The following is a 144,179-nucleotide window of genomic DNA, read 5'->3' as shown; positions in this document are numbered from 1 at the left end:
ACCTCATCGTGACCGGAGGCCTCACATCCTTTTAAAACTCCAGAGGTACGCGGAGATCAGTGCCTCCAAAGGAGACGATGCCTGACTCCTCGTGAAACTTGATAGGAGACCCAGGATTCTTGTGGCACGTGGATAGGGACAATTGGTCTCCCGCCTCAGCTGGAGAGGCGTTCCAATTACCCTGCCAAGCCTCGAGGAGAATCCCGAGTTGTCCCTCGCAACTAGGCAGGAGTCCTGACGTGGCTGAACAAACACGTGGGTGGAAGGGCCATCCCCGTCGTAACTCGAGAATATACCCCAGGTTCCCGCCGCAACTCGAGAAAAACCATGAGACTTCCCCCTCGCCGCGAGATGAGGCCCGATTCCCCTGTACTGCGTGCAGAGCAATTCCGTCTTGCACATCACACATGAAAGGAGCCTTGATATCCTTGATGGCACTCCAGAGAAACCCCAAGAACACTGTTTCAAGGATAGAGGGATCCTGAGGTCACTGTAGCAACACGAAAGAACTCTGTGGACCAAAAATCAACTCGAAAAGAGAGGTTAGTCCCTGGATTCGTCTCCAGAGGAATACCACCTTACCACAAGCACCTCAAGAGGAGGCTTCTCTCAGCTCTAGGTATGTGAGAGGGACCCTGAGTTTGCGGCCTCAAGTGGAATGGACACTGTGATGCCCTGACTCGAAATAAGGCCGGATATCCTTGCAGTGACTTCAATGCAGGCTCGTCTTGCATCTCCCAGGACGAAAGGGTGTCTGAATCCCCTGTGGAGAAAACAAAGAAAGACCTAGTTCCCCACCTCATCGCGACAGGAGGCCTCAAATCCTTTGAAAACTCCAGAGGTATGCGGAGATCAGTGCCTCCAAAGGAGACGATGCCTGACTCCTCGTGAAACTTGATAGGAGACCCAGGATTCCTGTGGCACGTGGAAAGGGACCCTTGGTCTCCCGTCTCAGCTGGAGAGGCGTCCCAATTGCCCTGCAAAGCCTCGAGGAGAATCCCGAGTTGTCCCTCGCAACTAGGCAGGAGTCCTGACGTCGCTGAAGAAACACGTGTGTGGAAGGGCCATCCCCGTCGTAACTCGAGAATATACCCCAGGTTCCTGCCGCAACTCGAGAAAAACCATGAGACTTCCCCCTCGCCGCGAGATGAGGCCCGATTCCCCTGCACTGCGAGCAGAGCAATTCTGTGTTGCACATCACACATGAAAGGAGCCTTGATTTCCTTCATGGCACTCCAGAGAAACCCCAAGAACACTGTTTCAAGGCTAGAGGGATCCTGAGGTCACTGTAGCAACACGAAAGAGCTCCGTGGACCAAAAATCAACTCGAGATGAGAGGTTAGTCCCTGGCTTCGACTCCTGAGGAATACCACCTTACCACAAGCACCTCAAGAGGAGGCTTCTCTCAGCTCTAGGTATGTGAGAGGGATCCTGAGTTTGAGGCCTCAAGTGGAATGGACACCGCGATTCCCTGACTCGAAATAAGGCCGGATATCCCTGCAGTGACTTGAATGCAGGCTCGTCTTGCATCTCCCTAGAAGAAAGGATGTCTGAATCCCCTGTGGAGACCACAGAGAAAGACCTAGTTCCCCACCTCATCGTGACCGGAGGCCTCACATCCTTTTAAAACTCCAGAGGTACGCGGAGATCAGTGCCTCCAAAGGAGACGATGCCTGACTCCTCGTGAAACTTGATAGCAGTCCCAGGATTCTTGTGGCACGTGGAAAGGGACAATTGGTCTCCCGCCTCAGCTGGAGAGGCGTCCCAATTGCCCTGCCAAGCCTCGAGGAGAATCCCGAGTTGTCCCTCGCAACTAGGCAGGAGTCCTGACGTGGCTGAACAAACACGTGGGTGGAAGGGCCATCCCCGTCGTAACTCGAGAATATACCCCAGGTTCCCGCCGCAACTCGACAAAAACCATGAGACTTCCCCCTCGATGCGAGATGAGGCCCGATTCCCCTGTACTGCGTGCAGAGCAATTCCGTCTTGCACATCACACATGAAAGGAGCCTTGATTTCCTTGATGGCACTCCAGAGAAACCCCAAGAACACTGTTTCAAGGATAGAGGGATCCTGAGGTCACTGTAGCAACACGAAAGAACTCTGTGGACCAAAAATCAACTCGAAAAGAGAGGTTAGTCCCTGGATTCGTCTCCAGAGGAATACCACCTTACCACAAGCACCTCAAGAGGAGGCTTCTCTCAGCTCTAGGTATGTGAGAGGGACCCTGAGTTTGCGGCCTCAAGTGGAATGGACACCGCGATGCCCTGACTCGAAATAAGGCCGGATATCCCTGCAGTGACTTCAATGCAGGCTCGTCTTGCATCTCCCAGGACGAAAGGATGTCTGAATCCCCTGTGGAAAGCACAGAGAAAGACTTAGTTCCCCAGCTCATCGCGACCGATAGCCTCACATCCTTTGAAAACTCCAGAGGTACGCGGAGATCAGTGCCTCCAAAGGAGACGATGCCTGACTCCTCGTGAAACTTGATAGGAGTCCCAGGATTCCTGTGGCACTTGGAAAGGGACACTTGGTCTCCCGCCTCAGCTGGAGAGGCATCCCAATTGCCCTGCCAAGCCTCGAGGAGAATCCAGAGTTGTCCCTCGCAACTAGGCAGGAGTCCTGACGTCGCTGAAGAAACACGTGGGTGGAAGGGCCATCCCCGTCATAACTCGAGAATATACCCCAGGTTCCCGCCGCAACTCGAGAAAAATCATGAGACTTCCCCTCGCCGCGAGATGAGGCCCGATTCCCCTGCACTGCGTGCAGAGAAATTCCGTGTTGCACATCACACATGAAAGGAGCCTTGATTTCCTTGATGGCACTCCAGAGAAACCCCAAGAACACTGTTTCAAGGCTAGAGGGATCCTGAGGTCACTGTAGCAACATGAAAGAGCTCCGTGGACCAAGAATCAACACGAGATGAGAGGTTATTCCCTGGCTTCGACTCCTGAGGAATACCACCTTACCACAAGCACCTCAAGAGGAGGCTCTCTCAGCTCTAGGTGTGTGAGAGGAACCCTGAGCTTGCGGCCTCAAGTGGAATGGACGCCGCGATGCCCTGACTCGAAATAAGGCCGGATATCCCTGCAGTGACTTGAATGCAGGCTCGTCTTGCATCTCCCTAGAAGAAAGGATGTCTGAATCCCCTGTGGAGACCACAGAGAAAGACCTAGTTCCCCACCTCATCGTGACCGGAGGCCTCACATCCTTTTAAAACTCCAGAGGTACGCGGAGATCAGTGCCTCCAAAGGAGACGATGCCTGACTCCTCGTGAAACTTGATAGCAGTCCCAGGATTCTTGTGGCACGTGGAAAGGGACAATTGGTCTCCCGCCTCAGCTGGAGAGGCGTTCCAATTACCCTGCCAAGCCTCGAGGAGAATCCCGAGTTGTCCCTCGCAACTAGGCAGGAGTCCTGACGTGGCTGAACAAACACGTGGGTGGAAGGGCCATCCCCGTCGTAACTCGAGAATATACCCCAGGTTCCCGCCGCAACTCGAGAAAAACCATGAGACTTCCCCCTCGCCGCGAGATGAGGCCCGATTCCCCTGTACTGCGTGCAGAGCAATTCCGTCTTGCACATCACACATGAAAGGAGCCTTGATTTCCTTGATGGCACTCCAGAGAAACCCCAAGAACACTGTTTCAAGGATAGAGGGATCCTGAGGTCACTGTAGCAACACGAAAGAACTCTGTGGACCAAAAATCAACTCGAAAAGAGAGGTTAGTCCCTGGATTCGTCTCCAGAGGAATACCACCTTACCACAAGCACCTCAAGAGGAGGCTTCTCTCAGCTCTAGGTATGTGAGAGGGACCCTGAGTTTGCGGCCTCAAGTGGAATGGACACTGTGATGCCCTGACTCGAAATAAGGCCGGATATCCTTGCAGTGACTTCAATGCAGGCTCGTCTTGCATCTCCCAGGACGAAAGGGTGTCTGAATCCCCTGTGGAGAAAACAAAGAAAGACCTAGTTCCCCACCTCATCGCGACAGGAGGCCTCAAATCCTTTGAAAACTCCAGAGGTACGCGGAGATCAGTGCCTCCAAAGGAGACGATGCCTGACTCCTCGTGAAACTTGATAGGAGACCCAGGATTCCTGTGGCACGTGGAAAGGGACCCTTGGTCTCCCGCCTCAGCTGGAGAGGCGTCCCAATTGCCTTGCAAAGCCTCGAGGAGAATCCCGAGTTGTCCCTCGCAACTAGGCAGGAGTCCTGACGTCGCTGAACACACACGTGTGTGGAAGTGCCATCCCCGTCGTAACTCGAGAATATACCCCAGGTTCCCGCCGCAACTCGAGAAAAACCATGAGACTTCCCCCTCGCCGCAAAATGAGGCCCGATTCCCCTGAACTGCATGCAGAGCAATTCCGTGTTGCACATCACACATGAAAGGAGCCTTGATTTCCTTGATGGCACTCCAGAGAAACCCCAAGAACACTGTTTCAAGGATAGAGGGATCCTGAGGTCACTGTAGCAACACGAAAGAGCTCCGTGGACCAAGAATCAACACGAGATGAGAGGTTAGTCCCTGGCTTCGACTCCAGAGGAATACCACCTTACCACACGCACCTCAAGAGGAGGCTTCTCTCAGCTCTAGGTATGTGAGAGGGACCCTGAGTTTGCGGCCTCAAGTGGAATGGACACCGCGATGCCCTGACGCGAAATAAGGCTGGATATCCCTGCAGTGACTTGAATGCAGGCTCGTCTTGCATCTCCCAAGATGAAAGGATGTCTGAATCCCCTGTCGTGACCACAGAGAAAGACCTAGTTACCCACCTCATCGCGACCGGAGGCCTCACATCCTTTGAAAACTCCAGAGGTACGCGGAGATCAGTGCCTCCAAAGGAGACGATGCCTGACTCCTCGTGAAACTTGATAGGAGTCCCAGGATTCCTGTGGCACGTGGAAAGGGACCCTTAGTCTCCCGCCTCAGCGGGAGAGGCGTCCCAATTGCCTTGCCAAGCCTCGAGGAGAATCCCGAGTTGTGTCTCGCAACTAGGCAAGAGTCCTGACGTGGCTGAACAAACACGTGTGTGGAAGGGCCATCCCCTTCGTAACTCGAGAATATACCCCAGGTTCCCGCCGCAACTCGAGAAAAACCATGAGACTTCCCCCTCGCCGCAAAATGAGGCCCGATTCCCCTGCACTGCGTGCAGAGCAATTCCGTGTTGCACATCACACATGAAAGGAGCCTTGATTTCCTTCATGGCACTCCAGAGAAACCCCAAGAACACTGTTTCAAGGCTAGAGGGATCCTGAGGTCACTGTAGCATCACAAAAGAGCTCCGTGGACCAAAAATCAACTCGAGATGAGAGGTTAGTCCCTGGCTTCGACTCCAGAGGAATACCACCTTACCACAAGCACCTCAAGAGGAGGCTTCTCTCAGCTCTAGGTGTGTGAGAGGGACCCTGAGTTTGCGGCCTCAAGTGGAATGGACGCCGCGATGCCCTGACTCGAAATAAGGCCGGATATCCCTGCAGTGACTTGAATGCAGGCTCGTCTTGCATCTCCCAAGAAGAAAGGATGTCTGAATCCCCTGTGGAGACCACAGAGAAAGACCTAGTTCCCCACCTCATCGCGACCGGAGGCCTCACATCCTTTGAAAAGTCGAGAGGTACGCGGAGATCAGTGCCTCCAAAGGAGACGATGCCTGACTCCTCGTGAAACTTGATAGGAGTCCCAGGATTCTTGTGGCACGTGGAAAGGGACCCTTGGTCTCCCGCCTCAGCTGGAGAGGCGTTCCAATTGCCCTGCCAAGCCTCGAGGAGAATCCCGAGTTGTCCCTCGCAACTAGGCAGGAGTCCTGACGTGGCTGAACAAACACGTGGGTGGAAGGGCCATCCCCGTCGTAACTCGAGAATATACCCCAGGTTCCCGCCGCAACTCGAGAAAAACCATGAGACTTCCCCCTCGCCGCGAGATGAGGCCCGATTCCCCTGTACTGCGTGCAGAGCAATTCCGTCTTGCACATCACACATGAAAGGAGCCTTGATATCCTTGATGGCACTCCAGAGAAACCCCAAGAACACTGTTTCAAGGATAGAGGGATCCTGAGGTCACTGTAGCAACACGAAAGAACTCTGTGGACCAAAAATCAACTCGAAAAGAGAGGTTAGTCCCTGGATTCGTCTCCAGAGGAATACCACCTTACCACAAGCACCTCAAGAGGAGGCTTCTCTCAGCTCTAGGTATGTGAGAGGGACCCTGAGTTTGCGGCCTCAAGTGGAATGGACACTGTGATGCCCTGACTCGAAATAAGGCCGGATATCCTTGCAGTGACTTCAATGCAGGCTCGTCTTGCATCTCCCAGGACGAAAGGGTGTCTGAATCCCCTGTGGAGAAAACAAAGAAAGACCTAGTTCCCCACCTCATCGCGACAGGAGGCCTCAAATCCTTTGAAAACTCCAGAGGTATGCGGAGATCAGTGCCTCCAAAGGAGACGATGCCTGACTCCTCGTGAAACTTGATAGGAGACCCAGGATTCCTGTGGCACGTGGAAAGGGACCCTTGGTCTCCCGTCTCAGCTGGAGAGGCGTCCCAATTGCCCTGCAAAGCCTCGAGGAGAATCCCGAGTTGTCCCTCGCAACTAGGCAGGAGTCCTGACGTCGCTGAAGAAACACGTGTGTGGAAGGGCCATCCCCGTCGTAACTCGAGAATATACCCCAGGTTCCTGCCGCAACTCGAGAAAAACCATGAGACTTCCCCCTCGCCGCGAGATGAGGCCCGATTCCCCTGCACTGCGAGCAGAGCAATTCTGTGTTGCACATCACACATGAAAGGAGCCTTGATTTCCTTCATGGCACTCCAGAGAAACCCCAAGAACACTGTTTCAAGGCTAGAGGGATCCTGAGGTCACTGTAGCAACACGAAAGAGCTCCGTGGACCAAAAATCAACTCGAGATGAGAGGTTAGTCCCTGGCTTCGACTCCTGAGGAATACCACCTTACCACAAGCACCTCAAGAGGAGGCTTCTCTCAGCTCTAGGTATGTGAGAGGGATCCTGAGTTTGAGGCCTCAAGTGGAATGGACACCGCGATTCCCTGACTCGAAATAAGGCCGGATATCCCTGCAGTGACTTGAATGCAGGCTCGTCTTGCATCTCCCTAGAAGAAAGGATGTCTGAATCCCCTGTGGAGACCACAGAGAAAGACCTAGTTCCCCACCTCATCGTGACCGGAGGCCTCACATCCTTTTAAAACTCCAGAGGTACGCGGAGATCAGTGCCTCCAAAGGAGACGATGCCTGACTCCTCGTGAAACTTGATAGCAGTCCCAGGATTCTTGTGGCACGTGGAAAGGGACAATTGGTCTCCCGCCTCAGCTGGAGAGGCGTCCCAATTGCCCTGCCAAGCCTCGAGGAGAATCCCGAGTTGTCCCTCGCAACTAGGCAGGAGTCCTGACGTGGCTGAACAAACACGTGGGTGGAAGGGCCATCCCCGTCGTAACTCGAGAATATACCCCAGGTTCCCGCCGCAACTCGACAAAAACCATGAGACTTCCCCCTCGATGCGAGATGAGGCCCGATTCCCCTGTACTGCGTGCAGAGCAATTCCGTCTTGCACATCACACATGAAAGGAGCCTTGATTTCCTTGATGGCACTCCAGAGAAACCCCAAGAACACTGTTTCAAGGATAGAGGGATCCTGAGGTCACTGTAGCAACACGAAAGAACTCTGTGGACCAAAAATCAACTCGAAAAGAGAGGTTAGTCCCTGGATTCGTCTCCAGAGGAATACCACCTTACCACAAGCACCTCAAGAGGAGGCTTCTCTCAGCTCTAGGTATGTGAGAGGGACCCTGAGTTTGCGGCCTCAAGTGGAATGGACACCGCGATGCCCTGACTCGAAATAAGGCCGGATATCCCTGCAGTGACTTCAATGCAGGCTCGTCTTGCATCTCCCAGGACGAAAGGATGTCTGAATCCCCTGTGGAAAGCACAGAGAAAGACTTAGTTCCCCAGCTCATCGCGACCGATAGCCTCACATCCTTTGAAAACTCCAGAGGTACGCGGAGATCAGTGCCTCCAAAGGAGACGATGCCTGACTCCTCGTGAAACTTGATAGGAGTCCCAGGATTCCTGTGGCACTTGGAAAGGGACACTTGGTCTCCCGCCTCAGCTGGAGAGGCATCCCAATTGCCCTGCCAAGCCTCGAGGAGAATCCAGAGTTGTCCCTCGCAACTAGGCAGGAGTCCTGACGTCGCTGAAGAAACACGTGGGTGGAAGGGCCATCCCCGTCATAACTCGAGAATATACCCCAGGTTCCCGCCGCAACTCGAGAAAAATCATGAGACTTCCCCTCGCCGCGAGATGAGGCCCGATTCCCCTGCACTGCGTGCAGAGAAATTCCGTGTTGCACATCACACATGAAAGGAGCCTTGATTTCCTTGATGGCACTCCAGAGAAACCCCAAGAACACTGTTTCAAGGCTAGAGGGATCCTGAGGTCACTGTAGCAACATGAAAGAGCTCCGTGGACCAAGAATCAACACGAGATGAGAGGTTATTCCCTGGCTTCGACTCCTGAGGAATACCACCTTACCACAAGCACCTCAAGAGGAGGCTCTCTCAGCTCTAGGTGTGTGAGAGGAACCCTGAGCTTGCGGCCTCAAGTGGAATGGACGCCGCGATGCCCTGACTCGAAATAAGGCCGGATATCCCTGCAGTGACTTGAATGCAGGCTCGTCTTGCATCTCCCTAGAAGAAAGGATGTCTGAATCCCCTGTGGAGACCACAGAGAAAGACCTAGTTCCCCACCTCATCGTGACCGGAGGCCTCACATCCTTTTAAAACTCCAGAGGTACGCGGAGATCAGTGCCTCCAAAGGAGACGATGCCTGACTCCTCGTGAAACTTGATAGCAGTCCCAGGATTCTTGTGGCACGTGGAAAGGGACAATTGGTCTCCCGCCTCAGCTGGAGAGGCGTTCCAATTACCCTGCCAAGCCTCGAGGAGAATCCCGAGTTGTCCCTCGCAACTAGGCAGGAGTCCTGACGTGGCTGAACAAACACGTGGGTGGAAGGGCCATCCCCGTCGTAACTCGAGAATATACCCCAGGTTCCCGCCGCAACTCGAGAAAAACCATGAGACTTCCCCCTCGCCGCGAGATGAGGCCCGATTCCCCTGTACTGCGTGCAGAGCAATTCCGTCTTGCACATCACACATGAAAGGAGCCTTGATTTCCTTGATGGCACTCCAGAGAAACCCCAAGAACACTGTTTCAAGGATAGAGGGATCCTGAGGTCACTGTAGCAACACGAAAGAACTCTGTGGACCAAAAATCAACTCGAAAAGAGAGGTTAGTCCCTGGATTCGTCTCCAGAGGAATACCACCTTACCACAAGCACCTCAAGAGGAGGCTTCTCTCAGCTCTAGGTATGTGAGAGGGACCCTGAGTTTGCGGCCTCAAGTGGAATGGACACTGTGATGCCCTGACTCGAAATAAGGCCGGATATCCTTGCAGTGACTTCAATGCAGGCTCGTCTTGCATCTCCCAGGACGAAAGGGTGTCTGAATCCCCTGTGGAGAAAACAAAGAAAGACCTAGTTCCCCACCTCATCGCGACAGGAGGCCTCAAATCCTTTGAAAACTCCAGAGGTACGCGGAGATCAGTGCCTCCAAAGGAGACGATGCCTGACTCCTCGTGAAACTTGATAGGAGACCCAGGATTCCTGTGGCACGTGGAAAGGGACCCTTGGTCTCCCGCCTCAGCTGGAGAGGCGTCCCAATTGCCTTGCAAAGCCTCGAGGAGAATCCCGAGTTGTCCCTCGCAACTAGGCAGGAGTCCTGACGTCGCTGAACACACACGTGTGTGGAAGTGCCATCCCCGTCGTAACTCGAGAATATACCCCAGGTTCCCGCCGCAACTCGAGAAAAACCATGAGACTTCCCCCTCGCCGCAAAATGAGGCCCGATTCCCCTGAACTGCATGCAGAGCAATTCCGTGTTGCACATCACACATGAAAGGAGCCTTGATTTCCTTGATGGCACTCCAGAGAAACCCCAAGAACACTGTTTCAAGGATAGAGGGATCCTGAGGTCACTGTAGCAACACGAAAGAGCTCCGTGGACCAAGAATCAACACGAGATGAGAGGTTAGTCCCTGGCTTCGACTCCAGAGGAATACCACCTTACCACACGCACCTCAAGAGGAGGCTTCTCTCAGCTCTAGGTATGTGAGAGGGACCCTGAGTTTGCGGCCTCAAGTGGAATGGACACCGCGATGCCCTGACGCGAAATAAGGCTGGATATCCCTGCAGTGACTTGAATGCAGGCTCGTCTTGCATCTCCCAAGATGAAAGGATGTCTGAATCCCCTGTCGTGACCACAGAGAAAGACCTAGTTACCCACCTCATCGCGACCGGAGGCCTCACATCCTTTGAAAACTCCAGAGGTACGCGGAGATCAGTGCCTCCAAAGGAGACGATGCCTGACTCCTCGTGAAACTTGATAGGAGTCCCAGGATTCCTGTGGCACGTGGAAAGGGACCCTTAGTCTCCCGCCTCAGCGGGAGAGGCGTCCCAATTGCCTTGCCAAGCCTCGAGGAGAATCCCGAGTTGTGTCTCGCAACTAGGCAAGAGTCCTGACGTGGCTGAACAAACACGTGTGTGGAAGGGCCATCCCCTTCGTAACTCGAGAATATACCCCAGGTTCCCGCCGCAACTCGAGAAAAACCATGAGACTTCCCCCTCGCCGCAAAATGAGGCCCGATTCCCCTGCACTGCGTGCAGAGCAATTCCGTGTTGCACATCACACATGAAAGGAGCCTTGATTTCCTTCATGGCACTCCAGAGAAACCCCAAGAACACTGTTTCAAGGCTAGAGGGATCCTGAGGTCACTGTAGCATCACAAAAGAGCTCCGTGGACCAAAAATCAACTCGAGATGAGAGGTTAGTCCCTGGCTTCGACTCCAGAGGAATACCACCTTACCACAAGCACCTCAAGAGGAGGCTTCTCTCAGCTCTAGGTGTGTGAGAGGGACCCTGAGTTTGCGGCCTCAAGTGGAATGGACGCCGCGATGCCCTGACTCGAAATAAGGCCGGATATCCCTGCAGTGACTTGAATGCAGGCTCGTCTTGCATCTCCCAAGAAGAAAGGATGTCTGAATCCCCTGTGGAGACCACAGAGAAAGACCTAGTTCCCCACCTCATCGCGACCGGAGGCCTCACATCCTTTGAAAAGTCGAGAGGTACGCGGAGATCAGTGCCTCCAAAGGAGACGATGCCTGACTCCTCGTGAAACTTGATAGGAGTCCCAGGATTCTTGTGGCACGTGGAAAGGGACCCTTGGTCTCCCGCCTCAGCTGGAGAGGCGTTCCAATTGCCCTGCCAAGCCTCGAGGAGAATCCCGAGTTGTCCCTCGCAACTAGGCAGGAGTCCTGACGTGGCTGAACAAACACGTGGGTGGAAGGGCCATCCCCGTCGTAACTCGAGAATATACCCCAGGTTCCCGCCGCAACTCGAGAAAAACCATGAGACTTCCCCCTCGATGCGAGATGAGGCCCGATTCCCCTGTACTGCGTGCAGAGCAATTCCGTCTTGCACATCACACATGAAAGGAGCCTTGATTTCCTTGATGGCACTCCAGAGAAACCCCAAGAACACTGTTTCAAGGATAGAGGGATCCTGAGGTCACTGTAGCAACACGAAAGAACTCTGTGGACCAAAAATCAACTCGAAAAGAGAGGTTAGTCCCTGGATTCGTCTCCAGAGGAATACCACCTTACCACAAGCACCTCAAGAGGAGGCTTCTCTCAGCTCTAGGTATGTGAGAGGGACCCTGAGTTTGCGGCCTCAAGTGGAATGGACACCGCGATGCCCTGACTCGATATAAGGCCGGATATCCCTGCAGTGACTTCAATGCAGGCTCGTCTTGCATCTCCCAGGACGAAAGGATGTCTGAATCCCCTGTGGAAAGCACAGATTAAGACTTAGTTCCCCAGCTCATCGCGACCGATAGCCTCACATCCTTTGAAAACTCCAGAGGTACGCGGAGATCAGTGCCTCCAAAGGAGACGATGCCTGACTCCTCGTGAAACTTGATAGGAGTCCCAGGATTCCTGTGGCACTTGGAAAGGGACACTTGGTCTCCCGCCTCAGCTGGAGAGGCATCCCAATTGCCCTGCCAAGCCTCGAGGAGAATCCAGAGTTGTCCCTCGCAACTAGGCAGGAGTCCTGACGTCGCTGAAGAAACACGTGGGTGGAAGGGCCATCCCCGTCGTAACTCGAGAATATACCCCAGGTTCCCGCCGCAACTCGAGAAAAATCATGAGACTTCCCCTCGCCGCGAGATGAGGCCCGATTCCCCTGCACTGCGTGCAGAGAAATTCCGTGTTGCACATCACACATGAAAGGAGCCTTGATTTCCTTGATGGCACTCCAGAGAAACCCCAAGAACACTGTTTCAAGGCTAGAGGGATCCTGAGGTCACTGTAGCAACATGAAAGAGCTCCGTGGACCAAGAATCAACACGAGATGAGAGGTTAGTCCCTGGCTTCGACTCCTGAGGAATACCACCTTACCACAAGCACCTCAAGAGGAGGCTCTCTCAGCTCTAGGTGTGTGAGAGGAACCCTGAGTTTGCGGCCTCAAGTGGAATGGACGCCGCGATGCCCTGACTCGAAATAAGGCCGGATATCCCTGCAGTGACTTGAATGCAGGCTCGTCTTGCATCTCCCAAGAAGAAAGGATGTCTGAATCCCCTGTGGAGACCACAGAGAAAGACCTAGTTCCCCACCTCATCGTGACCGGAGGCCTCACATCCTTTTAAAACTCCAGAGGTACGCGGAGATCAGTGCCTCCAAAGGAGACGATGCCTGACTCCTCATGAAACTTGATAGCAGTACCAGGATTCTTGTGGCACGTGGAAAGGGACACTTGGTCTGCCGCCTCAGCTGGAGAGGCGTTCCAATTACCCTGTCAAGCCTCGAGGAGAATCCCGAGTTGTCCCTCGCAACTAGGCAGGAGTCCTGACGTGGCTGAACAAACACGTGGGTGGAAGGGCCATCCCCGTCGTAACTCGAGAATATACCCCAGGTTCCCGCCGCAACTCGAGAAAAACCATGAGACTTCCCCCTCGCCGCGAGATGAGGCCCGATTCCCCTGTACTGCGTGCAGAGCAATTCCGTCTTGCACATCACACATGAAAGGAGCCTTGATTTCCTTGATGGCACTCCAGAGAAACCCCAAGAACACTGTTTCAAGGATAGAGGGATCCTGAGGTCACTGTAGCAACACGAAAGAACTCTGTGGACCAAAAATCAACTCGAAAAGAGAGGTTAGTCCCTGGATTCGTCTCCAGAGGAATACCACCTTACCACAAGCACCTCAAGAGGAGGCTTCTCTCAGCTCTAGGTATGTGAGAGGGACCCTGAGTTTGCAGCCTCAAGTGGAATGGACACTGCGATGCCCTGACTCGAAATAAGGCCGGATATCCCTGCAGTGACTTCAATGCAGGCTCGTCTTGCATCTCCCAGGACGAAAGGATGTCTGAATCCCCTGTGGAAAGCACAGAGAAAGACTTAGTTCCCCACCTCATCGCGACCGATAGCCTCACATCCTTTGAAAACTCCAGAGGTACGCGGAGATCAGTGCCTCCAAAGGAGACGATGCCTGACTCCTCGTGAAACTTGATAGGAGTCCCAGGATTCCTGTGGCACTTGGAAAGGGACACTTGGTCTCGCGCCTCAGCTGGAGAGGCGTCCCAATTGCCCTGCCAAGCCTCGAGGAGAATCCAGAGTTGTCCCTCGCAACTAGGCAGGAGTCCTGACGTCGCTGAAGAAACACGTGGGTGGAAGGGCCATCCCCGTCGTAACTCGAGAATATACCCCAGGTTCCCGCCGCAACTCGAGAAAAACCATGAGACTTCCCCCTCGCCGCGAGATGAGGCCCGATTCCCCTGCACTGCGTGCAGAGCAATTCAGTGTTGCACATCGCACATGAAAGGAGCCTTGATTTCCTTGATGGCACTCCAGAGAAACCCCAAGAACACTGTTTCAAGGCTAGAGGGATCCTGAGGTCACTGTAGCAACACGAAAGAACTCTGTGGACCAAAAATCAACTCGAAAAGAGAGGTTAGTCCCTGGATTCGTCTCCAGAGGAATACCACCTTACCACAAGCACCTCAAGAGGAGGCTTCTCTCAGCTCTAGGTATGTGAGAGGGACCCTGAGTTTGCGGCCTCAAGTGGAATGGACACTGTGATGCCCTGACTCGAAATAAGGCCGGATATCCTTGCAGTGACTTCAATGCAGGCTCGTCTTGCATCTCCCAGGACGAAAGGGTGTCTGAATCCCCTGTGGAGAAAACAAAGAAAGACCTAGTTCCCCACCTCATCGCGACAGGAGGCCTCAAATCCTTTGAAAACTCCAGAGGTATGCGGAGATCAGTGCCTCCAAAGGAGACGATGCCTGACTCCTCGTGAAACTTGATAGGAGACCCAGGATTCCTGTGGCACGTGGAAAGGGACCCTTGGTCTCCCGTCTCAGCTGGAGAGGCGTCCCAATTGCCCTGCAAAGCCTCGAGGAGAATCCCGAGTTGTCCCTCGCAACTAGGCAGGAGTCCTGACGTCGCTGAAGAAACACGTGGGTGGAAGGGCCATCCCCGTCGTAACTCGAGAATATACCCCAGGTTCCCGCCGCAACTCGAGAAAAACCATGAGACTTCCCCCTCGCCGCGAGATGAGGCCCGATTCCCCTGCACTGCGAGCAGAGCAATTCTGTGTTGCACATCACACATGAAAGGAGCCTTGATTTCCTTCATGGCACTCCAGAGAAACCCCAAGAACACTGTTTCAAGGCTAGAGGGATCCTGAGGTCACTGTAGCAACACGAAAGAGCTCCGTGGACCAAAAATCAACTCGAGATGAGAGGTTAGTCCCTGGCTTCGACTCCAGAGGAATACCACCTTACCACAAGCACCTCAAGAGGAGGCTTCTCTCAGCTCTAGGTATGTGAGAGGGACCCTGAGTTTGCGGCCTCAAATGGAAAGGACACCGCGATGCCCTGACTCGAAATAAGGCCGGATATCCCTGCAGTGACTGGAATGCAGCCTCGTCTTGCATCTCCCAAGACGAAAGGGTGTCTGAATCTCCAGTGGAGACCACAGAGAAAGACCTAGTTCCCCACCTCATCGCGACAGGAGGCCTCAAATCCTTTGAAAACTCCAGAGGTATGCGGAGATCAGTGCCTCCAAAGGAGACGATGCCTGACTCCTCGTGAAACTTGATAGGAGACCCAGGATTCCTGTGGCACGTGGAAAGGGACCCTTGGTCTCCCGCCTCAGCTGGAGAGGCGTCCCAATTGCCTTGCAAAGCCTCGAGGAGAATCCCGAGTTGTCCCTCGCAACTAGGCAGGAGTCCTGACCTCGCTGAACACACACGTGTGTGGAAGTGCCATCCCCGTCGTAACTCGAGAATACACCCCAGGTTCCCGCCGCAACTCGAGAAAAACCATGAGACTTCCCCCTCGCTGCAAAATGAGGCCCGATTCCCCTGAACTGCATGCAGAGCAATTCCGTGTTGCACATCACACATGAAAGGAGCCTTGATTTCCTTGATGGCACTCCAGAGAAACCCCAAGAACACTGTTTCAAGGATAGAGGGATCCTGAGGTGACTGTAGCAACACGAAAGAGCTCCGTGGACCAAGAATCAACACGAGATGAGAGGTTAGTCCCTGGCTTCGACTCCAGAGGAATACCACCTTACCGCACGCACCTCAAGAGGAGGCTTCTCTCAGCTCTAGGTATGTGAGAGGGACCCTGAGTTTGCGGCCTCAAGTGGAATGGACACCGCGATGCCCTGACGCGAAATAAGGCTGGATATCCCTGCAGTGACTTGAATGCAGGCTCGTCTTGCATCTCCCAAGATGAAAGGATGTCTGAATCCCCTGTCGTGACCACAGAGAAAGACCTAGTTACCCACCTCATCGCGACCGGAGGCCTCACATCCTTTGAAAACTCCAGAGGTACGCGGAGATCAGTGCCTCCAAAGGAGACGATGCCTGACTCCTCGTGAAACTTGATAGGAGTCCCAGGATTCCTGTGGCACGTGGAAAGGGACCCTTAGTCTCCCGCCTCAGCGGGAGAGGCGTCCCAATTGCCTTGCCAAGCCTCGAGGAGAATCCCGAGTTGTGTCTCGCAACTAGGCAAGAGTCCTGACGTGGCTGAACAAACACGTGTGTGGAAGGGCCATCCCCTTCGTAACTCGAGAATATACCCCAGGTTCCCGCCGCAACTCGAGAAAAACCATGAGACTTCCCCCTCGCCGCGAGATGAGGCCCGATTCCCCTGCACTGCGTGCAGAGCAATTCCGTGTTGCACATCACACATGAAAGGAGCCTTGATTTCCTTCATGGCACTCCAGAGAAACCCCAAGAACACTGTTTCAAGGCTAGAGGGATCCTGAGGTCACTGTAGCATCACAAAAGAGCTCCGTGGACCAAAAATCAACTCGAGATGAGAGGTTAGTCCCTGGCTTCGACTCCAGAGGAATACCACCTTACCACAAGCACCTCAAGAGGAGGCTTCTCTCAGCTCTAGGTGTGTGAGAGGGACCCTGAGTTTGCGGCCTCAAGTGGAATGGACGCCGCGATGCCCTGACTCGAAATAAGGCCGGATATCCCTGCAGTGACTTGAATGCAGGCTCGTCTTGCATCTCCCAAGAAGAAAGGATGTCTGAATCCCCTGTGGAGACCACAGAGAAAGACCTAGTTCCCCACCTCATCGCGACCGGAGGCCTCACATCCTTTGAAAAGTCGAGAGGTACGCGGAGATCAGTGCCTCCAAAGGAGACGATGCCTGACTCCTCGTGAAACTTGATAGGAGTCCCAGGATTCTTGTGGCACGTGGAAAGGGACCCTTGGTCTCCCGCCTCAGCTGGAGAGGCGTTCCAATTGCCCTGCCAAGCCTCGAGGAGAATCCCGAGTTGTCCCTCGCAACTAGGCAGGAGACCTGACGTGGCTGAACAAACACGTGGGTGGAAGGGCCATCCCCGTCGTAACTCGAGAATATACCCCAGGTTCCCGCCGCAACTCGAGAAAAACCATGAGACTTCCCCCTCGATGCGAGATGAGGCCCGATTCCCCTGTACTGCGTGCAGAGCAATTCTGTCTTGCACATCACACATGAAAGGAGCCTTGATTTCCTTGATGGCACTCCAGAGAAACCCCAAGAACACTGTTTCAAGGATAGAGGGATCCTGAGGTCACTGTAGCAACACGAAAGAACTCTGTGGACCAAAAATCAACTCGAAAAGAGAGGTTAGTCCCTGGATTCGTCTCCAGAGGAATACCACCTTACCACAAGCACCTCAAGAGGAGGCTTCTCTCAGCTCTAGGTATGTGAGAGGGACCCTGAGTTTGCGGCCTCAAGTGGAATGGACACCGCGATGCCCTGACTCGATATAAGGCCGGATATCCCTGCAGTGACTTCAATGCAGGCTCGTCTTGCATCTCCCAGGACGAAAGGATGTCTGAATCCCCTGTGGAAAGCACAGAGAAAGACTTAGTTCCCCAGCTCATCGCGACCGATAGCCTCACATCCTTTGAAAACTCCAGAGGTACGCAGAGATCAGTGCCTCCAAAGGAGACGATGCCTGACTCCTCGTGAAACTTGATAGGAGTCCCAGGATTCCTGTGGCACTTGGAAAGGGACACTTGGTCTCCCGCCTCAGCTGGAGAGGCATCCCAATTGCCCTGCCAAGCCTCGAGGAGAATCCAGAGTTGTCCCTCGCAACTAGGCAGGAGTCCTGACGTCGCTGAAGAAACACGTGGGTGGAAGGGCCATCCCCGTCGTAACTCGAGAATATACCCCAGGTTCCCGCCGCAACTCGAGAAAAATCATGAGACTTCCCCTCGCCGCGAGATGAGGCCCGATTCCCCTGCACTGCGTGCAGAGCAATTCCGTGTTGCACATCACACATGAAAGGAGCCTTGATTTCCTTGATGGCACTCCAGAGAAACCCCAAGAACACTGTTTCAAGGCTAGAGGGATCCTGAGGTCACTGTAGCAACATGAAAGAGCTCCGTGGACCAAGAATCAACACGAGATGAGAGGTTAGTCCCTGGCTTCGACTCCTGAGGAATACCACCTTACCACAAGCACCTCAAGAGGAGGCTCTCTCAGCTCTAGGTGTGTGAGAGGAACCCTGAGTTTGCGGCCTCAAGTGGAATGGACGCCGCGATGCCCTGACTCGAAATAAGGCCGGATATCCCTGCAGTGACTTGAATGCAGGCTCGTCTTGCATCTCCCAAGAAGAAAGGATGTCTGAATCCCCTGTGGAGACCACAGAGAAAGACCTAGTTCCCCACCTCATCGTGACCGGAGGCCTCACATCCTTTTAAAACTCCAGAGGTACGCGGAGATCAGTGCCTCCAAAGGAGACGATGCCTGACTCCTCATGAAACTTGATAGCAGTACCAGGATTCTTGTGGCACGTGGAAAGGGACACTTGGTCTGCCGCCTCAGCTGGAGAGGCGTTCCAATTACCCTGCCAAGCCTCGAGGAGAATCCCGAGTTGTCCCTCGCAACTAGGCAGGAGTCCTGACGTGGCTGAACAAACACGTGGGTAGAAGGGCCATCCCCGTCGTAACTCGAGAATATACCCCAGGTTCCCGCCGCAACTCGAGAAAAACCATGAGACTTCCCCCTCGCCGCGAGATGAGGCCCGATTCCCCTGTACTGCGTGCAGAGCAATTCCGTCTTGCACATCACACATGAAAGGAGCCTTGATTTCCTTGATGGCACTCCAGAGAAACCCCAAGAACACTGTTTCAAGGATAGAGGGATCCTGAGGTCACTGTAGCAACACGAAAGAACTCTGTGGACCAAAAATCAACTCGAAAAGAGAGGTTAGTCCCTGGATTCGTCTCCAGAGGAATACCACCTTACCACAAGCACCTCAAGAGGAGGCTTCTCTCAGCTCTAGGTATGTGAGAGGGACCCTGAGTTTGCAGCCTCAAGTGGAATGGACACTGCGATGCCCTGACTCGAAATAAGGCCGGATATCCCTGCAGTGACTTCAATGCAGGCTCGTCTTGCATCTCCCAGGACGAAAGGATGTCTGAATCCCCTGTGGAAAGCACAGAGAAAGACTTAGTTCCCCACCTCATCGCGACCGATAGCCTCACATCCTTTGAAAACTCCAGAGGTACTCGGAGATCAGTGCCTCCAAAGGAGACGATGCCTGACTCCTCGTGAAACTTGATAGGAGTCCCAGGATTCCTGTGGCACTTGGAAAGGGACACTTGGTCTCGCGCCTCAGCTGGAGAGGCGTCCCAATTGCCCTGCCAAGCCTCGAGGAGAATCCAGAGTTGTCCCTCGCAACTAGGCAGGAGTCCTGACGTCGCTGAAGAAACACGTGGGTGGAAGGGCCATCCCCGTCGTAACTCGAGAATATACCCCAGGTTCCCGCCGCAACTCGAGAAAAACCATGAGACTTCCCCCTCGCCGCGAGATGAGGCCCGATTCCCCTGCACTGCGTGCAGAGCAATTCAGTGTTGCACATCGCACATGAAAGGAGCCTTGATTTCCTTGATGGCACTCCAGAGAAACCCCAAGAACACTGTTTCAAGGCTAGAGGGATCCTGAGGTCACTGTAGCAACACGAAAGAGCTCCGTGGGCCAAAAATCAACTCGAGATGAGAGGTTAGTCCCTGGCTTCGACTCCAGAGGAATACCACCTTACCACAAGCACCTCAAGAGGAGGCTTCTCTCAGCTCTAGGTATGTGAGAGGGACCATGAGTTTGCGGCCTCAAGTGTAATGCACACCGCGATGCCCTGACTCGAAATAAGGCCGGATATCCCTGCAGTGACTGGAATGCAGGCTCGTCTTGCATCTCCCAAGACGAAAGGGTGTCTGAATCCCCTGTGGAGACCACAGAGAAAGACCTAGTTCCCCACCTCATCGCGACAGGAGGCCTCAAATCCTTTGAAAACTCCACAGGTATGCGGAGATCAGTGCCTCCAAAGGAGACGATGCCTGACTCCTCGTGAAACTTGATAGGAGACCCAGGATTCCTGTGTCACGTGGAAAGGGACCCTTGGTCTCCCGTCTCAGCTGGAGAGGCGTCCCAATTGCCCTGCAAAGCCTCGAGGAGATTCCCGAGTTGTCCCTCGCAACTAGGCAAGAGTCCTGACATGGCTGAACACACACGTGGGTGGAAGGGCCATCCCCGTCGTAACTCGAGAATATACCCCAGGTTCCCGCCGCAACTCGAGAAAAACCATGAGACTTCCCCCTCGACGCGAGATGAGGCCCGATTCCCCTGCACTGCGTGCAGAGCAATTCCGTCTTGCACATCACACATGAAAGGAGCCTTGATTTCCTTGATGACACTCCAGAGAATCCCCAAGAACACTGTTTCAAGGCTAGAGGGATCCTGCGGTCACTGTAGCAACACGAAAGAGCTCCGTGGACCAAGAATCAACACGAGATGAGAGGTTAGTCCCTGGCTTCGACTCCTGAGGAATACCACCTTACCACAAGCACCTCAAGAGGAGGCTTCTCTTAGCTCTAGGTATGTGAGAGGGATCCTGACTTTGCGGCCTCGAGTGGAATGGACACCGCGATGCCCTGACGCGAAATAAGGCCGGATATCCCTGCAGTGACGTCAATGCAGGCTCGTCTTGCATCTCCCAAGAAGAAAGGATGTCTGAATCCCCTGTGGAGACCACAGAGAAACACCTAGTTCCCCACCTCATCGCGACCGGAGGCCTCACATCCTTTGAAAACTCCAGAGGTACGCGGAGATCAGTGCCTCCAAAGGAGACGATGCCTGACTCCTCGTGAAATTTGATAGGAGTCCCAGGATTCTTGTGGCACGTGGAAAGGGACCCTTTGTCTCCCGCCTCAGCTGGAGAGGCGTCCCAATTGCCCTGCCAAGCCTCGAGGAGAATCCTGAGTTGTCCCTCGCAACTAGGCAGGAGTCCTGACGTGGCTGAACAAACACGTGGGTGGAAGGGCCATCTCCGTCGTAACTCGAGAATATACCCCAGGTTCCCGCCGCAACTCGACAAAAACCATGAGACTACCCCCTCGATGCGAGATGAGGCCCGATTCCCCTGTACTGCGTGCAGAGCAATTCCGTCTTGCACATCACACATGAAAGGAGCCTTGATTTCCTTGATGGCACTCCAGAGAAACCCCAAGAACACTGTTTCAAGGCTAGAGGGATCCTGAGGTCACTGTAGCAACACGAAAGAACTCTGTGGACCAAAAATCAACTCGAAAAGAGAGGTTAGTCCCTGGATTCGTCTCCAGAGGAATACCACCTTACCACAAGCACCTCAAGAGGAGGCTTCTCTCAGCTCTAGGTATGTGAGAGGGACCCTGAGTTTGCGGCCTCAAGTGGAATGGACACCGCGATGCCCTGACTCGAAATAAGGCCGGATATCCCTGCAGTGACTTCAATGCAGGCTCGTCTTGCATCTCCCAGGACGAAAGGATGTCTGAATCCCCTGTGGAAAGCACAGAGAAAGACTTAGTTCCCCACCTCATCGCGACCGATAGCCTCACATCCTTTGAAAACTCCAGAGGTACGCGGAGATCAGTGCCTCCAAAGGAGACGATGCCTGACTCCTCGTGAAACTTGATAGGAGTCCCAGGATTCCTGTGGCACTTGGAAAGGGACACTTGGTCTCCCGCCTCAGCTGGAGAGGTATCCCAATTGCCCTGCCAAGCCTCGAGGAGAATCCAGAGTTGTCCCTCGCAACTAGGCAGGAGTCCTGACGTGGCTGAACAAACACGTGGGTGGAAGGGCCATCCCCGTCGTAACTCGAGAATATACCCCAGGTTCCCGCCGCAACTCGAGAAAAACCATGAGACTTCCCCCTCGCCGCGAGATGAGGCCCGATTCCCCTGTACTGCGTGCAGAGCAATTCCGTCTTGCACATCACACATGAAAGGAGCCTTGATTTCCTTGATGGCACTCCAGAGAAACCCCAAGAACACTGTTTCAAAGATAGAGGGATCCTGAGGTCACTGTAGCAACACGAAAGAACTCTGTGGACCAAAAATCAACTCGAAAAGAGAGGTTAGTCCCTGGATTCGTCTCCAGAGGAATACCACCTTACCACAAGCACCTCAAGAGGAGGCTTCTCTCAGCTCTAGGTATGTGAGAGGGACCCTGAGTTTGCGGCCTCAAGTGGAATGGACACTGTGATGCCCTGACTCGAAATAAGGCCGGATATCCCTGCAGTGACTTCAATGCAGGCTCGTCTTGCATCTCCCAGGACGAAAGGATGTCTGAATCCCCTGTGGAATGCACAGAGAAAGACTTAGTTCCCCACCTCATCGCGACCGATAGCCTCACATCCTTTGAAAACTCCAGAGGTACGCGGAGATCAGTGCCTCCAAAGGAGACGATGCCTGACTCCTCGTGAAACTTGATAGGAGTCCCAGGATTCCTGTGGCACTTGGAAAGGGACACTTGGTCTCCCGCCTCAGCTGAAGAGGCGTCCCAATTGCCCTGCCAAGCCTCGAGGAGAATCCAGAGTTGTCCCTCGCAACTAGGCAGGAGTCCTGACGTCGCTGAAGAAACACGTGGGTGGAAGGGCCATCCCCGTCGTAACTCGAGAATATACCCCAGGTTCCCGCCGCAACTCGAGAAAAACCATGAGACTCCCCCTCGCCGCGAGATGAGGCCCGATTCCCCTGCACTGCGTGCAGAGCAATTCCGTGTTGCACATCACACATGAAAGGAGCCTTGATTTCCTTGATGGCACTCCAGAGAAACCCCAAGAACACTGTTTCAAGGCTAGAGGGATCCTGAGGTCACTGTAGCAACACGAAAGAGCTCCGTGGGCCAAAAATCAACTCGAGATGAGAGGTTAGTCCCTGGCTTCGACTCCAGAGGAATACCACCTTACCACAAGCACCTCAAGAGGAGGCTTCTCTCAGCTCTAGGTATGTGAGAGGGACCCTGAGTTTGCGGCCTTAAGTGGAATGGACACCGCGATGCCCTGACGCGAAATAAGGCTGGATATCCCTGCAGTGACTTCAATGCAGGCTCGTCTTGCATCTCCCAAGATGAAAGGATGTCTGAATCTCCTGTGGAGACCACAGAGAAAGACCTAGTTCCCCACCTCATCGCGACCGGAGGCCTCACATCCTTTGAAAACTCCAGAGGTACGCGGAGATCAGTGCCTCCAAATTAGACGATGCCTGACTCCTCCTGAAACTTGATAGGAGTCCCAGGTTTCCTGTGGCACGTGGAAAGGGACCGTTGGTCTCCCGCCTCAGCTGGACAGGCGTCCCAATTGCTTTGCCAAGCCTCGAGGAGAATCCCGAATTGTGTCTCGCAACAAGGCAAGAGTCCTGACGAGGCTGAACAAACACGTGTGTGGAAGGGCCATCCCCGTCGTAACTCGAGAATATACCCCAGGTTCCCGCCGAAACTCGAGAAAAACCATGAGACTTCCCCCTCGATGCGAGATGAGGCCCGCTTCCCCTGCACTGCGTGCAGAGCAATTCTGTGTTGCACATCACACATGAAAGGAGCCATGATTTCCTTCATGGCACTCCAGAGAAACCCCAAGAACACTGTTTCAAGGCTAGAGGGATCCTGAGGTCACTGTAGCAACACGAAAGAGCTCCGTGGACCAAAAATAAACTCGAGATGAGACGTTAGTCCCTGGCTTCGACTCCAGAGGAATACCACCTTACCACAAGCACCTCAAGAGGAGGCTTCTCTCAGCTCTAGGTATGTGAGAGGGACCCTGAGTTTGCGGCCTCAAGTGGAATGGACACCGCGATGCCCTGACTCGAAATAAGGCTGGATATCCCTGCAGGGACTGGAATGCAGGCTCGTTTTGCATCTCCCAAGACGAAAGGGTGTCTGAATCCCCTGTGGAGACCACAGAGAAAGACCTAGTTCCCCACCTCATCGCGACCGGAGGCCTCACATCCTTTGAAAACTCCAGAGGTACGCGGAGATCAGTGCCTCCAAAGGAGACGATGCCTGACTCCTCGTGAAACTTGATAGGAGACCCAGGATTCCTGTGGCACGTGGAAAGGGACCCTTGGTCTCCCGTCTCAGCTGGAGAGGCGTCCCAATTGCCCTGCAAAGCCTCGAGGAGAATCCCGAGTTGTCCCTCGCAACTAGGCAGGAGTCCTGACTTCGCTGAAGAAACACGTGGGTGGAAGGGCCATCCCCGTCGTAACTCGAGAATATACCCCAGGTTCCCGCCGCAACTCGAGAAAAACCATGAGACTTCCCCCTCGCCGCGAGATGAGGCCCGATTCCCCTTCACTGCGTGCAGAGCAATTCCGTGTTGCACATCACACATGAAAGGAGCCTTGATTTCCTTGATGGCACTCCAGAGAAACCCCAAGAACACTGTTTCAAGGCTAGAGGGATCCTGAGGTCACTGTAGCAACACGAAAGAGCTCCGTGGACCAAAAATCAACTCGAGATGAGAGGTTAGTCCCTGGCTTCGACTCCAGAGGAATACCACCTTACCACAAGCACCTCAAGAGGAGGCTTCTCTCAGCTCTAGGTATGTGAGAGGGACCCTGAGTTTGCGGCCTCAAGTGGAATGGACACCGCGATGCCCTGATGTGAAATAAGGCTGGATATCCCTGCAGTGACTTGAAGGCAGGCTCGTCTTGCATCTCCCAAGATGAAAGGATGTCTGAATCCCCTGTGGAGACCACAGAGAAAGACCTAGTTCCCCACCTCATCGCGACCGGAGGCCTCACATCCTTTGAAATCTCCAGAGGTACGCGGAGATCAGTGCCTCCAAAGGAGACGATGCCTGACTCCTCGTGAAACTTGATAGGAGTCCCAGGATTCCTGTGGCACGTGGAAAGGGACCCTTGGTCTCCCGCCTCAGCTGGAGAGGCGTCCCAATTGCCTTGCCAAGCCTCGAGGAGAATCCCGAGTTGTGTCTCGCAACTAGGCAAGAGTCCTGACGTGGCTGAACAAACACGTGTGTGGAAGGGCCATCCCCGTCGTAACTCGAGAATATACCCCAGGTTCCCGCCGCAACTCGAGAAAAACCATGAGACTTCCCCCTCGCCGCGAGATGAGGCCCGATTCCCCTGCACTGCGTGCAGAGCAATTCCGTGTTGCACATCACACATGAAAGGAGCCTTGATTTCCTTCATGGCACTCCAGAGAAACCCCAAGAACACTGTTTCAAGACTAGAGGGATCCTGAGGTCACTGTAGCAACACGAAAGAGCTCTGTGGACCAAAAATCAACTCGAGATGAGAGGTTAGTCCCTGGCTTCGACTCCAGAGGAATACCACCTTACCACAAGCACCTCAAGAGGAGGCTTCTTTCAGCTCTAGGTATGTGAGAGGGACCCTGAGTTTGTGGCCTCAAGTGGAATGGACACCGTGATGCCCTGACTCGAAAAAAGGCCGGATATCCCTGCAGTGACTGGAATGCAGGCTCGTCTTGCATCTCCCAAGACGAAAGGGTGTCTGAATCCCCTGTGGAGACCACAGAGAAAGACCTAGTTCCCCACCTCATCGCGACAGGAGGCCTCAAATCCTTTGAAAACTCCAGAGGTATGCGGAGATCAGTGCCTCCAAAGGAGACGATGCCTGACTCCTCGTGAAACTTGATAGGAGACCCAGGATTCCTGTGGCACGTGGAAAGGGACACTTGGTCTCCCGTCTCAGCTGGAGAGCCGTCCCAATTGCCCTGCAAAGCCTCGAGGAGAATCCCGAGTTGTCCCTCACAGCTAGGCAGGAGTCCTGACGTGGCTGAAGAAACACGTGTGTGGAAGGGCCATCCCCGTCGTAACTCGAGAATATACCCCAGGTTCCCGCCGCAACTCGAGAAAAACCATGAGACTTCCCCCTCGCCGCGAGATGAGGCCCGATTCCCCTGCACTGCGTGCAGAGCAATTCCGTGTTGCACATCACACATGAAAGGAGCCTTGATTTCCTTGATGGCACTCCAGAGAAACCCCAAGAACACTGTTTCAAGGCTAGAGGGATCCTGAGGTCACTGTAGCAACACGAAAGAGCTCCGTGGACCAAAAATAAACTCGAGATGAGACGTTAGTCCCTGGCTTCGACTCCAGAGGGATACCACCTTACCACAAGCACCTCAAGAGGAGGCTTCTCTCAGCTCTAGGTATGTGAGAGGGACCCTGAGTTTGCGGCCTCAAGTGGAATGGACACCGCGATGCCCTGACTCGAAATAAGGCTGGATATCCCTGCAGGGACTGGAATGCAGGCTCGTCTTGCATCTCCCAAGACGAAAGGGTGTCTGAATCCCCTGTGGAGACCACAGAGAAAGACCTAGTTCCCCACCTCATCGCGACCGGAGGCCTCACATCCTTTGAAAACTCCAGAGGTACGCGGAGATCAGTGCCTCCAAATTAGACGATGCCTGACTCCTCCTGAAACTTGATAGGAGTCCCAGGTTTCCTGTGGCACGTGGAAAGGGACCCTTGGTCTCCCGCCTCAGCTGGACAGGCGTCCCAATTGCTTTGCCAAGCCTCGAGGAGAATCCCGAATTGTGTCTCGCAACAAGGCAAGAGTCCTGACGTGGCTGAACAAACACGTGTGTGGAAGGGCCATCCCCGTCGTAACTCGAGAATATACCCCAGGTTCCCGCCGAAACTCGAGAAAAACCATGAGACTTCCCCCTCGATGCGAGATGAGGCCCGCTTCCCCTGCACTGCGTGCAGAGCAATTCTGTGTTGCACATCACACATGAAAGGAGCCATGATTTCCTTCATGGCACTCCAGAGAAACCCCAAGAACACTGTTTCAAGGCTAGAGGGATCCTGAGGTCACTGTAGCAACACGAAAGAGCTCCGTGGACCAAAAATAAACTCGAGATGAGACGTTAGTCCCTGGCTTCGACTCCAGAGGAATACCACCTTACCACAAGCACCTCAAGAGGAGGCTTCTCTCAGCTCTAGGTATGTGAGAGGGACCCTGAGTTTGCGGCCTCAAGTGGAATGGACACCGCGATGCCCTGACTCGAAATAAGGCTGGATATCCCTGCAGGGACTGGAATGCAGGCTCGTCTTGCATCTCCCAAGACGAAAGGGTGTCGGAATCCCCTGTGGAGACCACAGAGAAAGACCTAGTTCCCCACCTCATCGCGACAGGAGGCCTCAAATCCTTTGAAAACTCCAGAGGTACGCGGATATCAGTTCCTCCAAAGGAGACGATGCCTGACTCCTCGTGAAACTTGATAGGAGACCCAGGATTCCTGTGGCACGTGGAAAGGGACCCTTGGTCTCCCGTCTCAGCTGGAGAGGCGTCCCAATTGCCCTGCAAAGCCTCGAGGAGAATCCCGAGTTGTCCCTCGCAACTAGGCAGGAGTCCTGACGTCGCTGAAGAAACACGTGGGTGGAAGGGCCATCCCCGTCGTAACTCGAGAATATACCCCAGGTTCCCGCCGCAACTCGAGAAAAACCATGAGACTTCCCCCTCGCCGCGAGATGAGGCCCGATTCCCCTTCACTGCGTGCAGAGCAATTCCGTGTTGCACATCACACATGAAAGGAGCCTTGATTTCCTTGATGGCACTCCAGAGAAACCCCAAGAACACTGTTTCAAGGCTAGAGGGATCCTGAGGTCACTGTAGCAACACGAAAGAGCTCCGTGGACCAAAAATCAACTCGAGATGAGAGGTTAGTCCCTGGCTTCGACTCCAGAGGAATACCACCTTACCACAAGCACCTCAAGAGGAGGCTTCTCTCAGCTCTAGGTATGTGAGAGGGACCCTGAGTTTGCGGCCTCAAGTGGAATGGACACCGCGATGCCCTGATGTGAAATAAGGCTGGATATCCCTGCAGTGACTTGAAGGCAGGCTCGTCTTGCATCTCCCAAGATGAAAGAATGTCTGAATCCCCTGTGGAGACCACAGAGAAAGACCTAGTTCCCCACCTCATCGCGACCGGAGGCCTCACATCCTTTGAAATCTCCAGAGGTACGCGGAGATCAGTGCCTCCAAAGGAGACGATGCCTGACTCCTCGTGAAACTTGATAGGAGTCCCAGGATTCCTGTGGCACGTGGAAAGGGACACTTGGGCTCCCGCCTCAGCTGGAGAGGCGTCCCAATTGCCTTGCCAAGCCTCGAGGAGAATCCCGAGTTGTGTCTCGCAACTAGGCAAGAGTCCTGACGTGGCTGAACAAACACGTGTGTGGAAGGGCCATCCCCGTCGTAACTCGAGAATATACCCCAGGTTCCCGCCGCAACTCGAGAAAAACCATGAGACTTCCCCCTCGCCGCGAGATGAGGCCCGATTCCCCTGCACTGCGTGCAGAGCAATTTCGTGTTGCACATCACACATGAAAGGAGCCTTGATTTCCTTCATGGCACTCCAGAGAAACCCCAAGAACACTGTTTCAAGACTAGAGGGATCCTGAGGTCACTGTAGCAACACGAAAGAGCTCTGTGGACCAAAAATCAACTCGAGATGAGAGGTTAGTCCCTGGCTTCGACTCCAGAGGAATACCACCTTACCACAAGCACCTCAAGAGGAGGCTTCTTTCAGCTCTAGGTATGTGAGAGGGACCCTGAGTTTGTGGCCTCAAGTGGAATGGACACCGTGATGCCCTGACTCGAAAAAAGGCCGGATATCCCTGCAGTGACTGGAATGCAGGCTCGTCTTGCATCTCCCAAGACGAAAGGGTGTCTGAATCCCCTGTGGAGACCACAGAGAAAGACCTAGTTCCCCACCTCATCGCGACAGGAGGCCTCAAATCCTTTGAAAACTCCAGAGGTATGCGGAGATCAGTGCCTCCAAAGGAGACGATGCCTGACTCCTCGTGAAACTTGATAGGAGACCCAGGATTCCTGTGGCACGTGGAAAGGGACACTTGGTCTCCCGTCTCAGCTGGAGAGCCGTCCCAATTGCCCTGCAAAGCCTCGAGGAGAATCCCGAGTTGTCCCTCGCAGCTAGGCAGGAGTCCTGACGTGGCTGAAGAAACACGTGTGTGGAAGGGCCATCCCCGTCGTAACTCGAGAATATACCCCAGGTTCCAGCCGCAACTCGAGAAAAACCATGAGACTTCCCCCTCGCCGCGAGATGAGGCCCGATTCCCCTGTACTGCGTGCAGAGCAATTCCGTGTTGCACATCACACATGAAAGGAGCCTTGATTTCCTTGATGGCACTCCAGAGAAACCCCAAGAACACTGTTTGAAGGCTAGAGGGATCCTGAGGTCACTGTAGCAACACGAAAGAGCTCCGTGGACCAAGAATCAACACGAGATGAGAGGTTAGTCCCTGGCTTCGACTCCTGAGGAATACCACCTTACCACAAGCACCTCAAGAGGAGGCTTCTCTCAGCTCTAGGTATGTGAGAGGGACCCTGAGGTTGCGGCCTCAAGTGGAATGGACACCGCGATGCCCTGACTCGAAATAAGGCCGGATATCCCTGCAGTGACTTGAATGCAGGATCGTCTTGCATCTCCCAAGACGAAAGGATGTCTGAATCCCCTGTGGAGACCACAGAGAAATACCTAGTTCCCCACCTCATCGCGACCGGAGGCCTCACATCCTTTGAAAACTCCAGAGGTATGCGGAGATCAGTGCCTCCAAATGAGATAATGCCTGAGTCCTCGTGAAACTTGATTGGAGACCCAGGATTCCTGTGGCACGTGGAAAGGGACCCTTGGTCTCCCGTCTCAGCTGGAGAGGCGTCCCAATTTCCCTGCAAAGCCTCGAGGAGAATCACGAGATGTCCCTCGCAACTAGGCAGGAGTCCTGACATGGCTGAACACACACGTGTGTGGAAGAGCCATCCCCGTCGTAACTCGAGAATATACTCCAGGTTCCCGCTGCAACTCGAGAAAAACCATGAGACTTCCCCCTCGCCGCGAGATGAGGCCCGATTCCCCTGCACTGCATGCAGAGCAATTCCGTGTTGCACATCACACATGAAAGGAGCCTTGATTTCCTTGATGGCACTCCAGAGAAACCCCAAGAACACTGTTTCAAGGCTAGAGGGATCCTGAGGTCACTGTAGCAACACGAAAGAGCTCCGTGGACCAAGAATCAACACGAGATGAGAGGTTAGTTCCTGGCTTCGACTCCTGAGGAATACCACCTTACCACAAGCACCTCAAGAGGAGGCTTCTCTCAGCTCTAGGTATGTGAGAGGGATCCTGAGTTTGCGGCCTCAAGTGGAATGGACACCGCGATGCCCTGACTCGAAATAAGGCCGGATATCCCTGCAGTGACTTGAATGCAGGCTCGTCTTGCATCTCCCAAGAAGAAAGGATTTCTGAATCCAATGTGGAGACCACAGAGAAAGACCTAGTTCCCCACCTCATCGCGACCGCAGGCCTCACATCCTTTGAAAACTACAGAGGTACGCGGAAATCAGTGCCTCCAAAGGAGACGATGCCTGACTCCTCGTGAAACTTGATAGGAGTCCCAGGATTCTTGTGGCACGTGGAAAGGGTGCCTTGGTCTCCCGCCTCACCTGGAGAGGCGTTCCAATTGCCCTGCCAAGCCTCGAGGAGAATCCCGAGTTGTCCCTCGCAACTAGGCAGGAGTCCTGACGTCGCTGAAGAAACACGTGGGTGGAAGGGCCATCCCCGTCGTAACTCGAGAATATACCCCAGGTTCCCGCCGCAACTCGAGAAAAGCCATGAGACTTCCCCCTCGCCACGAGATGAGGCCCGATTCCCCTGCACTGCGTGCAGAGCAATTCCGTGTTGCACATCACACATGAAAGGAGCCTTGATTTCCTTCATGGCACTCCAGAGAAACCCCAAGAACACTGTTTCAAGGATAGAGGGATCCTGAGGTCACTGTAGCAACACGAAAGAGCTCCGTGGACCAAGAATCAACTCGAGATGAGAGGTTAGTCCCTGGCTTCGACTCCTGAGGAATACCACCTTACCACAAGCACCTCAAGAGGAGGCTTCTCTCAGCTCTAGGTATGTGAGAGGGACCCTGAGGTTGCGGCCTCAAGTGGAATGGACACCGCGATGCCCTGACTCGAAATAAGGCCGGATATTCCTGCAGTGATTTCAATGCAGGCTCGTCTTGCATCTCCCAGGACGAAAGGATGTCTGAATCCCCTGTGGAAAGCACAGAGAAAGACTTAGTTCCCCACCTCATCGCGACCGATAGCCTCACATCCTTTGAAAACTCCAGAGGTACGCGGAGATCAGTGCCTCCAAAGGAGACGATGCCTGACTCCTCGTGAAACTTGATAGGAGTCCCAGGATTCCTGTGGCACTTGGAAAGGGACACTTGGTCTCCCGCCTCAGCTGGAGAGGCGTCCCAATTGCCCTGCCAAGCCTCGAGGAGAATCCAGAGTTGTCCCTCACAACTAGGCAGGAGTCCTGACGTCGCTGAAGAAACACGTGTGTGGAAGGGCCATCCCCGTCGTAACTCGAGAATATACCCCAGGTTCCCGCCGCAACTCGAGAAAAATCATGAGACTTCCCCCTCGCCGCGAGATGAGGCCCGATTCCCCTGCAATGCGTGCAGAGCAATTCTGTGTTGCACATCACACATGAAAGGCACCTTGATTTCCTTCATGGCACTCCAGAGAAAACCCAAGAACACTGTTTCAAGGCTAGAGGGATCCTGAGGTCACTGTAGCAACACGAAAGAGCTCTGTGGACCAAAAATCAACTCGAGATGAGAGGTTAGTCCCTGGCTTCGACTCCAGAGGAATACCACCTTACCACAAGCACCTCAAGAGGAGGCTTCTCTCAGCTCTAGGTATGTGAGAGGGACCCTGAGTTTGTGGCCTCAAGTGGAATGGACACCGTGATGCCCTGACTCGAAATAAGGCCGGATATCCCTGCAGTGACTGGAATGCAGGCTCGTCTTGCATCTCCCAAGACGAAAGGGTGTCTGAATCCCCGGTGGAGACCACAGAGAAAGACCTAGTTCCCCACCTCATCGCGACAGGAGGCCTCACATCCTTTGAAAACTCCAGAGGTATGCGGAGATCAGTGCCTCCAAAGGAGACGATGCCTGACTCCTCGTGAAACTTGATAGGAGACCCAGGATTCCTGTGGCACATGGAAAGGGACACTTGGTCTCCCGCCTCAGCTGGAGAGGCGTCCCAATTGCCCTGAAAAGCCTCGAGGAGAATCCCGAGTTGTCCCTCGCAGCTAGGCAGGAGTCCTGACGTGGCTGAACAAACACGTGGGTGGAAGGGCCATCCCCGTCGTAACTCGAGAATATACCCCAGGTTCCCGCCGAAACTCGAGAAAAACCATGAGACTTCCCCCTCGATGCGAGAAGAGGCCCGATTCCCCTGTACTGTGTGCAGAGCAATTCCGTCTTGCACATCACACATGAAAGGAGCCTTGATTTCCTTGATGGCACTCCAGAGAAACCCCAAGAACACTGTTTCAAGGATAGAGGGATCCTGAGGTCACTGTAGCAACACGAAAGAACTCTGTGGACCAAAAATCAACTCGAAAAGAGAGGTTAGTCCCTGGATTCGTCTCCAGAGGAATACGACCTTACCACAAGCACCTCGAGAGGAGGCTTCTCTCAGCTCTAGGTATGTGAGAGGGACCCTGAGTTTGCGGCCTCAAGTGGAATGGACACCGCGATGCCCTGACTCGAAATAAGGCCGGATATCCCTGCAGTGACTGGAATGCAGGCTCGTCTTGCATCTCCCAAGAGGAAAGGGTGTCTGAATCCCCTGTGGAGACCACAGAGAAAGACCTAGTTCCCCACCTCATCGCGACAGGAGGCCTCAAATCCTTTAAAAACTCCAGAGGTATGCGGAGATCAGTGCCTCCAAATGAGATAATGCCTGAGTCCTCGTGAAACTTGATAGGAGACCCAGGATTCCTGTGGCACGTGGAAAGGGACCCTTGGTCTCCCGTCTCAGCTGGAGAGGCGTCCCAATTGCCCTGCAAAGCCTCGAGGAGAATCACGAGATGTCCCTCGCAACTAGGCAGGAGTCCTGACATGGCTGAACACACACGTGTGTGGAAGAGCCATCCCCGTCGTAACTCGAGAATATACCCCAGGTTCCCGCCGCAACTCGAGAAAAACCATGAGACTTACCCCTCGCCGCGAGATGAGGCCCGATTCCCCTGCACTGCATGCAGAGCAATTCCGTGTTGCACATCACACATGAAAGGAGCCTTGATTTCCTTCATGGCACTCCAGAGAAACCCCAAGAACACTGTTTCAAGGCTAGAGGGATCCTGAGGTCACTGTAGCAACACGAAAGAGCTCCGTGGACCAAGAATCAACACGAGATGAGAGGTTAGTTCCTGGCTTCGACTCCTGAGGAATACCACCTTACCACAAGCACCTCAAGAGGAGGCTTCTCTCAGCTCTAGGTATGTGAGAGGGATCCTGAGTTTGCGGCCTCAAGTGGAATGGACACCGCGATGCCCTGACTCGAAATAAGGCCGGATATCCCTGCAGTGACTTGAATGCAGGCTCGTCTTGCATCTCCCAAGAAGAAAGGATGTCTGAATCCCCTGTGGAGACCACAGAGAAAGACCTAGTTCCCCACCTCATCGCGACCGCAGGCCTCACATCCTTTGAAAACTCCAGAGGTACGCGGAAATCAGTGCCTCCAAAGGAGACGATGCCTGACTCCTCGTGAAACTTGATAGGAGTCCCAGGATTCTTGTGGCACGTGGAAAGGGTCCCTTGGTCTCCCGCCTCACCTGGAGAGGCGTTCCAATTGCCCTGCCAAGCCTCGAGGAGAATCCCGAGTTGTCCCTCGCAACTAGGCAGGAGTCCTGACGTCGCTGAAGAAACACGTGGGTGGAAGGGCCATCCCCGTCGTAACTCGAGAATATACCCCAGGTTCCCGCCGCAACTCGAGAAAAGCCATGAGACTTCCCCCTCGCCACGAGATGAGGCCCGATTCCCCTGCACTGCATGCAGAGCAATTCCGTGTTGCACATCACACATGAAAGGAGCCTTGATTTCCTTCATGGCACTCCAGAGAAACCCCAAGAACACTGTTTCAAGGCTAGAGGGATCCTTAGGTCACTGTAGCAACACGAAAGAGCTCCGTGGACCAAGAATCAACTCGAGATGAGAGGTTAGTCCCTGGCTTCGACTCCTGAGGAATACCACCTTATAACAAGCACCTCAAGAGGAGGCTTCTCTCAGCTCTAGGTATGTGAGAGGGACCCTGATGTTGCGGCCTCAAGTGGAATGGACACCGCGATGCCCTGACTCGAAATAAGGCCGGATATCCCTGCAGTGATTTCAATGCAGGCTCGTCTTGCATCTCCCAAGACGAAAGGGTGTCTGAATCCCCTGTGGAGACCACAGAGAAAGACCTAGTTCCCCACCTCATCGCGACAGGAGGCCTCAAATCCTTTGAAAACTCCAGAGGTATGCAGAGATCAGTGCTTCCAAAGGAGACGATGCCTGACTCCTCGTGAAACTTGATAGGAGTCCCAGGATTCCTGTGGCACGTGGAAAGGGACCCTTGGTCTCCCGTCTCAGCTGGAGAGGCGTCCCAATTGCCCTGCAAAGCCTCGAGGAGAATCCCGAGTTGTCCCCCGCAACTAGGCAGGAGTTCTGACGTGGCTGAACAAACACGTGGGTGGAAGGGCCATCCCCGTCGTAACTCTAGAATATACCCCAGGTTCCCGCCGCAACTCGAGAAAAACCATGAGACTTCCCCCTCGCCGCGAGATGAGGCCCGATTCCCCTGCACTGCGTGCAGAGCAATTCCGTGTTGCACATCACACATGAAAGGAGCCTTGATTTCCTTGATGGCACTCCAGAGAAACCCCAAGAACACTGTTTCAAGGCTAGAGGGATCCTGAGGTCACTGTAGCAACACAAAAGAGCTCCGTGGACCAAGAATCAACACGAGATGAGAGGTTAGTCCCTGGCTTCGACTCCTGAGGAATACCACCTTACCACAAGCACCTCAAGAGGAGGCTTCTCTCAGCTCTAGGTATGTGAGAGGGATCCTGAGTTTGCGGCCTCAAGAGGAATGGACACCGCGATGCCCTGACTCGAAATAAGGCCGGATATCCCTGCAGTGACTGGAATGCAGGCTCGTCTTGCATCTCCCAAGAAGAAACGATGTCTGAATCCCCTGTGGAGACCACAGAGAAAGACCTAGTTCCCCACCTCATCGCGACCGGAAGCCTCACATCCTTTGAAAACTCCAGAGGTACGCGGATATCAGTGCCTCCAAAGGAGACGATACCTGACTCCTCCTGAAACTTGATAGGAGTCCCAGGATTCTCGTGGGACGTGGAAAGGGACCCATGGTCTCCCGCCTCAGCTGGAGAGGCGTTCCAATTGCCCTGCCAAGCCTCGAGGAGAATCCCGAGTTGTCCCTCGCAACTAGGCAGGAGTCCTGACGTGGCTGAACAAACACGTGGGTGGAAGGGCCATCCCCGTCGTAACTCGAGAATATACCCCAGGTTCCCGCCGCAACTCGAGAAAAACCATGAGACTTCCCCCTCGATGCGAGATGAGGCCCGATTCCCCTGTACTGCGTGCAGAGCAATTCCGTCTTGCACATCACACATGAAAGGAGCCTTGATTTCCTTGATGGCACTCCAGAGAAACCCCAAGAACACTGTTTCAAGGATAGAGGGATCCTGAGGTCACTGTAGCAACACGAAAGAACTCTGTGGACCAAAAATCAACTCGAAAAGAGAGGTTAGTCCCTGGATTCGTCTCCAGAGGAATACCACCTTACCACAAGAACCTCAAGAGGAGGCTTCTCTCAGCTCTAGGTATGTGAGAGGGACCCTGAGTTTGCGGCCTCAAGTGGAATGGACACCGCGATGCCCTGACTCGAAATAAGGCCGGATATCCCTGCAGTGACTTCAATGCAGGCTCGTCTTGCATCTCCCAGGACGAAAGGATGTCTGAATCCCCTGTGGAAAGCACAGAGAAAGACTTAGTTCCCCACCTCATCGCGACCGATAGCCTCACATCCTTTGAAAACTCCAGAGGTACGCGGAGATCAGTGCCTCCAAAGGAGACGATGCCTGACTTCTCGTGAAACTTGATAGGAGTCCCAGGATGCCTGTGGCACTTGGAAAGGGACACTTGGTCTCCCGCCTCAGCTGGAGAGGCGTCCCAATTGCCCTGCCAAGCCTCGAGGAGAATCCAGAGTTGTCCCCCGCAACTAGGCAGGAGTCCTGACGTGGCTGAAGAAACACGTGAGTGGAAGGGCCATCCCCGTCATAACTCGAGAATATACCCCAGGTTCCCGCCGCAACTCGAGAAAAACCATGAGACTTCCCCTCGCCGCGAGATGAGGCCCGATTCCCCTGCACTGCGTGCAGAGCAATTCCGTGTTGCACATCACACATGAAAGGAGCCTTGATTTCCTTGATGGCACTCCAGAGAAACCCCAAGAACACTGTTTCAAGGCTAGAGGGATCCTGAGGTCACTGTAGCAACACGAAAGAGCTCCGTGGACCAAGAATCAACACGAGATGAGAGGTTAGTTCCTGGCTTCGACTCCTGAGGAATACCACCTTACCACAAGCACCTCAAGAGGAGGCTTCTCTCAGCTCTAGGTATGTGAGAGGGATCCTGAGTTTGCGGCCTCAAGTGGAATGGACACCGCGATGCCCTGACTCGAAATAAGGCCGGATATCCCTGCAGTGACTTGAATGCAGGCTCGTCTTGCATCTCCCAAGAAGAAAGGATTTCTGAATCCAATGTGGAGACCACAGAGAAAGACCTAGTTCCCCACCTCATCGCGACCGCAGGCCTCACATCCTTTGAAAACTACAGAGGTACGCGGAAATCAGTGCCTCCAAAGGAGACGATGCCTGACTCCTCGTGAAACTTGATAGGAGTCCCAGGATTCTTGTGGCACGTGGAAAGGGTGCCTTGGTCTCCCGCCTCACCTGGAGAGGCGTTCCAATTGCCCTGCCAAGCCTCGAGGAGAATCCCGAGTTGTCCCTCGCAACTAGGCAGGAGTCCTGACGTCGCTGAAGAAACACGTGGGTGGAAGGGCCATCCCCGTCGTAACTCGAGAATATACCCCAGGTTCCCGCCGCAACTCGAGAAAAGCCATGAGACTTCCCCCTCGCCACGAGATGAGGCCCGATTCCCCTGCACTGCGTGCAGAGCAATTCCGTGTTGCACATCACACATGAAAGGAGCCTTGATTTCCTTCATGGCACTCCAGAGAAACCCCAAGAACACTGTTTCAAGGATAGAGGGATCCTGAGGTCACTGTAGCAACACAAAAGAGCTCCGTGGACCAAGAATCAACTCGAGATGAGAGGTTAGTCCCTGGCTTCGACTCCTGAGGAATACCACCTTACCACAAGCACCTCAAGAGGAGGCTTCTCTCAGCTCTAGGTATGTGAGAGGGACCCTGAGGTTGCGGCCTCAAGTGGAATGGACACCGCGATGCCCTGACTCGAAATAAGGCCGGATATTCCTGCAGTGATTTCAATGCAGGCTCGTCTTGCATCTCCCAGGACGAAAGGATGTCTGAATCCCCTGTGGAAAGCACAGAGAAAGACTTAGTTCCCCACCTCATCGCGACCGATAGCCTCACATCCTTTGAAAACTCCAGAGGTACGCGGAGATCAGTGCCTCCAAAGGAGACGATGCCTGACTCCTCGTGAAACTTGATAGGAGTCCCAGGATTCCTGTGGCACTTGGAAAGGGACACTTGGTCTCCCGCCTCAGCTGGAGAGGCGTCCCAATTGCCCTGCCAAGCCTCGAGGAGAATCCAGAGTTGTCCCTCACAACTAGGCAGGAGTCCTGACGTCGCTGAAGAAACACGTGTGTGGAAGGGCCATCCCCGTCGTAACTCGAGAATATACCCCAGGTTCCCGCCGCAACTCGAGAAAAATCATGAGACTTCCCCCTCGCCGCGAGATGAGGCCCGATTCCCCTGCAATGCGTGCAGAGCAATTCTGTGTTGCACATCACACATGAAAGGCACCTTGATTTCCTTCATGGCACTCCAGAGAAAACCCAAGAACACTGTTTCAAGGCTAGAGGGATCCTGAGGTCACTGTAGCAACACGAAAGAGCTCTGTGGACCAAAAATCAACTCGAGATGAGAGGTTAGTCCCTGGCTTCGACTCCAGAGGAATACCACCTTACCACAAGCACCTCAAGAGGAGGCTTCTCTCAGCTCTAGGTATGTGAGAGGGACTCTGAGTTTGTGGCCTCAAGTGGAATGGACACCGTGATGCCCTGACTCGAAAAAAGGCCGGATATCCCTGCAGTGACTGGAATGCAGGCTCGTCTTGCATCTCCCAAGACGAAAGGGTGTCTGAATCCCCGGTGGAGACCACAGAGAAAGACCTAGTTCCCCACCTCATCGCGACAGGAGGCCTCACATCCTTTGAAAACTCCAGAGGTATGCGGAGATCAGTGCCTCCAAAGGAGACGATGCCTGACTCCTCGTGAAACTTGATAGGAGACCCAGGATTCCTGTGGCACGTGGAAAGGGACACTTGGTCTCCCGCCTCAGCTGGAGAGGCGTCCCAATTGCCCTGAAAAGCCTCGAGGAGAATCCCGAGTTGTCCCTCGCAGCTAGGCAGGAGTCCTGACGTGGCTGAACAAACACGTGGGTGGAAGGGCCATCCCCGTCGTAACTCGAGAATATACCCCAGGTTCCCGCCGAAACTCGAGAAAAACCATGAGACTTCCCCCTCGATGCGAGAAGAGGCCCGATTCCCCTGTACTGTGTGCAGAGCAATTCCGTCTTGCACATCACACATGAAAGGAGCCTTGATTTCCTTGATGGCACTCCAGAGAAACCCCAAGAACACTGTTTCAAGGATAGAGGGATCCTGAGGTCACTGTAGCAACACGAAAGAACTCTGTGGACCAAAAATCAACTCGAAAAGAGAGGTTAGTCCCTGGATTCGTCTCCAGAGGAATACGACCTTACCACAAGCACCTCGAGAGGAGGCTTCTCTCAGCTCTAGGTATGTGAGAGGGACCCTGAGTTTGCGGCCTCAAGTGGAATGGACACCGCGATGCCCTGACTCGAAATAAGGCCGGATATCCCTGCAGTGACTGGAATGCAGGCTCGTCTTGCATCTCCCAAGAGGAAAGGGTGTCTGAATCCCCTGTGGAGACCACAGAGAAAGACCTAGTTCCCCACCTCATCGCGACAGGAGGCCTCAAATCCTTTAAAAACTCCAGAGGTATGCGGAGATCAGTGCCTCCAAATGAGATAATGCCTGAGTCCTCGTGAAACTTGATAGGAGACCCAGGATTCCTGTGGCACGTGGAAAGGGACCCTTGGTCTCCCGTCTCAGCTGGAGAGGCGTCCCAATTGCCCTGCAAAGCCTCGAGGAGAATCACGAGATGTCCCTCGCAACTAGGCAGGAGTCCTGACATGGCTGAACACACACGTGTGTGGAAGAGCCATCCCCGTCGTAACTCGAGAATATACCCCAGGTTCCCGCCGCAACTCGAGAAAAACCATGAGACTTCCCCCTCGCCGCGAGATGAGGCCCGATTCCCCTGCACTGCATGCAGAGCAATTCCGTGTTGCACATCACACATGAAAGGAGCCTTGATTTCCTTCATGGCACTCCAGAGAAACCCCAAGAACACTGTTTCAAGGCTAGAGGGATCCTGAGGTCACTGTAGCAACACGAAAGAGCTCCGTGGACCAAGAATCAACACGAGATGAGAGGTTAGTTCCTGGCTTCGACTCCTGAGGAATACCACCTTACCACAAGCACCTCAAGAGGAGGCTTCTCTCAGCTCTAGGTATGTGAGAGGGATCCTGAGTTTGCGGCCTCAAGTGGAATGGACACCGCGATGCCCTGACTCGAAATAAGGCCGGATATCCCTGCAGTGACTTGAATGAAGGCTCGTCTTGCATCTCCCAAGAAGAAAGGATGTCTGAATCCCCTGTGGAGACCACAGAGAAAGACCTAGTTCCCCACCTCATCGCGACCGCAGGCCTCACATCCTTTGAAAACTCCAGAGGTACGCGGAAATCAGTGCCTCCAAAGGAGACGATGCCTGACTCCTCGTGAAACTTGATAGGAGTCCCAGGATTCTTGTGGCACGTGGAAAGGGTCCCTTGGTCTCCCGCCTCACCTGGAGAGGCGTTCCAATTGCCCTGCCAAGCCTCGAGGAGAATCCCGAGTTGTCCCTCGCAACTAGGCAGGAGTCCTGACGTCGCTGAAGAAACACGTGGGTGGAAGGGCCATCCCCGTCGTAACTCGAGAATATACCCCAGGTTCCCGCCGCAACTCGAGAAAAGCCATGAGACTTCCCCCTCGCCACGAGATGAGGCCCGATTCCCCTGCACTGCATGCAGAGCAATTCCGTGTTGCACATCACACATGAAAGGAGCCTTGATTTCCTTCATGGCACTCCAGAGAAACCCCAAGAACACTGTTTCAAGGCTAGAGGGATCCTTAGGTCACTGTAGCAACACGAAAGAGCTCCGTGGACCAAGAATCAACTCGAGATGAGAGGTTAGTCCCTGGCTTCGACTCCTGAGGAATACCACCTTATAACAAGCACCTCAAGAGGAGGCTTCTCTCAGCTCTAGGTATGTGAGAGGGACCCTGATGTTGCGGCCTCAAGTGGAATGGACACCGCGATGCCCTGACTCGAAATAAGGCCGGATATCCCTGCAGTGATTTCAATGCAGGCTCGTCTTGCATCTCCCAGGACGAAAGGATGTCTGAATCCCCTGTGGAAAGCACAGAGAAAGACTTAGTTCCCCACCTCATCGCGACCGATAGCCTCACATCCTTTGAAAACTCCAGAGGTACGCGGAGATCAGTGCCTCCAAAGGAGACGATGCCTGACTCCTCGTGAAACTTGATAGGAGTCCCAGGATTCCTGTGGCACTTGGAAAGGGACACTTGGTCTCCCGCCTCAGCTGGAGAGGCGTTCCAATTGCCCTGCCAAGCCTCGAGGAGAATCCCGAGTTGTCCCTCGCAACTAGGCAGGAGTCCTGACGTCGCTGAAGAAACACGTGTGTGGAAGGGCCATCCCCGTCGTAACTCGAGAATATACCCCAGGTTCCAGCCGCAACTTGAGAAAAACCATGAGACTTCCCCCTCGCCGCGAGATGAGGCCCGATTCCCCTGCACTGCGTGCAGAGCAATTCCGTGTTGCACATCACACATGAAAGGAGCCTTGATTTCCTTGATGGCACTCCAGAGAAACCCCAAGAACACTGTTTCAAGGCTAGAGGGATCCTGAGGTCACTGTAGCAACAAGAAAGAGCTCCGTGGACCAAAAATAAACTCGAGATGAGAGGTTAGTCCCTGGCTTCGACTCCAGAGGAATACCACCTTACCACAAGCACCTCAAGAGGAGGCTTCTCTCAGCTCTAGGTATGTGAGAGGGACCCTGAGTTTGCGGCCTCAAGTGGAATGGACACCGCGATGCCCTGACTCGAACTAAGGCCGGATATCCCTGCAGTGACTGGAATGCAGGCTCGTCTTGCATCTCCCAAGACGAAAGGGTGTCTGAATCCCCTGTGGAGACCACAGAGAAAGACCTAGTTCCCCACCTCATCGCGACAGGAGGCCTCAAATCCTTTGAAAACTCCAGAGGTATGCAGAGATCAGTGCTTCCAAAGGAGACGATGCCTGACTCCTCGTGAAACTTGATAGGAGTCCCAGGATTCCTGTGGCACGTGGAAAGGGACCCTTGGTCTCCCGTCTCAGCTGGAGAGGCGTCCCAATTGCCCTGCAAAGCCTCGAGGAGAATCCCGAGTTGTCCCCCGCAACTAGGCAGGAGTTCTGACGTGGCTGAACAAACACGTGGGTGGAAGGGCCATCCCCGTCGTAACTCTAGAATATACCCCAGGTTCCCGCCGCAACTCGAGAAAAACCATGAGACTTCCCCCTCGCCGCGAGATGAGGCCCGATTCCCCTGCACTGCGTGCAGAGCAATTCCGTGTTGCACATCACACATGAAAGGAGCCTTGATTTCCTTGATGGCACTCCAGAGAAACCCCAAGAACACTGTTTCAAGGCTAGAGGGATCCTGAGGTCACTGTAGCAACACAAAAGAGCTCCGTGGACCAAGAATCAACACGAGATGAGAGGTTAGTCCCTGGCTTCGACTCCTGAGGAATACCACCTTACCACAAGCACCTCAAGAGGAGGCTTCTCTCAGCTCTAGGTATGTGAGAGGGATCCTGAGTTTGCGGCCTCAAGAGGAATGGACACCGCGATGCCCTGACTCGAAATAAGGCCGGATATCCCTGCAGTGACTGGAATGCAGGCTCGTCTTGCATCTCCCAAGAAGAAACGATGTCTGAATCCCCTGTGGAGACCACAGAGAAAGACCTAGTTCCCCACCTCATCGCGACCGGAAGCCTCACATCCTTTGAAAACTCCAGAGGTACGCGGATATCAGTGCCTCCAAAGGAGACGATACCTGACTCCTCCTGAAACTTGATAGGAGTCCCAGGATTCTTGTGGGACGTGGAAAGGGACCCATGGTCTCCCGCCTCAGCTGGAGAGGCGTTCCAATTGCCCTGCCAAGCCTCGAGGAGAATCCCGAGTTGTCCCTCGCAACTAGGCAGGAGTCCTGACGTGGCTGAACAAACACGTGGGTGGAAGGGCCATCCCCGTCGTAACTCGAGAATATACCCCAGGTTCCCGCCGCAACTCGAGAAAAACCATGAGACTTCCCCCTCGATGCGAGATGAGGCCCGATTCCCCTGTACTGCGTGCAGAGCAATTCCGTCTTGCACATCACACATGAAAGGAGCCTTGATTTCCTTGATGGCACTCCAGAGAAACCCCAAGAACACTGTTTCAAGGATAGAGGGATCCTGAGGTCACTGTAGCAACACGAAAGAACTCTGTGGACCAAAAATCAACTCGAAAAGAGAGGTTAGTCCCTGGATTCGTCTCCAGAGGAATACCACCTTACCACAAGCACCTCAAGAGGAGGCTTCTCTCAGCTCTAGGTATGTGAGAGGGACCCTGAGTTTGCGGCCTCAAGTGGAATGGACACCGCGATGCCCTGACTCGAAATAAGGCCGGATATCCCTGCAGTGACTTCAATGCAGGCTCGTCTTGCATCTCCCAGGACGAAAGGATGTCTGAATCCCCTGTGGAAAGCACAGAGAAAGACTTAGTTCCCCACCTCATCGCGACCGATAGCCTCACATCCTTTGAAAACTCCAGAGGTACGCGGAGATCAGTGCCTCCAAAGGAGACGATGCCTGACTTCTCGTGAAACTTGATAGGAGTCCCAGGATGCCTGTGGCACTTGGAAAGGGACACTTGGTCTCCCGCCTCAGCTGGAGAGGCGTCCCAATTGCCCTGCCAAGCCTCGAGGAGAATCCAGAGTTGTCCCCCGCAACTAGGCAGGAGTCCTGACGTGGCTGAAGAAACACGTGAGTGGAAGGGCCATCCCCGTCATAACTCGAGAATATACCCCAGGTTCCCGCCGCAACTCGAGAAAAACCATGAGACTTCCCCTCGCCGCGAGATGAGGCCCGATTCCCCTGCACTGCGTGCAGAGCAATTCCGTGTTGCACATCACACATGAAAGGAGCCTTGATTTCCTTGATGGCACTCCAGAGAAACCCCAAGAACACTGTTTCAAGGCTAGAGGGATCCTGAGGTCACTGTAGCAACACGAAAGAGCTCCGTGGACCAAAAATCAACTCGAGATGAGAGGTTAGTCCCTGGCTTCGACTCCAGAGGAATACCACCTTACCACAAGCACCTCAAGAGGAGGCTTCTCTCAGCTCTAGGTATGTGAGAGGGCCCCTGAGTTTGCGGCCTCAAGTGGAATGGACACCGCGATGCCCTGACTCGAAATAAGGCCGGATATCCCTGCAGTGACTGGAATGCAGACTCGTCTTGCATCTCCCAAGACGAAAGGGTGTCTGAATCCCCTGTGGAGACCACAGAGAAAGACCTAGTTCCCCACCTCATCGCGACAGGAGGCCTCAAATCTTTTGAAAACTCCAGAGGTATGCGGAGATCAGTGCCTCCAAAGAAGACGATGCCTGACTCCTCGTGAAACTTGATAGGAGACCCAGGATTCCTGTGGCACGTGGAAAGGGACCCTTGGTCTCCCGTTTCAGCTGGAGAGGCGTCCCAATTTCCCTGCAAAGCCTCGAGGAGAATCCCGAGTTGTCCCTCGCAACTAGGCAGGAGTCCTGACGTGGCTGAAGAAACACGTGGGTGGAAGGGCCATCCCCGTCGTAACTCGAGAATATACCCCAGGTTCCCGCCGCAACTCGAGAAAAACCATGAGACTTACCCCTCGCCGCGAGATGAGGCCCGATTCCCCTGCACTGCGTGCAGAGCAATTCCGTGTTGCACATCACACATGAAAGGAGCCTTGATTTCCTTGATGGCACTCCAGAGAAACCCCAAGAACACTGTTTCAAGGATAGAGGGATCCTGAGGTCACTGTAGCAACACGAAAGAACTCTGTGGACCAAAAATCAACTCGAAAAGAGAGGTTAGTCCCTGGATTCGTCTCCAGAGGAATACCACCTTATCACAAGCACCTCAAGAGGAAACTTCTCTCAGCTCTAGGTATGTGAGAGGGACCCTGAGTTTGCGGCCTCAAGTGGAATGGACACCGCGATGCCCTGACTCGAAATAAGGCCGGATATCCCTGCAGTGACTTCAATGCAGGCTCGTCTTGCATCTCCCAAGACGAAAGGATGTCTGAATCCCCTGTGGAAAGCACAGAGAAAGACTTAGTTCCCCACCTCATCGCGACCGGAGGCCTCACATCCCTTGAAAACTCCAGAGGTACGCGGAGATCAGTGCATCTAAAGGAGACGATGCCTGACTTCTCGTGAATCTTGATAGGAGTCCCAGGATTCCTGTGGCACTTGGAAAGGGACACTTGGTCTCCCACTTCAGCTGGAGAGGCGTCCCAATTGCCCTGCCAAGCCTCGAGGAGAATCCAGAGTTGTCCCTCGCAACTAGGCAGGAGTCCTGACGTCGCTGAAGAAACACGTGGGTGGAAGGGCCATCCCCGTCGTAACTCGAGAATATACCCCAGGTTCCCGCCGCAACTCGAGAAAAACCATGAGACTTCCCCCTCGCCGCGAGATGAGGCCCGATTCCCCTGCACTGCATGCAGTGCAATTCCGTGTTGCACATCACACATGAAAGGAGCCTTGATTTCCTTGATGGCACTCCAGAGAAACCCCAAGAACACTGTTTCAAGGCTAGAGGGATCCTGAGGTCACTGTAGCAACACGAAAGAGCTCCGTGGACCCAAAATCAACTCGAGATGAGAGGTTAGTCCCTGGCTTCGACTCCAGAGGAATACCACCTTACCACAAGCACCTCAAGAGGAGGCTTCTCTCAGCTCTAGGTATGTGAGAGGGACCCTGAGTTTGCGGCCTCAAGTGGAGTGGACACCGCGATGCCCTGACGCGAAATAAGGCTGGATATCCCTGCAGTGACTTGAATGCAGGCTCGTCTTGCATCTCCCAAGATGAAAGGATGTCTGAATCCCCTGTGGAGACCACAGAGAAAGACTTAGTTCGCCAACTCACCGCGACCGGAGGCCTCACATCCTTTGAAAACTCCAGATGTACGCGGAGATCAGTGCCTCCAAAGGAGACGATGCCTGACTCATCGTGAAACTTGATAGGAGTCCCAGGATTCCTGTGGCACGTGGAAAGGGACCCTTTGTCTCCCGCCTCAGCTGGAGAGGCGTCCCAATTGCCTTGCCAAGCCTCGAGGAGAATCCCGAGTTGTGTCTCACAACTAGGCAAGAGTCCTGACGTGGCTGAACAAACACGTGTGTGGAAGGGCCATCCCCGTCGTAACTCGAGAATATACCCCAGGTTCCCGCCGCAACTCGAGAAAAACCATGAGATTTCCCCTCGCCGCGAGATGAGGCCCGATTCCCCTGCACTGCGTGCAGAGCAATTCTGTGTTGCACATCACACATGAAAGGAGCCTTGATTTCCTTCATGGCACTCCAGAGAAACCCCAAGAACACTGTTTCAAGGCTAGAGGGATCCTGAGGTCACTGTAGCAACACGAAAGTGCTCCGTGGACCAAAAATCAACTCGAGATGAGAGGTTAGTCCCTGGCTTCGACTCCAGAGGAATACCACCTTACCACAAGCACCTCAAGAGGAGGCTTCTCTCAGCTCTAGGTATGTGAGAGGGATCCTGAGTTTGTGGCCTCAAGTGGAATGGACACCGCGATGCCCTGACTCGAAATAAGGCCGGATATCCCTGCAGTGACTGGAATGCAGGCTCGTCTTGCATCTCCCAAGACGAAAGGGTGTCTGAATCACCTGTGGAGACCACAGAGAAAGACCTAGTTCCCCACCTCATCGCGACAGGAGGCCTCAAATCCTTTGAAAACTCCAGAGGTATGCGGAGATCAGTGCCTCCAAAGGAGACGATGCCTGACTTCTCGTGAAACTTCATAGGAGACCCAGGATTCCTGTGGCACGTGGAAAGGGACCCTTCGTCTCCCGTCTCAGCTGGAGAGGCGTCCCAATTGCACTGCCAAGCCTCGAAGAGAATCCAGAGTTGTCCCTCGCAACTAGGCAGGAGTCCTGACGTCGCTGAACAAACACGTGGGTGGAAGGGCCAACCCCGTCGTAACTCGAGAATATACCCCAGGTTCCCGCCGCAACTCGAGAAAAACCATGAGACTTCCCCCTCGCCGCGAGATGAGGCCCGATTCCCCTGCACTGCGTGCAGAGCAATTCTGTGTTGCACATCACACATGAAAGGAGCCTTGATTTCCTTCATGGCACTCCAGAGAAACCCCAAGAACACTGTTTCAAGGCTAGAGGGATCCTGAAGTCACTGTAGCAACACGAAAGAGCTCCGTGGACCAAAAATCAACTCGAGATGAGAGGTTAGTCCCTGGCTTCGACTCCAGAGGAATACCACCTTACCACAAGCACCTCAAGAGGAGGCTTCTCTCAGCTCTAGGTATGTGAGAGGGACCCTGAGTTTGCGGCCTCAAGTGGAATGGACACCGCGATGCCCTGACTCGAAATAAGGCCGGATATCCCTGCAGTGACTGGAATGCAGGCTCGTCTTGCATCTCCCAAGACGAAAGGGTGTCTGAATCCCCTGTGGAGACCACAGAGAAAGACCTAGTTCCCCACCTCATCGCGACAGGAGGCCTCAAATCCTTTGAAAACTCCAGAGGTATGCGGAGATCAGTGCCTCCAAAGGAGACGATGCCTGACTCCTCCTGAGACTTGATAGGAGACCCAGGATTCCTGTGGCACGTGGAAAGGGACCCTTGGTCTCCCGTCTCAGCTGGAGAGGCGTCCCAATTGCCCTGCAAAGCCTCGAGGAGAATCCCGAGTTGTGTCTCGCAACTAGGCAGGAGTCCTGACATGGCTGAACACACACGTGTGTGGAAGGGCCATCCCCGTCGGAACTCGAGAATATACCCCAGGTTCCCGCCGCAACGCGAGAAAAACCATGAGACTTCCCCCTCGCCGCGAGATGAGGCCCGATTCCCCTGCACTGCGTGCAGAGCAATTCCGTGTTGCACATCACACATGAAAGGAGCCTTGATTTCCTTGATGGCACTCCAGAGAAACCCCAAGAACACTGTTTCAAGGCTAGAGGGATCCTGAGGTCACTGTAGCAACACGAAAGAGCTCCGTGGACCAAGAATCAACACGAGATGAGAGTTAGTCCCTGGCTTCGCCTCCTGAGGAATACCACCTTACCACAAGCACCTCAAGAGGAGGCTTCTCTCAGCTCTAGGTATGTGAGAGGGATCCTGAGTTTGCGGCCTCAAGTGGAATGGACACCGCGATGCCCTGACTCGAAATAAGGCCGGATATCCCTGCAGTGACTTGAATGCAGGCTCGTCTTGCATCTCCCAAGAAGAAAGGATGTCTGAATCCCCTGTGGAGACCACAGAGAAAGACCTAGTTCCCCACCTCATCGCGACCGGAGGCCTGACATCCTTTGAAAACTCCAGAGGTACGCGGAGATCAGTGCCTCCAAAGGAGACGATGCCTGACTCCTCGTGAAACTTGATAGGAGTCCCAGGATTCTTGTGGCACGTGGAAAGGGACCCTTGGTCTCCCGCCTCAGCTGGAGAGGCGTCCCAATTGCCTTGCCAAGCCTCGAGGAGAATCCCGAGTTGTGTCTCGCAACTAGGCAGGAGTCCTGACGTGGCTGAACAAACACGTGGGTGGAAGGGCCATCCCCGTCGTAACTCGAGAATATACCCCTGGTTCCCGCCGCAACTCGAGAAAAACCATGAGACTTCCCCCTCGATGCGAGATGAGGCCCGATTCCCCTGTACTGCGTGCAGAGCAATTCCGTCTTGCACATCACACATGAAAGGAGCCTTGATTTCCTTAATGGCACTCCAGAGAAACCCCAAGAACACTGTTTCAAGGATAGAGGGATCCTGAGGTCACTGTAGCAACACGAAAGAACTCTGTTGACCAAAAATCAACTCGAAAAGAGAGGTTAGTCCCTGGATTCATCTCCAGAGGAATACCACCTTACCACAAGCACCTCAAGAGGAGGCTTCTCTCATCTATAGGTATGTGAGAGGGACCCTGAGTTTGCGGCCTCAAGTGGAATGGACACCGCGATGCCCTGACTCGAAATAAGGCCGGATATCCCTGCAGTGACTTCAATGCAGGCTCGTCTTGCATCTCCCAGGACGAAAGGATGTCTGAATCCCCTGTGGAAAGCACAGAGAAAGACTTAGTTCCCCACCTCATTGCGACCGATAGCCTCACATCCTTTGAAAACTCCAGAGGTACGCGGAGATCAGTGCCTCCAAAGGAGACGATGCCTGACTCCTCGTGAAATTTGATAGGAGTCCCAGGATTCCTGTGGCACTTGGAAAGGGACACTTGGTCTCCCGCCTCAGCTGGAGAGGCGTCCCAATTGCCCTGCCAAGCCTCGAGGAGAATCCAGAGTTGTCCCTCGCAACTAGGCAGGAGTCCTGACGTCGCTGAAGAAACACGTGGGTGGAAGGGCCATCCCCGTCGTAACTCGAGAATATACCCCAGGTTCCCGCCGCAACTTGAGAAAAACCATGAGACTTCCCCCTCGCCGCGAGATGAGGCCCGATTCCCCTGCACTGCGTGCAGAGCAATTCTGTGTTGCACATCACACATGAAAGGAGCCTTGATTTCCTTCATGGCACTCCAGAGAAAGCCCAAGAACACTGTTTCAAGGCTAGAGGGATCCTGAGGTCACTGTAGCAATACGAAAGAGCTCCGTGGACCAAAAATCAACTCGAGATGAGAGGTTAGTCCCTGGCTTCGACTCCAGAGGAATACCACCTTACCACAAGCACCTCAAGAGGAGGCTTCTCTCAGCTCTAGGTATGTGAGAGGGACCCTGAGTTGGCGGCCTCAAGTGGAATGGACACCGCGATGCCCTGACTCGAAATAAGGCCGGATATCCCTGCAGTGACTTGAATGCAGGCTCGTCTTGCATCTCCCAAGACGAAAGGGTGTCTGAATCCCCTGTGGAGACCACAGAGAAAGACCTAGTTCCCCACCTCATCGCGACAGGAGGCCTCAAATCCTTTGAAAACTCCACAGGTATGCGGAGATCAGTGCCTCCAAAGGAGACGATGCCTGACTCCTCGTGAAACTTGATAGGAGACCCAGGATTCCTGTGTCACGTGGAAAGGGACCCTTGGTCTCCCGTCTCAGCTGGAGAGGCGTCCCAATTGCCCTGCAAAGCCTCGAGGAGAATCCCGAGTTGTCCCTCGCAACTAGGCAAGAGTCCTGACGTGGCTGAACAAACACGTGGGTGGAAGGGCCATCCCCGTCGTAACTCGAGAATATACCCCAGGTTCCCGCCGCAACTCGACAAAAACCATGAGACTACCCCCTCGATGCGAGATGAGGCCCGATTCCCCTGTACTGCGTGCAGAGCAATTCCGTCTTGCACATCACACATGAAAGGAGCCTTGATTTCCTTGATGGCACTCCAGAGAAACCCCAAGAACACTGTTTCAAGGCTAGAGGGATCCTGAGGTCACTGTAGCAACACGAAAGAACTCTGTGGACCAAAAATCAACTCGAAAAGAGAGGTTAGTCCCTGGATTCGTCTCCAGAGGAATACCACCTTACCACAAGCACCTCAAGAGGAGGCTTCTCTCAGCTCTAGGTATGTGAGAGGGACCCTGAGTTTGCGGCCTCAAGTGGAATGGACACCGCGATGCCCTGACTCGAAATAAGGCCGGATATCCCTGCAGTGACTTCAATGCAGGCTCGTCTTGCATCTCCCAGGACGAAAGGATGTCTGAATCCCCTGTGGAAAGCACAGAGAAAGACTTAGTTCCCCAGCTCATCGCGACCGATAGCCTCACATCCTTTGAAAACTCCAGAGGTACGCGGAGATCAGTGCCTCCAAAGGAGACGATGCCTGACTCCTCGTGAAACTTGATAGCAGTCCCAGGATTCCTGTGGCACTTGGAAAGGGACACTTGGTCTCCCGCCTCAGCTGGAGAGGCATCCCAATTGCCCTGCCAAGCCTCGAGGAAAATCCAGAGTTGTCCCTCGCAACTAGGCAGGAGTCCTGACGTCGCTGAAGAATCACGTGGGTGGAAGGGCCATCCCCGTCGTAACTCGAGAATATACCCCAGGTTCCCGCCGCAACTCGAGAAAAATCATGAGACTTCCCCTCGCCGCGAGATGAGGCCCGATTCCCCTGCACTGCGTGCAGAGAAATTCCGTGTTGCACATCACACATGAAAGGAGCCTTGATTTCCTTGATGGCACTCCAGAGAAACCCCAAGAACACTGTTTCAAGGCTAGAGGGATCCTGAGGTCACTGTAGCAACATGAAAGAGCTCCGTGGACCAAGAATCAACACGAGATGAGAGGTTATTCCCTGGCTTCGACTCCTGAGGAATACCACCTTACCACAAGCACCTCAAGAGGAGGCTCTCTCAGCTCTAGGTTTGTGAGAGGAACCCTGAGTTTGCGGCCTCAAGTGGAATGGACGCCGCGATGCCCTGACTCGAAATAAGGCCGGATATCCCTGCAGTGACTTCAATGCAGGCTCGTCTTGCATCTCCCAAGAAGAAAGGATGTCTGAATCCCCTGTGGAGACCACAGAGAAAGACCTAGTTCCCCACCTCATCGTGACCGGAGGCCTCACATCCTTTTAAAACTCCAGAGGTACGCGGAGATCAGTGCCTCCAAAGGAGACGATGCCTGACTTCTCGTGAAACTTGATAGCAGTCCCAGGATTCTTGTGGCAGGTGGAAAGGGACACTTGGTCTCCCGCCTCAGCTGGAGAGGCGTTCCAATTACCCTGCCAAGCCTCGAGGAGAATCCCGAGTTGTCCCTCGCAACTAGGCAGGAGTCCTGACGAGGCTGAACAAACACGTGGGTGGAAGGGCCATCCCCGTCGTAACTCGAGAATATACCCCAGGTTCCCGCCGCAACTCGAGAAAAACCATGAGACTTCCCCCTCGCCGCGAGATGAGGCCCGATTCCCCTGTACTGCGTGCAGAGCAATTCCGTCTTGCACATCACACATGAAAGGAGCCTTGATTTCCTTGATGGCACTCCAGAGAAACCCCAAGAACACTGTTTCAAAGATAGAGGGATCCTGAGGTCACTGTAGCAACACGAAAGAACTCTGTGGACCAAAAATCAACTCGAAAAGAGAGGTTAGTCCCTGGATTCGTCTCCAGAGGAATACCACCTTACCACAAGCACCTCAAGAGGAGGCTTCTCTCAGCTCTAGGTATGTGAGAGGGACCCTGAGTTTGCGGCCTCAAGTGGAATGGACACTGTGATGCCCTGACTCGAAATAAGGCCGGATATCCCTGCAGTGACTTCAATGCAGGCTCGTTTTGCATCTCCCAGGACGAAAGGATGTCTGAATCCCCTGTGGAATGCACAGAGAAAGACTTAGTTCCCCACCTCATCGCGACCGATAGCCTCACATCCTTTGAAAACTCCAGAGGTACGCGGAGATCAGTGCCTCCAAAGGAGACGATGCCTGACTCCTCGTGAAACTTGATAGGAGTCCCAGGATTCCTGTGGCACTTGGAAAGGGACACTTGGTCTCCCGCCTCAGCTGGAGAGGCGTCCCAATTGCCCTGCCAAGCCTCGAGGAGAATCCAGAGTTGTCCCTCGCAACTAGGCAGGAGTCCTGACGTCGCTGAAGAAACACGTGGGTGGAAGGGCCATCCCCGTCGTAACTCGAGAATATACCCCAGGTTCCCGCCGCAACTCGAGAAAAACCATGAGACTCCCCCTCGCCGCGAGATGAGGCCCGATTACCCTGCACTGCGTGCAGAGCAATTCCGTGTTGCACATCACACATGAAAGGAGCCTTGATTTCCTTGATGGCACTCCAGAGAAACCCCAAGAACACTGTTTCAAGGCTAGAGGGATCCTGAGGTCACTGTAGCAACACGAAAGAGCTCCGTGGGCCAAAAATCAACTCGAGATGAGAGGTTAGTCCCTGGCTTCGACTCCAGAGGAATACCACCTTACCACAAGCACCTCAAGAGGAGGCTTCTCTCAGCTCTAGGTATGTGAGAGGGACCCTGAGTTTGCGGCCTTAAGTGGAATGGACACCGCGATGCCCTGACGCGAAATAAGGCTGGATATCCCTGCAGTGACTTCAATGCAGGCTCGTCTTGCATCTCCCAAGATGAAAGGATGTCTGAATCCCCTGTGGAGACCACAGAGAAAGACCTAGTTCCCCACCTCATCGCGACCGGAGGCCTCACATCCTTTGAAAACTCCAGAGGTACGCGGAGATCAGTGCCTCCAAATTAGACGATGCCTGACTCCTCCTGAAACTTGATAGGAGTCCCAGGTTTCCTGTGGCACGTGGAAAAGGACCCTTGGTCTCCCGCCTCAGCTGGACAGGCGTCCCAATTGCTTTGCCAAGCCTCGAGGAGAATCCCGAATTGTGTCTCGCAACAAGGCAAGAGTCCTGACGTGGCTGAACAAACACGTGTGTGGAAGGGCCATCCCCGTCGTAACTCGAGAATATACCCCAGGTTCCCGCCGAAACTCGAGAAAAACCATGAGACTTCCCCCTCGATGCGAGATGAGGCCCGCTTCCCCTGCACTGCGTGCAGAGCAATTCTGTGTTGCACATCACACATGAAAGGAGCCATGATTTCCTTCATGGCACTCCAGAGAAACCCCAAGAACACTGTTTCAAGGCTAGAGGGATCCTGAGGTCACTGTAGCAACACGAAAGAGCTCCGTGGACCAAAAATAAACTCGAGATGAGACGTTAGTCCCTGGCTTCGACTCCAGAGGAATACCACCTTACCACAAGCACCTCAAGAGGAGGCTTCTCTCAGCTCTAGGTATGTGAGAGGGACCCTGAGTTTGCGGCCTCAAGTGGAATGGACACCGCGATGCCCTGATGTGAAATAAGGCTGGATATCCCTGCAGTGACTTGAAGGCAGGCTCGTCTTGCATCTCCCAAGATGAAAGGATGTCTGAATCCCCTGTGGAGACCACAGAGAAAGACCTAGTTCCCCACCTCATCGCGACCGGAGGCCTCACATCCTTTGAAATCTCCAGAGGTACGCGGAGATCAGTGCCTCCAAAGGAGACGATGCCTGACTCCTCGTGAAACTTGATAGGAGTCCCAGGATTCCTGTGGCACGTGGAAAGGGACCCTTGGTGTCCCGCCTCAGCTGGAGAGGCGTCCCAATTGCCTTGCCAAGCCTCGAGGAGAATCCCGAGTTGTGTCTCGCAACTAGGCAGGAGTCCTGACGTGGCTGAACAAACACGTGTGTGGAAGGGCCATCCCCGTCGTAACTCGAGAATATACCCCAGGTTCCCGCCGCAACTCGAGAAAAACCATGAGACTTCCCCCTCGCCGCGAGATGAGGCCCGATTCCCCTGCACTGCGTGCAGAGCAATTCCGTGTTGCACATCACACATGAAAGGAGCCTTGATTTCCTTCATGGCACTCCAGAGAAACCCCAAGAACACTGTTTCAAGACTAGAGGGATCCTGAGGTCACTGTAGCAACACGAAAGAACTCTGTGGACCAAAAATCAACTCGAGATGAGAGGTTAGTCCCTGGCTTCGACTCCAGAGGAATACCACCTTACCACAAGCACCTCAAGAGGAGGCTTCTTTCAGCTCTAGGTATGTGAGAGGGACCCTGAGTTTGTGGCCTCAAGTGGAATGGACACCGTGATGCCCTGACTCGAAAAAAGGCCGGATATCCCTGCAGTGACTGGAATGCAGGCTCGTCTTGCATCTCCCAAGACGAAAGGGTGTCTGAATCCCCTGTGGAGACCACAGAGAAAGACCTAGTTCCCCACCTCATCGCGACAGGAGGCCTCAAATCCTTTGAAAACTCCAGAGGTATGCGGAGATCAGTGCCTCCAAAGGAGACGATGCCTGACTCCTCGTGAAACTTGATAGGAGACCCAGGATTCCTGTGGCACGTGGAAAGGGACACTTGGTCTCCCGTCTCAGCTGGAGAGCCGTCCCAATTGCCCTGCAAAGCCTCGAGGAGAATCCCGAGTTGTCCCTCGCAGCTAGACAGGAGTCCTGACGTGGCTGAAGAAACACGTGTGTGGAAGGGCCATCCCCGTCGTAACTCGAGAATATACCCCAGGTTCCCGCCGCAACTCGAGAAAAACCATGAGACTTCCCCCTCGCCGCGAGATGAGGCCCGATTCCCCTGCACTGCGTGCAGAGCAATTCCGTGTTGCACATCACACATGAAAGGAGCCTTGATTTCCTTGATGGCACTCCAGAGAAACCCCAAGAACACTGTTTCAAGGCTAGAGGGATCCTGAGGTCACTGTAGCAACACGAAACAGCTCCGTGGACCAAGAATCAACACGAGATGAGAGGTTAGTCCCTGGCTTCGACTCCTGAGGAATACCACCTTACCACAAGCACCTCAAGAGGAGGCTTCTCTCAGCTCTAGGTATGTGAGAGGGACCCTGAGGTTGCGGCCTCAAGTGGAATGGACACCGCGATGCCCTGACTCGAAATAAGGCCGGATATCCCTGCAGTGACTTGAATGCAGGATCGTCTTGCATCTCCCAAGACGAAAGGATGTCTGAATCCCCTGTGGAGACCACAGAGAAATACCAAGTTCCCCACCTCATCGCGACCGGAGGCCTCACATCCTTTGAAAACTCCAGAGGTATGCGGAGATCAGTGCCTCCAAATGAGATAATGCCTGAGTCCTCGTGAAACTTGATAGGAGACCCAGGATTCCTGTGGCACGTGGAAAGGGACCCTTGGTCTCCCGTCTCAGCTGGAGAGGCGTCCCAATTGCCCTGCAAAGCCTCGAGGAGAATCACGAGATGTCCCTCGCAACTAGGCAGGAGTCCTGACATGGCTGAACACACACGTGTGTGGAAGAGCCATCCCCGTCGTAACTCGAGAATATACTCCAGGTTCCCGCTGCAACTCGAGAGAAACCATGAGACTTCCCCCTCGCCGCGAGATGAGGCCCGATTCCCCTGCACTGCATGCAGAGCAATTCCGTGTTGCACATCACACATGAAAGGAGCCTTGATTTCCTTGATGGCACTCCAGAGAAACCCCAAGAACACTGTTTCAAGGCTAGAGGGATCCTGAGGTCACTGTAGCAACACGAAAGAGCTCCGTGGACCAAGAATCAACTCGAGATGAGAGGTTAGTTCCTGGCTTCGACTCCTGAGGAATACCACCTTACCACAAGCACCTCAAGAGGAGGCTTCTCTCAGCTCTAGGTATGTGAGAGGGATCCTGAGTTTGCGGCCTCAAGTGGAATGGACACCGCGATGCCCTGACTCGAAATAAGGCCGGATACCCCTGCAGTGACTTGAATGCAGGCTCGTCTTGCATCTCCCAAGAAGAAAGGATGTCTGAATCCCCTGTGGAGACCACAGAGAAAGACCTAGTTCCCCACCTCATCGCGACCGCAGGCCTCACATCCTTTGAAAACTACAGAGGTACGCGGAAATCAGTGCCTCCAAAGGAGACGATGCCTGACTCCTCGTGAAACTTGATAGGAGTCCCAGGATTCTTGTGGCACGTGGAAAGGGACGCTGGTCTCCCGCCTCAGGTGGAGAGGCGCTCCAATTGCCCTGCCAAGCCTCGAGGAGAATCCCGAGTTGTCCCTCGCAACTAGGCAGGAGTCCTGACGTGGCTGAACAAACACGTGGGTGGAAGGGCCATCCCCGTCGTAACTCGAGAATATACCCCAGGTTCCCGCCGCAACTCGAGAAAAACCATGAGACTTCCCCCTCGATGCGAGATGAGGCCCGATTCCCCTGTACTGTGTGCAGAGCAATTCCGTCTTGCACATCACACATGAAAGGAGCCTTGATTTCCTTGATGGCACTCCAGAGAAACACCAAGAACACTGTTTCAAGGATAGAGGGATCCTGAGGTCACTGTAGCAACACGAAAGAACTCTGTGGACCAAAAATCAACTCGAAAAGAGAGGTTAGTCCCTGGATTCGTCTCCAGAGGAATACGACCTTACCACAAGCACCTCGAGAGGAGGCTTCTCTCAGCTCTAGGTATGTGAGAGGGACCCTGAGTTTGCGGCCTCAAGTGGAATGGACACCGCGATGCCCTGACTCGAAATAAGGCCGGATATCCCTGCAGTGACTGGAATGCAGGCTCGTCTTGCATCTCCCAAGAGGAAAGGATGTCTGAATCCCCTGTGGAGACCACAGAGAAAGACCTAGTTCCCCACCTCATCGCGACAGGAGGCCTCAAATCCTTTAAAAACTCCAGAGGTATGCGGAGATCAGTGCCTCCAAATGAGATAATGCCTGAGTCCTCGTGAAACTTGATAGGAGACCCAGGATTCCTGTGGCACGTGGAAAGGGACCCTTGGTCTCCCGTCTCAGCTGGAGAGGCGTCCCAATTGCCCTGCAAAGCCTCGAGGAGAATCACGAGATGTCCCTCGCAACTAGGCAGGAGTCCTGACATGGCTGAACACACACGTGTGTGGAAGAGCCATCCCCGTCGTAACTCGAGAATATACCCCAGGTTCCCGCCGCAACTCGAGAAAAACCATGAGACTTCCCCCTCGCCGCGAGATGAGGCCCGATTCCCCTGCACTGCATGCAGAGCAATTCCGTCTTGCACATCACACATGAAAGGAGCCTTGATTTCCTTGATGGCACTCCAGAGAAACCCCAAGAACACTGTTTCAAGGCTAGAGGGATCCTGAGGTCACTGTAGCAACACGAAAGAGCTCCGTGGACCAAGAATCAACACGAGATGAGAGGTTAGTCCCTGGCTTCGACTCCTGAGGAATACCACCTTACCACAAGCACCTCAAGAGGAGGCTTCTCTCAGCTCTAGGTATGTGAGAGGGATCCTGAGTTTGCGGCCTCAAGTGGAATGGACACCGCGATGCCCTGACTCGAAATAAGGCCGGATATCCCTGCAGTGACTTGAATGCAGGCTCGTCTTGCATCTCCCAAGAAGAAAGGATGTCTGAATCCCCTGTGGAGACCACAGAGAAAGACCTAGTTCCCCACCTCATCGCGACCGCAGGCCTCACATCCTTTGAAAACTCCAGAGGTACGCGGAGATCAGTGCCTCCAAAGGAGACGATGCCTGACTCCTCGTGAAACTTGATAGGAGTCCCAGGATTCTTGTGGCACGTGGAAAGGGTCCCTTGGTCGCCCGCCTCACCTGGAGAGGCGTTCCAATTGCCCTGCCAAGCCTCGAGGAGAATCCCGAGTTGTCCCTCGCAACTAGGCAGGAGTCCTGACGTCGCTGAAGAAACACGTGGGTGGAAGGGCCATCCCCGTCGTAACTCGAGAATATACCCCAGGTTCCCGCCGCAACTCGAGAAAAGCCATGAGACTTCCCCCTCGCCACGAGATGAGGCCCGATTCCCCTGCACTGCGTGCAGAGCAATTCCGTGTTGCACATCACACATGAAAGGAGCCTTGATTTCCTTCATGGCACTCCAGAGAAACCCCAAGAACACTGTTTCAAGGCTAGAGGGATCCTGAGGTCACTGTAGCAACACGAAAGAGCTCCGTGGACCAAGAATCAACTCGAGATGAGAGGTTAGTCCCTGGCTTCGACTCCTGAGGAATACCACCTTATAACAAGCACCTCAAGAGGAGGCTTCTCTCAGCTCTAGGTATGTGAGAGGGACCCTGAGGTTGCGGCCTCAAGTGGAATGGACACCGCGATGCCCTGACTCGAAATAAGGCCGGATATCCCTGCAGTGATTTCAATGCAGGCTCGTCTTGCATCTCCCAGGACGAAAGGATGTCTGAATCCCCTGTGGAAAGCACAGAGAAAGACTTAGTTCCCCACCTCATCGCGACCGATAGCCTCACATCCTTTGAAAACTCCAGAGGTACGCGGAGATCAGTGCCTCCAAAGGAGACGATGCCTGACTCCTTGTGAAACTTGATAGGAGTCCCAGGATTCCTGTGGCACTTGGAAAGGGACACTTGGTCTCCCGCCTCAGCTGGAGAGGCGTCCCAATTGCCCTGCCAAGCCTCGAGGAGAATACAGAGTTGTCCCTCACAACTAGGCAGGAGTCCTGACGTCGCTGAAGAAACACGTGTGTGGAAGGGCCATCCCCGTCGTAACTCGAGAATATACCCCAGGTTCCAGCCGCAACTTGAGAAAAACCATGAGACTTCCCCCTCGCCGCGAGATGAGGCCCGATTCCCCTGCACTGCGTGCAGAGCAATTCCGTGTTGCACATCACACATGAAAGGAGCCTTGATTTCCTTGATGGCACTCCAGAGAAACCCCAAGAACACTGTTTCAAGGCTAGAGGGATCCTGAGGTCACTGTAGCAACAAGAAAGAGCTCCGTGGACCAAAAATAAACTCGAGATGAGACGTTAGTCCCTGGCTTCGACTCCAGAGGAATACCACTTTACCACAAGCACCTCAAGAGGAGGCTTCTCTCAGCTCTAGGTATGTGAGAGGGACCCTGAGTTTGTGGACTCAAGTGGAATGGACACCGCGATGCCCTGACTCGAAATAAGGCCGGATATCCCTGCATTGACTGGAATGCAGGCTCGTCTTGCATCTCCCAAGACGAAAGGGTGTCTGAATCCCCTGTGGAGACCACAGAGAAAGACCTAGTTCCCCACCTCATCGCGACAGGAGGCCTCAAATCCTTTGAAAACTCCAGAGGTATGCGGAGATCAGTGCCTCCAAAGGAGACGATGCCTGACTCCTCGTGAAACTTGATAGGAGACCCAGGATTCCTGTGGCACGTGGAAAGGGACCCTTGGTCTCCCGTCTCAGCTGGAGAGGCGTCCCAATTGCCCTGCAAAGCCTCGAGGAGAATCCCGAGTTGTCCCTCACAGCTAGGCAGGAGTCCTGGCGTCGCTGAAGAAACACGTGGGTGGAAGGGCCATCCCCATCGTAACTCGAGAATATACCCCAGGTTCCCGCCGCAACTCGAGAAAAACCATGAGACTTCCCCCTCGCCGCGAGATGAGGCCAGATTCCCCTGCACTGCGTGCAGAGCAATTCCGTGTTGCATATCACACATGAATGGAGCCTTGATTTCCTTCATGGCCCTCCAGAGAAACCCCAAGAACACTGTTTCAAGGCTAGAGGGATCCTGAGGTCACTGTAGCAACACGAAAGAGCTCCGTGGACCAAGAATCAACACGAGATGAGAGGTTAGTCCCTGGCTTCGACTCCTGAAGAATACGACCTTACTACAAGCACCTCAAGAGGAGGCTTCTCTCAGCTCTAGGTATGTGAGAGGGATCCTGAGTTTGCGGCCTCAAGTGGAATGGACACCGCGATGCCCTGACTCGAAATAAGGCCGGATATCCCTGCAGTGACTTGAATGCAGGCTCGTCTTGCATCTCCGAAGAAGAAAGGATGTCTGAATCCCCTGTGGAGACCACAGAGAAACACCTAGTTCCACACCTCATCGCGACCGGAGGCCTCACATCCTTTGAAAACTCCAGAGGTACGCGGAGATCAGTGCCTCCAAAGGAGACAATGCCTGACTCCTCGTGAAACTTGATAGGAGTCCCAGGATTCTTGTGGCACGTGGAAAAGGACCCTTGGTCTCCCGCCTCAGCTGGAGAGGCGTTCCAATTGCCCTGCCAAGCCTCGAGGAGAATCCCGAGTTGTCCCTCGCAACTAGGCAGGAGTCCTGACGTGGCTGAACAAACACGTGGGTGGAAGGGCCATCCCCGTCGTAACTCGAGAATATACCCCTGGTTCCCGCCGCAACTCGAGAAAAACCATGAGACTTCCCCCTCGATGCGAGATGAGGCCCGATTCCCCTGTACTGCGTGCAGAGCAATTCCGTCTTGCACATCACACATGAAAGGAGCCTTGATTTCCTTGATGGCACTCCAGAGAAACCCCAAGAACACTGTTTCAAGGATAGAGGGATCCTGAGGTCACTGTAGCAACACGAAAGAACTCTGTTGACCAAAAATCAACTCGAAAAGAGAGGTTAGTCCCTGGATTCGTCTCCAGAGGAATACCACCTTACCACAAGCACCTCAAGAGGAGGCTTCTCTCATCTATAGGTATGTGAGAGGGACCCTGAGTTTGCGGCCTCAAGTGGAATGGACACCGCGATGCCCTGACTCGAAATAAGGCCGGATATCCCTGCAGTGACTTCAATGCAGGCTCGTCTTGCATCTCCCAGGACGAAAGGATGTCTGAATCCCCTGTGGAAAGCACAGAGAAAGACTTAGTTCCCCACCTCATTGCGACCGATAGCTTCACATCCTTTGAAAACTCCAGAGGTACGCGGAGATCAGTGCCTTCAAAGGAGACGATGCCTGACTCCTCGTGAAATTTGATAGGAGTCCCAGGATTCCTGTGGCACTTGGAAAGGGACACTTGGTCTCCCGCCTCAGCTGGAGAGGCGTCCCAATTGCCCTGCCAAGCCTCGAGGAGAATCCAGAGTTGTCCCTCGCAACTAGGCAGGAGTCCTGACGTCGCTGAAGAAACACGTGGGTGGAAGGGCCATCCCCGTCGTAACTCGAGAATATACCCCAGGTTCCCGCCGCAACTCGAGAAAAACCATGAGACTTCCCCCTCGCCGCGAGATGAGGCCCGATTCCCCTGCACTTCGTGCAGAGCAATTCCGTGTTGCACATCACACATGAAAGGAGCCTTGATTTCCTTCATGGCACTCCAGAGAAAGCCCAAGAACACTGTTTCAAGGCTAGAGGGATCCTGAGGTCACTGTAGCAATACGAAAGAGCTCCGTGGACCAAAAATCAACTCGAGATGAGAGGTTAGTCCCTGGCTTCGACTCCAGAGGAACACCACCTTACCACAAGCACCTCAAGAGGAGGCTTCTCTCAGCTCTAGGTATGTGAGAGGGACCCTGAGTTGGCGGCCTCAAGTGGAATGGACACCGCGATGCCCTGACTCGAAATAAGGCCGGATATCCCTGCAGTGACTGGAATGCAGGCTCGTCTTGCATCTCCCAAGACGAAAGGGTGTCTGAATCCCCTGTGGAGACCACAGAGAAAGACCTAGTTCCCCACCTCATCGCGACAGGAGGCCTCAAATCCTTTGAAAACTCCAGAGGTATGCGGAGATCAGTGCCTCCAAAGGAGACGATGCCTGACTCCTCGTGAAACTTGATAGGAGACCCAGGATTCCTGTGGCACGTGGAAAGGGACACTTGGTCTCCCGTCTCAGCTGCAGAGGCGTCCCAATTGCCCTGCAAAGCCTCGAGGAGAATCCCGAGTTGTCCCTCGCAACTAGACAGGAGTCCTGACGTCGCTGAAGAAACACGTGGGTCCAAGGGCCATCCCCGTCGTAACTCGAGAATATACCCCAGGTTCCCGCCGCAACTCGAGAAAAACCATGAGACTTCCCCCTCGCCGCGAGATGAGGCCCGATTCCCCTGCACTGCGTGCAGAGCAATTCCGTCTTGCACATCACACATGAAAGGAGCCTTGATTTCCTTGATGGCACTCCAGAGAAACCCCAAGAACACTGTTTCAAGGCTAGAGGGATCCTGAGGTCACTGTAGCAACACGAAAGAGCTCCGTGGACCAAGAATCAACACGAGATGAGAGGTTAGTCCCTGGCTTCGACTCCTGAGGAATACCACCTTACCACAAGCACCTCAAGAGGAGGCTTCTCTCAGCACTAGGTATGTGAGAGGGACCCTGAGTTTGCGGTCTCAAGTGGAATGGACACCGCGATGCCCTGACGCGAAATAAGGCCGGATATCCCTGCAGTGACTGGAATGCAGGCTCGTCTTGCATCTCCCAAGACGAAAGGGTGTCTGAATCCCCTGTGGAGACCACAGAGAAAGACCTAGTTCCCCACCTCATCGCGACAGGAGGCCTCACATCCTTTGAAAACTCCAGAGGTACGCGGAGATCAGTGCCTCCAAAGGAGACGATGCCTGACTCCTCGTGAAACTTGATAGGAGTCCCAGGATTCTTGTGGCACGTGGAAAGGGACCCTTGGTCTCCCGTCTCAGCTGGAGAGCCGTCCCAATTGCCCTGCCAAGCCTCGAGGAGAATCCCGAGTTGTCCCTCGCAACTAGGCAGGAGTCCTGACGTGGCTGAACAAACACATGGGTGGAAGGGCCATCCCCATCGTAACTCGAGAATATAACCCAGGTTCCCGCCGCAACTCGAGAAAAACCATGAGACTTCCCCCTCGATGCGAGATGAGGCCCGATTCCCCTGTACTGCGTGCAGAGCAATTCCGTCTTGCACATCACACATGAAAGGAGCCTTGATTTCCTTGATGGCACTCCAGAGAAACCCCAAGAACACTGTTTCAAGGATAGAGGGATCCTGAGGTCACTGTAGCAACGCGAAGGAACTCTGTGGACCAAAAATCAACTCGAAAAGAGAGGTTAGTCCCTGGATTCGTCTCCAGAGGAATACCACCTTACCACAAGCACCTCAAGAGGAGGCTTCTCTCAGCTATAGGTATGTGAGAGGGACCCTGAGTTTGCGGCCTCAAGTGGAATGGACACCGCGATGCCCTGACTCGAAATAAGGCCGGATATCCCTGCAGTGACTTCAATGCAGGCTCGTCTTGCATCTCCCAGGACGAAAGGATGTCTGAATCCCCTGTGGAAAGCACAGAGAAAGACTTAGTTCCCCACCTCATCGCGACCTATAGCCTCATATCCTTTGAAAACTCCAGAGGTACGCGGAGATCAGTGCCTCCAAAGGAGACGATGCCTGACTCCTCGTGAAACTTGATAGGAGTCCCAGGATTCCTGTGGCACTTGGAAAGGGACACTTGGTCTCCCGCCTCAGCTGGAGAGGCGTCCCAATTGCCCTGCCAAGCCTCGAGGAGAATCCAGAGTTGTCCCTCGCAACTAGGCAGGAGTCCTGACGTCGCTGAAGAAACACGTGGGTGGAAGGGCCATCCCCGTCGTAACTCGAGAATATACCCCAGGTTCCCGCCGCAACTCGAGAAAAACCATGAGACTTCCCCCTCGCCGCGAGATGAGGCCCGATTCCCCTGCACTGCATGCAGAGCAATTCCGTGTTGCACATCACACATGAAAGCAGCCTTGATTTCCTTCATGGCACTCCAGAGAAACCCCAAGAACACTGTATCAAGGCTAGAGGGATCCTGAGGTCACTGTAGCAACACGAAAGCGCTCCGTGGACCAAAAATCAACTCGAGATGAGAGGTTAGTCCCTGGCTTCGACTCCAGAGGAATACCACCTTACCACAAGCACCTCAAGAGGAGGCTTCTCTCAGCTCTAGGTATGTGAGAGGGACCCTGAGTTTGCGGCCTCAAGTGGAATGGACACCGCGATGCCCTGACGCGAAATAAGGCTGGATATCCCTGCAGTGACTTGAATGCAGGCTCGTCTTGCATCTCCCAAGATGAAAGGATGTCTGAATCCCCTGTGGAGACCACAGAGAAAGAACTAGTTCCCCACCTCATCGCGACCGGAGGCCTCACATCCTTTGAAAACTCCAGAGGTACGCGGAGATCATTGCCTCCAAAGGAGAAGATGCCTGACTCCTCGTGAAACTTGATAGGAGTCCCAGGATTCCTGTGGCACGTGGAAAGGGACCCTTGGTCTCCCGCCTCAGCTGGAGAGCCGTCCCAATTGCCTTGCCAAGCCTCGAGGAGAATCCCGAGTTGTGTCTCGCAACTAGGCAAGAGTCCTGACGTGGCTGAACAAACACGTGTGTGGAAGGGCCATCCCCGTCGTAACTCGAGAATATACCCCAGGTTCCCGCCGCAACTTGAGAAAAACCATGAGACTTCCCCCTCGCCGCGAGATGAGGCCCGATTCCCCTGCACTGCGTGCAGAGCAATTCTGTGTTGCACATCACACACGAAAGGAGCCTTGATTTCCTTCATGGCACTCCAGAGAAACCCCAAGAACACTGTTTCAAGGCTAGAGGGATCCTGAGGTCACTGTAGCAACACGAAAGAGCTCCGTGGACCAAAAATTAACTCGAGATGAGAGGTTAGTCCCTGGCTTCGACTCCAGAGGAATACCACCTTACCACAAGCACCTCAAGAGGAGGCTTCTCTCAGCTCTAGGTATGTGAGAGGGACCCTGAGTTTGTGGCCTCAAGTGGAATGGACACCGCGATGCCCTGACTCGAAATGAGGCCGGATATCCCTGCAGTGACTTCAATGCAGGCTCGTCTTGCATCTCCCAAGACGAAAGGGTGTCTGAATCCCCTGTGGAGACCACAGAGAAAGACCTAGTTCCCCACCTCATCGCGACCGGAGGCCTCAAATCCTTTGAAAACTCCAGAGGTATGTGGAGATCAGTGCCTCCAAAGGAGACGATGCCTGACTCCTCGTGAAACTTGATAGGAGACCCAGGATTCCTGTGGCACGTGGAAAGGAACCCTTGGTCTCCCGTCTCAGCTGGAGAGGCGTCCCAATTGCCCTGCAAAGCCTCGAGGAGAATCCCGAGTTGTCCCTCGCAACTAGGCAGGAGTCCTGACATGGCTGAACACACACTTGTGTGGAAGGGCCATCCCCGTCGTAACTCGAGAATATACCCCAGGTTCCCGCCGCAACTCGAGAAAAACCATGAGACTTCCCCCTCGCCACGAGATGAGGCCCGATTCCCCTGCACTGCGTGCAGAGCAATTCTGTGTTGCACACCACACATGAAAGGAGCCTTGATTTCCTTCATGGCACTCCAGAGAAACCCCAAGAACACTGTTTCAAGGCTAGAGGGATCCTGAGGTCACTGTAGCAACACGAAAGAGCTCCGTGGACCAAAAATCAACTCGAGATGAGAGGTTAGTCCCTGGCTTCGACTCCAGAGGAATACCACCTTACCACAAGCACCTCAAGAGGAGGCTTCTCTCAGCTCTAGGTATGTGAGAGGGACCCTGAGTTTGGGGCCTCAAGTGGAATGGACACCGCGATGCCCTGACTCGAAATAAGGCCGATATCCCTGCAGTGACTGGAATGAAGGCTCGTCTTGCATCTCCCAAGACGAAAGGGTGTCTGAATCCCCTGTGGAGACCACAGAGAAAGACCTAGTTCCCCACCTCATCGCGACAGGAGGCCTCAAATCCTTTGAAAACTCCAGAGGTATGCGGAGATCAGTGCCTGCAAAGGAGACGATGCCTGACTCCTCGTGAAACTTGATAGGAGACCCAGGATTCCTGTGGCACGTGGAAAGGGACCCTTGGTCTCCCGACTCAGCTGGAGAGGCGTCCCAATTGCCCTGCAAAACCTCGAGGAGAATCCCGAGTTGTCCCTCGCAACTAGGCAGGAGTCCTGATATGGCTGAACACACACGTGTGTGGAAGGGCCATCCCCGTCATAAGTCGAGAATATACCCCAGGTTCCCGCCGCAACTTGAGAAAAACCATGAGACTTCCCCCTCGCCGCGAGATGAGGCCCGATTCCCCTGCACTGCGTGCAGAGCAATTCCGTGTTGCACATCACACATGAAAGGAGCCTTGATTTCCTTCATGGCACTCCAGAGAAACCCCAAGAACACTGTTTCAAGGCTAGAGGGATCCTGAGGTCACTGTAGCAACACGAAAGAGCTCCGTGGACCAAGAATCAACACGAGATGAGAGGTTAGTCCCTGGCTTCGACTCCTGAGGAATACCACCTTACCACAAGCACCTCAAGAGGAGGCTTCTCTCAGCTCTAGGTATGTGAGAGGGATCCTGAGTTTGCGGCCTCAAGTGGAATGGACACCGCGATGCGATGACTCGAAATAAGGCCGGATATCCCTGCAGTGACTTGAATGCAGGCTCGTCTTGCATCTCCCAAGAAGAAAGGATGTCTGAATCCCCTGTGGAGACCACAGAGAAACACCTAGTTCCACACCTCATCGCGACCGGAGGCCTCACATCCTTTGAAAACTCCAGAGGTACGCGGAGATCAGTGCCTCCAAAGGAGACAATGCCTGACTCCTCGTGAAACTTGATAGGACTCCCAGGATTCTTGTGGCACGTGGAAAGGGACCCTTGGTCTCCCGTCTCAGCTGGAGAGGCGTCCCAATTGCCCTGCCAAGCCTCGAGGAGAATCCTTAGTTTTCCCTCGCAACTAGGCAGGAGTCCTGACGTGGCTGAACAAACACATGGGTGGAAGGGCCATCCCCATCGTAACTCGAGAATATACCCCAGGTTCCCGCCGCAACTCGAGAAAAACCATGAGACTTCCCCCTCGCCGCGAGATGAGGCCCGATTCCCCTGTACTGCGTGCAGAGCAATTCCGTGTTGCACATCACACATGAAAGGAGCCTTGATTTCCTTGATGGGACTCCAGAGAAACCCCAAGAACACTGTTTCAAGGCTAGAGGGATCCTGAGGTCACTGTAGCAACGCGAAAGAACTCTGTGGACCAAAAATCAACTCGAAAAGAGAGGTTAGTCCCTGGATTCGTCTCCAGAGGAATACCACCTTACCACAAGCACCTCAAGAGGAGGCTTCTCTCAGCTATAGGTATGTGAGAGGGACCCTGAGTTTGCGGCCTCAAGTGGAATGGACACCGCGATGCCCTGACTCGAAATAAGGCCGGATATCCCTGCAGTGACTTCAATGCAGGCTCGTCTTGCATCTCCCAAGACGAAAGGATGTCTGAATCCCCTGTGGAAAGCACAGAGAAAGACTTAGTTCCCCACCTCATCGCGACCTATAGCCTCATATCCTTTGAAAACTCCAGAGGTACGCGGAGATCAGTGCCTCCAAAGAAGATGATGCCTGACTCCTCGTGAAACTTGATAGGAGTCCCAGGATTCCTGTGGCACTTGGAAAGGGACACTTGGTCTCCCGCCTCAGCTCGAGAGGCGTCCCAATTGCCCTGCCAAGCCTCGAGGAGAATCCCGAGTTGTCCCTCGCAACTAGGCAGGAGTCCTGACGTCGCTGAAGAAACACGTGGGTGGAAGGGCCATCCCCGTCGTAACTCGAGAATATACCCCAGGTTCCCGCCGCAACTCGAGAAAAACCATGAGACTTCCCCCTCGCCGCGAGATGAGGCCCGATTCCCCTGCACTGCGTGCAGAGCAATTCCGTGTTGCACATCACACATGAAAGCAGCCTTGATTTCCTTCATGGCACTCCAGAGAAACCCCAAGAACACTGTTTCAAGGCTAGAGGGATCCTGAGGTCACTGTATCAACACGAAAGAGCTCCGTGGACCAAAAATCAACTCGAGATGAGAGGTTAGTCCCTGGCTTCGACTCCAGAGGAATACCACCTTACCACAAGCACCTCAAGAGGAGGCTTCTCTCAGCTCTAGGTATGTGAGAGGGACCCTGAGTTTGCGGCCTCAAGTGGAATGGACACCGCGATGCCCTGACGCGAAATAAGGCTGGATATCCCTGCAGTGACTTGAATGCAGGCTCGTCTTGCATCTCCCAAGATGAAAGGATGTCTGAATCCCCTGTGGAGACCACAGAGAAAGACCTAGTTCCCCACCTCATCGCGACCGGAGGCCTCACATCCTTTGAAAACTGCAGAGGTACGCGGAGATCATTGCCTCCAAAGGAGAAGATGCCTGACTCCTCGTGAAACTTGATAGGAGTCCCAGGATTCCTGTGGCACGTGGAAAGGGACCCTTGGTCTCCCGCCTCAGCTGGAGAGGCGTCCCAATTGCCTTGCCAAGCCTCGAGGAGAATCCCGAGTTGTGTCTCGCAACTAGGCAAGAGTCCTGACGTGGCTGAACAAACACGTGTGTGGAAGGGCCATCCCCGTCGTAACTCGAGAATATACCCCAGGTTCCCGCCGCAACTCGAGAAAAACCATGAGACTTCCCCCTCGCCGCGAGATGAGGCCCGATTCCCCTGCACTGCGTGCAGAGCAATTCTGTGTTGCACATCACACACGAAAGGAGCCTTGATTTCCTTCATGGCACTCCAGAGAAACCCCAAGAACACTGTTTCAAGGCTAGAGGGATCCTGAGGTCACTGTAGCAACACGAAAGAGCTCCGTGGACCAAAAATCAACTCGAGATGAGAGGTTAGTCCCTGGCTTCGACTCCAGAGGAATACCACCTTACCATAAGCACCTCAAGAGGAGGCTTCTCTCAGCTCTAGGTATGTGAGAGGGACCCTGAGTTTGTGGCCTCAAGTGGAATGCACACCGCGATGCCCTGACTCGAAATGAGGCCGGATATCCCTGCAGTGACTGGAATGCAGGCTCGTCTTGCATCTCCCAAGACGAAAGGGTGTCTGAATCCCCTGTGGAGACCACAGAGAAAGACCTAGTTCCCCACCTCATCGCGACAGGAGGCCTCAAATCCTTTGAAAACTCCAGAGGTATGCGGAGATCAGTGCCTCCAAAGGAGACGATGCCTGACTCCTCGTGAAACTTGATAGGAGACCCAGGATTCCTGTGGCACGTGGAAAGGGACCCTTGGTCTCCCGTCTCAGCTGGAGAGGCGTCCCAATTGCCCTGCAAAGCCTCGAGGAGAATCCCGAGTTGTCCCTCGCAGCTAGGCAGGAGTCCTGAAATGGCTGAATACACACGTGTGTGGAAGGGCCATCCCCGTCGTAACTCGAGAATATACCCCAGGTTCCCGCCGCAACTCGAGAAAAACCATGAGACTTCCCCCTCGCCACGAGATGAGGCCCGATTCCCCTGCACTGCGTGCAGAGCAATTCTGTGTTGCACATCACACATGAAAGGAGCCTTGATTTCCTTCATGGCACTCCAGAGAAACCCCAAGAACACTGTTTCAAGGCTAGAGGGATCCTGAGGTCACTGTAGCAACACGAAAGAGCTCCGTGGACCAAAAATCAACTCGAGATGAGAGGTTAGTCCCTGGCTTCGACTCCAGAGGAATACCACCTTACCACAAGCACCTCAAGAGGAGGCTTCTCTCAGCTCTAGGTATGTGAGAGGGACCCTGAGTTTGCGGCCTCAAGTGGAATGGACACCGCGATGCCCTGACTCGAAATAAGGCCGATATCCCTGCAGTGACTGGAATGCAGGCTCGTCTTGCATCTCCCAAGACGAAAGGGTGTCTGAATCCCCTGTGGAGACCACAGAGAAAGACCTAGTTCCCCACCTCATCGCGACAGGAGGCCTCAAATCCTTTGAAAACTCCAGAGGTATGCGGAGATCAGTGCCTGCAAAGGAGACGATGCCTGACTCCTCGTGAAACTTGATAGGAGACCCAGGATTCCTGTGGCACGTGAAAAGGGACCCTTGGTCTCCCGTCTCAGCTGGAGAGGCGTCCCAATTGCCCTGCAAAGCCTCGAGGAGAATCCCGAGTTGTCCCTCGCAACTAGGCAGGAGTCCTGACATGGCTGAACACACACGTGTGTGGAAGGGCCATCCCCGTCGTAACTCAAGAATATACCCCAGGTTCCCGCCGCAACTCGAGAAAAACCATGAGACTTCCCCTTCGCCGCGAGATGAGGCCCGATTCCCCTGGACTGCGTGCAGAGCAATTCCGTGTTGCACATCACACATGAAAGGAGCCTTGATTTCCTTCATGGCACTCCAGAGAAACCCCAAGAACACTGTTTCAAGGCTAGAGGGATCCTGAGGTCACTGTAGCAACACGAAAGAGCTCCGTGGACCAAGAATCAACACGACATGAGAGGTTAGTCCCTGGCTTCGACTCCTGAGGAATACCACCTTACCACAAGCACCTCAAGAGGAGGCTTCTCTCAGCTCTAGGCATGTGAGAGGGATCCTGAGTTTGCGGCCTCAAGTGGAATGGACACCGCGATGCCCTGACTCGAAATAAGGCCGGATATCCCTGCAGTGACTGGAATGCAGGCTCGTCTTGCATCTCCCAAGAAGAAAGGATGTCTGAATCCCCTGTTTAGACCACAGAGAAACACCTAGTTCCACACCTCATCGCGACCGGAGGCCTCACATCCTTTGAAAACTCCAGAGGTACGCGGAGATCAGTGCCTCCAAAGGAGACAATGCCTGACTCCTCGTGAAACTTGATAGGAGTCCCAGGATTCTTGTGGCACGTGGAAAGGGACCCTTGGTCTCCCGCCTCAGCTGGAGAGGCGTTCCAATTGCCCTGCCAAGCCTCGAGGAGAATCCCGAGTTGTCCCTCGCAACTAGGCAGGAGTCCTGACATGGCTGAACAAACACATGGGTGGAAGGGCCATCCCCATCGTAACTCGAGAATATACCCCAGGTTCCCGCCGCAACTCGAGAAAAACCATTAGACTTCCCCCTCGATGCGAGATGAGGCCCGATTCCCCTGCACTGCGTGCAGAGCAATTCCGTGTTGCACATCACACATGAAAGGAGCCTTGATTTCCTTGATGGCACTCCAGAGAAACCCCAAGAACTCTGTTTCAAGGCTAGAGGGATCCTGAGGTCACTGTAGCAACACGAAAGAGCTCTGTGGACCTAGAATCAACACGAGATGAGAGGTTAGTCCCTGGCTTCGACTCCTGAGGAATACCACCTTACCACAAGCACCTCAAGAGGAGGCTTCTCTCAGCTCTAGGTATGTGAGAGGGACCCTGAGTTTGCGGCCTCAAGTGGAATGGACACCGCGATGCCCTGACTCGAAATAAGGCCGGATATCCCTGCAGTGACTTGAATGCAGGCTCGTCTTGCATCTCCCAAGAAGAAAGGATGTCTGAATCCCCTGTGGAGACCACAGAGAAAGACCTAGTTCCCTACCTCATCGCGACCGGAGGCCTCAAATCCTTTGAAAACTCCAGAGGTATGCGGAGATCAGTGCCTCCAAAGGAGACGATGCCTGACTCCTCGTGAAACTTGATAGGAGACCCAGGATTCCTGTGGCACGTGGAAAGGGACCCTTGGTCTCCCGTCTCAGCTGGAGAGGCGTCCCAATTGCCCTGCAAAGCCTCGAAGAGAATCCCGAGTTGTCCCTCGCAACTAGGCAGGAGTCCTGACATGGCTGAACACACACGTGTGTGGAAGGGCCATCCCCGTCGTAACTCGAGAATATACCCCAGGTTCCCGCCGCAACTCGAGAAAAACCATGAGACTTCCCCCTCGCCGCGAGATGAGGCCCGATTCCGCTGCACTGCGTGCAGAGCAATTCCGTGTTGCACATCACACATGAAAGGAGCCTTGATTTCCTTGATGGCACTCCAGAGAAACCCCAAGAACACTGTTTCAAGGCTAGAGGGATCCTGAGGTCACTGTAGCAACACGAAAGAGTTCCGTGGACCAAGAATCAACACGACATGAGAGGTTAGTCCCTGGCTTCGACTCCTGAGGAATACCACCTTACCACAAGCACCTCAAGAGGAGGCTTCTCTCAGCTCTAGGTATGTGAGAGGGACCCTGAGTTTGCGGCCTCAAGTGGAATGGACACCGCGATGCCCTGACTCGAAATAAGGCCGGATATCCCTGCAGTGACTTGAATGCAGGCTCGTCTTGCTTCTCCCAAGAAGAAAGCATGTCTGAATCCCTTCTGGAGACCACAGAGAAACACCTAGTTCCCCACCTCATCGCGACCGGAGGCCTCACAACCTTTGAAAACTCCAGAGGTACGCGGAGATCAGTGCCTCCAAAGGAGACGATGCCTGACTCCTCGTGAAACTTGATAGGAGTCCCAGGATTCTTTTGGCACGTGGAAAGGGACCCTTGGTCTCCCGCCTCAGCTTTAGAGGCGTTCCAATTGCCCTGCCAAGCCTCGAGGAGAATCCCGAGTTGTCCCTCGCAACTAGGCAGGAGTCCTGACGTGGCTGAACAAACACGTGGGTGGAAGGGCCATCCCCGTCGTAACTCGAGAATATACCCCAGGTTCCCGCCGCAACTCGAGAAAAACCATGAGACTTCCCCCTCGATGCGAGATGAGGCCCGATTCCCCTGTACTGCGTGCAGAGCAATTCCGTCTTGCACATCACACATGAAAGGAGCCTTGATTTCCTTGATGGCACTCCAGAGAAACCCCAAGAACACTGTTTCAAGGATAGAGGGATCCTGAGGTCACTGTAGCAACACGAAAGAACTCTGTGGACCAAAAATCAACTCGAAAAGAGAGGTTAGTCCCTGGATTCGTCTCCAGAGGAATACCACCTTACCACAAGCACCTCAAGAGGAGGCTTCTCTCAGCTCTAGGTATGTGAGAGGGACCCTGAGTTTGCGGCCTCAAGTGGAATGGACACCGCGATGCCCTGACTCGAAATAAGTCCGGATATCCCTGCAGTGACTTCAATGCAGGCTCGTCTTGCATCTCCCAAGAAGAAAGGATGTCTGAATCCCCTGTGGAAAGCACAGAGAAAGACTCAGTTCCCCACCTCATCGCGACCTATAGCCTCACATCCTTTGAAAACTCCAGAGGTACGAGGAGATCAGTGCCTCCAAAGGAGACGATGCCTGACTCCTCGTGAAATTTGATAGGAGTCCCAGGATTCCTGTGGCACTTGGAAAGGGACACTTGGTCTCCCGCCTCAGCTGGAGAGGCGTCCCAATTGCCCTGCCAAGCCTCGAGGAGAATCCAGAGATGTCCCTCGCAACTAGGCAGGAGTCCTGACGTCGCTGAAGAAACAAGTGGGTGGAAGGGCCATCCCCGTCGTAACTCGAGAATATACCCCAGGTTCCCGCCGCAACTCGAGAAAAACCATGAGACTTCCCCCTCGCCGCGAGATGAGGCCCGATTCCCCTGCACTGCGTGCAGAGCAATTCTGTGTTGCACATCACACATGAAAGGAGCCTTGATTTCCTTCATGGCACTCCAGAGAAACCCCAAGAACACTGTTTCAAGGCTAGAGGGATCCTGAGGTCACTGTAGCAACACGAAAGAGTTCCGTGGACCAAAAATCAACTCGAGATGAGAGGTTAGTCCCTGGCTTCGACTCCAGAGGAATACCACCTTACCACAAGCACCTCAAGCGGAGGCTTCTCTCAGCTCTAGGTATGTGAGAGGGACCCTGAGTTTGCGGCCTCAAGTGGAATGGACACCGTGATGCCCTGACTCGAAATAAGGCCGGATATCCCTGCAGTGACTGGAATGCAGGCTCGTCTTGCATCTCCCAAGACGAAAGGGTGTCTGAATCCCCTGTGGAGACCACAGAGAAAGACCTAGTTCCCCACCTCATCGCGACAGGAGGCCTCAAATCCTTTGAAAACTCCAGAGGTATGCGGAGATCAGTGCCTCCAAAGGAGACGATGCCTGACTCCTCGTGAAACTTGATAGGAGACCCAGGATTCCTGTGGCACGTGGAAAGGGAACCTTGGTCTCCCGTCTCAGCTGGAGAGGCGTCCCAATTGCCCTGCAAAGCCTCGAGGAGAATCCCGAGCTGTCCCTCGCAACTAGGCAGGAGTCCTGACATGGCTGAACACACACGTGTGTGGAAGGGCCATCCCCGTTGTAACTCGAGAATATACCCCAAGTTCCCGCCGCAACTCGAGAAAAACCATGAGACTTCCCCTTTGCCGCAAAATGAGGCCCGATTCCCCTGCACTGTGTGCAGAGCAATTCCGTGTTGCACATCACACATGAAAGGAGCCTTGATTTCCTTGATGGCACTCCAGAGAAACCCCAAGAACACTGTTTCAAGGCTAGAGGGATCCTGAGGTCACTGTAGCAACACGAAAGAGCTCCGTGGACCAAGAATCAACACGAGATGAGAGGTTAGTCCCTGGCTTCGACTCCTGAGGAATACCACCTTACCACAAGCACCTCAAGAGGAGGCTTCTCTCAGCTCTAGGTATGTGAGAGGGACCCTGAGTTTGCGGCCTCAAGTGGAATGGACACCGCGATGCCCTGACTCGAAATAAGGCCGGATATCCCTGCAGTGACTTGAATGCAGGTTCGTCTTGCAGCTCCCAAGAAGAAAGGATGTCTGAATCCCCTGTGGAGACCACAGAGAAACACCTAGTTCCCCACCTCATCGCGACCGGAGGCCTCACATCCTTTGAAAACTCCAGAGGTACGCGGAGATCAGTGGCTCCAAAGGAGACGATGCCTGACTCCTCGTGAAACTTGATAGGAGTCCCAGGATTCTTGTGGCACGTGGAAAGGGACCCTTGGTCTCCCGCCTCAGCTGGAGAGGCGTTCCAATTGTCCTGCCAAGCCTCGAGGAGAATCCCGAGTTGTCCCTCGCAACTAGGCAGGAGTCCTGACGTGGCTAAACGAACACGTGGGTGGAAGGGCCATCCCCGTCGTAACTCGAGAATATACCCCAGGTTCCCGCCGCAACTCGAGAAAAACCATGAGACTTCCCCCTCGATGCGAGATGAGGCCCGATTCCCCTGTACTGCGTGCAGAGCAATTCCGTGTTGCACATCACACATGAAAGGAGCCTTGATTTCCTTGATGGCACTCCAGAGAAACCCGAAGAACACTGTTTCAAGGCTAGAGGGATCCTGAGGTCACTGTAGCAACACGAAAGTGCTCCGTGGACCAAAAATCAACTCGAGATGAGAGGTTAGTCCCTGGCTTCGACTCCAGAGGAATACCACCTTACCACAAGCACCTCAAGAGGAGGCTTCTCTCAGCTCTAGGTATGTGAGAGGGACCCTGAGTTTGCGGCCTCAAGTGGAATGGACACGGCGATGCCCTGACTCGAAATAAGGCCGGATATCCCTGCAGTGACTGGAATGCAGGCTCGTCTTGCATCTCCCAAGACGAAAGGGTGTCTGAATCCCCTGTGGAGACCACAGAGAAAGACCTAGTTCCCACCTCATCGCGACAGGAGGCCTCACATCCTTTGAAAACTCCAGAGGTACGCGGAGATCAGTGCCTCCAAAGGAGACGAAGCCTGACTCCTCGTGAAACTTGATAGGAGTCCCAGGATTCTTGTGGCCCGTGGAAAGGGACCCTTGGTCTCCCGCCTCAGCTGGAGAGGCGTTCCAATTGCCCTGGCAAGCCTCGAGGAGAATCCCGTGTTGTCCCTCGCAACTAGGCAGGAGTCCTGACGTCGCTGAACAAACACGTGGTTGGAAGGGCCATCCCCATCGAAACTCGAGAATATACCCCAGGTTCCCACCGCAACTCGAGAAAAACCATGAGACTTCCCCCTCGCCGCGAGATGATGCCCGATTCCCCTGCACTGCGTGCAGAGCAATTCCGTGTTGCACATCACACATGAAAGGAGCCTTGATTTCCTTGATGGCACTCCAGAAAAACCCCAAGAACACTGTTTCAAGGCTAGAGGGATCCTGAGGTCACTGTAGCAACACGAAAGAGCTCCGTGGGCCAAAAATCAACTCGAGATGAGAGGTTAGTCCCTGGCTTCGACTCCAGAGGAATACCACCTTACCACAAGCACCTCAAGAGGAGGCTTCTCTCAGCTCTAGGTATGTGAGAGGGACCCTGAGTTTGCGGCCTCAAGTGGAATGGACACCGCGATGCCCTGACGCGAAATAAGGCTGGATATCCATGCAGTGACTTGAATGCAGGCTCGTCTTGCATCTCCCAAGATGAAAGGATGTCTGAATCCCCTGTGGAGACCACAGAGAAAGACCTAGTTCCCCACCTCATCGCGACCGGAGGCCTCACATCCTTTGAAAACTCCAGAGGTACGCGGAGATCAGTGCCTCCAAAGGAGACGATGCCTGACTCCTCGTGAAACTTGATAGGAGTCCCAGGATTCCTGTGGCACGTGGAAAGGGACCCTTGGTCTCCCGCCTCAGCTGGAGAGGCGTCCCAATTGCCTTGCCAAGCCTCGAGGAGAATCCCAAGTTGTGTCTCGCAACTAGGCAAGAGTCCTGACGTGGCTGAACAAACACGTGTGTGGAAGGGCCATCCCCGTCGTAACTCGAGAATATACCCCAGGTTCCCGCCGCAACTCGAGAAAAACCATGAGACTTCCCCCTCGCCGCGAGATGAGGCCCGATTCCCCTGCACTGCGTGCAGAGCAATTCTGTGTTGCACATCACACATGAAAGGAGCCTTGATTTCCTTCATGGCACTCCAGAGAAACCCCAAGAACACTGTTTCAAGGCTAGAGGGATCCTGAGGTCACTGTAGCAACAGGAAAGAGCTCCGTGGATCAAAAATTAACTCGAGATGAGAGGTTAGTCCCTGGCTTCGACTCCAGAGGAATACCACCTTACCACAAGCACCTCAAGCGGAGGCTTCTCTCAGCTCTAGGTATGTGAGAGGGACCCTGAGTTTGCGGCCTCAAGTGGAATGGACACCGCGATGCCCTGACTCGAAATAAGGCCGGATATCCCTGCAGTGACTGGAATGCAGGCTCGTCTTGCATCTCGCAAGACGAAAGGGTGTCTGAATCCCCTGTGGAGACCACAGAGAAAGACCTAGTTCCCCACCTCATCGCGACAGGAGGCCTCAAATCCTTTGAAAACTCCAGAGGTATGCAGAGATCAGTGCCTCCAAAGGAGACGATGCCTGACTCCTCGTGAAACTTGATAGAAGACCCAGGAATCCTGTGGCACGTGGAAAGGGACCCTTGGTCTCCCGTCTCAGTTGGAGAGGCGTCCCAATTGCCCTGCAAAGCCTCGAGGAGAATCCAGAGTTGTCCCTCGCAACTAGGCAGGAGTCCTGACATGGCTGAACACACACGTGTGTGGAAGGGCCATCCCCGTTGTAACTCGAGAATATACCCCAAGTTCCCGCCGCAACTCGAGAAAAACCATGAGACTTCCCCTTCGCCGCAAAATGAGGCCCGATTCCCCTGCACTGCGTGCAGAGCAATTCAGTCTTGCACATCACACATGAAAGGAGCCTTGATTTCCTTGATGGCACTCCAGAGAAACCCCAAGAACACTGTTTCAAGGCTAGAGGGATCCTGAGGTCACTGTAGCAACACGAAAGAGCTCCGTGGACCAAGAATCAACACGAGATGAGAGGTTAGTCCCTGGCTTCGACTCCTGAGGAATACCACCTTACCACAAGCACCTCAAGAGGAGGCTTCTCTCAGCTCTAGGTATGTGAGAGGGACCCTGAGTTTGCGGCCTCAAGTGGAATGGACACCGGGATGCCCTGACTCGAAATAAGGCCGGATATCCCTGCAGTGACTTGAATGCAGGTTCGTCTTGCATCTCCCAAGAAGAAAGGATGTCTGAATCCCCTGTGGAGACCACAGAGAAATACCTAGTTCCCCACCTCATCGCGACCGGAGGCCTCACATCCTTTGAAAACTCCAGAGGTACACGGAGATCAGTGGCTCCAAAGGAGACGATGCCTGACTCCTCGTGAAACTTGATAGGAGTCCCAGGATTCTTGTGGCACGTGGAAAGGGACCCTTGGTCTCCCGCCTCAGCTGGAGAGGCGTTCCAATTGCCCTGCCAAGCCTCGAGGAGAATCCCGAGTTGTCCCTCGCAACTAGGCAGGAGTCCTGACGTGGCTAAACGAACACGTGGGTGGAAGGGCCATCCCCGTCGTAACTCGAGAATATACCCCAGGTTCCCGCCGCAACTCGAGAAAAACCATGAGACTTCCCCCTCGATGCGAGATGAGGCCCGATTCCCCTGTACTGCGTGTAGAGCAATTCCGTCTTGCACATCACACATGAAAGGAGCCTTGATTTCCTTGATGGCACTCCAGAGAAACCCCAAGAACACTGTTTCAAGGATAGAGGGATCCTGAGGTCACTGTAGCAACACGAAAGAACTCTGTGGACCAAAAATCAACTCGAAAAGAGAGGTTAGTCCCTGGATTCGTCTCCAGAGGAATACCACCTTACCACAAGCACCTCAAGAGGAGGCTTCTCTCAGCTCTAGGTATGTGAGAGGGACCCTGAGTTTGCGGCTTCAAGTGGAATGGACACCGCGATGCCCTGACTCGAAATAAGGCCGGATATCCCTGCAGTGACTTCAATGCAGTCTCGTCTTGCATCTCCCAAGACGAAAGGATGTCTGAATCCCCTGTGGAAAGCACAGAGAAAGACTTAGTTCCCCACCTCATCGCGACCGATAGCCTCACATCCTTTGAAAACTCCAGAGGTACGCGGAGATCAGTGGCTCCAAAGGAGCCGATGCCTGACTTCTCGTGAAACTTGATAGGAGTCCCAGGATTCCTGTGGCACTTGGAAAGGGACACTTGGTCTCCCGCCTCAGCTGGAGAGGCGTCCCAATTGCCCTGCCAAGCCTCGAGGAGAATCCAGAGTTGTCCCTCGCAACTAGGCAGGAGTCCTGACGTCGCTGAAGAAACACGTGGGTGGAAGGGCCATCCCCGTCGTAACTCGAGAATATACCCCAGGTTCCCGCCGCAACTCGAGAAAAACCATGAGACTTCCCCCTCGCCGCGAGATGAGGCCCGATTCCCCTGCACTGCGTGCAGAGCAATTCCGTGTTGCACATCACACATGAAAGGAGCCTTGATTTCCTTGATGGCACTCCAGAGAAACCACAAGAACACTGTTTCAAGGCTAGAGGGATCCTGAGGTCACTGTAGCAACACGAAAGAGCTCCGTGGGCCAAAAATCAACTCGAGATGAGAGGTTAGTCCCTGGCTTCGACTCCAGAGGAATACCACCTTACCACAAGCACCTCAAGAGGAGGCTTCTCTCAGCTCTAGGTATGTGAGAGGGACCCTGAGTTTGCGGCCTCAAGTGGAATGGACACCGCGATGCCCTGACGCGAAATAAGGCTGGATATCCCTGCAGTGACTTGAATGCAGGCTCAGCTTGCATCTCCCAAGATGAAAGGATGTCTGAATCCCCTGTGGAGACCACAGAGAAAGACCTAGTTCCACACCTCATCACGACCGGAGGCCTCACATCCTTTGAAAACTCCAGAGGTACGCGGGGATCAGTGCCTCCAAAGGAGACAATGCCTAACTCATCGTGAAACTTGATAGGAGACCCAGGATTCCTTTGGCACGTGGAAAGGGACCCTTGGTCTCCCGTCTCAGCTGGAGAGGCGTCCCAATTGCCCTGCCAAGCCTCGAGGAGAATCCCGAGTTGTCCCTCGCAACTAGGCAGGAGTCCTGACGTCGATGAAGAAACACGTGGGTGGAAGGGCCATCCCCGTCGTAACTCGAGAATATACCCCAGGTTCCCGCCGCAACTCGAGAAAAACCATGAGACTTCCCCCTCGCCGCGAGATGAGGCCCGATTCCCCTGCACTGCGTGCAGAGCAATTCCGTGTTGCACATCACACATGAAAGGAGCCTTGATTTCCTTGATGGCACTCCAGAGAAACCCCAAGAACACTGTTTCAAGGCTAGAGGGATCCTGAGGTCACTGTAGCAACACGAAAGAGCTCCGTGGACCAAGAATCAACTCGAGATGAGAGGTTAGTCCCTGGCTTCGACTCCAGAGGAATACCACCTTACCACAAGCACCTCAAGAGGAGGCTTCTCTCAGCTCTAGGTATGTGAGAGGGACCCTGAGTTTGCGGCCTCAAGTGGAATGGACACCGCGATGCCCTGACGCGAAATAAGGCTGGATATCCCTGCAGTGACTTGAATGCAGGCTCGGCTTGCATCTCCCAAGATGAAAGGATGTCTGAATCCCCTGTGGAGACCACAGAGAAAGACCTAGTTCCACACCTCATCACGACCGGAGGCCTCACATCCTTTGAAAACTCCAGAGGTACGCGGAGATCAGTGCCTCCAAAGGAGACGATGCCTGACTCATCGTGAAACTTGATAGGAGACCCAGGATTCCTTTGGCACGTGGAAAGGGACCCTTGGTCTCCCGTCTCAGCTGGAGAGGCGTCCCAATGGCCCTGCCAAGCCTCGAGGAGAATCCCGAGTTGTCCCTCGCAACTAGGCAGGAGTCCTGACGTCGCTGAAGAAACACGTGGGTGGAAGGGCCATCCCCGTCGTAACTCGAGAATATACCCCAGGTTCCCGCCGCAACTCGAGAAAAACCATGAGACTTCCCCCTCGCCGCGAGATGAGGCCCGATTCACCTGCACTGCGTGCAGAGCATTTCCGTGTTGCACATCACACATGAAAGAAGCCTTGATTTCCTTGATGGCACTCCAGAGAAACCCCAAGAACACTGTTTCAAGGCTAGAGGGATCCTGAGGTCACTTTAGCAACACGAAAGAGCTCCGTGGGCCAAAAATCAACTCGAGATGAGAGGTTAGTCCCTGGCTTCGACTCCTGAGGAATACCACCTTACCACAAGCACCTCAAGAGGAGGCTTCTCTCAGCTCTAGGTATGTGAGAGGGACCCTGAGTTTGCGGCCTCAAGTGGAATGGACACCGCGATGCCCTGACACGAAATAAGGCCGTATTTCCCTGCAGTGACTTGAATGCAGGCTCGTCTTGCATCTCCCAAGAAGAAAGGATGTCTGAATCCCCTGTGGAGAACACAGAGAAACACCTAGTTCCCCACCTCATCGCGACCGGAGGCCTCACATCCTTTGAAAACTCCAGAGGTACGCGGAGATCAGTGCCTCCAAAGGAGACGATGCCTGACTCCTCGTGAAACTTGATAGGAGACCCAGGATTCCTGTGGCACGTGGAAAGGGACCCTTGGTCTCCCGTCTCAGTTGGAGAGGCGTCCCAATTGCCCTGCAAAGCCTCGAGGAGAATCCAGAGTTGTCCCTCGCAACTAGGCAGGAGTCCTGACATGGCTGAACACACACGTGTGTGGAAGGGCCATCCCCGTTGTAACTCGAGAATATACCCCAAGTTCCCGCCGCAACTCGAGAAAAACCATGAGACTTCCCCTTCGCCGCAAAATGAGGCCCGATTCCCCTGCACTGCGTGCAGAGCAATTCCGTCTTGCACATCACACATGAAAGGAGCCTTGATTTCCTTGATGGCACTCCAGAGAAACCCCAAGAACACTGTTTCAAGGCTAGAGGGATCCTGAGGTCACTGTAGCAACACGAAAGAGCTCCGTGGACCAAGAATCAACACGAGATGAGAGGTTAGTCCCTGGCTTCGACTCCTGAGGAATACCACCTTACCACAAGCACCTCAAGAGGAGGCTTCTCTCAGCTCTAGGTATGTGAGAGGGACCCTGAGTTTGCGGCCTCAAGTGGAATGGACACCGGGATGCCCTGACTCGAAATAAGGCCGGATATCCCTGCAGTGACTTGAATGCAGGTTCGTCTTGCATCTCCCAAGAAGAAAGGATGTCTGAATCCCCTGTGGAGACCACAGAGAAATACCTAGTTCCCCACCTCATCGCGACCGGAGGCCTCACATCCTTTGAAAACTCCAGAGGTACACGGAGATCAGTGGCTCCAAAGGAGACGATGCCTGACTCCTCGTGAAACTTGATAGGAGTCCCAGGATTCTTGTGGCACGTGGAAAGGGACCCTTGGTCTCCCGCCTCAGCTGGAGAGGCGTTCCAATTGCCCTGCCAAGCCTCGAGGAGAATCCCGAGTTGTCCCTCGCAACTAGGCAGGAGTCCTGACGTGGCTAAACGAACACGTGGGTGGAAGGGCCATCCCCGTCGTAACTCGAGAATATACCCCAGGTTCCCGCCGCAACTCGAGAAAAACCATGAGACTTCCCCCTCGATGCGAGATGAGGCCCGATTCCCCTGTACTGCGTGCAGAGCAATTCCGTCTTGCACATCACACATGAAAGGAGCCTTGATTTCCTTGATGGCACTCCAGAGAAACCCCAAGAACACTGTTTCAAGGATAGAGGGATCCTGAGGTCACTGTAGCAACACGAAAGAACTCTGTGGACCAAAAATCAACTCGAAAAGAGAGGTTAGTCCCTGGATTCGTCTCCAGAGGAATACCACCTTACCACAAGCACCTCAAGAGGAGGCTTCTCTCAGCTCTAGGTATGTGAGAGATACCCTGAGTTTGCGGCCTCAAGTGGAATGGACACCGCGATGCCCTGACTCGAAATAAGGCCGGATATCCCTGCAGTGACTTCAATGCAGTCTCGTCTTGCATCTCCCAAGACGAAAGGATGTCTGAATCCCCTGTGGAAAGCACAGAGAAAGACTTAGTTCCCCACCTCATCGCGACCGATAGCCTCACATCCTTTGAAAACTCCAGAGGTACGCGGAGATCAGTGGCTCCAAAGGAGCCGATGCCTGACTTCTCGTGAAACTTGATAGGAGTCCCAGGATTCCTGTGGCACTTGGAAAGGGACACTTGGTCTCCCGCCTCAGCTGGAGAGGCGTCCCAATTGCCCTGCCAAGCCTTGAGGAGAATCCAGAGTTGTCCCTCGCAACTAGGCAGGAGTCCTGACGTCGCTGAAGAAACACGTGGGTGGAAGGGCCATCCCCGTCGTAACTCGAGAATATACCCCAGGTTCCCGCCGCAACTCGAGAAAAACCATGAGACTTCCCCCTCGCCGCGAGATGAGGCCCGATTCCCCTGCACTGCGTGCAGAGCAATTCCGTGTTGCACATCACACATGAAAGGAGCCTTGATTTCCTTGATGGCACTCCAGAGAAACCCCAAGAACACTGTTTCAAGGCTAGAGGGATCCTGAGGTCACTGTAGCAACACGAAAGAGCTCCGTGGGCCAAAAATCAACTCGAGATGAGAGGTTAGTCCCTGGCTTCGACTCCAGAGGAATACCACCTTACCACAAGCACCTCAAGAGGAGGCTTCTCTCAGCTCTAGGTATGTGAGAGGGACCCTGAGTTTGCGGCCTCAAGTGGAATGGACACCGCGATGCCCTGACGCGAAATAAGGCTGGATATCCCTGCAGTGACTTGAATGCAGGCTCGGCTTGCATCTCCCAAGATGAAAGGATGTCTGAATCCCCTGTGGAGACCACAGAGAAAGACCTAGTTCCACACCTCATCACGACCGGAGGCCTCACATCCTTTGAAAACTCCAGAGGTACGCGGAGATCAGTGCCTCCAAAGGAGACGATGCCTGACTCATCGTGAAACTTGATAGGAGACCCAGGATTCCTTTGGCACGTGGAAAGGGACCCTTGGTCTCCCGTCTCAGCTGGAGAGGCGTCCCAATTGCCCTGCCAAGCCTCGAGGAGAATCCCGAGTTGTCCCTCGCAACTAGGCAGGAGTCCTGACGTCGCTGAAGAAACACGTGGGTGGAAGGGCCATCCCCGTCGTAACTCGAGAATATACCCCAGGTTCCCGCCGCAACTCGAGAAAAACCATGAGACTTCCCCCTCGCCGCGAGATGTGGCCCGTTTCCCCTGCACTGCGTGCAGAGCAATTCCGTGTTGCACATCACACATGAAAGGAGCCTTGATTTCCTTGATGGCACTCCAGAGAACCCCCAAGAACACTGTTTCAAAGCTAGAGGGATCCTGAGGTCACTGTAGCAACACGAAAGAGCTCCGTGGACCAAGAATCAACACGAGATGAGAGGTTAGTCCCTGGCTTCGACTCCTGAGGAATACCACCTTACCACAAGCACCTCAAGAGGAGGCTTCTCTCAGCTCTAGGTATGTGAGAGGGATCCTGAGTTTGCGGCCTCAAGTGGAATGGACACTGCGATGCCCTGACTCGAAATAAGGCCGGATATCCCTGCAGTGACTTGAATGCAGGCTCGTCTTGCATCTCCCAAGAAGAAAGGATGTCTGAATCCCCTGTGTAGACCACAGAGAAACACCTAGTTCCCCACCTCATCGCGACCGGAGGCCTCACATCCTTTGAAAACTCCAGAGGTACGCGGAGATCAGTGCCTCCAAAGGAGACGATGCCTGACTTCTCGTGAAACTTGATAGGAGTCCCAGGATTCTTGTGGCACGTGGAAAGGGACCCTTGGTCTCCCGCCTCAGCTGGAGAGGCGTTCCAATTGCCCTGCCAAGCCTCGAGGAGAATCCCGAGTTGTCCCTCGCAACTAGGCAGGAGTCCTGACGTGGCTGAACAAACACGTGTGTGGAAGGGCCATCCCCGTTGTAACTCGAGAATATACCCCAGGTTCCCGCTGCAACTCGAGAAAAACCATGAGACTTCCCCCTCGATGCGAGATGAGGCCCGATTCCCCTGTACTGCGTGCAGAGCAATTCCGTCTTGCACATCACACATGAAAGGAGCCTTGATTTCCTTGATGGCACTCCAGAGAAACCCCAAGAACACTGTTTCAAGGCTAGAGGGATCCTGAGGTCACTGTAGCAACACGAAAGAACTCTGTGGACCAAAAATCAACTCGAAAAGAGAGGTTAGTCCCTGGATTCGTCTCCAGAGGAATACCACCTTACCACAAGCACCTCAAGAGGAGGCTTCTCTCAGCTCTAGGTATGTGAGAGGGACCCTGAGTTTGCAGCCTCAAGTGGAATGGACACCGCGATGCCCTGACTCGAAATAAGGCTGGATATCCCTGCAGTGACTTCAATGCAGGCTCGTCTTGCATCTCCCACGACGAAAGGATGTCTGAATCCCCTGTGGAAAGCACAGAGAAAGACTTAGTTCCCCACCTCATCGCGACCGATAGCCTCACATCCTTTGAAAACTCCAGAGGTACGCGGAGATCAGTGCCTCCAAAGGAGACGATGCCTGACTCCTCGTGAAACTTGATAGGAGTCCCAGGATTCCTGTGGCACTTGGAAAGGGACCCTTGGTCACCCGCCTCAGCTGGAGAGGCGTCCCAATTGCCCTGCAAAGCCTCGAGGAGAATCCCGAGTTGTCCCTCGCAACTAGGCAGGAGTCCTGACGTGGCTGAACAAACACCTGGGTGGAAGGGCCATCCCCGTCGTAACTCGAGAATATACCCCAGGTTCCCGCCGCAACTCGAGAAAAACCATGAGACTTCCCCCTCGATGCGAGATGAGGCCCGATTCCCCTGTACTGCGTGCAGAGCAATTCCGTCTTGCACATCACACATGAAAGGAGCCTTGATTTCCTTGATGGCACTCCAGAGAATCCCCAAGAACACTGTTTCAAGGCTAGAGGGATCCTGAGGTCACTGTAGCAACACGAAAGAACTCTGTGGACCAAAAATCAACTCGAAAAGAGAGGTTAGTCCCTGAATTCGTCTCCAGAGGAATACCACCTTACCACAAGCACCGCAAGAGGAGCCTTCTCTCAGCTCTAGGTATGTGAGAGGGACCCTGAGTTTGCGGCCTCAAGTGGAATGGACACCGCGATGCCCTGACTCGAAATAAGGCCGGATATCCCTGCAGTGACTTCAATGCAGGCTCGTCTTGCATCTCCCAGAACGAAAGGATGTCTGAATCCCCTGTGGAAAGCACAGAGAAAGACTTAGTTCCCACCTCATCACGACCGATAGCCTCACATCCATTGAAAACTCCAGAGGTACGCGGAGATCAGTGCCTCCAAAGGAGACGATGCCTGACTCCTCGTGAAACTTGATAGGAGTCCCAGGATTCCTGTGGCACTTGGAAAGGGACACTTGGTCTCCCGCCTCAGCTGGAGAGGCGTCCCAATTGCCCTGCCAAGCCTCGAGGAGAATCCAGAGTTGTGTCTCGCAACTAGGCAGGAGTCCTGACGTCGCTGAAGAAACACGTGGGTGGAAGGGCCATCCCCGTCGTAACTCGAGAATATACCCCAGGTTCCCGCCGCAACTCGAGAAAAACCATGAGACTTCCACCTCGCCGCGAGATGAGGCCCGATTCCCCTGCACTGCGTGCAGAGCAATTCCGTGTTGCACATCACACATGAAAGGAGCCTTGATTTCCTTGATGGCACTCCAGAGAAACCCCAAGAACACTGTTTCAAGGCTAGAGGGATCCTGAGGTCACTGTAGCAACACGAAAGAGCTCCGTGGGCCAAAAATCAACTCGAGATGAGAGGTTAGTCCCTGGCTTCGACTCCAGAGGAATACCACCTTACCACAAACACCTCAAGAGGAGGCTTCTCTCAGCTCTAGGTATGTGAGAGGGACCCTGAGTTTGCGGCCTCAAGTGGAATGGACACCGCGATGCCCTGACGCGAAATAAGGCTGGATATCCCTGCAGTGACTTGAATGCAGGCTCGGCTTGCATCTCCCAAGATGAAAGGATGTCTGAATCCCCTGTGGAGACCACAGAGAAAGACCTAGTTCCACACCTCATCACGACCGGAGGCCTCACATCCTTTGAAAACTCCAGAGGTACGCGGAGATCAGTGCCTCCAAAGGAGACGATGCCTGACTCATCGTGAAACTTGATAGGAGACCCAGGATTCCTTTGGCACGTGGAAAGGGACCCTTGGTCTCCCGTCTCAGCTGGAGAGGCGTCCCAATTGCCCTGCCAAGCCTCGAGGAGAATCCCGAGTTGTCCCTCGCAACTAGGCAGGAGTCCTGACGTCGCTGAAGAAACACGTGGGTGGAAGGGCCATCCCCGTCGTAACTCGAGAATATACCCCAGGTTCCCGCCGCAACTCGAGAAAAACCATGAGACTTCCCCCTCGCCGCGAGATGTGGCCCGTTTCCCCTGCACTGCGTGCAGAGCAATTCCGTGTTGCACATCACACATGAAAGGAGCCTTGATTTCCTTGATGGCACTCCAGAGAACCCCCAAGAACACTGTTTCAAAGCTAGAGGGATCCTGAGGTCACTGTAGCAACACGAAAGAGCTCCGTGGACCAAGAATCAACACGAGATGAGAGGTTAGTCCCTGGCTTCGACTCCTGAGGAATACCACCTTACCACAAGCACCTCAAGAGGAGGCTTCTCTCAGCTCTAGGTATGTGAGAGGGATCCTGAGTTTGCGGCCTCAAGTGGAATGGACACTGCGATGCCCTGACTCGAAATAAGGCCGGATATCCCTGCAGTGACTTGAATGCAGGCTCGTCTTGCATCTCCCAAGAAGAAAGGATGTCTGAATCCCCTGTGTAGACCACAGAGAAACACCTAGTTCCCCACCTCATCGCGACCGGAGGCCTCACATCCTTTGAAAACTCCAGAGGTACGCGGAGATCAGTGCCTCCAAAGGAGACGATGCCTGACTTCTCGTGAAACTTGATAGGAGTCCCAGGATTCTTGTGGCACGTGGAAAGGGACCCTTGGTCTCCCGCCTCAGCTGGAGAGGCGTTCCAATTGCCCTGCCAAGCCTCGAGGAGAATCCCGAGTTGTCCCTCGCAACTAGGCAGGAGTCCTGACGTGGCTGAACAAACACGTGTGTGGAAGGGCCATCCCCGTTGTAACTCGAGAATATACCCCAGGTTCCCGCTGCAACTCGAGAAAAACCATGAGACTTCCCCCTCGATGCGAGATGAGGCCCGATTCCCCTGTACTGCGTGCAGAGCAATTCCGTCTTGCACATCACACATGAAAGGAGCCTTGATTTCCTTGATGGCACTCCAGAGAAACCCCAAGAACACTGTTTCAAGGCTAGAGGGATCCTGAGGTCACTGTAGCAACACGAAAGAACTCTGTGGACCAAAAATCAACTCGAAAAGAGAGGTTAGTCCCTGGATTCGTCTCCAGAGGAATACCACCTTACCACAAGCACCTCAAGAGGAGGCTTCTCTCAGCTCTAGGTATGTGAGAGGGACCCTGAGTTTGCAGCCTCAAGTGGAATGGACACCGCGATGCCCTGACTCGAAATAAGGCTGGATATCCCTGCAGTGACTTCAATGCAGGCTCGTCTTGCATCTCCCACGACGAAAGGATGTCTGAATCCCCTGTGGAAAGCACAGAGAAAGACTTAGTTCCCCACCTCATCGCGACCGATAGCCTCACATCCTTTGAAAACTCCAGAGGTACGCGGAGATCAGTGCCTCCAAAGGAGACGATGCCTGACTCCTCGTGAAACTTGATAGGAGTCCCAGGATTCCTGTGGCACTTGGAAAGGGACCCTTGGTCACCCGCCTCAGCTGGAGAGGCGTCCCAATTGCCCTGCAAAGCCTCGAGGAGAATCCCGAGTTGTCCCTCGCAACTAGGCAGGAGTCCTGACGTGGCTGAACAAACACCTGGGTGGAAGGGCCATCCCCGTCGTAACTCGAGAATATACCCCAGGTTCCCGCCGCAACTCGAGAAAAACCATGAGACTTCCCCCTCGATGCGAGATGAGGCCCGATTCCCCTGTACTGCGTGCAGAGCAATTCCGTCTTGCACATCACACATGAAAGGAGCCTTGATTTCCTTGATGGCACTCCAGAGAATCCCCAAGAACACTGTTTCAAGGCTAGAGGGATCCTGAGGTCACTGTAGCAACACGAAAGAACTCTGTGGACCAAAAATCAACTCGAAAAGAGAGGTTAGTCCCTGAATTCGTCTCCAGAGGAATACCACCTTACCACAAGCACCGCAAGAGGAGCCTTCTCTCAGCTCTAGGTATGTGAGAGGGACCCTGAGTTTGCGGCCTCAAGTGGAATGGACACCGCGATGCCCTGACTCGAAATAAGGCCGGATATCCCTGCAGTGACTTCAATGCAGGCTCGTCTTGCATCTCCCAGAACGAAAGGATGTCTGAATCCCCTGTGGAAAGCACAGAGAAAGACTTAGTTCCCACCTCATCACGACCGATAGCCTCACATCCAGTGAAAACTCCAGAGGTACGCGGAGATCAGTGCCTCCAAAGGAGACGATGCCTGACTCCTCGTGAAACTTGATAGGAGTCCCAGGATTCCTGTGGCACTTGGAAAGGGACACTTGGTCTCCCGCCTCAGCTGGAGAGGCGTCCCAATTGCCCTGCCAAGCCTCGAGGAGAATCCAGAGTTGTGTCTCGCAACTAGGCAGGAGTCCTGACGTCGCTGAAGAAACACGTGGGTGGAAGGGCCATCCCCGTCGTAACTCGAGAATATACCCCAGGTTCCCGCCGCAACTCGAGAAAAACCATGAGACTTCCACCTCGCCGCGAGATGAGGCCCGATTCCCCTGCACTGCGTGCAGAGCAATTCCGTGTTGCACATCACACATGAAAGGAGCCTTGATTTCCTTGATGGCACTCCAGAGAAACCCCAAGAACACTGTTTCAAGGCTAGAGGGATCCTGAGGTCACTGTAGCAACACGAAAGAGCTCCGTGGGCCAAAAATCAACTCGAGATGAGAGGTTAGTCCCTGGCTTCGACTCCAGAGGAATACCACCTTACCACAAACACCTCAAGAGGAGGCTTCTCTCAGCTCTAGGTATGTGAGAGGGACCCTGAGTTTGCGGCCTCAAGTGGAATGGACACCGCGATGCCCTGACTCGAAATAAGGCCGGATATCCCTGCAGTGACTTGAATGCAGGCTCGTCTTGCATCTCCCAAGAAGAAAGGATGTCTGAATCCCCTGTGGAGACCACAGAGAAACACCTAGTTCCCCACCTCATCGCGACCGGAGGCCTCACATCCTTTGAAAACTCCAGAGGTACGCGGAGATCAGTGCCTCCAAAGGAGACGATGCCTGACTCCTCGTGAAACTTGATAGGAGTCCCAGGATTCTTGTGGCACGTGGAAAGGGACCCTTGGTCTCCCGCCTCAGCTGGAGAGGCGTTCCAATTGCCCTGCCAAGCCTCGAGGAGAATCCCGAGTTGTCCCTCGCAACGAGGCAGGAGTCCTGACGTGGCTGAACAAACACGTGGGTGGAAGGGCCATCCCCGTCGTAACTCGAGAATATACCCCAGGTTCCCGCCGCAACTCGAGAAAAACCATGAGACTTTCCCCTCGATGCGAGATGAGGCCCGATTCCCCTGTACTGCGTGCAGAGCAATTCCGTCTTGCACATCACACATGAAAGGAGCCTTGATTTCCTTGATGGCACTCCAGAGAAACCCCAAGAACACTGTTTCAAGGATAGAGGGATCCTGAGGTCACTGTAGCAACACGAAAGAACTCTGTGGACCAAAAATCAACTCGAAAAGAGAGGTTAGTCCCTGGATTCGTCTCCAGAGGAATACCACCTTACCACAAGCACCTCAAGAGGAGGCTTCTCTCAGCTCTAGGTATGTGAGAGGGACCCTGAGTTTGCGGCCTCAAGTGGAATGGACACCGCGATGCCCTGACTCGAAATAAGGCCGGATATCCCTGCAGTGACTTCAATGCAGGCTCGTCTTGCATCTCCCACGATGAAAGGATGTCTGAATCCCCTGTGGAAAGCACAGAGAAAGACTTAGTTCCCCACCTCATCGCGACCGATAGCCTCACATCCTTTGAAAACTCCAGAGGTACGCGGAGATCAGTGCCTCCAAAGGAGACGATGCCTGACTCCTCGTGAAACTTGATACGAGTCCCAGGATTCCTGTGGCACTTGGAAAGGGACACTTGGTCTCCCGCCTCAGCTGGAGAGGTGTCCCAATTGCCCTGCCAAGCCTCGAGGAGAATCCAGAGTTGTCCCTCGCAACTAGGCAGGAGTCCTGACGTCGCTGAAGAAACACGTGGGTGGAAGGGCCATCCCCGTCGTAACTCGAGAATATACCCCAGGTTCCCGCCGCAACTCGAGAAAAACCATGAGACTTCCCCCTCGCCGCGAGATGAGGCCCGATTCCCCTGCACTGCGTGCAGAGCAATTCCGTGTTGCACATCACACATGAAAGGAGCCTTGATTTCCTTGATGGCACTCCAGAGAAACCCCAAGAACACTGTTTCAAGGCTAGAGGGATCCTGAGGTCACTGTAGCAACACGAAAGAGCTCCGTGGACCAAGAATCAACACGAGATGAGAGGTTAGTCCCTGGCTTCGACTCCTGAGGAATACCACCTTACCACAAGCACCGCAAGAGGAGGCTTCTCTCAGCTCTAGGTATGTGAGAGGGACCCTGAGTTTGCGGCCTCAAGTGGAATGGACACCGCGATGCCCTGACTCGAAATAAGGCCGGATATCCCTGCAGTGACTTCAATGCAGGCTCGTCTTGCATCTCCCAGAACGAAAGGATGTCTGAATCCCCTGTGGAAAGCACAGAGAAAGACTTAGTTCCCACCTCATCACGACCGATAGCTCACATCCATTGAAAACTCCAGAGGTACGCGGAGATCAGTGCCTCCAAAGGAGACGATGCCTGACTCCTCGTGAAACTTGATAGGAGTCCCAGGATTCCTGTGGCACTTGGAAAGGGACACTTGGTCTCCCGCCTCAGCTGGAGAGGCGTCCCAATTGCCCTGCCAAGCCTCGAGGAGAATCCAGAGTTGTGTCTCGCAACTAGGCAGGAGTCCTGACGTCGCTGAAGAAACACGTGGGTGGAAGGGCCATCCCCGTCGTAACTCGAGAATATAACCCAGGTTCCCGCCGCAACTCGAGAAAAACCATGAGACTTCCACCTCGCCGCGAGATGAGGCCCGATTCCCCTGCACTGCGTGCAGAGCAATTCCGTGTTGCACATCACACATGAAAGGAGCCTTGATTTCCTTGATGGCACTCCAGAGAAACCCCAAGAACACTGTTTCAAGGCTAGAGGGATCCTGAGGTCACTGTAGCAACACGAAAGAGCTCCGTGGGCCAAAAATCAACTCGAGATGAGAGGTTAGTCCCTGGCTTCGACTCCAGAGGAATACCACCTTACCACAAACACCTCAAGAGGAGGCTTCTCTCAGCTCTAGGTATGTGAGAGGGACCCTGAGTTTGCGGCCTCAAGTGGAATGGACACCGCGATGCCCTGACGCGAAATAAGGCCGGATATCCCTGCAGTGACTTGAATGCAGGCTCGTCTTGCATCTCCCAAGAAGAAAGGATGTCTGAATCCCCTGTGGAGACCACAGGGAAACACCTAGTTCCCCACCTCATCGCGACCGGAGGCCTCACATCCTTTGAAAACTCCAGAGGTACGCGGAGATCAGTGCCTCCAAAGGAGACGATGCCTGACTCCTCGTGAAACTTGATAGGAGTCCCAGGATTCTTGTGGCACGTGGAAAGGGACACTTGGTCTCCCGCCTCAGCTGGAGAGGCGTTCCAATTGCCCTGCCAAGCCTCGAGGAGAATCCCGAGTTGTCCCTCGCAACGAGGCAGGAGTCCTGACGTGGCTGAACAAACACGTGGGTGGAAGGGCCATCCCCGTCGTAACTCGAGAATATACCCCAGGTTCCCGCCGCAACTCGAGAAAAACCATGAGACTTCCCCCTCGATGCGAGATGAGGCCCGATTCCCCTGTACTGCGTGCAGAGCAATTCCGTCTTGCACATCACACATGAAAGGAGCCTTGATTTCCTTGATGGCACTCCAGAGAATCCCCAAGAACACTGTTTCAAGGCTAGAGGGATCCTGAGGTCACTGTAGCAACACGAAAGAACTCTGTGGACCAAAAATCAACTCGAAAAGAGAGGTTAGTCCCTGAATTCGTCTCCAGAGGAATACCACCTTACCACAAGCACCGCAAGAGGAGGCTTCTCTCAGCTCTAGGTATGTGAGAGGGACCCTGAGTTTGCGGCCTCAAGTGGAATGGACACCGCGATGCCCTGACTCGAAATAAGGCCGGATATCCCTGCAGTGACTTGAATGCAGGCTCGTCTTGCATCTCCCAGGACGAAAGGATGTCTGAATCCCCTGTGGAAAGCACAGAGAAAGACTTAGTTCCCACCTCATCACGACCGATAGCCTCACATCCATTGAAAACTCCAGAGGTACGCGGAGATCAGTGCCTCCAAAGGAGACGATGCCTGACTCCTCGTGAAACTTGATAGGAGTCCGAGGATTCCTGTGGCACTTGGAAAGGGACACTTGGTCTCCCGCCTCAGCTGGAGAGGCGTCCCAATTGCCCTGCCAAGCCTCGAGGAGAATCCAGAGTTGTGTCTCGCAACTAGGCAGGAGTCCTGACGTCGCTGAAGAAACAAGTGGGTGGAAGGGCCATCCCCGTCGTAACTCGAGAATATACCCCAGGTTCCCGCCGCAACTCGAGAAAAACCATGAGACTTCCCCCTCGTCGCGAGATGAGGCCCGATTCCCCTGCACTGCGTGCAGAGCAATTCCGTGTTGCACATCACACATGAAAGGAGCCTTGATTTCCTTGATGGCACTCCAGAGAAACCCCAAGAACACTGTTTCAAGGCTAGAGGGATCCTGAGGTCACTGTAGCAACACGAAAGAGCTCCGTGGGCCAAAAATCAACTTGAGATGAGAGGTTAGTCCCTGGCTTCGACTCCAGAGGAATACCACCTTACCACAAGCACCTCAAGAGGAGGCTTCTCTCAGCTCTAGGTATGTGAGAGGGACCCTGAGTTTGCGGCCTCAAGTGGAATGGACACCGCGATGCCCTGACGCGAAATAAGGCCGGTTATCCCTGCAGTGACTTGAATGCAGGCTCGTCTTGCATCTCCCAAGATGAAAGGATGTCTGAATCCCCTGTGGAGACCACAGAGAAAGACCTAGTTCCACACCTCATCACGACCAGAGGCCTCACATCCTTTGAAAACTCCAGAGGTACGCAGAGATCAGTGCCTCCAAAGGAGACGATGCCTGACTCCTCGTGAAACTTGATAGGAGTCCCAGGATTCTTGTGGCACGTGGAAAGGGACACTTGGTCTCCCGTCTCAGCTGGAGAGGCGTCCCAATTGCCCTGCAAAACCTCGAGGAGAATCCCGAGTTGTCCCTCGCAACTAGGCAGGAGTCCTGACGTCGCTGAAGAAACACGTGGGTGGAAGGGCCATCCCCGTCGTAACTCGAGAATATACCCCAGGTTCCCGCCGAAACTCGAGAAAAACCATGAGACTTCCCCCTCGCCGCGAGATGAGGCCCGATTCCCCTGCACTGCGTGCAGAGCAATACCGAGTTGCACATCACACATGAAAGAAGCCTTGATTTCCTTGATGGCACTCCAGAGAAACCCCAAGAACACTGTTTCAAGGCTAGAGGGATCCTGAGGTCACTGTAGCAACACGAAAGAGCTCCGTGGGCCAAAAATCAACACGAGATGAGAGGTTAGTCCCTGGCTTCGACTCCTGAGGAATACCACCTTACCACAAGCACCTCAAGAGGAGGCTTCTCTCAGCTCTAGGTATGTGAGAGGGATCCTGAGTTTGCGGCCTCAAGTGGAATGGACACCGCGATGCCCTGACTCGAAATAAGGCCGGATATCCCTGCAGTGACTTGAATGCAGGCTCGTCTTGCATCTCCCAAGAAGAAAGGATGTCTGAATCCCCTGTGGAGACCACAGAGAAACACCTAGTTCCCCACCTCATTGCGACCGGAGGCCTCACATCCTTTGAAAACTCCAGAGGTACGCGGAGATCAGTGCCTCCAAAGGAGACGATGCCTGACTCCTCGTGAAACTTGATAGGAGTCCCAGGATTCTTGTGGCACGTGGAAAGGGACCCTTGGTCTCCCGCCTCAGCTGGAGAGGCGTTCCAATTGCCCTGCAAAGCCTCGAGGAGAATCCCGAGTTGTCCCTCGCAACTAGGCAGGAGTCCTGACGTGGCTGAACAAACACGTGGGTGGAAGGGCCATCCCCGTCGTAACTCGAGAATATACCCCAGGTTCCCGCCGCAACTCGAGAAAAACCATGAGACTTCCCCCTCGATGCGAGATGAGGCCCGATTCCCCTGTACTGCGTGCAGAGCAATTCCGTCTTGCACATCACACATGAAAGGAGCCTTGATTTCCTTGATGGCACTCCAGAGAAACCCCAAGAACACTGTTTCAAGGATAGAGGGATCCTGAGGTCACTGTAGCAACACGAAAGAACTCTGTGGACCAAAAATCAACTCGAAAAGAGAGGTTAGTCCCTGGATTCGTCTCCAGAGGAATACCACCTTACCACAAGCACCTCAAGAGGAGGCTTCTCTCAGCTCTAGGTATGTGAGAGGGACCCTGAGTTTGCGGCCTCAAGTGGAATGGACACCGCGATGCCCTGACTCGAAATAAGGCCGGATATCCCTGCAGTGACTTCAATGCAGGCTCGTCTTGCATCTCCCACGATGAAAGGATGTCTGAATCCCCTGTGGAAAGCACAGAGAAAGACTTAGTTCCCCACCTCATCGCGACCGATAGCCTCACATCCTTTGAAAACTCCAGAGGTACGCGGAGATCAGTGCCTCCAAAGGAGACGATGCCTGACTCCTCGTGAAACTTGATAGGAGTCCCAGGATTCCTGTGGCACTTGGAAAGGGACACTTGGTCTCCCGCCTCAGCTGGAGAGGTGTCCCAATTGCCCTGCCAAGCCTCGAGGAGAATCCAGAGTTGTCCCTCGCAACTAGGCAGGAGTCCTGACGTCGCTGAAGAAACACGTGGGTGGAAGGGCCATCCCCGTCGTAACTCGAGAATATACCCCAGGTTCCCGCCGCAACTCGAGAAAAACCATGAGACTTCCCCCTCGCCGCGAGATGAGGCCCGATTCCCCTGCACTGCGTGCAGAGCAATTCCGTGTTGCACATCACACATGAAAGGAGCCTTGATTTCCTTGATGGCACTCCAGAGAAACCCCAAGAACACTGTTTCAAGGCTAGAGGGATCCTGAGGTCACTGTAGCAACACGAAAGAGCTCCGTGGGCCAAAAATCAACTCGAGATGAGAGGTTAGTCCCTGGCTTCGACTCCAGAGGAATACCACCTTACCACAAGCACCTCAAGAGGAGGCTTCTCTCAGCTCTAGGTATGTGAGAGGGACCCTGAGTTTGCGGCCTCAAGTGGAATGGACACCGCGATGCCCTGACGCGAAATAAGGCTGGATATCCCTGCAGTGACTTGAATGCAGGCTCGACTTGCAACGCCCAAGATGAAAGGATGTCTGAATCCCCTGTGGAGACCACAGAGAAAGACCTAGTTCCCCACCTCATCGCGACCGGAGGCCTCACATCCTTTGAAAACTCCAGAGGTACGCGGAGATCAGTGCCTCCAAAGGAGACGATGCCTGACTCCTCGTGAAACTTGATAGGAGTCCCAGGATTCCTGTGGCACGTGGAAAGGGACCCTTGGTCTCCCGCCTCAGCTGGAGAGGCGTCCCAATTGCCTTGCCAAGCCTCGAGGAGAATCCCGAGTTGTGTCTCGCAACTAGGCAAGAGTCCTGACGTGGCTGAACAAACACGTGTGTGGAAGGGCCATCCCCGTCGTAACTCGAGAATATAGCCCAGGTTCCCGCCGCAACTCGAGAAAAACCATGAGACTTCCCCCTCGCCGCGAGATGAGGCCCGATTCCCCTGCACTGCGTGCAGAGCAATTCTGTGTTGCACATCACACATGAAAGGAGCCTTGATTTCCTTCATGGCACTCCAGAGAAACCCCAAGAACACTGTTTCAAGGCTAGAGGGATCCTGAGGTCACTGTAGCAACACGAAAGAGCTCCGTGGACCAAAAATCAACTCGAGATGAGAGGTTAGTCCCTGGCTTCGACTCCTGAGGAATACCACCTTACCACAAGCACCTCTAGAGGAGGCTTCTCTCAGCTCTAGGTATGTGAGAGGGACCCTGAGTTTGCGGCCTCAAGTGGAATGGACACCACGATGCCCTGACTCGAAATAAGGCCGGATATCCCTGCAGTGACTGGAATGCAGGCTCGTCTTGCATCTCCCAAGACGAAAGGGTGTCTGAATCCCCTGTGGAGACCACAGAGAAAGACCTAGTTCCCCACCTCATCGCGACATGAGGCCTCAAATCATTTGAAAACTCCAGAGGTATGCGGAGATCAGTGCCTCCAAAGGAGACGATGCCTGACTCCTCGTGAAACTTGATAGGAGACCCAGGATTCCTGTGGCACGTGGAAAGGGACCCTTGGTCTCCCGTCTCAGCTGGAGAGGCGTCCCAATTGCCCTGCAAAGCCTCGAGGAGAATCCCGAGTTCTCCCTCGCAACTAGGCAGGAGTCCTGACGTCGCTGAAGAAACACGTGGGTGGAAGGGCCATCCCCGTCGTAACTCGAGAATATACCCCAGGTTCCCGCCGCAACTCGAGAAAAACCATGAGACTTCCCCTTCGATGCGAGATGAGGCCCGATTCCCCTGTACTGCGTGCAGAGCAATTCCGTGTTGCACATCACACATGAAAGGAGCCTTGATTTCCTTGATGGCACTCCAGAGAAACCCCAAGAACACTGTTTCAAGGCTAGAGGGATCCTGAGGTCACTGTAGCAACACGAAAGAGCTCCGTGGGCCAAAAATCAACTCGAGATGAGAGGTTAGTTCCTGGCTTCGACTCCAGAGGAATACCACCTTACCACAAGCACCTCAAGAGGAGGCTTCTCTCAGCTCTAGGTATGTGAGAGGGACCCTGAGTTTGCGGCCTCAAGTGGGATGGACACCGCGATGCCCTGACGCGAAATAAGGCCGGATATCCCTGCAGTGACTTGAATGCAGGCTCGTCTTGCATCTCCCAAGATGAAAGGATGTCTGAATCCCCTGTGGAGACCACAGAGAAAGACCTAGTTCCCCACCTCATCGCGACCGGAGGCCTCACATCCTTTGAAAACTCCAGAGGTACGCGGAGATCAGTGCCTCCAAAGGAGACGATGCCTGACTCCTCGTGAAACTTGATAGGAGTCCCAGGATTCCTGTGGCACGTGGAAAGGGACCCTTGGTCTCCCGCCTCAGCTGGAGAGGCGTCCCAATTGCCTTGCCAAGCCTCGAGGAGAATCCCGAGTTGTGTCTCGCAACTAGGCAGGAGTCCGGACATGGCTGAACAAACACGTGTGTGGAAGGGCCATCCCCGTCGTAACTCGAGAATATACCCCAGGTTCCCACCGCAACTCGAGAACAACCATGAGACTTCCCCCTCGCCGCGAGATGTGGCCCGATTCCCCTGCACTGCGTGCAGAGCAATTCCGTGTTGCACATCACACATGAAAGGAGCCTTGATTTCCTTGATGGCACTCCAGAGAAACCCCAAGAACACTGTTTCAAGGCTAGATGGATCCTGAGGTCACTGTAGAAACACGAAAGAGCTCCGTGGACCAAGAATCAACACGAGATGAGAGGTTAGTCCCTGGCTTCGACTCCTGAGGAATACCACCTTACCACAAGCACCTCAAGAGGAGGCTTCTCTCAGCTCTAGGTATGTGAGAGGGATCCTGAGTTTGCGGCCTCAAGTGGAATGGACACCGCGATGCCCTGACTCGAAATAAGGCCGGATATCCCTGCAGTGACTTGAATGCAGGCTCGTCTTGCATCTCCCAAGAAGAAAGGATGTCTGAATCCCCTGTGGAGACCACAGAGAAACACCTAGTTCCCCACCTCATCGCGACCGGAGGCCTCACATCCTTTGAAAACTCCAGAGGTAGGCGGAGATCAGTGCCTCCAAAGAGGACGATGCCTGACTCCTCGTGAAACTTGATAGGAGTCCCAGGATTCTTGTGGCACGTGGAAAGGGACCCTTGGTCTCCCGCCTCAGCTGGAGAGGCGTTCCAATTGCCCTGCCAAGCCTCGAGGAGAATCCCGAGTTGTCCCTCGCAACTAGGCAGGAGTCCTGACGTCGCTGAAGAAACACGTGGGTGGAAGGGCCATCCCCGTCGTAACTCGAGAATATACCCCAGGTTCCCGCCGCAACTCGAGAAAAACCATGAGACTTCCCCCTCGCCGCGAGATGAGGCCCGATTCCCCTGCACTGCGTGCAGAGCAATTCCGTGTTGCACATCACACATGAAAGGAGCCTTGATTTCCTTGATGGCACTCCAGAGAAACCCCAAGAACACTGTTTCAAGGCTAGAGGGATCCTGAGGTCACTGTAGCAACACGAAAGAACTCTGTGGACCAAAAATCAACTCGAAAAGAGAGGTTAGTCCCTGGATTCGTCTCCAGAGGAATACCACCTTACCACAAGCACCTCAAGAGGAGGCTTCTCTCAGCTCTAGGTATGTGAGAGGGACCCTGAGTTTGCGGCCTCAAGTGGAATGGACACCGCGATGCCCTGACTCGAAATAAGGCCGGATATCCCTGCAGTGACTTCAATGCAGGCTCGTCTTGCATCTCCCAGGACGAAAGGATGTCTGAATCCCCTGTGGAAAGCACAGAGAAAGACTTAGTTCCCCACCTCTTCGCGACCGATAGCCTCACATCCTTTGAAAACTCCAGAGGTACGCGGAGATCAGTGCCTCCAAAGGAGACGATGCCTGACTCCTCGTGAAACTTGATAGGAGTCCAAGGATTCCTGTGGCACTTGGAAAGGGACACTTGGTCTCCCGCCTCAGCTGGAGAGGCGTACCAATTGCCCTTCAAAGCCTCGAGGAGAATCCGGAGTTGTCCCTCGCAACTAGGCAGGAGTCCTGACGTCGCTGAAGAAACACGTGGGTGGAAGGGCCATCCCCGTCGTAACTCGAGAATATACCCCAGGTTTCCGCCGCAACTCGAGAAAAACCATGAGACTTCCCCCTCGCCGCGAGATGAGGCCCGATTCCCCTGCACTGCATGCAGAGCAATTCCGTGTTGCACATCACACATGAAAGGAGCCTTGATTTCCTTGATGGCACTCCAGAGAAACCCCAAGAACACTGTTTCAAGGCTAGAGGGATCCTGAGGTCACTGTAGCAACACGAAAGAGCTCCGTGGACCAAAAATCAACTCGAGATGAGAGGTTAGTCCCTGGCTTCGACTCCAGAGGAATACCACCTTACCACAAGCACCTCAAGAGGAGGCTTCTCTCAGCTCTAGGTATGTGAGAGGGACCCTGAGTTTGCGGCCTCAAGTGGAATGGACACCGCGATGCCCTGACTCGAAATAAGGCCGGATATCCCTGCAGTGACTTGAATGCAGGCTCGTCTTGCATCTCCCAAGATGAAAGGATGTCTGAATCCCCTGTGGAGACCTCAGAGAAAGACCTAGTTCCCCACCTCATCGCGACCGGAGGCCTCACATCCTTTGAAAATTCCAGAGGTACGCGGAGATCAGTGCCTCCAAAGGAGACGATGCCTGACTCCTCGTGAAACTTGATAGGAGTCCCAGGATTCCTGTGGCACTTGGAAAGGGACACTTGGTCTCCCGCCTCAGCTGGAGAGGCGTCCCAATTGCCCTGCAAAGCCTCGAGGAGAATCCAGAATTGTGTCTCGCAACTAGGCAGGAGTCCTGACGTCGCTGAAGAAACAAGTGGGTGGAAGGGCCATCCCCGTCGTAACTCGAGAATATACCCCAGGTTCCCGCCGCAACTCGAGAAAAACCATGAGACTTCCCCCTCGTCGCGAGATGAGGCCCGATTCCCCTGCACTGCGTGCAGAGCAATTCCGTGTTGCACATCACACATGAAAGGAGCCTTGATTTCCTTGATGGCACTCCAGAGAAACCCCAAGAACACTGTTTCAAGGCTAGAGGGATCCTGAGGTCACTGTAGCAACACGAAAGAGCTCCGTGGGCCAAAAATCAACTTGAGATGAGAGGTTAGTCCCTGGCTTCGACTCCAGAGGAATACCACCTTACCACAAGCACCTCAAGAGGAGGCTTCTCTCAGCTCTAGGTATGTGAGAGGGACCCTGAGTTTGCGGCCTCAAGTGGAATGGACACCGCGATGCCCTGACGCGAAATAAGGCCGGATATCCCTGCAGTGACTTGAATGCAGGCTCGTCTTGCATCTCCCAAGATGAAAGGATGTCTGAATCCCCTGTGGAGACCACAGAGAAAGACCTCGTTCCACACCTCATCACGACCGGAGGCCTCACATCCTTTGAAAACTCCAGAGGTACGCAGAGATCAGTGCCTCCAAAGGAGACGATGCCTGACTCCTCGTGAAACTTGATAGGAGTCCCAGGATTCTTGTGGCACGTGGAAAGGGACCCTTGGTCTCCCGTCTCAGCTGGAGAGGCGTCCCAATTGCCCTGCAAAACCTCGAGGAGAATCCCGAGTTGTCCCTCGCAACTAGGCAGGAGTCCTGACGTCGCTGAAGAAACACGTGGGTGGAAGGGCCATCCCCGTCGTAACTCGAGAATATACCCCAGGTTCCCGCCGCAACTCGAGAAAAACCATGAGACTTCCCCCTCGCCGCGAGATGAGGCCCGATTCCCCTGCACTGCGAGCAGAGCAATTCCGAGTTGCACATCACACATGAAAGAAGCCTTGATTTCCTTGATGGCACTCCAGAGAAACCCCAAGAACACTGTTTCAAGGCTAGAGGGATCCTGAGGTCACTGTAGCAACATGAAAGAGCTCCGTGGGCCAAAAATCAACACGAGATGAGAGGTTAGTCCCTGGCTTCGACTCCTGAGGAATACCACCTTACCACAAGCACCTCAAGAGGAGGCTTCTCTCAGCTCTAGGTATGTGAGAGGGATCCTGAGTTTGCGGCCTCAAGTGGAATGGACACCGCGATGCCCTGACTCGAAATAAGGCCGGATATCCCTGCAGTGACTTGAATGCAGGCTCGTCTTGCATCTCCCAAGAAGAAAGGATGTCTGAATCCCCTGTGGAGACCACAGAGAAACACCTAGTTCCCCACCTCATTGCGACCGGAGGCCTCACATCCTTTGAAAACTCCAGAGGTACGCGGAGATCAGTGCCTCCAAAGGAGACGATGCCTGACTCCTCGTGAAACTTGATAGGAGTCCCAGGATTCTTGTGGCACGTGGAAAGGGACCCTTGGTCTCCCGCCTCAGCTGGAGAGGCGTTCCAATTGCCCTGCAAAGCCTCGAGGAGAATCCCGAGTTGTCCCTCGCAACTAGGCAGGAGTCCTGACGTGGCTGAACAAACACGTGGGTGGAAGGGCCATCCCCGTCGTAACTCGAGAATATACCCCAGGTTCCCGCCGCAACTCGAGAAAAACCATGAGACTTCCCCCTCGATGCGAGATGAGGCCCGATTCCCCTGTACTGCGTGCAGAGCAATTCCGTCTTGCACATCACACATGAAAGGAGCCTTGATTTCCTTGATGGCACTCCAGAGAAACCCCAAGAACACTGTTTCAAGGATAGAGGGATCCTGAGGTCACTGTAGCAACACGAAAGAACTCTGTGGACCAAAAATCAACTCGAAAAGAGAGGTTAGTCCCTGGATTCGTCTCCAGAGGAATACCACCTTACCACAAGCACCTCAAGAGGAGGCTTCTCTCAGCTCTAGGTATGTGAGAGGGACCCTGAGTTTGCGGCCTCAAGTGGAATGGACACCGCGATGCCCTGACTCGAAATAAGGCTGGATATCCCTGCAGTGACTTCAATGCAGGCTCGTCTTGCATCTCCCACGATGAAAGGATGTCTGAATCCCCTGTGGAAAGCACAGAGAAAGACTTAGTTCCCCACCTCATCGCGACCGATAGCCTCACATCCTTTGAAAACTCCAGAGGTACGCGGAGATCAGTGCCTCCAAAGGAGACGATGCCTGACTCCTCGTGAAACTTGATACGAGTCCCAGGATTCCTGTGGCACTTGGAAAGGGACACTTGGTCTCCCGCCTCAGCTGGAGAGGTGTCCCAATTGCCCTGCCAAGCCTCGAGGAGAATCCAGAGTTGTCCCTCGCAACTAGGCAGGAGTCCTGACGTCGCTGAAGAAACACGTGGGTGGAAGCGCCATCCCCGTCGTAACTCGAGAATATACCCCAGGTTCCCGCCGCAACTCGAGAAAAACCATGAGACTTCCCCCTCGCCGCGAGATGAGGCCCGATTCCCCTGCACTGCGTGCAGAGCAATTCCGTGTTGCACATCACACATGAAAGGAGCCTTGATTTCCTTGATGGCACTCCAGAGAAACCCCAAGAACACTGTTTCAAGGCTAGAGGGATCCTGAGGTCACTGTAGCAACACGAAAGAGCTCCGTGGGCCAAAAATCAACTCGAGATGAGAGGTTAGTCCCTGGCTTCGACTCCAGAGGAATACCACCTTACCACAAGCACCTCAAGAGGAGGCTTCTCTCAGCTCTAGGTATGTGAGAGGGACCCTGAGTTTGCGGCCTCAAGTGGAATGGACACCGCGATGCCCTGACGCGAAATAAGGCTGGATATCCCTGCAGTGACTTGAATGCAGGCTCGACTTGCAACTCCCAAGATGAAAGGATGTCTGAATCCCCTGTGGAGACCACAGAGAAAGACCTAGTTCCCCACCTCATCGCGACCGGAGGCCTCACATCCTTTGAAAACTCCAGAGGTACGCGGAGATCAGTGCCTCCAAAGGAGACGATGCCTGACTCCTCGTGAAACTTGATAGGAGTCCCAGGATTCCTGTGGCACGTGGAAAGGGACCCTTGGTCTCCCGCCTCAGCTGGAGAGGCGTCCCAATTGCCTTGCCAAGCCTCGAGGAGAATCCCGAGTTGTGTCTCGCAACTAGGCAAGAGTCCTGACGTGGCTGAACAAACACGTGTGTGGAAGGGCCATCCCCGTCGTAACTCGAGAATATAGCCCAGGTTCCCGCCGCAACTCGAGAAAAACCATGAGACTTCCCCATCGCCGCGAGATGAGGCCCGATTCCCCTGCACTGCGTGCAGAGCAATTCTGTGTTGTACATCACACATGAAAGGAGCCTTGATTTCCTTCATGGCACTCCAGAGAAACCCCAAGAACACTGTTTCAAGGATAGAGGGATCCTGAGGTCACTGTAGCAACACGAAAGAGCTCCGTGGACCAAAAATCAACTCGAGATGAGAGGTTAGTCCCTGACTTCGACTCCAGAGGAATACCACCTTACCACAAGCACCTCAAGAGGAGGCTTCTCTCAGCTCTAGGTATGTGAGAGGGACCCTGAGTTTGCGGCCTCAAGTGGAATGGACACCACGATGCCCTGACTCGAAATAAGGCCGGATATCCCTGCAGTGACTGGAATGCAGGCTCGTCTTGCATCTCCCAAGACGGAAGGGTGTCTGAATCCCCTGTGGAGACCACAGAGAAAGACCTAGTTCCCCACCTCATCGCGACATGAGGCCTCAAATCCTTTGAAAACTCCAGAGGTATGCGGAGATCAGTGCCTCCAAAGGAGACGATGCCTGACTCCTCGTGAAACTTGATAGGAGACCCAGGATTCCTGTGGCACGTGGAAAGGGACCCTTGGTCTCACGCCTCAGCTGGAGAGGCGTCCCAATTGCCCTGCAAAGCCTCGAGGAGAATCCCGAGTTCTCCCTCGCAACTAGGCAGGAGTCCTGACGTCGCTGAAGAAACACGTGGGTGGAAGGGCCATCCCCGTCGTAACTCGAGAATATACCCCAGGTTCCCGCCGCAACTCGAGAAAAACCATGAGACTTCCCCTTCGATGCGAGATGAGGCCCGATTCCCCTGTACTGCGTGCAGAGCAATTCCGTGTTGCACATCACACATGAAAGGAGCCTTGATATCCTTGATGGCACTCCAGAGAAACCCCAAGAACACTGTTTCAAGGCTAGAGGGATCCTGAGGTCACTGTAGCAACACGAAAGAACTCTGTGGACCAAAAATCAACTCGAAAAGAGAGGTTAGTCCCTGGATTCGTCTCCAGAGGAATACCACCTTACCACAAGCACCTCAAGAGGAGGCTTCTCTCAGCTCTAGGTATGTGAGAGGGACCCTGAGTTTGCAACCTCAAGTGGAATGGACACCGCGATGCCCTGACTCGAAATAAGGCTGGATATCCCTGCAGTGACTTCAATGCAGGCTCGTCTTGCATCTCCCACGACGAAAGGATGTCTGAATCCCCTGTGGAAAGCACAGAGAAAGACTTAGTTCCCCACCTCATCGCGACCGATAGCCTCACATCCTTTGAAAACTCCAGAGGTACGCGGAGATCAGTGCCTCCAAAGGAGACGATGCCTGACTCCTCGTGAAACTTGATAGGAGTCCCAGGATTCCTGTGGCACTTGGAAAGGGACCCTTGGTCTCCCGCCTCAGCTGGAGAGGCGTCCCAATTGCCCTGCCAAGCCTCGAGGAGAATCCAGAGTTGTCCCTCGCAACTAGGCAGGAGTCCTGACGTCGCTGAAGAAACACGTGGGTGGAAGGGCCATCCCCGTCGTAACTCGAGAATATACCCCAGGTTCCCGCCGCAACTCGAGAAAAACCATGAGACTTCCCCCTCGCCGCGAGATGAGGCCCGATTCCCCTGCACTGCGTGCAGAGCAATTCCGTGTTGCACATCACACATGAAAGGAGCCTTGATTTCCTTGATGGCACTCCAGAGAAACCCCAAGAACACTGTTTCAAGGCTAGAGGGATCCTGAGGTCACTGTAGCAACACGAAAGAGCTCCGTGGACCAAGAATCAACACGAGATGAGAGGTTAGTCCCTGGCTTCGACTCCTGAGGAATACCACCTTACCACAAGCACCGCAAGAGGAGGCTTCTCTCAGCTCTAGGTATGTGAGAGGGACCCTGAGTTTGCGGCCTCAAGTGGAATGGACACCGCGATGCCCTGACTCGAAATAAGGCCGGATATCCCTGCAGTGACTTCAATGCAGGCTCGTCTTGCATCTCCCAGAACGAAAGGATGTCTGAATCCCCTGTGGAAAGCACAGAGAAAGACTTAGTTCCCACCTCATCACGACCGATAGCCTCACATCCATTGAAAACTCCAGAGGTACGCGGAGATCAGTGCCTCCAAAGGAGACGATGCCTGACTCCTCGTGAAACTTGATAGGAGTCCCAGGATTCCTGTGGCACTTGGAAAGGGACACTTGGTCTCCCGCCTCAGCTGGAGAGGCGTCCCAATTGCCCTGCCAAGCCTCGAGGAGAATCCAGAGTTGTCCCTCGCAACTAGGCAGGAGTCCTGACGTCGCTGAAGAAACACGTGGGTGGAAGGGCCATCCCCGTCGTAACTCGAGAATATACCCCAGGTTCCCGCCGCAACTCGAGAAAAACCATGAGACTTCCACCTCGCCGCGAGATGAGGCCCGATTACCCTGCACTGCGTGCAGAGCAATTCCGTGTTGCACATCACACATGAAAGGAGCCTTGATTTCCTTGATGGCACTCCAGAGAAACCCCAAGAACACTGTTTCAAGGCTAGAGGGATCCTGAGGTCACTGTAGTAACACGAAAGAGCTCCGTGGGCCAAAAATCAACTCGAGATGAGAGGTTAGTCCCTGGCTTCGACTCCAGAGGAATACCACCTTACCACAAACACCTCAAGAGGAGGCTTCTCTCAGCTCTAGGTATGTGAGAGGGACCCTGAGTTTGCGGCCTCAAGTGGAATGGACACCGCGATGCCCTGACGCGAAATAAGGCCGGATATCCCTGCAGTGACTTGAATGCAGGCTCGTCTTGCATCTCCCAAGAAGAAAGGATGTCTGAATCCCCTGTGGAGACCACAGAGAAACACCTAGTTCCCCACCTCATCGCGACCGGAGGCCTCACATCCTTTGAAAACTGCAGAGGTACGCGGAGATCAGTGCCTCCAAAGGAGACGATGCCTGACTCCTCGTGAAACTTGATAGGAGTCCCAGGATTCTTGTGGCACGTGGAAAGGGACCCTTGGTCTCCCGCCTCAGCTGGAGAGGCGTTCCAATTGCCCTGCCAAGCCTCGAGGAGAATCCCGAGTTGTCCCTCGCAACGAGGCAGGAGTCCTGACGTGGCTGAACAAACACGTGGGTGGAAGGGCCATCCCCGTCGTAACTCGAGAATATACCCCAGGTTCCCGCCGCACCTCGAGAAAAACCATGAGACTTCCCCCTCGATGCGAGATGAGGCCCGATTCCCCTGTACTGCGTGCAGAGCAATTCCGTCTTGCACATCACACATGAAAGGAGCCTTGATTTCCTTGATGGCACTCCAGAGAATCCCCAAGAACACTGTTTCAAGGCTAGAGGGATCCTGAGGTCACTGTAGCAACACGAAAGAACTCTGTGGACCAAAAATCAACTCGAAAAGAGAGGTTAGTCCCTGAATTCGTCTCCAGAGGAATACCACCTTACCACAAGCACCGCAAGAGGAGGCTTCTCTCAGCTCTAGGTATGTGAGAGGGACCCTGAGTTTGCGGCCTCAAGTGGAATGGACACCGCGATGCCCTGACTCGAAATAAGGCCGGATATCCCTGCAGTGACTTCAATGCAGGCTCGTCTTGCATCTCCCAGGACGAAAGGATGTCTGAATCCCCTGTGGAAAGCACAGAGAAAGACTTAGTTCCCACCTCATCACGACCGATAGCCTCACATCCATTTAAAACTCCAGAGGTACGCGGAGATCAGTGCCTCCAAAGGAGACGATGCCTGACTCCTCGTGAAACTTGAAAGGAGTCCCAGGATTCTTGTGGCTCGTGGAAAGGGACCCTTGGTCTCCCGTCTCAGCTGGAGAGGCGTCCCAATTGCCCTGCAAAACCTCGAGGAGAATCCCGAGTTGTCCCTCGCAACTAGGCAGGAGTCCTGACGTCGCTGAAGAAACACGTGGGTGGAAGGGCCATCCCCGTCGTAACTCGAGAATATACCCCAGGTTCCCGCCGCAACTCGAGAAAAACCATGAGACTTCCCCCTCGCCGCGAGATGAGGCCCGATTCCCCTGCACTGCGTGCAGAGCAATTCCGAGTTGCACATCACACATGAAAGAAGCCTTGATTTCCTTGATGGCACTCCAGAGAAACCCCAAGAACACTGTTTCAAGGCTAGAGGGATCCTGAGGTCACTGTAGCAACACGAAAGAGCTCCGTGGGCCAAAAATCAACACGAGATGAGAGGTTAGTCCCTGGCTTCGACTCCTGAGGAATACCACCTTACCACAAGCACCTCAAGAGGAGGCTTCTCTCAGCTCTAGGTATGTGAGAGGGATCCTGAGTTTGCGGCCTCAAGTGGAATGGACACCGCGATGCCCTGACTCGAAATAAGGCCGGATATCCCTGCAGTGACTTGAATGCAGGCTCGTCTTGCATCTCCCAAGAAGAAAGGATGTCTGAATCCCCTGTGGAGACCACAGAGAAACACCTAGTTCCCCACCTCATTGCGACCGGAGGCCTCACATCCTTTGAAAACTCCAGAGGTACGCGGAGATCAGTGCCTCCAAAGGAGACGATGCCTGACTCCTCGTGAAACTTGATAGGAGTCCCAGGATTCTTGTGGCACGTGGAAAGGGACCCTTGGTCTCCCGCCTCAGCTGGAGAGGCGTTCCAATTGCCCTGCAAAGCCTCGAGGAGAATCCCGAGTTGTCCCTCGCAACTAGGCAGGAGTCCTGACGTGGCTGAACAAACACGTGGGTGGAAGGGCCATCCCCGTCGTAACTCGAGAATATACCCCAGGTTCCCGCCGCAACTCGAGAAAAACCATGAGACTTCCCCCTCGATGCGAGATGAGGCCCGATTCCCCTGTACTGCGTGCAGAGCAATTCCGTCTTGCACATCACACATGAAAGGAGCCTTGATTTCCTTGATGGCACTCCAGAGAAACCCCAAGAACACTGTTTCAAGGATAGAGGGATCCTGAGGTCACTGTAGCAACACGAAAGAACTCTGTGGACCAAAAATCAACTCGAAAAGAGAGGTTAGTCCCTGGATTCGTCTCCAGAGGAATACCACCTTACCACAAGCACCTCAAGAGGAGGCTTCTCTCAGCTCTAGGTATGTGAGAGGGACCCTGAGTTTGCGGCCTCAAGTGGAATGGACACCGCGATGCCCTGACTCGAAATAAGGCCGGATATCCCTGCAGTGACTTCAATGCAGGCTCGTCTTGCATCTCCCACGATGAAAGGATGTCTGAATCCCCTGTGGAAAGCACAGAGAAAGACTTAGTTCCCCACCTCATCGCGACCGATAGCCTCACATCCTTTGAAAACTCCAGAGGTACGCGGAGATCAGTGCCTCCAAAGGAGACGATGCCTGACTCCTCGTGAAACTTGATACGAGTCCCAGGATTCCTGTGGCACTTGGAAAGGGACACTTGGTCTCCCGCCTCAGCTGGAGAGGTGTCCCAATTGCCCTGCCAAGCCTCGAGGAGAATCCAGAGTTGTCCCTCGCAACTAGGCAGGAGTCCTGACGTCGCTGAAGAAACACGTGGGTGGAAGGGCCATCCCCGTCGTAACTCGAGAATATACCCCAGGTTCCCGCCGCAACTCGAGAAAAACCATGAGACTTCCCCCTCGCCGCGAGATGAGGCCCGATTCCCCTGCACTGCGTGCAGAGCAATTCTGTGTTGCACATCACACATGAAAGGAGCCTTGATTTCCTTCATGGCACTCCAGAGAAACCCCAAGAACACTGTTTCAAGGCTAGAGGGATCCTGAGGTCACTGTAGCAACACGAAAGAGCTCCGTGGACCAAAAATCAACTCGAGATGAGAGGTTAGTCCCTGGCTTCGACTCCAGAGGAATACCACCTTACCACAAGCACCTCTAGAGGAGGCTTCTCTCAGCTCAAGGTATGTGAGAGGGACCCTGAGTTTGCGGCCTCAAGTGGAATGGACACCACGATGCCCTGACTCGAAATAAGGCCGGATATCCCTGCAGTGACTGGAATGCAGGCTCGTCTTGCATCTCCCAAGACGAAAGGGTGTCTGAATCCCCTGTGGAGACCACAGAGAAAGACCTAGTTCCCCACCTCATCGCGACATGAGGCCTCAAATCCTTTGAAAACTCCAGAGGTATGCGGAGATCAGTGCCTCCAAAGGAGACGATGCCTGACTCCTCGTGAAACTTGATAGGAGACCCAGGATTCCTGTGGCACGTGGAAAGGGACCCTTGGTCTCCCGTCTCAGCTGGAGAGGCGTCCCAATTGCCCTGCAAAGCCTCGAGGAGAATCCCGAGTTCTCCCTCGCAACTAGGCAGGAGTCCTGACGTCGCTGAAGAAACACGTGGGTGGAAGGGCCATCCCCGTCGTAACTCGAGAATATACCCCAGGTTCCCGCCGCAACTCGAGAAAAACCATGAGACTTCCCCTTCGATGCGAGATGAGGCCCGATTCCCCTGTACTGCGTGCAGAGCAATTCCGTGTTGCACATCACACATGAAAGGAGCCTTGATTTCCTTGATGGCACTCCAGAGAAACCCCAAGAACACTGTTTCAAGGCTAGAGGGATCCTGAGGTCACTGTAGCAACACGAAAGAGCTCCGTGGGCCAAAAATCAACTCGAGATGAGAGGTTAGTTCCTGGCTTCGACTCCAGAGGAATACCACCTTACCACAAGCACCTCAAGAGGAGGCTTCTCTCAGCTCTAGGTATGTGAGAGGGACCCTGAGTTTGCGGCCTCAAGTGGGATGGACACCGCGATGCCCTGACGCGAAATAAGGCCGGATATCCCTGCAGTGACTTGAATGCAGGCTCGTCTTGCATCTCCCAAGATGAAAGGATGTCTGAATCCCCTGTGGAGACCACAGAGAAAGACCTAGTTCCCCACTTCATCGCGACCGGAGGCCTCACATCCTTTGAAAACTCCAGAGGTACGCGGAGATCAGTGCCTCCAAAGGAGACGATGCCTGACTCCTCGTGAAACTTGATAGGAGTCCCAGGATTCCTGTGGCACGTGGAAAGGGACCCTTGGTCTCCCGCCTCAGCTGGAGAGGCGTCCCAATTGCCTTGCCAAGCCTCGAGGAGAATCCCGAGTTGTGTCTCGCAACTAGGCAGGAGTCCGGACATGGCTGAACAAACACGTGTGTGGAAGGGCCATCCCCGTCGTAACTCGAGAATATACCCCAGGTTCCCGCCGCAACTCGAAAACAACCATGAGACTTCCCCCTCGCCGCGAGATGAGGCCCGATTCCCCTGCACTGCGTGCAGAGCAATTCCGTGTTGCACATCACACATGAAAGGAGCCTTGATTTCCTTGATGGCACTCCAGAGAAACCCCAAGAACACTGTTTCAAGGCTAGAGGGATCCTGAGGTCACTGTAGAAACACGAAAGAGCTCCGTGGACCAAGAATCAACACGAGATGAGAGGTTAGTCCCTGGCTTCGACTCCTGAGGAATACCACCTTACCACAAGCACCTCAAGAGGAGGCTTCTCTCAGCTCTAGGTATGTGAGAGGGATCCTGAGTTTGCGGCCCCAAGTGGAATGGACACCGCGATGCCCTGACTCGAAATAAGGCCGGATATCCCTGCAGTGACTTGAATGCAGGCTCGTCTTGCATCTCCCAAGAAGAAAGGATGTCTGAATCCCCTGTGGAGACCACAGAGAAACACCTAGTTCCCCACCTCATCGCGACCGGAGGCCTCACATCCTTTGAAAACTCCAGAGGTACGCGGAGATCAGTGCCTCCAAAGAGGACGATGCCTGACTCCTCGTGAAACTTGATAGGAGTCCCAGGATTCTTGTGGCACGTGGAAAGGGACCCTTGGTCTCCCGCCTCAGCTGGAGAGGCGTTCCAATTGCCCTGCCAAGCCTCGAGGAGAATCCCGAGTTGTCCCTCGCAACTAGGCAGGAGTCCTGACGTCGCTGAAGAAACACGTGGGTGGAAGGGCCATCCCCGTCGTAACTCGAGAATATACCCCAGGTTCCCGCCGCAACTCGAGAAAAACCATGAGACTTCCCCCTCGCCGCGAGATGAGGCCCGATTCCCCTGCACTGCGTGCAGAGCAATTCCGTGTTGCACATCACACATGAAAGGAGCCTTGATTTCCTTGATGGCACTCCAGAGAAACCCCAAGAACACTGTTTCAAGGCTAGAGGGATCCTGAGGTCACTGTAGCAACAAGAAAGAACTCTGTGGACCAAAAATCAACTCGAAAAGAGAGGTTAGTCCCTGGATTCGTCTCCAGAGGAATACCACCTTACCACAAGCACCTCAAGAGGAGGCTTCTCTCAGCTCTAGGTATGTGAGAGGGACCCTGAGTTTGCGGCCTCAAGTGGAATGGACACCGCGATGCCCTGACTCGAAATAAGGCCGGATATCCCTGCAGTGACTTCAATGCAGGCTCGTCTTGCATCTCCCAGGACGAAAGGATGTCTGAATCCCCTGTGGAAAGCACAGAGAAAGACTTAGTTCCCCACCTCATCGCGACCGATAGCCTCACATCCTTTGAAAACTCCAGAGGTACGCGGAGATCAGTGCCTTCAAAGGAGACGATGCCTGACTCCTCGTGAAACTTGATAGGAGTCCAAGGATTCCTGTGGCACTTGGAAAGGGACACTTGGTCTCCCGCCTCAGCTGGAGAGGCGTACCAATTGCCCTTCAAAGCCTCGAGGAGAATCCAGAATTGTCCCTCGCAACTAGGCAGAAGTCCTGACGTCGCTGAAGAAACACGTGGGTGGAAGGGCCATCCCCGTCGTAACTCGAGAATATACCCCAGGTTTCCGCCGCAACTCGAGAAAAACCATGAGACTTCCCCCTCGCCGCGAGATGAGGCCCGATTCCCCTGCACTGCATGCAGAGCAATTCCGTGTTGCACATCACACATGAAAGGAGCCTTGATTTCCTTGATGGCACTCCAGAGAAACCCCAAGAACACTGTTTCAAGGATAGAGGGATCCTGAGGTCACTGTAGCAACACGAAAGAGCTCCGTGGGCCAAAAATCAACTCGAGATGAGAGGTTAGTCCCTGGCTTCGACTCCAGAGGAATACCACCTTACCACAAGCACCTCAAGAGGAGGCTTCTCTCAGCTCTAGGTATGTGAGAGGGACCCTGAGTTTGCGGCCTCAAGTGGAATGGACACCGCGATGCCCTGACTCGAAATAAGGCCGGATATCCCTGCAGTGACTTGAATGCAGGCTCGTCTTGCATTTCCCAAGATGAAAGGATGTCTGAATCCCCTGTGGAGACCTCAGAGAAAGACCTAGTTCCCCACCTCATCGCGACCGGAGGCCTCACATCCTTTGAAAATTCCAGAGGTACGCGGAGATCAGTGCCTCCAAAGGAGACGATGCCTGACTCCTCGTGAAACTTGATAGGAGTCCCAGGATTCCTGTGGCACGTGGAAAGGGACCCATGGTCTCCCGCCTCAGCTGGAGAGGCGTCCCGATTGCCTTGCCAAGCCTCGAAGAGAATCCCGAGTTGTGTCTCGCAACTAGGCAAGAGTCCTGACGTGGCTGAACAAACACGTGTGTGGAAGGGCCATCCCCGTTGTAACTCGAGAATATACCCCAGGTTCCCGCCGCAACTCGAGAAAAACCGTGAGACTTCCCCCTCGCCGCGAGATGAGGCCCGATTCCCCTGCACTGCGTGCAGAGCAATTCTGTGTTGCACATCACACATGAAAGGAGCCTTGATTTCCTTGATGGCACTCCAGAGAAACCCCAAGAACACTGTTTCAAGGCTGGAGGGATCCTGAGGTCACTGTAGCAACACGAAAGAACTCTGTGGACCAAAAATCAACTCGAGATGAGAGGTTAGTCCCTGGCTTCGACTCCAGAGGAATACCACCTTACCACAAGCACCTCAAGAGGAGGCTTCTCTCAGCTCTAGGTATGTGAGAGGGACCCTGAGTTTGCGGCCTCAAGTGGAATGGACACCGCGATGCCCTGACTCGAAATAAGGCCGGATATCCCTGCAGTGACTGGAATGCAGGCTCGTCTTGCATCTCCCAAGACGAAAGGGTGTCTGAATCCCCTGTGGAGACCACAGAGAAAGACCTAGTTCCCCACCTCATCGCGACAGGAGGCCTCAAATCCTTTGAAAACTCCAGAGGTACGCGGAGATCAGTGCCTCCAAAGGAGACGATGCCTGACTCCTCGTGAAACTTGATAGGAGACCCAGGATTCTTGTGGTACGTGGAAAGGGATCCTTGGTCTCCCGTCTCAGCTGGAGAGGCGTCCCAATTGCCCTGCAAAGCCTCGAGGAGAATCCCGAGTTGTCCCTCGCAACTAGGCAGGAGTCCTGACATGGCTGAACAAACACGTGTGTGGAAGGGCCATCCCCGTCGTAACTCGAGAATATACCCCAGGTTCCCGCCGCAACTCGAGAAAAACCATGAGACTTCCCCCTCGCCGCGAGATGTGGCCCCTTTCCCCTGCACTGCGTGCAGAGCAATTCCGTGTTGCACATCACACATGATAGGAGCCTTGATTTCCTTGATGGCACTCCAGAGAAACCCCAAGAACACTGTTTCAAGGCTAGAGGGATCCTGAGGTCACTGTAGCAACACGAAAGAGCTCCGTGGACCAAGAATCAACAGGAGATGAGAGGTTAGTCCCTGGCTTCGACTCCTGAGGAATACCACCTTACCACAAGCACCTCAAGAGGAGGCTTCTCTCAGCTCTAGGTATGTGAGAGGTATCCTGAGTTTGCGGCCTCAAGTGGAATGGACACCGCGATGCCCTGACTCGAAATAAGGCCGGATATCCCTGCAGTGACTTGAATGCAGTCTCGTCTTGCATCTCCCAAGAAGAAAGGATGTCTGAATCCCCTGTGGAGACCACAGAGAAACACCTAGTTCCCCACCTCATCGCGACCGGAGGCCTCACATCCTTTGAAAACTCCAGAGGTACGAGGAGATCAGTGCCTCCAAAGGAGACGATGCCTGACTCCTCGTGAAACTTGATAGGAGTCCCAGGATTCTTGTGGCACGTGGAAAGGGACCCTTGGTCTCCCGCCTCAGCTGGAGAGGCGTTCCAATTGCCCTGCCAAGCCTCGAGGAGAATTCCGAGTTGTCCCTCGCAACTAGGCAGGAGTCCTGACGTGGCTTAACAAACACGTGGGTGGAAGGGCCATTCCCGTCGTAACTCGAGAATATACCCCAGGTTCCCGCCGCAACTCGAGAAAAACCATGAGACTTCCCCCTCGATGCGAGATGAGGCCCGATTCCCCTGTACTGCGTGCAGAGCAATGCCGTCTTGCACATCACACATGAAAGGAGCCTTGATTTCCTTGATGGCACTCCAGAGAAACCCCAAGAACACTGTTTCAAGGCTAGAGGGATCCTGAGGTCACTGTAGCAACACGAAAGAGCTCCGTGGGCCAAAAATCAACTCGAGATTAGAGGTTAGTCCCTGGCTTCGTCTCCAGAGCAATACCACCTTACCACAAGCACCTCAAGAGGAGGCTTCTCTCAGCTCTAGGTATGTGAGAGGGACCCTGAGTTTGCGGCCTCAAGTGGAATGGACACCGCGATGCCCTGACGCGAAATAAGGCTGGATATCCCTGCAGTGACTTGAATGCAGGCTCGTCTTGCATCTCCCAAGATGAAAGGATGTCTGAATCCCCTGTGGAGACCACAGAGAAAGACCTAGTTCCCCACCTCATCGCGACCGGAGGCCTCACATCCTTTGAAAACTCCAGAGGTACGCGGAGATCAGTGCCTCCAAAGGAGACGATGCCTGACTCCTCGTGAAACTTGATAGGAGTCCCAGGATTCCTGTGGCACGTGGAAAGGGACCCTTGGTCTCCGCCTCAGCTGGAGAGGCGTCCCAATTGCCTTGCCAAGCCTCGAGGAGAATCCCGAGTTGTGTCTCGCAACTAGGCAAGAGTCCTGACGTGGCTGAACAAACACGTGTGTGGAAGGGCCATCCCCGTCGTAACTCGAGAATATACCCCAGGTTCCCGCCGCAACTCGAGAAAAAACATGAGACTTCCCCCTCGCCGCGAGATGAGGCCCGATTCCACTGCACTGCGTGCACAGCAATTCTGTGTTGCACATCACACATGACAGGAGCCTTGATTTCCTTCATGGCACTCCAGAGAAACCCCAAGAACACTGTTTCAAGGCTAGAGGGATCCTGAGGTCACTGTAGCAACACGAAAGAGCTCCGTGGACCAAAAATCAACTCGAGATGAGAGGTTAGTCCCTGGCTTCGACTCCAGAGGAATACCACCTTACCACAAGCACCTCAAGAGGAGGCTTCTCTCAGCTCTAGGTATGTGAGAGGGACCCTGAGTTTGCGGCCTCAAGTGGAATGGACACCGCGATGCCCTGACTCGAAATAAGGCCGGATATCCCTGCAGTGACTGGAATGCAGGCTCGTCTTGCATCTCCCAAGACGAAAGGGTGTCTGAATCCCCTGTGGAGACCACAGAGAAAGACCTAGTTCCCCACCTCATCGCGACCGATAGCCTCACATCCTTTGAAAACTCCAGAGGTATGCGGAGATCAGTGCCTCCAAAGGAGACGATGCCTGACTCCTTGTGAAACTTGATAGGAGTCCCAGGATTCCTGTGGCACATGGAAAGGGACCCTTGGTCTCCCGCCTCAGCTGGAGAGGCGTCCCAATTGCCCTGCAAAGCTTCGAGGAGAATCCCGAGTTGTCCCTCGCAACTAGGCAGGAGTCCTGACATGGCTGAACACACACGTGTGTGGAAGGGCCATCCCCGCCGTAACTCGAGAATATACCCCAGGTTCCCGCCGCAACTCGAGAAAAACCATGAGACTTCCCCCTCGCCGCGAGATGAGGCCCGATTCCCCTGCACTGCGTGCAGAGCAATTCCGTGTTGCACATCACACATGAAAGGAGCCTTGATTTCCTTGATGGCACTCCAGAGAAACCCCAAGAACACTGTTTCAAGGCTAGAGGGATCCTGAGGTCACTGTAGCAACACGAAAGAGCTCCGTGGACCAAGAATCAACACGAGATGAGAGGTTAGTCCCTGGCTTCGACTCCTGAGGAATACCACTTTACCACAAGCACCTCAAGAGGAGGCTTCTCTCAGCTCTAGGTATGCGAGAGGGATCCTGAGTTTGCGGCCTCAAGTGGAATGGACACCGCGATGCCCTGACTCGAAATAAGGCCGGATATCCCTGCAGTGACTTGAATGCAGGCTCGTCTTGCATCTCCCAAGAAGAAAGGATGTCTGAATCCCCTGTGGAGGACACAGAGAAACACCTAGTTCCCCACCTCATCGCGACCGCAGGCCTCACATCCTTTGAAAACTCCAGAGGTACGCGGAGATCAGTGCCTCCAAAGGAGACGATGCCTGACTCCTCGTGAAACTTGATAGGAGTCCCAGGATTCCTGTGGCACGTGGAAAGGGACCCATGGTCTCCCGCCTCAGCTGGAGAGGCGTCCCAATTGCCCTGCCAAGCCTCGAGGAGAATCCCGAGTTGTCCCTCGCAACTAGGCAGGAGTCCTGACGTGGCTGAAGAAACACGTGGGTGGAAGGGCCATCCCCGTCGTAACTCGAGAATATACCCCAGGTTCCCGCCGCAACTCGAGAAAAACCATGAGACTTCCCCCTCGCCGCGAGATGAGGCCCGATTCCCCTGCACTGCGTGCAGAGCAATTCCGTGTTGCACATCACACATGAAAGGAGCCTTGATTTCCTTGATGGCACTCCAGAGAAACCCCAAGAACACTGTTTCAAGGCTAGAGGGATCCTGAGGTCACTGTAGCAACACGAAAGAACTCTGTGGACCAAAAATCAACTCGAAAAGAGAGGTTAGTCCCTGGATTCGTCTCCAGAGGAATACCACCTTACCACAAGCACCTCAAGAGGAGGCTTCTCTCAGCTCTAGGTATGTGAGAGGGACCCAGAGTTTGCGGCCTCAAGTGGAATGGACACCGCGATGCCCTGACTCGAAATAAGGCCGGATATCCCTGCAGTGACTTGAATGCAGGCTCGTCTTGCATCTCCCAAGATGAAAGGATGTCTGAATCCCCTGTGGAGACCACAGAGAAACACCTAGTTCCCCACCTCATCGCGACCGGAGGCCTCACATCCTTAGAAAACTCCAGAGGTATGCGGAGATCAGTGCCTCCAAAGGAGACGATGCCTGACTCCTCGTGAAACTTGATAGGAGTCCTAGGATTCTTGTGGCACGTGGAAAGGGACCCTTGGTCTCCCGCCTCAGCTGGAGAGGCGTTCCAATTGCCCTGCCAAGCCTCGAGGAGAATCCCGAGTTGTCCCTCGCAACTAGGCAGGAGTCCTGACGTGGCTGAACAAACACGTGGGTGGAAGGGCCATCCCCGTCGTAACTCGAGAATATACCCCAGGTTCCCGCCGCAACTCGAGAAAAACCATGAGACTTCCCCCTCGATGCGAGATGAGGCCCGATTCCCCTGCACTGCGTGCAGAGCAATTCCGTCTTGCACATCACACATGAAAGGAGCCTTGATTTCCTTGATGGCACTCCAGAGAAACCCCAAGAACACTGTTTCAAGGCTAGAGGGATCCTGAGGTCACTGTAGCAACACGAAAGAACTCTGTGGACCAAAAATCAACTCGAGATGAGAGGTAAGTCCCTGGATTCGTCTCCAGAGGAATACCACCTTACCACAAGCACCTCAAGAGGAGGCTTCTCTCAGCTCTAGGTATGTGAGAGGGACCCTGAGTTTGCGGCCTCAAGTGGAATGGACACCGCGATGCCCTGACTCGAAATAAGGCCGGATATCCCTGCAGTGACTGGAATGCAGCCTCGTCTTGCATCTCCCAAGACGAAAGGGTGTCTGAATCCCCTGTGGAGACCACAGAGAAAGACCTAGTTCCCCACCTCATCGCGACAGGAAGCCTCAAATCCTTTGAAAACTCCAGAGGTATGCGGAGATCAGTGCCTCCAAAGGAGACGATGCCTGACTCCTCGTGAAACTTGATAGGAGACCCAGGATTCCTGTGGCACGTGGAAAGGGACCCTTGGTCTCCCGCCTCAGCTGGAGAGGCGTCCCAATTGCCCTGCAAAGCCTCGAGGAGAATCCCGAGTTGTCCCTCGCAACTAGGCAGGAGTCCTGACATGGCTGAACAAACACGTGTGTGGAAGGGCCATCCCCGTCGTAACTCGAGAATATACCACAGGTTCCCGCCGCAACTCGAGAAAAACCATGAGACTTCCCCCTCGCCGCGAGATGTGGCCCGTTTCCCCTGCACTGCGTGCAGAGCAATTCCGTGTTGCACATCACACATGAAAGGAGCCTTGATTTCCTTGATGGCACTCCAGAGAAACCCCAAGAACACTGTTTCAAGGCTAGAGGGATCCTGAGGTCACTGTAGAAACACGAAAGAGCTCCGTGGACCAAGAATCAACACGAGATGAGAGGTTAGTCCCTGGCTTCGACTCCTGAGGAATACCACTTTATCACAAGCACCTCAAGAGGAGGCTTCTCTCAGCTCTAGGTATGTGAGAGGGATCCTGAGTTTGCGGCCTCAAGTGGAATGGACACCGCGATGCCCTGACTCGAAATAAGGCCGGATATCCGTGCAGTGACTTCAATGCAGGCTCGTCTTGCATCTCCCAAGAAGAAAGGATGTCTGAATCCCCTGTGGAGACCACAGAGAAACACCTAGTTCCCCACCTCATCGCGACCGGAGGCCTCACATCCTTTGAAAACTCCAGAGGTACGCGGAGATCAGTGCCTCCAAAGGATAGGATGCCTGACTCCTCGTGAAACTTGATAGGAGTCCCAGGATTCTTGTGGCACGTGGAAAGGGACCCTTGGTCTCCCGCATCAGCTGGAGAGGCGTTCCAATTGCCCTGCCAAGCCTCGAGGAGAATCCCGAGTTGTCCCTCGCAACTAGGCAGGAGTCCTGACGTGGCTGAACAAACACGTGGGTGGAAGGGCCATCCCCGTCGTAACTCGAGAATATACCCCAGGTTCCCGCCGCAACTCGAGAAAAACCATGAGACTTCCCCCTCGCCGCGAGATGAGGCCCGATTCCCCTGCACTGCGTGCAGAGCAATTCCGTGTTGCACATCACACATGAAAGGAGCCTTGATTTCCTTGATGGCACTCCAGAGAAACCCCAAGAACACTGTTTCAAGGCTAGAGGGATCCTGAGGTCACTGTAGCAACACGAAAGAGCTCCGTGGGCCAAAAATCAACTCGAGATGAGACGTTAGTCCCTGGCTTCGACTCCAGAGGAATACCACCTTACCACAAGCACCTCAAGAGGAGGCTTGTCTCAGCTCTAGGTATGTGAGAGGGACCCTGAGTTTGCGGCCTCAAGTGGAATGGACACCGCGATGCCCTGACGCGAAATAAGGCTGCATATCCCTGCAGTGACTTGAATGCAGGCTCGTCTTGCATCTCCCAAGATGAAAGGATGTCTGAATCCCCTGTGGAGACCACAGAGAAATACCTAGTTCCCCACCTCATCGCGACCGGAGGCCTCACATCCTTTGAAAACTCCAGAGGTACGCGGAGATCAGTGCCTCAAAAGGAGACGATGCCTGACTCCTCGTGAAACTTGATAGGAGTCCCAGGATTCCTGTGGCACTTGGAAAGGGACCCTTGGTCTCCCGCCTCAGCTGGAGAGGCGTCCCGATTGCCTTGCCAAGCCTCGAGGAGAATCCTGAGTTGTGTCTCGCAACTTTGCAGGAGTCCTGACGTGGCTGAACAAACACGTGTGTGGAAGGGCCATCCCCGACGTAACTCGAGAATATACCCGAGGTTCCGGCCGCAACTCGAGAAAAACCATGAGACTTGCCCCTTGCCGCGAGATGAGGCCCGATTCCCCTGCACTGCGTGCAGAGCAATTATGTGTTGCACATCACACATGAAAGGAGCCTTGATTTCCTTGATGGCACTCCAGAGAAACCCCAAGAACACTGTTTCAAGGATAGAGGGATCCTGAGGTCACTGTAGCAACACGAAAGAACTCTGTGAACCAAAAATCAACTCGAAAAGAGAGGTTAGTCCCTGGATTCGTCTCCAGAGGAATACCACCTTACCACAAGCACCTCAAGAGGAGGCTTCTCTCAGCTCTAGGTATGTGAGAGGGACCCTGAGTTTGCGGCCTCAAGTGGAATGGACACCGCGATGCCCTGACTCGAAATAAGGCCGGATATCCCTGCAGTGCCTGGAATGCAGGCTCGTCTTGCATCTCCCAAGACGAAAGGATGTCTGAATCCCCTGTGGAGACCACAGAGAAAGACCTAGTTCCCCACCTCATCGCGACCGGATGCCTCACATCCTTTGAAAACTCCAGAGGTACGCGGAGATCAGTGCCTCCAAAGGAGACGATGCCTGACTCCTCGTGAAACTTGAAAGGAGACCCAGGATTCCTGTGGCATGTGGAAAGGGACCCTTGGTCTCCCGTCTCAGCTGGAGAGGCGTCCCAGTTGCCCTGCCAAGCCTCGAGGAGAATCCCGAGTTGTCCCTCGCAACTAGGCAGGAGTCCTGACATGGCTGAACAAACATGTGTGTGGAAGGGCCATCCCCGTCGTAACTCGAGAATATACCCCAGGTTCCCGCCGCAACTCGAGAAAAACCATGAGACTTCCCCCTCGCCGCGAGATGTGGCCCGTTTCCCCTGCACTGCGTGCAGAGCAATTCCGTGTTGCACATCACACATGAAAGGAGCCTTGATTTCCTTGATGGCACTCCAGAGAAACCCCAAGAACACTGTTTCAAGGCTAGAGGGATCCTGAGGTCACTGTAGAAACACGAAAGAGCTCCGTGGACCAAGAATCAACACGAGATGAGAGGTTAGTCCCTGGCTTCGACTCCAGAGGAATACCACCTTATCACAAGCACCTCAAGAGGAGGCTTCTCTCAGCTCTAGGTATGTGAGAGGGATCCTGAGTTTGCGGCCTCAAGTGGAATGGACACCGCGATGCCCTGACTCGAAATAAGGCCGGATATCCGTGCAGTGACTTCAATGCAGGCTCGTCTTGCATCTCCCAAGAAGAAAGGATGTCTGAATCCCCTGTGGAGACCACAGAGAAACACCTAGTTCCCCACCTCATCGCCACCGCAGGCCTCACATCCTTTGAAAACTCCAGAGGTACGCGGAGATCAGTGCCTCCATAGGATAGGATGCCTGACTCCTCGTGAAACTTGATAGGAGTCCCAGGATTCTTGTCCACGTGGAAAGGGACCCTTGGTCTCCCGCATCAGCTGGAGAGGCGTTCCAATTGCCCTGCCAAGCCTCGAGGAGAATCCCGAGTTGTCCCTCGCAACTAGGCAGGAGTCCTGACGTGGCTGAACAAACACGTGGGTGGAAGGGCCATCCCCGTCGTAACTCGAGAATATACCCCAGGTTCCCGCCGCAACTCGAGAAAAACCATGAGACTTCCCCCTCGCCGCGAGATGAGGCCCGATTCCCCTGCACTGCGTGCAGAGCAATTCCGTGTTGCGCATCACACATGAAAGGAGCCTTGATTTCCTTGATGGCACTCCAGAGAAACCCCAAGAACACTGTTTCAAGGCTAGAGGGATCCTGAGGTCACTGTAGCAACACGAAAGAGCTCCGTGGGCCAAAAATCAACTCGAGATGAGAGGTTAGTCCCTGGCTTCGACTCCAGAGGAATACCACCTTACCACAAGCACCTCAAGAGGAGGCTTCTTTCAGCTCTAGGTATGTGAGAGGGACCCTGAGTTTGCGGCCTCAAGTGGAATGGACACCGCGATGCCCTGACGCGAAATAAGGCTGCATATCCCTGCAGTGACTTGAATGCAGGCTCGTCTTGCATCTCCCAAGATGAAAGGATGTCTGAATCCCCTGTGGAGACCACAGAGAAATACCTAGTTCCCCACCTCATCGCGACCGGAGGCCTCACATCCTTTGAAAACTCCAGAGGTACGCGGAGATCAGTGCCTCCAAAGGAGACGATGCCTGACTCCTCGTGAAACTTGATAGGAGTCCCAGGATTCCTGTGGCACTTGGAAAGGGACACTTGGTCTCCCGCCTCAGCTGGAGAGGCGTCCCAATTGCCTTGCCAAGCCTCGAGGAGAATCCCGAGTTGTGTCTCGCAACTTTGCAGGAGTCCTGACGTGGCTGAACAAACACGTGTGTGGAAGGGCCATCCCCGTCGTAACTCGAGAATATACCCGAGGTTCCCGCTGCAACTCGAGAAAAACCATGAGACTTCCCCCTCGCCGCGAGATGAGGCCCGATTCCCCTGCACTGCGTGCAGAGCAATTCCGTGTTGCACATCACACATGAAAGGAGCCTTGATTTCCTTGATGGCACTCCAGAGAAACCCCAAGAACACTGTTTCAAGGCTAGAGGGATCCTGAGGTCACTGTAGCAACACGAAAGAGCTCCGTGGGCCAAAAATCAACTCGAGATGAGACGTTAGTCCCTGGCTTCGACTCCAGAGGAATACCACCTTACCACAAGCACCTCAAGAGGAGGCTTCTCTCAGCTCTAGGTATGTGAGAGGGACCCTGAGTTTGCGGCCTCAAGTGGAATGGACACCGCGATGCCCTGACACGAAATAAGGCTGGATATCCCTGCAGTGACTTGAATGCAGGCTCGTCTTGCATCTCCCAAGATGAAAGGGTGTCTGAATCCCCTGTGGAGACCACAGAGAAAGACCTAGTTCCCCACCTCATCGCGACAGGAGGCCTCAAATCCTTTGAAAACTCCAGAGGTATGCGGAGATCAGTGCCTCCAAAGGAGACGATGCCTGACTCCTCGTGAAACTTGATAGGAGACCCAGGATTCCTGTGGCACGTGGAAAGGGACCCTTGGTCTCCCGTCTCAGCTGGAGAGGCGTCCCAATTGCCCTGCAAAGCCTCGAGGAGAATCCCGAGTTGTCCCTCGCAACTAGGCAGAAGTACTGACATGGCTGAACACACACGTGTGTGGAAGGGCCATCCCCGTCGTAACTCGAGAATATACCCCAGTTTCCCGCCACAACTCGAGAAAAACCATGAGACTTCCCCCTCGCCGCGAGATGAGGCCCGATTCCCCTGCACTGCGTGCAGAGCAATTCCGTGTTGCACATCACACATGAAAGGAGCCTTGATTTCCTTGATGGCACTCCAGAGAAACCTCAAGAAAACTGTTTCAAGGCTAGAGGGAACCTGAGGTCACTGTAGCAACACGAAAGAGCTCCGTGGACCAAGAATCAACACGAGATGAGAGGTTAGTCCCTGGCTTCGACTCCTGAGGAATACCACCTTACCACAAGCACCTCAAGAGGAGGCTTCTCTCAGCTCTAGGTATGTGAGAGGGATCCTGAGTTTGCGGCCTCAAGTGGAATTGACATCGCGATGCCCTGACTCGAAATAAGGCCGGATATCCCTGCAGTGACTTCAATGCAGGCTTGTCTTGCATCTCCCAAGAAGAAAGGATGTCTGAATCCCCTGTGGAGACCACAGAGAAACACCTAGTTCCCCACCTCATCGCGACCGGAGGCCTCACATCCTTTGAAAACTCCAGAGGTACGTGGAGATCAGTGCCTCCAAAGGAGACGATGCCTGACTCCTCGTGAAACTTGATAGGAGTCCCAGGATTCCTGTGGCACGTGGAAAGGGACCCTTGGTCTCCCGCCTCAGCTGGAGAGGCGTCTCAATTGCCTTGCCAAGCCTCGAGGAGAATCCCGAGTTGTGTCTCGCAACTAGGCAAGAGTCCTGACGTGGCTGAACACACAGGTGGGTGGAAGGGCCATCCCCGTCATAACTCGAGAATATACCCCAGGTTCCCGCCGCAACTCGAGAAAAACCATGAGACTTCCCCCTCGATGCGAGATGAGGCCCGATTCCCCTGTACTGCGTGCAGAGCAATTCCGTCTTGCACATCACACATGAAAGGAGCCTTGATTTCCTTGATGGCACTCCAGAGAAACCCCAAGAACACTGTTTCAAGGATAGAGGGATCCTGAGGTCACTGTAGCAACACGAAAGAACTCTGTGGACCAAAAATCAACTCGAAAAGAGAGGTTAGTCCCTGGATTCGTCTCCAGAGGAATACCACCTTACCACAAGCACCTCAAGAGGAGGCTTCTCTCAGCTCTAGGTATGTGAGAGGGACCCTGAGTTTGCGGCCTCAAGTGGAATGGACACCGCGATGCCCTGACTCGAAATAAGGCCGGATATCCCTGCAGTGCCTGGAATGCAGGCTCGTCTTGCATCTTCCAAGACGAAAGGATGTCTGAATCCCCTGTGGAGACCACAGAGAAAGACCTAGTTCCCCACCTCATCGCGACCCGATGCCTCACATCCTTTGAAAACTCCAGAAGTACGCGGAGATCAGTGCCTCCAAAGGAGACGATGCCTGACTCCTCGTGAAACTTGAAAGGAGACCCAGGATTCCTGTGGCATGTGGAAAGGGACCCTTGGTCTCCCGTCTCAGCTGGAGAGGCGTCCCAATTGCCCTGCCAAGCCTCGAGGAGAATCCCGAGTTGTCCCTCGCAACTAGGCAGGAGTCCTGACGTCGCTGAAGAAACACGTGGGTGGAAGGGCCATCCCCGTCGTAACTCGAGAATATACCCCAGGTTCCCGCCGCAACTCGAGAAAAACCATGAGACTTCCCCCTCGCCGCGAGATGAGGCCCGATTCCCCTGCACTGCGTGCAGAGCAATTCCGTGTTGCACATCACACATGAAAGGAGCCTTGATTTCCTTGATGGCACTCCAGAGAAACCCCAAGAACACTGTTTCAAGGCTAGAGGGATCCTGAGGTCACTGTAGCAACACGAAAGAGCTCCGTGGGCCAAAAATCAACTCGAGATGAGAGGTTAGTCCCTGGCTTCGACTCCAGAGGAATACCACCTTACCACAAGCACCTCAAGAGGAGGCTTCTCTCAGCTCTAGGTATGTGAGAGGGACCCTGAGTTTGCGGCCTCAAGTGGAATGGACACCGCGATGCCCTGACTCGAAATAAGGCCGGATATCCCTGCAGTGACTTCAATGCAGGCTCGTCTTGCATCTCCCAAGAAGAAAGGATGTCTGAATCCCCTGTGGAGACCACAGAGAAACACCTAATTCCCCACCTCATCGCGACCGGAGGCCTCACATCCTTTGAAAACTCCAGAGGTACGCGGAGATCAGTGCCTCCAAAGGAGACGATGCCTGACTCCTCGTGAAACTTGATAGGTGTCCCAGGATTCTTGTGGCACGTGGAAAGGGACCCTTGGTCTCCCGCCTCAGCTGGAGAGGCGTTCCAATTGCCCTGCCAAGCCTCGAGGAGAATCCAGAGTTGTCCTTCGCAACTCGGCAGGAGTCCTGACGTGGCTGAACAAACACGTGGGTGGAAGGGCCATCCCAGTCGTAACTCGAGAATATACCCCAGGTTCCCGCCGCAACTCGAGAAAAACCATGAGACTTCCCCCTCGATGCGAGATGAGGCCCGATTCCCCTGTACTGCGTGCAGAGCAATTCCGTCTTGCACATCACACATGAAAGGAGCCTTGATTTCCTTGATGGCACTCCAGAGAAACCCCAAGAACACTGTTTCAAGGATAGAGGGATCCTGAGGTCACTGTAGCAACACGAAAGAACTCTGTGGACCAAAAATCAACTCGAAAAGAGAGGTTAGTCCCTGGATTCGTCTCCAGAGGAATACCACCTTACCACAAGCACCTCAAGAGGAGGCTTCTCTCAGCTCTAGGTATGTGAGAGGGACCCTGAGTTTGCGGCCTCAAGTGGAATGGACACCGCGATGCCCTGACTCGAAATAAGGCCGGATATCCCTGCAGTGACTTCAATGCAGGCTCGTCTTGCATCTCCCAGGACGAAAGGATGTCTGAATCCCCTGTGGAAAGCACAGAGAAAGACTTAGTTCCCCACCTCATCGCGACCGATAGCCTCACATCCTTTGAAAACTCCAGAGGTACGCGGAGATCAGTGCCTCCAAAGGAGACGATGCCTGACTCCTCGTGAAACTTGATAAGAGTCCCAGGATTCCTGTGGCACTTGGAAAGGGACACTTGGTCTCCCGCCTCAGCTGGAGAGGCGTCCCAATTGCCCTGCCAAGCCTCGAGGAGAATCCAGAGTTGTCCCTCGCAACTAGGCAGGAGTCCTGACGTCGCTGAAGAAACACGTGGGTAGAAGGGCCATCCCGGTCGTAACTCGAGAATATACCCCAGGTTCCCGTCGCAGCTCGAGAAAAACCATGAGACTACCCCCTCGCCGCGAGATGAGGCCCGATTCCCCTGCACTGCGTGCAGAGCAATTCCGTGTTGCACATCACACATGAAAGGAGCCTTGATTTCCTTGATGGCACTCCAGAGAAACCCCAAGAACACTGTTTCAAGGCTAGAGGGATCCTGAGGTCACTGTAGCAACACGAAAGAGCTCCGTGGGCCAAAAATCAACTCGAGATGAGAGGTTAGTCCCTGCCTTCGACTCCAGAGGAATACCACCTTACCACAAGCACCTCAAGAGGAGGCTTCTCTCAGCTCTAGGTATGTGAGAGGGACCCTGAGTTTACGGCCTCAAGTGGAATGGACACCGCGATGCCCTGACGCGAAATAAGGCTGGATATCCCTGCAGTGACTTGAATGCAGGCTCGTCTTGCATCTCCCAAGATGAAAGGATGTCTGAATCCCCTGTGGAGACCACAGAGAAAGACCTAGTTCCCCACCTCATCGCGACCGGAGGCCTCACATCCTTTGAAAACTCCAGAGGTACGCGGAGATCAGTGCCTCCAAAGGAGACGATGCCTGACTCCTCGAGAAACTTGATAGGTGTCCCAGGATTCTTGTGGCACGTGGACAGGGACCCTTGGTCTCCCGCCTCAGCTGGAGAGGCGTTCCAATTGCCCTGCCAAGCCTCGAGGAGAATCCAGAGTTGTCCTTCGCAACTCGGCAGGAGTCCTGACGTGGCTGAACCAACACGTGGGTGGAAGGGCCATCCCCGTCGAAACTCGAGAATATACCCCAGGTTCCCGCGGCAACTCGAGAAAAACCATGAGACTTCCCCCTCGATGCGAGATGAGGCCCGATTCCCCTGTACTGCGTGCAGAGCAATTCCGTCTTGCACATCACACATGAAAGGAGCCTTGATTTCCTTGATGGCACTCCAGAGAAACCCCAAGAACACTGTTTCAAGGATAGAGGGATCCTGAGGTCACTGTAGCAACACGAAAGAACTCTGTGGACCAAAAATCAACTCGAAAAGAGAGGTTAGTCCCTGGATTCGTCTCCAGAGGAATACCACCTTACCACAAGCACCTCAAGAGGAGGCTTCTCTCAGCTCTAGGTATGTGAGAGGGACCCTGAGTTTGCGGCCTCAAGTGGAATGGACACCGCGATGCCCTGACTCGAAATAAGGCCGGATATCCCTGCAGTGACTTCAATGCAGGCTCGTCTTGCATCTCCCAGGACGAAAGGATGTCTGAATCCCCTGTGGAAAGCACAGAGAAAGACTTAGTTCCCCACCTCATCGCGACCGATAGCCTCACATCCTTTGAAAACTCCAGAGGTACGCGGAGATCAGTGCCTCCAAAGGAGACGATGCCTGACTCCTCGTGAAACTTGATAAGAGTCCCAGGATTCCTGTGGCACGTGGAAAGGGACACTTGGTCTCCCGCCTGAGCTGGAGAGGCGTCCCAATTGCCCTGCCAAGCCTCGAGGAGAATCCAGAGTTGTCCCTCGCAACTAGGCAGGAGTCCTGACGTCGCTGAAGAAACACGTGGGTGGAAGGGCCATCCCGGTCGTAACTCGAGAATATACCCCAGGTTCCCGCCGCAACTCGAGAAAAACCATGAGACTACCCCCTCGCCGCGAGATGAGGCCCGATTCCCCTGCACTGCGTGCAGAGCAATTCCGTGTTGCACATCACACATGAAAGGAGCCTTGATTTCCTTGATGGCACTCCAGAGAAACCCCAAGAACACTGTTTCAAGGCTAGAGGGATCCTGAGGTCACTGTAGCAACACGAAAGAGCTCCGTGGGCCAAAAATCAACTCGAGATGAGAGGTTAGTCCCTGGCTTCGACTCCAGAGGAATACCACCTTACCACAAGCACCTCAAGAGGAGGCTTCACTCAGCTCTAGGTATGTGAGCGGGACCCTGAGTTTACGGCCTCAAGTGGAATGGACACCGCGATGCCCTGACGCGAAATAAGGCTGGATATCCCTGCAGTGACTTGAATGCAGGCTCGTCTTGCATCTCCCAAGATGAAAGGATGTCTGAATCCCCTGTGGAGACCACAGAGAAAGACCTAGTTCCCCACCTCATCGCGACCGGAGGCCTCACATCCTTTGAAAACTCCAGAGGTACGCGGAGATCAGTGCCTCCAAAGGAGACGATGCCTGACTCCTTGTGAAACTTGATAGGAGTCCCAGGATTCCTGTGGCACGTGGAAAGGGACCCTTGGTCTCCCGCCTCAGCTGGAGAGGCGTCCCAATTGCCTTGCCAAGCCTCGAGGAGAATCCCGAGTTGTGTCTCGCAACTAGGCAGGAGTCCTGACGTCGCTGAACAAACATGTGTGTGGAAGGGCCATCCCCGTCGTAACTCAAGAATATACCCCAGGTTCCCGCCGCAACTCGAGAAAAACCATGAGACTTCCCCCTCGCCGCGAGATGAGGCCCGATTCCCCTGCACTGCGTGCAGAGCAATTCCGTGTTGCACATCACACATGAAAGGAGCCTTGATTTCCCTGATGGCACTCCAGAGAAACCCCAAGAACACTGTTTCAAGGCTAGAGGGATCCTGAGGTCACTGTAGCAACACGAAAGAGCTCCGTGGGCCAAAAATCAACTCGAGATGAGAGGTTAGTCCCTGGCTTCGACTCCAGAGGAATACCACCTTACCACAAGCACCTCAAGAGGAGGCTTCTCTCAGCTCTAGGTATGTGAGAGGGACCCTGAGTTTGCGGCCTCAAGTGGAATGGACACCGCGATGCCCTGACTCGAAATAAGGCCGGATATCCCTGCAGTGACTTGAATGCAGGCTCGTCTTGCATCTCCCAAGAAGAAAGGATGTCTGAATCCCCTGTGGAGACCACAGAGAAACACCTAGTTCCCCACCTCATCGCGACCGGAGGCCTCACATCCTTTGAAAACTCCAGAGGTACGCGGAGATCAGTGCCTCCAAAGGAGACGATGCCTGACTCCTCGTGAAACTTGATAGGAGTCCCAGGATTCCTGTGGCATGTGGAAAGGGACCCTTGGTCTCCCGTCTCAGCTGGAGAGGCGTCCCAATTGCCCTGCCAAGCCTCGAGGAGAATCCCGAGTTGTCCCTCGCAACTAGGCAGGAGTCCTGACGTCGCTGAAGAAACACGTGGGTGGAAGGGCCATCCCCGTCGTAACTCGAGAATATACCCCAGGTTCCCGACGCAACTCGAGAAAAACCATGAGACTTCCCCCTCGCCGCGAGATGAGGCCCGATTCCCCTGCACTGCGTGCAGAGCAATTCCGTGTTGCACATCACACATGAAAGGAGCCTTGATTTCCTTGATGGCACTCCAGAGAAACCCCAAGAACACTGTTTCAAGGCTAGAGGGATCCTGAGGTCACTGTAGCAACACGAAAGAGCTCCGTGGGCCAAAAATCAACTCGAGATGAGAGGTTAGTCCCTGGCTTCGACTCCAGAGGAATACCACCTTACCACAAGCACCTCAAGAGGAGGCTTCACTCAGCTCTAGGTATGTGAGCGGGACCCTGAGTTTACGGCCTCAAGTGGAATGGACACCGCGATGCCCTGACGCGAAATAAGGCTGGATATCCCTGCAGTGACTTGAATGCAGGCTCGTCTTGCATCTCCCAAGATGAAAGGATGTCTGAATCCCCTGTGGAGACCACAGAGAAAGACCTAGTTCCCCACCTCATCGCGACCGGAGGCCTCACATCCTTTGAAAACTCCAGAGGTACGCGGAGATCAGTGCCTCCAAAGGAGACGATGCCTGACTCCTCGTGAAACTTGATAGGAGTCCCAGGATTCCTGTGGCACGTGGAAAGGGACCCTTGGTCACCCGCCTCAGCTGGAGAGGCGTCCCAATTGCCTTGCCAAGCCTCGAGGAGAATCCCGAGTTGTGTCTCGCAACTAGGCAAGAGTCCTGACGTGGCTGAACAAACATGTGTGTGGAAGGGCCATCCCCGTCGTAACTCAAGAATATACCCCAGGTTCCCGCCGCAACTCGAGAAAAACCATGAGACTTCCCCCTCGCCGCGAGATGAGGCCCGATTCCCCTGCACTGCATGCAGAGCAATTCCGTGTTGCACATCACACATGAAAGGAGCCTTGATTTCCCTGATGGCACTCCAGAGAAACCCCAAGAACACTGTTTCAAGGCTAGAGGGATCCTGAGGTCACTGTAGCAACACGAAAGAGCTCCGTGGGCCAAAAATCAACTCGAGATGAGAGGTAAGTCCCTGGCTTCGACTCCAGAGGAATACCACCTTACCACAAGCACCTCAAGAGGAGGCTTCTCTCAGCTCTAGGTATGTGAGAGGGACCCTGAGTTTGCGGCCTCAAGTGGAATGGACACCGCGATGCCCTGACTCGAAATAAGGCCGGATATCCCTGCAGTGACTTGAATGCAGGCTCGTCTTGCATCTCCCAAGAAGAAAGGATGTCTGAATCCCCTGTGGAGACCACAGAGAAACACCTAGTTCCCCACCTCATCGCGACCGGAGGCCTCACATCCTTTGAAAACTCCAGAGGTACGCGGAGATCAGTGCCTCCAAAGGAGACGATGCCTGACTCCTCGTGAAACTTGATAGGAGTCCCAGGATTCTTGTGGCACGTGGAAAGGGACCCTTGGTCTCCCGCCTCAGCTGGAGAGGCGTTCCAATTGCCGTGCCAAGCCTCGAGGAGAATCCCGAGTTGTCCCTCGCAACTAGGCAGGAGTCCTGACGTGGCTGAACAAACACGTGGGTGGAAGGGCCATCCCCGTCGTAACTCGAGAATATACCCCAGGTTCCCGCCGCAACTCGAGAAAAACCATGAGACTTCCCCCTCGATGCGAGATGAGGCCCGATTCCACTGTACTGCGTGCAGAGCAATTCCGTCTTGCACATCACATATGAAAGGAGCCTTGATTTCCTTCATGGCACTCCAGAGAAACCCCAAGAACACTGTTTCAAGGATAGAGGGATCCTGAGGTCACTGTAGCAACACGAAAGAACTCTGTGGACCTAAAATCAAGTCGAAAAGAGAGGTTAGTCCCTGGATTCGTCTCCAGAGGTATACAACCTTACCACAAGCACCTCAAGAGGAGGCTTCTCTCAGCTCTAGGTATGTGAGAGGGACCCTGAGTTTGCGGCCTCAAGTGGAATGGACACCGCGATGCCCTGACTCGAAATAAGGCTGGATAACCCTGCAGTGACTTCAATGCAGGCTCGTCTTGCATTTCCCAGGACGAAAGGATGTCTGAATCCCCTGTGGATATCACAGAGAAAGACTTAGTTCCCCACCTCATCGCGACCGATAGCCTCACATCCTTTGAAAACTCCAGAGGTACGCGGAGATCAGTGCCTCCAAAGGAGACGATGCCTGACTCCTCGTGAAACTTGATAGGAGTCCCAGGATTCCTGTGGCACTTGGAAAGGGACACTTGGTCTCCCGCCTCAGCTGGAGAGGCGTCCCAATTGCCCTGCCAAGCCTCGAGGAGACTCCAGAGTTGTCCCTCGCAACTAGGCAGGAGTCCTGACGTCGCTGAAGAAACACGTGGGTGGAAGGGCCATCCCCGTCGTAACTCGAGAATATACCCCAGGTTCCTGCCGCAACTCGAGCAAAACCATGAGACTTCCCCCTCGCCGCGAGATGAGGCCCGATTCCCCTGCACTGCGTGCAGAGCAATTCCGTGTTGCACATCACACATGAAAGGAGCCTTGATTTCCTTGATGGCACTCCAGAGAAACCCCAAGAACACTGTTTCAAGGCTAGAGGGATCCTGAGGTCACTGTAGCAACACGAAAGAGCTCCGTGGGCCAATAATCAACTCGAGATGAGAGGTTAGTCCCTGGCTTCGACTCCAGAGGAATACCACCTTACCACAAGCACCTCAAGAGGAGGCTTCTCTCAGCTCTAGGTATGTGAGAGGGACCCTGCGTTTGCGGCCTCAAGTGGAATGGACACCGCGATGCCCTGACTCGAAATAAGGACGGATATCCCTGCCGTGACTGGAATGCAGGCTCGTCTTGCATCTCCCAAGACGAAAGGATGTCTGAATCCCCTGTGGAGACCACAGAGAAAGACCTAGTTCCCCACCTCATCGCGACCGGAGGCCTCACATCCTTTGAAAACTCCAGAGGTACGCGGAGATCAGCGCCTCCAAAGGAGACGATGCCTGACTCCTCGTGAAACTTGATAGGAGACCCAGGATTCCTGTGGCACGTGGAAAGGGACCCTTGGTCTCCCTTCTCAGCTGGAGAGGCGTCCCAATTGCCCTGCAAAGCCTCGAGGAGAATCCCGAGTTGTCCCTCGCAACTAGGCAGGAGTCCTGACGTCGCTGAAGAAACACGTGGGTGGAAGGGCCATCCCCGTCGTAACTCGAGAATATACCCCAGGTTCCCGCCGCAACTCGAGAAAAACCATGAGACTTCCCCCTCGCCGCGAGATGAGGCCCGATTCCCCTGCACTGCGTGCAGAGCAATTCCGTGTTGCACATCACACATGAAAGGAGCCTTGATTTCCTTGATGGCACTCCAGAGAAACCCCAAGAACACTGTTTCAAGGGTAGAGGGATCCTGAGGTCACTGTAGCAACACGAAAGTGCTCCGTGGGCCAAAAATCAACTCGAGATGAGAGGTTAGTCCCTGGCTTCGACTCCAGAGGAATACCACCTTACCACAAGCACCTCAAGAGGAGGCTTCTCTCAGCTCTAGGTATGTGAGAGGGACCCTGAGTTTGCGGCCTCAAGTGGAATGGACACCGCGATGCCCTGACTCGAAATAAGGCCGGATATCCCTGCAGTGACTTGAATGCAGGCTCGTCTTGCATCTCCCAAGAAGAAAGGATGTCTGAATCCCCTGTGGAGACCACAGAGAAACACCTAGTTCCCCACCTCCTCGCGACCGGAGGCCTCACATCCTTTGAAAACTCCAGAGGTACGCGGAGATCAGTGCCTCCAAAGGAGACGATGCCTGACTCCTCGTGAAACTTGATAGGAGTCCCAGGATTCTTGTGGCACGTGGAAAGGGACCCTTGGTCTCCCGCCTCAGCTGGAGAGGCATTCCAATTGCCGTGCCAAGCCTCGAGGAGAATCCCGAGTTGTCCCTCGCAACTAGGCAGGAGTCCTGACGTGGCTGAACAAACACGTGGGTGGAAGGGCCATCCCCGTCGTAACTCGAGAATATACCCCAGGTTCCCGCCGCAACTCGAGAAAAACCATGAGACTTCCCCCTCGATGCGAGATGAGGCCCGATTCCACTGTACTGCGTGCAGAGCAATTCCGTCTTGCACATCACATATGAAAGGAGCCTTGATTTCCTTGATGGCACTCCAGAGAAACCCCAAGAACACTGTTTCAAGGATAGAGGGATCCTGAGGTCACTGTAGCAACACGAAAGAACTCTGTGGACCAAAAATCAAGTCGAAAAGAGAGGTTAGTCCCTGGATTCGTCTCCAGAGGAATACCACCTTACCACAAGCACCTCAAGAGGAGGCTTCTCTCAGCTCTAGGTATGTGAGAGGGACCCTGAGTTTGCGGCCTCAAGTGGAATGGACACCGCGATGCCCTGACTCGAAATAAGGCCGGATATCCCTGCAGTGACTTGAATGCAGGCTCGTCTTGCATCTCCCAAGACGAAAGGATGTCTGAATCCCCTGTGGAGACCACAGAGAAACACCTAGTTCCCCACCTCATCGCGACCCGATGCCTCACATCCTTTGAAAACTCCAGAGGTACGCGGAGATCAGCGCCTCCAAAGGAGACGATGTCTGACTCCTCGTGAAACTTGATAGGAGACCCAGGATTCCTGTGGCACGTGGAAAGGGACCCTTGGTCTCCCGTCTCAGCTGGAGAGGCGTCCCAATTGCCCTGCAAAGCCTCGAGGAGAATCCCGAGTTGTCCCTCGCAACTAGGCAGGAGTCCTGACGTCGCTGAAGAAACACGTGGGTGGAAGGGCCATCCCCGTCGTAACTCGAGAATATACCCCAGGTTCCCGCCGCAACTCGAGAAAAACCATGAGACTTCCCCCTCGCCGCGAGATGAGGCCCGATTCCCCTGCACTGCGTGCAGAGCAATTCCGTCTTGCACATCACACATGAAAGGAGCCTTGATTTCCTTGATGGCACTCCAGAGAAACCCCAAGAACACTGTTTCAAGGCTAGAGGGATCCTGAGGTCACTGTAGCAACACGAAAGAGCTCCGTGGGCCAAAAATCAACTCGAGATGAGAGGTTAGTCCCTGGCTTCGACTCCAGAGGAATACCACCTTACCACAAGCACCTCAAGAGGAGGCTTCTCTCAGCTCTAGGTATGTGAGAGGGACCCTGAGTTTGCGGCCTCAAGTGGAATGGACACCGCGATGCCCTGACTCGAAATAAGGCCGGATATCCCTGCAGTGACTTGAATGCAGGCTCGTCTTGCATCTCCCAAGAAGAAAGGATGTCTGAATCCCCTGTGGAGACCACAGAGAAACACCTAGTTCCCCACCTCATCGCGACCGGAGGCCTCACATCCTTTGAAAACTCCAGAGGTACGCGGAGATCAGTGCCTCCAAAGGAGACGATGCCTGACTCCTCGTGAAACTTGATAGGAGTCCCAGGATTCTTGTGGCACGTGGAAAGGGACCCTTGGTCTCCCGCCTCAGCTGGAGAGGCATTCCAATTGCCGTGCCAAGCCTCGAGGAGAATCCCGAGTTGTCCCTCGCAACTAGGCAGGAGTCCTGACGTGGCTGAACAAACACGTGGGTGGAAGGGCCATCCCCGTCGTAACTCGAGAATATACCCCAGGTTCCCGCCACAACTCGAGAAAAACCATGAGACTTCCCCCTCGATGCGAGATGAGGCCCGATTCCACTGTACTGCGTGCAGAGCAATTCCGTCTTGCACATCACATATGAAAGGAGCCTTGATTTCCTTCATGGCACTCCAGAGAAACCCCAAGAACACTGTTTCAAGGATAGAGGGATCCTGAGGTCACTGTAGCAACACGAAAGAACTCGGTGGACCAAAAATCACGTCGAAAAGAGAGGTTAGTCCCTGGATTCGTCTCCAGAGGAATACCACCTTACCACAAGCACCTCAAGAGGAGGCTTCTCTCAGCTCTAGGTATGTGAGAGGGACCCTGAGTTTGCGGCCTCAAGTGGAATGGACACCGCGATGCCCTGACTCGAAATAAGGACGGATATCCCTGCAGTGACTGGAATGCAGGCTCGTCTTGCATCTCCCAAGACGAAAGGATGTCTGAATCCCCTGTGGAGACCACAGAGAAACACCTAGTTCCCCACCTCATCGCGACCCGATGCCTCACATCCTTTGAAAACTCCAGAGGTACGCGGAGATCAGCGCCTCCAAAGGAGACGATGCCTGACTCCTCGTGAAACTTGATAGGAGACCCAGGATTCCTGTGGCACGTGGAAAGGGACCCTTGGTCTCCCGTCTCAGCTGGAGAGGCGTCCAAATTGCCCTGCATAGCCTCGAGGAGAATCCCGAGTTGTCCCTCGCAACTAGGCAGGAGTCCTGACGTCGCTGAAGAAACACGTGGGTGGAAGGGCCATCCCCGTCGTAACTCGAGAATATACCCCAGGTTCCCGCCACAACTCGAGAAAAACCATGAGACTTCCCCCTCGCCGCGAGATGAGGCCCGATTCCCCTGCACTGCGTGCAGAGCAATTCCGTGTTGCACATCAAACATGAAAGGAGCCTTGATTTCCTTGATGGCACTCCAGAGAAACCCCAAGAACACTGTTTCAAGGCTAGAGGGATCCTGAGGTCACTGTAGCAACACGAAAGAGCTCCGTGGGCCAAAAATCAACTCGAGATGAGAGGTTAGTCCCTGGCTTCGACTCCAGAGGAATACCACCTTACGACAAGCACCTCAAGAGGAGGCTTCTCTCAGCTCTAGGTATGTGAGAGGGACCCTGAGTTTGCGGCCTCAAGTGGAAAGGACACCGCGATGCCCTGACTCGAAATAAGGCCGGATATCCCTGCAGTGACTTGAATGCAGGCTCGTCTTGCATCTCCCAAGAAGAAAGGATGTCTGAATCCCCTGTGGAGACCACAGAGAAACACCTAGTTCCCCACCTCATCGCGACGGGGGCCTCACATCCTTTGAAAACTCCAGAGGTACGCGGAGATCAGTGCCTCCAAAGGAGACGATGCCTGACTCCTCGTGAAACTTGATAGGAGTCCCAGGATTCTTGTGGCACGTGGAAAGGGACCCTTGGTCTCCCGCCTCAGCTGGAGAGGCGTTCCAATTGCCGTGCCAAGCCTCGAGGAGAATCCCGAGTTGTCCCTCGCAACTAGGCAGGAGTCCTGACGTCGCTGAAGAAACACGTGGGTGGAAGGGCCATCCCCGTCGTAACTCGAGAATATACCCCAGGTTCCCGCCGCAACTCGAGAAAAACCATGAGACTTCCCCCTCGCCGCGAGATGAGGCCCGATTCCCCTGCACTGCGTGCAGAGCAATTCCGTGTTGCACATCACACATGAAAGGAGCCTTGATTTCCTTGATGGCACTCCAGAGAAACCCCAAGAACACTGTTTCAATGCTAGAGGGATCCTGAGGTCACTGTAGCAACACGAAAGAGCTCCGTGGGCCAAAAATCAACTCGAGATGAGAGGTTAGTCCCTGGCTTCGACTCCAGAGGAATACCACCTTACCACAAGCACCTCAAGAGGAGGCTTCTCTCAGCTCTAGGTATGTGAGAGGGACCCTGAGTTTGCGGCCTCAAGTGGAATGGACACCGCGATGCCCTGTCTCGAAATAAGGCCGGATATCCCTGCAGTGACTTGAATGCAGGCTCGTCTTGCATCTCCCAAGAAGAAAGGATGTCTGAATCCCCTGTGGAGACCACAGAGAAACACCTAGTTCCCCACCTCATCGCGACCGGAGGCCTCACATCCTTTGAAAACTCCAGAGGTACGCGGAGATCAGTGCCTCCAAAGGAGACGATGCCTGACTCCTCATGAAACTTGATAGGAGTCCCAGGATTCTTGTGGCACGTGGAAAGGGACCCTTGGTCTCCCGCCTCAGCTGGAGAGGCATTCCAATTGCCATGCCAAGCCTCGAGGAGAATCCCGAGTTGTCCCTCGCAACTAGGCAGGAGTCCTGACGTGGCTGAACAAACACGTGGGTGGAAGGGCCATCCCTGTCGTAACTCGAGAATATACCCCAGGTTCCCGCCGCAACTCGAGAAAAACCATGAGACTTCCCCCTCGATGCGAGATGAGGCCCGATTCCACTGTACTGCGTGCAGAGCAATTCCGTCTTGCACATCACATATGAAAGGAGCCTTGATTTCCTTCATGGCACTCCAGAGAAACCCCAAGAACACTGTTTCAAGGATAGAGGGATCCTGAGGTCACTGTAGCAACACGAAAGAACTCTGTGGACCAAAAATCAAGTCGAAAAGAGAGGTTAGTCCCTGGATTTGTCTCCAGAGGAATACCACCTTACCACAAGCACCTCAAGAGGAGGCTTCTCTCAGCTCTAGGTATGTGAGAGGGACCCTGAGTTTGCGGCCTCAAGTGGAATGGACACCGCGATGCCCTGACTCGAAATAAGGACGGATATCCCTGCAGTGACTGGAATGCAGGCTCGTCTTGCATCTCCCAAGACGAAAGGATGTCTGAATCCCCTGTGGAGACCACAGAGAAACACCTAGTTCCCCACCTCATCGCGACCCGATGCCTCACATCCTTTGAAAACTCCAGAGGTACGCGGAGATCAGCGCCTCCAAAGGAGACGATGCCTGACTCCTCGTGAAACTTGATAGGAGACCCAGGATTCCTGTGGCACGTGGAAAGGGACCCTTGGTCTCCCGTCTCAGCTGGAGAGGCGTCCCAATTGCCCTGCAAAGCCTCGAGGAGAATCCCGAGTTGTCCCTCGCAACTAGGCAGGAGTCCTGACGTCGCTGAAGAAACACGTGGGTGGAGGGGCCATCCCCGTCGTAACTCGAGAATATACCCCAGGTTCCCGCCACAACTCGAGAAAAACCATGAGACTTCCCCCTCGCCGCGAGATGAGGCCCGATTCCCCTGCACTGCGTGCAGAGCAATTCCGTGTTGCACATCACACATGAAAGGAGCCTTGATTTCCTTGATGGCACTCCAGAGAAACCCCAAGAACACTGTTTCAAGGCTAGAGGGATCCTGAGGTCACTGTAGCAACACGAAAGAGCTCTGTGGGCCAAAAATCAACTCGAGATGAGAGGTTAGTCCCTGGCTTCGACTCCAGAGGAATACCACCTTACCACAAGCACCTCAAGAGGAGGCTTCTCTCAGCTCTAGGTATGTGAGAGGGATCCTGAGTTTGCGGCCTCAAGTGGAATGGACACCGCGATGCCCTGACTCGAAATAAGGCCGGATATCCCTGCAGTGACTTGAATGCAGGCTCGTCTTGCATCTCCCAAGAAGAAAGGATGTCTGAATCCCCTGTGGAGACCACAGAGAAACACCTAGTTCCCCACCTCATCGCGACCGGAGGCCTCACATCCTTTGAAAACTCCAGAGGTACGCGGAGATCAGTGCCTCCAAAGGAGACGATGCCTGACTCCTCGTGAAACTTGATAGGAGTCCCAGGATTCTTGTGGCACGTGGAAAGGGACCCTTGGTCTCCCGCCTCAGCTGGAGAGGCGTCCCAATTGCCCTGCCAAGCCTCGAGGAGAATCCCGAGTTGTCCCTCGCAACTAGGCAGGAGTCCTGACGTGGCTGAACAAACACGTGGGTGGAAGGGCCATCCCCGTCGTAACTCGAGAATATACCCCAGGTTCCCGCCGCAACTCGAGAAAAACCATGAGACTTCCCCCTCGATGCGAGATGAGGCCCGATTCCACTGTACTGCGTGCAGAGCAGTTCCGTCTTGCACATCACATATGAAAGGAGCCTTGATTTCCTTCATGGCACTCCAGAGAAACCCCAAGAACACTGTTTCAAGAATAGAGGGATCCTGAGGTCACTGTAGCAACACGAAAGAACTCTGTGGACCAAAAATCAAGTCGAAAAGAGAGGTTAGTCCCTGGATTCGTCTCCAGAGGAATACCACCTTACCACAAGCACCTCAAGAGGAGGCTTCTCTCAGCTCTAGGTATGTGAGAGGGACCCTGAGTTTGCGGCCTCAAGTGGAATGGACACCGCGATGCCCTGACTCGAAATAAGGCTGGATATCCCTGCAGTGACTTCAATGCAGGCTCGTCTTGCATTTCCCAGGACGAAAGGATGTCTGAATCCCCTGTGGATAGCACAGAGAAAGACTTAGTTCCCCACCTCATCGCGACCGATAGCCTCACATCCTTTGAAAACTCCAGAGGTACGCGGAGATCAGTGCCTCCAAAGGAGACGATGCCTGACTCCTCGTGAAACTTGATAGGAGTCCCAGGATTCCTGTGGCACTTGGAAAGGGACACTTGGTCTCCCGCCTCAGCTGGAGAGGCGTCCCAATTGCCCTGCCAAGCCTCGAGGAGAATCCAGAGTTGTCCCTCGCAACTAGGCAGGAGTCCTGACGTCGCTGAAGAAACACGTGGGTGGAAGGGCCATCCCCGTCGTAACTCGAGAATATACCCCAGGTTCCCGCCGCAACTCGAGAAAAACCATGAGACTTCCCCCTCGCCGCGAGATGAGGCCCGATTCCCCTGCACTGCGTGCAGAGCAATTCCGTGTTGCACATCACACATGAAAGGAGCCTTGATTTCCTTGATGGCACTCCAGAGAAACCCCAAGAACACTGTTTCAAGGCTAGAGGGATCCTGAGGTCACTGTAGCAACACGAAAGAGCTCCGTGGGCCAAAAATCAACTCGAGATGAGAGGTTAGTCCCTGGCTTCGACTCCAGAGGAATACCACCTTACCACAAGCACCTCAAGAGGAGGCTTCTCTCAGCTCTAGGTATGTGAGAGGGACCCTGAGTTTGCGGCCTCAAGTGGAATGGACACCGCGATGCCCTGACTCGAATTAAGGCCGGATATCCCTGCAGTGACTTGAATGCAGGCTCGTCTTGCATCTCCCAAGAAGAAAGGATGTCTGAATCCCCTGTGGAGACCACAGAGAAACACCTAGTTCCCCACCTCATCGCGACCGGAGGCCTCACATCCTTTGAAAACTCCAGAGGTACGCGGAGATCAGTGCCTCCAAAGGAGACGATGCCTGACTCCTCGTGAAACTTGATAGGAGTCCCAGGATTCTTGTGGCACGTGGAAAGGGACCCTTGGTCTCCCGCCTCAGCTGGAGAGGCGTTCCAATTGCCGTGCCAAGCCTCGAGGAGAATCCCGAGTTGTCCCTCGCAACTAGGCAGGAGTCCTGACGTGGCTGAACAAACACGTGGGTGGAAGGGCCATCCCCGTCGTAACTCGAGAATATACCCCCAGGTTCCCGCCGCAACTCGAGAAAAACCATGAGACTTCCCCCTCGATGCGAGATGAGGCCCGATTCCACTGTACTGCGTGCAGAGCAATTCCGTCTTGCACATCACATATGAAAGGAGCCTTGATTTCCTTCATGGCACTCCAGAGAAACCCCAAGAACACTGTTTCAAGGATAGAGGGATCCTGAGGTCACTGTAGCAACACGAAAGAAACTCTGTGGACCAAAAATCAAGTCGAAAAGAGAGGTTAGTCCCTGGATTCGTCTCCAGAGGAATACCACCTTACCACAAGCACCTCAAGAGGAGGCTTCTCTCAGCTCTAGGTATGTGAGAGGGACCCTGAGTTTGCGGCCTCAAGTGGAATGGACACCGCGATGCCCTGACTCGAAATAAGGACGGATATCCCTGCAGTGACTGGAATGCAGGCTCGTCTTGCATCTCCCAATACGAAAGGATGTCTGAATCCCCTGTGGAGACCACAGAGAAACACCTAGTTCCCCACCTCATCGCGACCCGATGCCTCACATCCTTTGAAAACTCCAGAGGTACACGGAGATCAGTGCCTCCAAAGGAGACGATGCCTGACTCCTCGTGAAACTTGATAGGAGACCCAGGATTCCTGTGGCACGTGGAAAGGGACCCTTGGTCTCCCGTCTCAGCTGGAGAGGCGTCCCAATTGCCCTGCAAAGCCTCGAGGAGAATCCCGAGTTGTCCCTCGCAACTAGGCAGGAGTCCTGACGTCGCTGAAGAAACACGTGGGTGGAAGGGCCATCCCCGTCGTAACTCGAGAATATACCCCAGGTTCCCGCCGCAACTCGAGAAAAACCATGAGACTTCCCCCTCGCCGCGAGATGAGGCCCGATTCCCCTGCACTGCGTGCAGAGCAATTCCGTGTTGCACATCACACATGAAAGGAGCCTTGATTTCCTTGATGGCACTCCAGAGAAACCCCAAGAACACTGTTTCAAGGATAGAGGGATCCTGAGGTCACTGTAGCAACACGAAAGAGCTCTGTGGGCCAAAAATCAACTCGAGATGAGAGGTTAGTCCCTGGCTTCGACTCCAGAGGAATACCACCTTACCACAAGCACCTCAAGAGGAGGCTTCTCTCAGCTCTAGGTATGTGAGAGGGACCCTGAGTTTGCGGCCTCAAGTGGAATGGACACCGCGATGCCCTGACTCGAAATAAGGCCGGATATCCCTGCAGGGACTTGAATGCAGGCTCGTCTTGCATCTCCCAAGAAAAAAGGATGTCTGAATCCCCTGTGGAGACCACAGAGAAACACCTAGTTCCCCACCTCATCGCGACGGGGGCCTCACATCCTTTGAAAACTCCAGAGGTACGCGGAGATCAGTGCCTCCAAAGGAGACGATACCTGACTCCTCGTGAAACTTGATAGGAGTCCCAGGATTCTTGTGGCACGTGGAAAGGGACCCTTGGTCTCCCGCCTCAGCTGGAGAGGCGTTCCAATTGCCGTGCCAAGCCTCGAGGAGAATCCCGAGTTGTCCCTCGCAACTAGGCAGGAGTCCTGACGTGGCTGAACAAACACGTGGGTGGAAGGGCCATCCCCGTCGTAACTCGAGAATATACCCCAGGTTCCCGCCGCAACTCGAGAAAAACCATGAGACTTCCCCCTCGATGCGAGATGAGGCCCGATTCCCCTGTACTGCGTGCAGAGCAATTCCGTCTTGCACATCACACATGAAAGGAGCCTTGATTTCCTTCATGGCACTCCAGAGAAACCCCAAGAACACTGTTTCAAGGATAGAGGGATCCTGAGGTCACTGTAGCAACACGAAAGAACTCTGTGGACCAAAAATCAAGTCGAAAAGAGAGGTTAGTCCCTGGATTCGTCTCCAGAGGAATACCACCTTACCACAAGCACCTCAAGAGGAGGCTTCTCTCAGCTCTAGGTATGTGAGAGGGACCCTGAGTTTGCGGCCTCAAGTGGAATGGACACCGCGATGCCCTGACTCGAAATAAGGACGGATATCCCTGCAGTGACTGGAATGCAGGCTCGTCTTGCATCTCCCAAGACGAAAGGATGTCTGAATCCCCTGTGGAGACCACAGAGAAACACCTAGTTCCCCACCTCATCGCGACCCGATGCCTCACATCCTTTGAAAAGTCCAGAGGTACGCGGAGATCAGCGCCTCCAAAGGAGACGATGCCTGACTCCTCGTGAAACTTGATAGGAGACCCAGGATTCCTGTGGCACGTGGAAAGGGACCCTTGGTCTCCCGTCTCAGCTGGAGAGGCGTCCCAATTGCCCTGCAAAGCCTCGAGGAGAATCCCGAGTTGTCCCTCGCAACTAGGCAGGAGTCCTGACGTCGCTGAAGAAACACGTGGGTGGAAGGGCCATCCCCGTCGTAACTCGAGAATATACCCCAGGTTCCCGCCGCAACTGGAGAAAAACCATGCGACTTCCCCCTCGCCGCGAGATGAGGCCCGATTCCCCTGCACTGCGTGCAGAGCAATTCCGTGTTGCACATCACACATGAAAGGAGCCTTGATTTCCTTGATGGCACTCCAGAGAAACCCCAAGAACACTGTTTCAAGGCTAGAGGGATCCTGAGGTCACTGTAGCAACACGAAAGAGCTCCGTGGGCCAAAAATCAACTCGAGATGAGAGGTTAGTCCCTGGCTTCGACTCCAGAGGAATACCACCTTACCACAAGCACCTCAAGAGGAGGCTTCTCTCAGCTCTAGGTATGTGAGAGGGACCCTGAGTTTGCGGCCTCAAGTGGAATGGACACCGCGATGCCCTGACTCGAAACAAGGCCGGATATCCCTGCAGTGACTTGAATGCAGGCTCGTCTTGCATCTCCCAAGAAGAAAGGATGTCTGAATCCCCTGTGGAGACCACAGAGAAACACCTAGTTCCCCACCTCATCGCGACGGGGGGCCTCACATCCTTTGAAAACTCCAGAGGTACGCGGAGATCAGTGCCTCCAAAGGAGACGATGCCTGACTCCTCGTGAAACTTGATAGGAGTCCCAGGATTCTTGTGGCACGTGCAAAGGGACCCTTGGTCTCCCGCCTCAGCTGGAGAGGCGTTCCAATTGCCGTGCCAAGCCTCGAGGAGAATCCCGAGTTGTCCCTCGCAACTAGGCAGGAGTCCTGACGTGGCTGAACAAACACGTGGGTGGAAGGGCCATCCCCGTCGTAACTCGAGAATATACCCCAGGTTCCCGCCGCAACTCGAGAAAAACCATGAGACTTCCCCCTCGATGCGAGATGAGGCCCGATTCCCCTGTACTGCGTGCAGAGCAATTCCGTCTTGCACATCACACATGAAAGGAGCCTTGATTTCCTTCATGGCACTCCAGAGAAACCCCAAGAACACTGTTTCAAGGATAGAGGGATCCTGAGGTCACTGTAGCAACACGAAAGAACTCTGTGGACCAAAAATCAAGTCGAAAAGAGAGGTTAGTCCCTGGATTCGTCTCCAGAGGAATACCACCTTACCACAAGCACCTCAAGAGGAGGCTTCTCTCAGCTCTAGGTATGTGAGAGGGACCCTGAGTTTGCGGCCTCAAGTGGAATGGACACCGCGATGCCCTGACTCGAAATAAGGCTGGATATCCCTGCAGTGACTTCAATGCAGGCTCGTCTTGCATTTCCCAGGACGAAAGGATGTCTGAATCCCCTGTGGATAGCACAGAGAAAGACTTAGTTCCCCACCTCATCGCGACCGATAGCCTCACATCCTTTGAAAACTCCAGAGGTACGCGGAGATCAGTGCCTCCAAAGGAGACGATGCCTGACTCCTCGTGAAACTTGATAGGAGTCCCAGGATTCCTGTGGCACTTGG

Source organism: Cervus elaphus, chromosome 13 (assembly GCF_910594005.1).
Source record: "Cervus elaphus chromosome 13, mCerEla1.1, whole genome shotgun sequence".
NCBI classification, from domain to species: domain Eukaryota; kingdom Metazoa; phylum Chordata; class Mammalia; order Artiodactyla; family Cervidae; genus Cervus; species Cervus elaphus.
The sequence above is the reverse complement of the archived record's forward strand: the minus strand, read 5'-3'. Positions refer to the sequence as shown.